The sequence below is a fragment of the Chrysoperla carnea genome, chromosome 1 (genome assembly GCF_905475395.1).
Source record: "Chrysoperla carnea chromosome 1, inChrCarn1.1, whole genome shotgun sequence".
NCBI lineage: Eukaryota > Metazoa > Arthropoda > Insecta > Neuroptera > Chrysopidae > Chrysoperla > Chrysoperla carnea.
The window spans coordinates 34039242-34183420 of record NC_058337.1 but is presented as its reverse complement, the minus strand read 5'-3'; the positions used below and the strand labels follow the sequence as shown (position 1 = coordinate 34183420).

The window sequence follows — 144179 nt, the reverse complement described above, 5'->3', positions numbered from 1 at the left end:
ATTTTTTATTTATCATATTCTTTGAAGTACGAGGATGGTTCTTACGGAGAGAAAAATTAAAAAACTTACCTGAAAAAGTCTAAAAACAACACTTTTCTATATTCCCATACAGAAGATTCGTAATAATAATTAAAAGTCAATCTGAACTTTAATACCATACCATAAATTTTAAGTGTGAGTAGAGGGGTTCCGGAAAAGAATAAGTATTAAAAAAAAAAAAAAGAATCGACTGTTAGGCGGTGCGAAGTTCGCCGGCTCAGCTAGTCATAAAATTAGCCTGATTACAAAATAAAGCATACTTTTAAAAACACTTCAGGATTTAACAAAATGTATGTATTAACAAGTGAAAGAAACAATTGGCTGAGTTAATTGTTGAAATACCATGCATAGACAGTGTTGATGAAGCAATCGTTTGCTTTTTGACGTCACGTAAATAACAAAATATATCCACTTTTAAATAGCCACACACATAACTGATATTCCCTTCTTAATATATACTATAAAATTTGCACATATTTAGCGCCCTCGTGGGTAAACAGTGATGTTTACAAAAAAATGTGTCAAACAAAAGTTGTTGATTTTTTTATGAGGAACATTTTTTATGCTTAATTTTTTGTTCTATCTCTAACGGTTTACAAGATGCTCATTTACGAACTCGACCTCACTCTTTACATCTTGAGTACGCTATAAAAATTTCATCTCTTTTCGTTTTTGAGTTATCGTGTTGACAGACAGACGGACAGACAGCCAGAAATGGACTAATTAGGTGATTCTATGAACACCTATACCAAAATTTATTTCGTACCATCAATATTTTTAAGCGTTACAAACTTGGAAATAAACGTAATATACTATGTGTATTTCATATATACATGGTATAAAAACACAAAAAATCGTTTGTTTGTGTTTTTATATATAAAAACTCCAATCTATAAAGATACTGTAAAGGATATTATAGAATTTACGTGCTTATAAAAGGCATTCATAAGCATTTATAAACACAAATTAAAGATGATTCTAAGGAAACGTGAATTTTTGTGAACGTCCTAGCATTAGGTTAAATAATGGAATTTCAAATTTTAGTGAATTCACAATCACAAATAGAGTTTTGATGGCTTTTTTAAATCGCCTTTTTTTTACCCGACTGCCAAGGATTGGTTATGTTCTTCGATCGTATCATGTATGAATGTATATTTGTTTGTAAATTTTTCAATATAAATTAATACTATATAAATTATTTAATTAGATCAGTAATTTCACACATTTTCCGTTCAGGAAAATTTTTCAGGAACTTCATAGTATCCATGAGTTTGATTCCATTAATAAATTTGGTGTTTTCCGGCTTGACATAATCAAACATTTATTTAATTTGAAAATATTTATTATACTGTGAACGTACATCAATGTCTATAATAAAATATACATATACATAATATTTGTTACCGAAAAATAAAAAGACATAACAGAAGAAGAAATAGTTTCTAGAATTGAACTAACCGAACCGCCATACCATAAATAACATATTTAATAATTACTATTTATAGTTGTTTTAATAAATTATTTTAATAAATTTCTTTTTTCTTTTATAATATTTGATAAATGTTTTCAAACAAAATAAACAAGAGATTTAGGTACTTACTTATTATGTAGATGTCTTTGTAGTTATACAAATTTGATAAAGATCTTTATTAATATTTTTACGAAATTCAATTTAATTATACGTACGAGTTCGAATAGATGCACTGTTTGAGGTATATGGACCTCAACATATATTTATAATTATTTATTTTCAATTTTGAAATATATATTAATAAATGGTCAAGTTATTTGGAATAATGTTCAATAGGGTATTATCGTTAGTCAAAAATAAATTATGAAATTTGAAAAAAGTTAAAATTTTTGTAAAAATATACTTAAATATTCTGATTTCGAGTCATAAAAGCACATTTTTCTTTTAAAATATTAATATTAAAAATCGTAATTTTTAAACTGTATATCACATGATCTAAAACACGGGCAAGCCTTGCTATGATGTCATATCGGTATGAGCCATAGACCATCAGTTTGTTCAGTGTAGACAGCTGGGAATAATAGATATATCCATAGATAATAAATATTTATATTTATTATAATCAGATGTCTATGAATATATCTGTCAAACTTTTCTGTGTTATTTCGTATAATGATACCGATATTACGTCACCAAATTGGATGCCCGCGTTTTTGACAGTTTAAAATTTAATTTAAGTTTTTGGCAAGAAAAGCGTGTGTATTTTTCCGAAATAAATTTTTGGTGGCTTTTTATTAGCAAAATCCACATTTTGAAGTACTTTTTCAAATATAGTAGAATACCCTATTTAATTGCAAGTGTCAAATGCAACCCAAAAATCTCTTTGAATTTCATATAATTTACTTAGTAGAGAATAAACGTTTATACAGTGAATGACGACTAGTTGCATAAAAAATTGAGAAAATTATTTAATCTAATTATTTAAATTTTTTAGAAAATAGTATTGAATATTAATGTTAGACATATATACCATTCATAATCTTATATTTCCATCCATACAATTACATTAATAAATTAATGTGCCGTTAATATGGTAACTAAACTCAGGCACGGGACGAATGCAAATGCATTTGAAAATTTAAATAGTTGCAAAAACTTATAATTAGCTAATTTCGTCTAGTTGTTAGCATACAGGGTGGATAATTTTTATCTATAATGGCTCATAGTTCGATTTGTAGTTAGATAACTAAAAAATAACTTAAACAAAATTCATTGAGTTTGATGGGGGGACATAGCCAATTTAGATTCTAAACGGTAAGGAATAGAATAACACTTAAAATTGGAAAGTTGTTTCTCATAAAAAGTAAAACAATTTTTGTTCAGAACAATTTTTCAAAATACGTTATCTTTTGACGTAAAAATATGTCATTAAGGCATTTAATCAAAAGAAAATATGCCTAAAGTTTATCGATAATTGTAGATCAAACTCATGGACACAGGCTAATTTCCTTTGTTGCCCTTGACAACCTTTGGCTAAAGCATTTTTCCGTAATTAGCGTGTTTTCTTTCGATTAAATGCAATAAACCATATTTTTAAGTCGCATTTCTCCCGAAAGCTGACGATTTTCGAACAAATAGTTTGGATGAAAAATTTTTTTTTATAAGAAAAACATCTAATTAAAAGTGTTATTCTATCATTTACCGATTAGGATCTAAATTTTCTATTATATATTAGGTTAAATGGGCCATGGCACTAGGAGGCATTTTGGGGGCTGCAAATTGATCGTAAGGTCAAAATGTTTTTGCGTACATGTAAATTTGATCTTAGACATGACAAAAATATTGAAGATATTGAAGAAATTTTATACTTTTAAATTTCACAAACATATTCTCAGCCAAATGTATAGTTTTTATATCATGATTCATACGCTTTCTCATATAATGACGAATTCTTAAGCATATAATAGCATCGATAAAAATATTTGCAAGGAATTTTTCAATTTTCAATTTTTCAAATTGTATCAGAACTAGCTGAACAAATTTAGGGCGACATTTTTTGCCATTGCCCATGGGCGTAGATTTGTGTAAATCTGGCCCTGATTAATTTGAACGATAACTTTACGATAAAATATTAGAAGTTCTGGCGCAGTTCATTCGTCAATAAACAAAGCTTTTTTTGTTATGCATAAATATTGCTGCAAAAGCACAATATACACATTATACAAAAAATTTTAATTTGTAAAAAAGAAAAATTTAAGTTATGATTTTAGAAGTATAAAAATTGCTTTATCAATTTTCATACGTCTCTTGTCTATATAGGTACATTTGTAAAATTAAACTTTGGTAATATTGCTCCTACCTTATACTTTTTTTACAAATTACAATTTTTGTTCTTAGTATAATTTCACCTTTAATATTTGAATACTAAAAGTGAAACAAATATCAATACAAAATACACAAAAAACAAATTATTTTTTACATAATTGGTCCATATAATAAACAAAGCAAAACTTTTTTTTTTTAAATGACACTTGTGCCTTTGTCAAATGTTATTATTTTTCTTTCCATTTTGCGCGGTATACATCTTTTATTTATTTATTTACATCTCATCTCGTGATTGTAAACAGTTTCACTTGTGCTGTTTGTACATAAATTTAAATAAATAATCTTTTGTTCAAAAAGTGTTGTTTCTTGGTTGCAATTGTCACAAAAATAACAATATGGTTGGTTGACTCAAAAAAATAAAAATAAAAGTATTATTTTAATATTAATTTAAGTATATTAAATATTATTATTAAAAAAATTATAATTTTAAAGGAAATTTTTATAAGTTGACACAGCTACGTTGCTTCAGAGCAAGACCAAAAGCTTTCTGATTAAGTAAATTGCGATATTTAGACCGTGGGACAGAAAGTGTTGCGTTTTCAATTGAGCATGATAAGGACATATTTAAGCTATCAGTCTGAAAAAACGCGACAAAGTATTTGTCGGACACTATGACCATTTGATAACATTAATAGTTATTGAACAATTCTGCAAAACTATGTATTCAAAAACAGAAACTAACAACTATATATGCATTCTAAAACAAAAATACTTAAGTGCCCTTTGTTCGAGGTGATAGACAATAATCATTTATTAACTTTTTTTAATTAATAGTGATTATATTTCTTTAGTTTCAGCAACGAAGAAAAAAGGCAATAATAATATCAAAATAAAGTAGTGTCAAGTTTCAACTGCAATATTCATTTAAGCATCCGTTAGTCTATTTTGATAAGATTCGAAGTGATGCTCGTATGCACGTAACAGACAAAAACATTTTCAATTGCAATTTTGGATACAGAACTGGTTTAACATCTGTTTGTGGGAATTTCACTTTTTAGTTGCTCGTTCAAAAGTTTCAGATTTTAATAGAAATATCGGGTTTAGCTAGTTTATAAGGAAATCAATTGGGTCACACGATAAGAAATTTTTTGCCGATATCACTATGTGAGCATAGGCGTGAACATAAAACTGTATGGTTTCTATGATTTTGATTAGCTTTTAAAATTTTAAACATAGATAATTTTATCATTAATTGTATCGGAACGTGAGCAACAGATAGGACGCTTTAACCGATGTCAATATGGGTGACAGAGCCATACTGACTGGTGATATCCACAATACTTCTGTCGAATAATACTATGTAACGCTGGAAATTCACTGATGCTGCTACTGGAAAACCACCAATTGTTAATAAAATAATTATACCTTAACCGAATAGGATCGTAGTTCAATAATGCTTATTAATAAACGAGCCAAAAATCATAACTGTCGAATGGAACCTACTAGTTACTAATGAAAGTGGCGTCAATTCTAGTATAGCTCAGTTGGTCAGGGCGTAACCAATTCCGTTCGCAGTATGCCTAGGGTAGCGGGGTTGATTCTCTTCGCCACAACAAAATTAATTTAATTAATATTTGTGTTGAGCTGATGTAGTGCATGGTATATGCATGAAGAAGGTGAATTCAACCTCTGAAAATCAAAGCTGAAAAATCAAATTATGAGCGAAAAAGGTGGTAAAACATAAATATAGTATGAAAATGGGCTCTATAGCCTAAGAGTCTCCTTCTTGGACAGCCATTATAACCTAACCTAACCTAATAAAAGGGGCGCCAAGTTAAGCCATACAGTATTGTAAATGACTCAATAGCTATGCATCTTACGGCAATATTATATGGAATATAATAAATCTGTCCCCATACTATACCAGCATTGTAATAAACGTCATGCATTTCTGACAATATATTATAATTTTTCACACTTTCCTATAATGAATAAAATATATATCATAAACCATTTAAACCTCAAAGTTATAGAATATAGAGATAAGGAAAACGGTCTCTAGGTAAAAAAAGTGACCCTAAAATTGCATTAAATTAAGATGCTATTGGTACCATGCAATACATCATAGACATAAGAAAACTTTCTCTCTCACTCTCAGGTACAATTACACTACGTCCCATCTTCTCCTTTGCCATAATATACATATTCTTTGCTACACTTGGGCTATTATAGCCCCTTTATTTAATGCTATTTTGTGGACACTTTTTGATTCAGTCATATGAGATTGTGTTTCTTACCTTTACATTTCATACTCAAAATGTAAGGTTTCATCAAGTATTGATTTTGATATCTAGGTGAAAATCAAGTATTGATTTTGATATCTAGGTGAAAATAATAACTCTCGAGTTTGATATCGAGGTGAAAATAATAACTCTCGATTTTGATATCGAGGTGAAAATAATAACTCTCTATCGGAAATTTGATATTATGTAATGGTATTTTTTTGTGTCTTTCTTATATTTAACGCGTTCGTTGTGTACAAAAAAATAATAATAAAAGTCTTTGTTATAAAAAAAATTTGTAAATGCCTTAAAGCTTCGTTTTTGTGTGTATATGTGTATGTTATAAGTACTTATTTTTAATGGGATACTCTTTAAAAAGTGTATTATCTTTTTACAAGAGATCCGTAAACATTTCTTCTTTTTTGATGCTTAAAAGTATCTAGACATTTCTTTTAAGACGAGGGCTATAGAACACCAAAATTTTTCTGTTTTCATTTATAGTGGCAACACCGTTAACTAATAGTTAAACTCAGAAAATAATATTACATCTATATGTAATATGTATATGGCTTTTCAAAAGTGTGAAAAGGCGGTTGTGAAGCTACCGTTCATTCTAAACTGTCACCTTTCCAAACATTATCATCTCCAGCTTTCTTGCCCGATTTATGATGTACAACTATGAACACAAACAAGTGAAAACAAACAATTGACTGAGTTAATTGTTGAAATACCATGCATAGTCAGTGTTGATATCTTTATCACATTACACATACAAACATGTGAACATACATAACTAATAAAGTATAGTACATATGTAAATGACTTTATAGGTTTCTGCATTACCGACCGACATTTAGTGTATAGTTTGTACACATATTATAAAATTTTCGCCTAATTGGCGCCCTCACGGGTAAACAGTGATGTTTACGAAAAAATGTTTCAAACAAAAGTTGTTTAATTTTTGATAAGGAACTTTTTTATATTTAAACTTTTGTTCTATCTCTAACGGTTTATAAGATGGGTCCTACGGACCCAAGACCCAATTGACCTATGATGCTTATTTACGAACTTGACCTCACTTTTTACGTCCTGAGTACGCTGTAAAAATTTCAGCTCGATATCTTTTTTCGTTTTTGAGTTATCGTGTCCACAGACGGACGGACGGACGGACGGACAACCGGAAATGGACTAATTAGGTGATTCTATGAACACCTATGACAAAATTTTTTTCCTAGCATCATTATTTTTAAGCGTTACAAACTTGGGACTAAACTTAATATACTATGTATATTTCATATATGCATGGTATAAAAACATAGCTGCAACAGAAGATATATTTGAGCGTCGGATAATCAGGTATCGCCTTGGCATACCGACTAATCTTAGGAAATGCTGAGGTAAGAAAGTGATATTGGTGAAAATTTGATATCGTTTTTCTGTTGGTTCATATAGCTGTTTTCTGCCCGTCTTATCATCTGTATATCCATACGTTAACACGGTAACACCAAATAAACAAATATAGAGTGTTAAAATTTTACTGCATATACCTAAATCGAAGTTCGAATTCAAGTTCGTGAAGGAGCAAGATCGACAGTAAAGCGCCTAAATCCATGACTCATCATTTAAATCGTAAAAGATATGAGAAGAAAAGTTTGAATACATGCTTGTGTTTTAAAACAAACAAAACTTGTTCGATGAACTTTTTCGTAAACTGTATAGGTTTGCCGCAATTTCAGCTTAAAGTTATTTCAAAGCAAATAGATACAAACATATGTATGTACATTTTAATACTATACCATGTGTGTTTGTACCATCTAGGCATATACATATCTGTAGTATGAAAGAATACATCCGTTTAGTAATGCACCTAAGCGAGAGGTATTATATACATGTATTGAACATTAGTTGGAAGACGCTTGGAGAGTTGGAGTTTTTTAGTATGTATGCAACAAAACTCCCACTCTCTGCATGCATACAACAGAAGATCTGCCGTATCGTATCTGTAGTCTTACAACACGTTTAGATGCATTACTAAACGAATGTATTCTGTCATACTACAGATATGTTTATGCCTAGATGGTACAAACACACATGGTATATTACTTTGTACGTAGATATTATGTATAATTTTACAATCTTACTATACATAGTGGCAGGCCTGGATTTACCTATCGTATCACATGGGTTATGACTCTAAGTGGCAAATTTTGGGGGCGGCAAATTGATCGAACGGTCAAAATATTTTTGCGTATATGTGTATTTGATCTTATACATGATGAAAAACGTTGAAGATATTGGACAAATTTTATACTTTTGAATTACACAAACATAATTTCAACCAAACGTATCATTTTTAAATCCTGATTCCTAAGCTTTTTGAAGTAATGACGAATTCTTAAGGATATAGTATGGATCAAAATGATTTTTATGGAATTTTCCCTTCACTTTAAATATGTATTTTATTGTATTAGAACTAGTTGACAAAACTTTGGACGGCATTTTTCCAGGTGCGTTTTGTGTAAATACGGCTCTGCATAGTGCTAAAAGTTAGGACTGCAATAATTCATAAAATGATTTATAACGATAAAATAACGACAATTTTCCAGTATACCTATATGAAAGGGAAAGCGTCCTTTTCTAGATACACGGTGTTGAAATTTTAGAAAAAAGAATATTATTGTGAATATTGCCGAAATAGCTACCTAGAAAAATTCAAAATTTAACAGACAACGTCCCAAGCCTGGGACATTGCATAAGATTATTGTATTTGCAAGTAGCCGGTGGCACCAATGATCCAGAAATTTTTCCCCAAAACGGGATGAAAACGGGCACCCTACCGCTAGCTTTAGTATAATTTATCACCATAGACTTTAAATGGTGAAGGATCCTTATCTCATACTATCAAATTTACAACTTTTCTATGCAGGCGTTTGGGCAATATTAACAATCCCGTTATTTCTAAAATTCCAACATCCTGTATCTAGAAAAGACACTTTTCCGGCTACGAGTGTATTTAGAAATTGTCATAATTTTAACGTTATCAACTATTTTTCCCAACCAATTTGAATAATATGGCTTTTTGTAGATAAAACTGGATTCTTGGATCCACAGTTTTTTACAATTTATTTCAAACGTTATAAACCAATTTTTTGGAGAAATCTTAATATTATAATGTTGACACGCTGCGTAAATTTTTATGAATGCTGATATTCAGACGACCATGATTTTTACACTCTATGCCACACATTTCCCTATGTTGACTGCTGTATGCTTATTTTGAATAATTTTACAACATCAACTTTTTCCAGAAAAATTTATTTGTTTTTCAAAATGTCTGAGAGTCCTGTATTAAAAGTAAAATGTTCTTTCAACTTTTAAAAACCACTGTTTTATTTTTAGTATAAATACAATATTTTAATTCAATAAATATAGTATATAAAATAAAATACTTAATATTATTTGTTATTATTTTATTTATTTGCAAAAAAAAAGATAATACATTACAAAAAAGAAAAATACAAAAAGATGTTTTTAAAAAAAATATATGTCCATCCATAGGTTTTGTAAAATACTTTTTTTTTTTATGTATATAGAAATGTCCTACAGGCATTTTGGTAACAAAATTATATTAAATTAATACTGTAATTTATTATTTTATAAATATTTCCGTTTTCAGTTTTTTTTTTCTTTAAATGAAATTTAAAAATAAAAATATTTATTTAAATTTGTCGTTTTTTTAAGAAATAATATTTAGAATCGATAAATTAGCATTTTTTCAAAAACCAAATTTGTTAAAACAAATCATCAAACAATTCCACGTAAGTTTATTACTGTTGAACACTTACTGATAAGTATCTCAAATCTTTCCTCAATGTGCATCTAAATTTTTCTAAAATTTAAAAATTTTTCTCTGGAAATTCCTGCTTTTTGCTTCTTCTTTTGAATTTTACGTTTTTAGTACCATAAAAGCCATAAGATAAGATGAAATATGCTACCTTATTTTCAACAACGTATAGTGAACTTATGAGTGAAGTTATTGAAGTTATCATCGAATTCGACAATAATTGGCATTCTATGAAATACTTTTACTTATGAAGTTTTTTGAACAAGTAACCATGTTCAATTTCGTAATAAAGACACAACAAGCTCATATTTAACTTGCAATGTATTTATGTTTGTTCGAATGAAATCTTGCAGCTCAATTTTGAATCAGATATCTGCAATCGATTGAGCTGAAATTTTGTATACACATTTAGTTTTAATGACAATGCCTTTTTATGGCAATTATACCTTAAAGAATAAGCTTTCAGCAGAAAATAATTTGGTAGAAGTCACTCATGCATGAATGACTATTTTCTTCTTTTAAGTTCAATAAAAGCTTCTCCTTTAAAAAGTATTTTTATTAAAATTTTTGTTTAAATAAGAAAGCTGCCGCTGTGATAATGTTAGGTTGCATCTGAAATAAGCTGTAGAACACCCAAAGATAATTTTTGAGGCAAATGGTAAAAAATGGGAGGTTTAATGTTGAATACAAAAACGGTCTGTGCAAACATTGGAAGTTTATCCCGCAACAGTTTCAAAACGCTTTTGGAATGGCTGTGTATATGCATTCCTTTATTTGTTTAAGGAATACTTTTTATCATTATTTAACCGGAAATGTTCTTTAAGATATCCAAAGTATAGCGACATTGAATTTAAAATATTAAGATAAAACCATTCTCGACTTAGCCGTGTATGTTTATGAAATAAAAATGGAATGGCTTCTTTCCAAAACATCTCATAAGTTTTCATTGAAAAACAATTATGTACAAAAAAAAATATTAAAAACTGATACACTTTAATATTTACTATCTTGTGGCTCGATTACAATAGTTTATTTATTATATTGTTTAAAAAAAAAATGAGACTAAACCAATTGAGTGCGTTATTGAATTGTATCGTGTAAACTTAAAGATATGTAAATTTTTAAATGATTGATGCGTGTAGCACGATATCGGAAAAAACCTCTTTTTTTTTTTATTTGTAAATATGTATAATAGGATCCTTGAAAGATTTAAATAATAATTAAGAATTGAGTAAATATAATTTTTGAAATGAAGTAATATCTTATGAATTTTAAATTGTAATGGTCAGTTTTAAAATATGCTAGGATTTAAAAAAAAATGTATAATTTATGTACAAAATTGAACTTTCAAGTTTTATGTTAGTTTTGAAGTCTAGAATCGACTGGTTTCTTCATGGATAATATTGTTTCTCTTTGAATTTTTCAAATTTGTAGTCAGTATTGACGAATACCTATACATTGACTTTATTAAAGGAAAAATATGGTACTCTGAAGGTATACAATAAGGTGGAACATTTTAGTCTTTAATGGCAAATAGCTCGTTTTGTTGTTAATTAATCAAAAAATAGCATAAGTAAAAGTTGCTGAAAGAGCTGAATGGGGGACATCATGTTTTGACCTCGGATTGGACCTAGTTCTCTGGGTAGCTTTAATAGTCAATTAAAATACTAAAACGTAAGAGATAGGAGAACACTTTAAATTAGAAAGTTGATCCTCATAAGAAAAGTTTTAAAAATATGTCATTATTGCCTTTAATCGAAAGAAAAGACGCTAGCCACAGAAAAATCCTTTGTCCGAAATTTGTCAAGGACAATAGAGGCTACTCAAATGTGCCCGTGACATTGACCTAAAATTCTAGTTTCGAGGTAATTTGACCTTGATCTTCAAATGATCTTGAAAATTTACCTAAACTTAAAAGTTACTAACAGAAACGAATGATATTTATTGTCCTTGATAACTCTTGCCTTAAAAGTTTTTCTAAAGCTAGCGTATTTTCTTTCGATTAAATGCAATAATGATATATTTTTAAGTCGCATTTCAGCTGAAAGTCATCAGTTTTCAAAAAGATGTTTTAAATAAAACAAGTGAAAACAAACAATTGACTGAGTCAATTGTTGAAATACCATGCATAGTCAGTGTTGATTTCTTTATCACATAGCACATACAAACATGTGACACATACATAACTGATAATCAAGTATAGTACATATTATAAAATTTCCGCCTAATTTGGACCCTTACGGGTAAACAGTGATGTTTACGAAAAAAAGGTTTTAAGCTAAAATTATTTAGTTTTACATAAAGAACATTTTTTATATTTAAACTTTTCTTCTATCTCTAACGGTTTTTAAGATGGGACCTGCAGAAACAAAACCGTATGACCTATATTGCTCATTTACGAACTCAACTTTATACGTCCTGAGCACGCTATAAAAATTTCAGCTTGATATCTCTTTTCGTTTTTTAGTTGTGGTGTCCAAAGAACCGGACGCGGACTACTTAGGTGATTTTATGAACACTTATACCCAAATTTTGTTCGTAGCTTCATTATTACAAACTTGAGACTAAACTTAGTATACTTTTTTTTTATATTTTATATATACAGAATATAAAAAGCTTAATATAAGGAAACTTATTTTCCTATTCTTTTGAATGCAAATGAAAACTCAAGCGTTTGCGGTACATAAACAATTTTCGCTTTTAGTATCGAAGAGGTTTTGTACAAGAAACGTTTGTCTTTGGCTAGCCAAATTTTTGTAGCGGTAGTTAAATATTTATTGTGGGAAATCTAAACACATATTCACAAATAGTACAAATAAAAAATCAAATTGATCATCATCTCAGAATTTATCGACATTAATCTTATATTATCGATACATAAAGACAAATCTATATAATTAGAAATAATCAATATATAATTATTTGTGTATCTAACATATATATTACATTTTTTCCCTAAATTCTTAAAGATACCTATGTGTTTTATTGTGGCGCCGCGCCGACTTTTTATATGTTTATAATAAATAGATCGATGGACGGACCTCTTCTACTTGTGTGTTGATGTTTAATGATGATACATCTAATAGGCACACGGTACAATGACGCGATATAAAAACATTTGTAAAGTCGTCTTAACTCTTAACCTTTATAATATTATAATTATTATGTGTGTTGTTGTATTTTTATTTTGTAGGCGGATTAAAAAATCATTTTATTATGATATGTGCACTGTAGTATTAAAAATATACTACAAAAAAGTTTTAAATATTGAATGATTTATTACGATTGATAATTCTTCTACAATATCAAATACATAAATCATTCTTTCCGAATTTCTGGTCTAGCTAGACTTCTGGCATTAATTCCGATACATTGCGAAGGCGGAAAATAATTTATTTACGAATGCGATATCTTTTAGAATTGGTTTGTACTTTGTAGAAATTCCTGTGGTTTAAATATCAATAACTGTAAATTCTATTATTCTGTGTCAGCCAAACTTTTCGGATATTATGGCCACTGTTAAAGATAGTGTGACCAATTATTTTTTGACGATAGTAGTTTAAAATGAAAGGCTTCTCAATTCGCAATTTTTGAAGTGAAAACTTCTTTTGGGTGAACAAAAATCATTGAACTCGCGTCATTGCATGTTTGTAATTGAACTCCTACTAAACGGATGGACCAATTTTGATGAAATTTTGTGTGTGTGTGTGTTCAATTGGATGCGAGAATGGCTTAGATTTACAATTCAGTCCACTACAAAATGTTTTTCGGGGTTCCACACAAAAAAATTAAAACCCATGAAATAAATGGTGGAAACGCATATAAATGATGTATTACATTACATCTTGCTATTCAAATATATTTATTTGCGCTCCCACCACATTAATCTAGAATTGTTTGAATAGTATTCCGGTATTATTTATTATTATTCAGGTATTGTGAATAGGTATTTATTAGAGCTATATGCGAGCGCAGCGTGCTCCACTGCCTATGACTCCAGTCAGTCTGAAGGCCACTTATTCCAAACTTTAAAGTTTTCACTTCCGTCGACAGACTATCTTTTTTTAATCTGTAATTTCGTATCTTACGTTCAACATCATATTGACCTACTTATGCAAGAAAATTTGGAAGACGTTTATAAAAGGTGATAGAAAAAAAACTCCGTAAGACCTGGGTGGTAGTTGGTGCAAAAAGGCATCTTTCTACAAAATTGAGGATAAGTCAACAAAAAGCGAACCTTTTATTCGCAACATGATTTTACTAAACCGAATAAATACTATTTTTGTCCTTTCTCTAGAATGTTTGAATCTCAAATACGAGTAGAGCATTTAGTATGTTCGAAATGGCAAGAATGTTTTCGTAAACGCAATTTTGATGCTAGAAATAATCTGATCTCATGCTTGCTTCACTGTTTGATGGGAAGTGCTCTGGTCACCCTGTTTTGCTGTGTACAATTATATGGAAACAGTATGTTAATTTTATGTTATTTTAAATGAGTAGAAAATTGATGTGAAAAATCTTATGACATTCTGAAAATTTAGATAATAATTATTAAGTGCTAAAAGGTTTCAAGCATCGTGCCTTTTGTCACTTTTTAAACTTAAAATTCAACGAAATAAATTCGATAAACATATACTTTTTTTCTTAATTAAATCATTCCAAATTATTTAAACTTTTATGGTTTTTTTTTTCTACTAATATCGATGACGAATGTACGTCCCTTAATTATAATTCCAAAACTAAAAGAATAATCAAAGAACAAATTAAAAATTTTCTTTCTGCATGTTTCCAAAGACTGCATTTTATTGACCTGTGTATATAACTTGTTCTGTGTAATTGAATCTCCCTGAAATGTTAAACTCTAAACGTTACAATTACTCAATTTTTTTTTTAATAAATAATATACAATTACTGTAGATACGTTTGCCAACGATCAAAAATTTTATATGCTTGAAGCTCTTGAATCTTGATTTCTATTACTTCATAGGAACTGTAAGATTACGGGTGGACATTTCGCAATTTTTTCAATGGTTAAAGCATTTTATACAGGTTGTGCGTTTTAAAACTTGATGCTGCCTGATGTTTGCAGTTTTTATTTTTTACCTTTTAAATCGATCAACTTGTAAATTGAATACCTACATAATATATACCTGAACTGAAATATATTTATATATTCTTTTTATAAAATACTTGTGATATGTCAGATTCTAAACTTTAACAAAACTTTCAAACAACGTTAACGTATGTATAAGGGTCGGTGGTTTTTGTGTTTTTATTTTTAAAATAAAAAAATATGTTTAACTTGTCAAATCTATATCTTATGTGAGATATGAACCCTTTAATTAACTGACCTTTATACGCAATTATGATTATATACCACATCATGCAAGATTATTCACCTACGCCTTGCCTTTTATCTTATTTATATACAAGTATACTATCTATGTCCTTTTTTTTTTGAAGTTCAGGTAAAATTATGTGTGTACGGTATTTTTGTTTTTAGAATTAAATAAAAAAAAAACTTTAACTAAATTACCTTTGTTTTCTTTGAGATTAATGAAGCATTTATTTATTTCATATTAGTTTGTTTTTAATTTATATTTGATTTAATTACTTTTATAATGAGGCCGAATCTAAGACGCTATGAGCTTAACTATAATATGAGCAATTAATCCGAGACCGAAATATTTTATTTTAAATGGAACCTACATTCAAAACAATCGGAAAACGTTAAGTATTTTTTCCTTTATATATGTACTAATTATGCATCAAACTTTTTATATTTCTCATATCTCGATTTTTTAGGCGATATATTAGCCTGCCATAAATTGAATTTGGCTTTTTATTTTTCTACATCAAAATATTTCTTCTCCAAAATTTTTCAATTTAAAAAAATGTTTTTAATTCAATCTTAAAGTATTTCTACTTAAATATATTTCTACTTGTTAAGGACTATATTATTTATAATATGTCTACTCCTAAGTAATATATTACTAAGCAGAAAACCTAAACTTTAATTCTTTTCTACTCCAACATAATAGTAATTACTACTCTCAAATATTTCTTTTTACTTTTAAAGAACTTCTATTAATTTTAGTTACACATTGTTTACCAATCTTAATATATATATTTCTTGTGAGCGTGTGTATGTAATTGAACTCCTCCTAGACGGCTGGACCGATTTTGATGAAATTTTTTGTGTGTGTTCGTGGAGATTCGAGAATGGTTTAGATTTACAATTTGGTCCAGTACAACTGTTTTTGAGGGCTCCGTACCAAAAAAATGAAATTTCATTAAATGGTGGGAGCGCATATAAATCATATCACATTATGTATACTATGTGTACTATGTATTTTTAATAGTATTCAGGTATTGTCAATAGGCATTTATTAGAGCCATATGCGAGCGCAGCGAGCTCTACTATCAAAGGTAAGGCCAAAGGTCGAAGGTCAGGCCACTCCAATAAATAGGAGTTAAATTGGGGTTTAGCGGAATGGGTTTAGCGGACAGGCTAAACGTAGTATAGGTATTCATGAATTGGAGTTATGTTTTTACGGGACAACGTCCGTCGGGGCCGCTAGTATATTATATTTCATTACTCTTCATTTTATAAGTCTTAATTTTAATTTTCCATTCTTCGATTAAGTCCAGCCCAAAATTTTAATCTTTTTTCGTAATCAGCATGTTTTAGCACTTTTGATTTTTCTATGAAACCCTTAAAATATCCACGGAAACAAATAATAAAGATAGAAAAAGTGTTAAAAATAAAATTATAAAGCAGAAATATTTATTATAAAGCAGAAGTATTAAATTTAAGAGTATAATTTTGTTTGTTATTTTTCAAAGTAGATATATTTTTTGTTAAGTAGAATTATTTAGAAGTGAGAAAATATAATTCTCAAATGGTAGAAATATAATTGAATAGAAAGTATTTTAGAGTAAGATAATATAATTTAAAAGTAGTTTTATTTTAGTAAGCAAATTTTGGAGTATAAAAATAAAAACTAGGGTTCTTTTTAAGTCAGCCATGACCATGTAGGTATATGTATTTATATATAAATATAATGAAATCTTTTCATTCCTTTTTTATCCTTATTATCCCAATTCATTGCATCCAATGACAATAATATTGTATCTTCCATCTGGTGTCTTCCATAATGAAATTAGACAGTTATAGTATCATTCATAATGGAATAAGAAAGTACAATACTAACTAGGAATTTAATTGGTGGAGGTGTTGAGCAGTCATATATCTATTTAATGAACTTCATCGCTAGTTTTATTAGGCTCAAATTTTATAATTGAAATTTTAACACATTTTATTGAAATGCCAACCGAGTTTTCACTGGAACACACTATCATTTGTTACACGACTGTAATTGTTTACGGATAACTGGTTCGCTAGTAGTCGGAAAAAATGATTTTTTTATATTTGTTTTTTATTTCATATTTGAATAACACAAAATTGATATTCAGCAATTTTCAGCTTGTGGTACGATACAAAATTTGCTGAGCTCCATAAGTACATTCTACTTTTTCATTTACGTTTGGAAATTATATCGATATTATTCCTCATTCAACGTAATGCAAGTTGGTGTAGAAGTCGATATGAGTCTTCAGGTATTTGAGAAATACGCTTGAAAAATGCTCTATAAGTTTAAAATACCATAGAAGACCTTTTTCGTGAAGAATTTTCAAATATTTCATTGCAGTTTTTTTATTTAAGGAGTGATTTTTAATCATGGTGTTTCTTATTTTTGATAAATATTTCATTTGAGGCGTTCAAAAATTGTTATTGCTACTTAGATGAAATAAATATGGAAATAATACTGAATGTCGAGTTTTGAGTTGAATTGAAATATATATAAAATAGATACATATTTATTTAATAATTTTTCGGCTATGATTTCTGAAATTTTCATAACTGGAGATATTTCTATACTATACAGATCTATAATATTAAAAGGAAAAACATAGAATTAAATTATTTACATACATGCATTGTAAACTTTGTATCTGTAACCCGTCGGATTTTTATTCTTTGAAAGTTTGAAATACCAGCACTTTTCCGTTACATATTTTTCAGACCACAATTTCTGGCTAGATATCTTTGGATGTGTTATTTTGAACAGATATAAAAGCGTAGATATATCATTGTAAATATAATTGATCTCAGAAAGTAATCCAATAATTTATTGAAGTTAAATATATTTTTTGTAACTTTCGAAGAAACTTTTTCAATTTAATGAAGAGTTACCTAAAATTTTCAAATATTTCTTTCTTCTTTACACGTTATTTTGCTCCGTGGCACGATAGCAAACCATTAACTCAAATTTCTGACAATAAATTTTACGAAAAAAAATTGATTTAATCTATTATTTTTTTAATTTATTTGGCGTTAATTTGTAACCAACCATAATTATATCGATTTGTAAACTATCTAATTACGTATGGCCCTATAAATTTTTATGATGGTTGAACGGGTAAATAAAAAAATTATGAAAAAATTTCTTTGAGGAATTTGTGGACATAATAATGTGTGTATAAATATTCTAGTTGGGGGGTCTTCCCTGCACCAACACCAAAAATACAAACTATTTTCGCTAACTGCTTGTATTAATAAATTTTGATTATTAACATTTTGATTATTATTAGATTCATCGTCCTGGTAATACTTATCGATGATCCTACTTCGATAATTTAACAATCGACAGAACTGAGATTTTTATAGCTGTATATCCACTTGCACCCCACTCTGTATTTACACTGATTTTTTCTTTACATATATACTTTTTTTTAATAGTTTTTGGAAATATCTGTTACAGTAAAATGCAAAATCCTCAATAACTTTTTAAATCCTACTATTCAGCCAATTTACGAATTTCTAATATTTCTTTATAAATATTTATTAAAATATTTGCAAAAATTTCCAGTATTCCTGTGACAACTTTATTAATTTTCACAAATCTTAAATTGGTTACATTAAATTCTTTTATATGAGACAGTAAAATACAATTTTTAACATTGTAACGTTTTCGATTTACAAAACCAGATATTTGAAAAAAATTTTTATAAAAAGTGTTAAATTACACATGTAAACAATTATTTTACATGACAACAAATATCTTATATCCCTCAATAAACATCACTTAAGTATAATAACAAAAAAAAAAATTCAATAGTTTAAGTAACATCTGCTTAAATAAAATATATACTTTCATAAACTCCGCCTTAATAAATAAATTCTACACCAATGAAATTTGTAATAAAGTAACACTCTTAACCAATCAAATATTAAGTACTGTATTCGAGAGTGACTTAAGTACACAATTTTCCCAACAAATACAACTGAAATTGAATATGATACAAAGCATAATTTTAATTGATAAGAAACTTTTTTTTAAAAGTTACTTAGCCAAGGTTATTCTATCTTTTTTCAAAAGGTCAATTACACTTAAGTCATATAATACTTACTCTTTTTAACATATTATTACATAATATATTCTATCGCATAAAAGTGATTTTAATTATATTCCATTTCTATTTACAAAGTGAGATAGATTTCCAGTTTATTTAATATATTTTCAAATAAAGAGGGTAGAATGATTTTGTGCTAGTTCGATATGTAGTCATCTTTGTTTTTAATAAGTTTTCATGGGCTGGGATTAAAGAAAGAGGGAATGATTGAAATGACTTAAGTTAATTATAGATATTTTATTATATGTTTAAGATGTATTGGTTTGTTATATGCTTTAAAGATGTTTCAAAGCCAGTTTGTGTTAACACTTAAAGGTTCGCTGACGGGTATATGCCTATTGGACTATCCCCAAAATATTCTATAGCGCCTACAACAACAATATATTGTTTTTGGAGACGAGTATCTTGTTGTTTTTTAGTGCCTTCAAGTTATTCAAAAGTGCAAGGTGCATGATTTCATTATAATAAATAAATGCTTACGGGATTTTATTGTTGAGTGTAGGTGTTTAGGAAATTTTTTTTTTTTTTGGATTTTTTTCGTATTGTGAATATTTTCTTTATTTTTAATTGTGTTTTAAAAATCGTTTAATAATAAAAAAAATGAATGATTTTTTTGAGTGATTAGTTTGAAGTGTTATTTTTTTTAATTTTTTTTATTTAATTTTTTCAAAATGTATATGGTATGTGAAAAATCGTTCGATTATATTTATAATGTAAATAATTTTTCTTTATTTTTTTAATTTAATTAATTTTAGAATAGAAAATTAGTTTTGACATAGTTTATGCCCAATTATATCATTACAAAAGCTTTCATATTCCTGAAGGAAAACGAGACTATCATACTAAGCAATAATTTTGATTTTTAACCATTTCAATTCAAAATTATTTTGACAAAGTTCATCTTACTTAGTCAAAATTTTTGCGGGACAATTGAGAGTATGGTGGATTTTGCTATGAATCCTAAGTTCTGTATAATTATACAATCAAAATTTTTGCTTAAAATGTGTAATATGTTACAAGTTAAATCCATTTGTAATGATAAATTAAACAACCCCCCGGCTACGATAATGTAATAATTTATTATTAAACCTAGAGGCGACAAATTACTTAAACTTGAAAACAATAAATTTAATATCCAATCACATTATTCCGTTGCATTGTATCTCTTAGCTATACAACCATTTAATGTTTCATAAAAAGCACAGCAAGGCAAATGTAAACAGCGAAATATTGATTTTGAATCATGAATGAATTGAGCTGGCAAAATTTACAAAAACAAAATCCCTAAATTGAATAATTATTTGCCTTTCGGGTAAAAAATTCTGTAAAGATTCAAATTTGCATAATCATCCCTTGGGGTATAAATAAATATTACACAGATCATTTTTTAATATATACAGGACTCAATAATTGAGCCATGTTTTTAATACCAAATGAAATGATTTCCTGTATAAAAATAACTATTTATCTGATGATTGGCACAAAAAATGAGACAATTATTTTATTTCATTAAAAAATTTTCTTTTAATATTTCAACTTTTCATTTGAATAAAAGTTATTCAATTTAATCATTATTGAATTGCGATTTAGTTCTCGCAGCTTCTAAAATCGATTCTAGAGAAATTGACTTGATTTCGATCTATCAATGCTTCGATTAATAATTTTATTACGATTACTATGTTATTTTTATGATATTAGATGATAAAACTTTCAATAATTAGATAATAAAACATTGTTTTTCGAGAATACCCTGGTATAGATATTATATAATACGGTTTTTTGCTTATGTAGATTCTATTTTTTTAATATTTAGTGCTACTAAATTTTCTTCAATTACGTTACTATTGACGCAAATGAGCGATGCATTTCGAAAGTTTGTATCTTTGCTTATCTATGACATCCACGCGAATGAACTTATTCGTTGGTTTATTCGGGATAAATTTTAGATATATTTGATAGTCGGATTATCTGTTTGAACAGCATCGGGATTTTTTGATTCCAATTTCGATTTATATTGACTTACTTACCTGCCCATATGGTATGAACAAATCTAAACAGATCTGTTAACGAACCGAAATTGGTATCAGAAGAAAGATACTTTAATTACAAAAATAATGGTATAGGTTTGCCTGAAAAAAACCGTTCATGTTAAAAATATATTAAAATTAATTTAATTAAAAATAGCCATGAACACTTTTCGATAGAAAAACTATGATAGGATTGTAAAAAAATCAATTTTCTTTTTTAACTTCCTGTCACAAATAACTTAAAGCTTTTCGTAGAGATTTTTAAATTTTATAATGATTTCAATTGTGTTAAGGCAATAATTTATTTATCAATAAATTTTCCCAGTCTAATGATATAAACATAAAATGAAGTATAATTGTTTCATTCTAGTAGCCAATCAGTATATAACAATAAGAAAATTATCTTATACAATTTGCAAATAAAACATAATTGTTTTTAATGTTTAAGTAATTTATAGTTACATTACTATAAACATGGATATTTAAAGTGAAAGTACCTGTAAATCGAATATAATAATATAATAAATATACCTAATATTGTAGAAATTTTTATCCATTTTATATACTTATTTTAGTATATAAATATATATTATAATTGTATAATTATGGTATATCAAATATATTTTTGACTGAATGATGATAGCTGTATTTGAAATATTTTTGACATTTTAATACATGTTTGTATTTATTAACTAATTAATATAGTCGTTAATTTAATTTAATATTTAAAATATATTACAATCGATTTCTAATTTTTTGATTTCTTAATGTTATTAAGTACTTATAATATATTTATTAAATTGTAGATACCATCTTGTTTGTAGTTTTAAATTATAAATCATCCTTGGTTAAATTTAAAGCTCAAGACATTTTCATCTATTTAGCAATTAAGCTCAATAAGCTCCTATTTTTGAAAAAAAATTATTTAAATATGCTCTTGTCTATTAAGTTTACACAAATTTATTGAGTTTACGGAGTAATATTTTAGAATAATTTGAATGGTTTTAAAAAAGTATTTGTATTTTTTGTGCTAAAACTTTTCTTCTACCTCTTGAACATTATCAAAGGTTTGAAAATTATTATTTTTTAAATTGAATCCGGAATATACAACATTTCAAAACGGTATATCTTTTTGTTTCCAAACTTTCGTAGTTTCGAGCTGATGAGCAAACGGATTGGTAGAAATTTTCCAATATGGTAGTTGCCTCATGTCAAATTTGCCATATTAACATAAAAATGTAAAACTGGACTTGATACCGTAACAAAATTTGGAAATTAAATTAAAATTTATTATAAAACGAAGAAGTTATGAACATTCAAAGATTGTTACCCATCTTCTTTTAGCAATACTACTAAAAGCAACTTCACTTTTCTGGCCGTCTATTGACTCATTTATTATACCCTCAGCTTATTTTGCGCATTTACGAACAATCAGTTGTACAAGAAAGTGTTTCCTTCAGCTAATGAGTTTTGAATCGTCTGTTTTTACTACTTTTTATATATTGTTCAATGAAATTGTTCAATTGTGAACAATTCCCGACTCTTCCACCATTTTTATGAAAACGAATAGGGAATATTCATGTATTTTTTTTATATTTTTAATTCATTGTTTACACCGCTATAACAAAGTAAAAAATATAAATATTGCTTAAAAATGCTGTAATTGAATGTAAAAAAATATTTAAAATACATTATAATTTTGAGATATTTAAACGCAGTTTTTTGGAGCTCTCTATTGATGACGTATAAGTACCTGATCTGTCAATTGGTGACAGTTCAATTGTATAATTTATACTTTAAAAAAATGAATTTACAACACAGAATTTACACTCGTTATTATTAAGTTTTCTAATAAAAAACCATGGAATAGTGTAATTTAATGAAATACCATACAAAATGTAAGTAATTAATATCATACAATATACCAACAAATTTGACAAGTCCGTACTACGATGTCACGTCCGTATAAAAATTTGAATTTCCGTTTTAGAAATTTTTAAATGCCTCCACTGAATTTGTACTTTTATTAACTAATTTTAAGTAATTAGAAAGATATTAATTACTAAAATAATGGTTTAGTTGAAATGTCCAGTCATTAAAGTTACGGAAGAAAAATATTTGAACCAAATTTAAATTTCATGAATATTCCCTATTAAGAATTAAAAAATTGACTGTCAATATTTTGCAAAATAGTTATCGTTAATAGAAATAATAAAGATAATATTTTCTGTGCGTATAATTTTGATTAAAAATCTATAATAGTTTTGCAAAGAAATCTTTTTATGTTATATTTCTGACCTGCTTAAGGTTAAACCCTTGTAAATATTTTATATTGCTAATGATCCATAACAATGTTTTTGGTTTCAAAATAAAATATCATTTAGTCAAATATAAAGGCGAACAAAACCATAACTAATCATACAAACATGCAGATACTCCGTTAACCAAAAAACCACAAATTAATTATTCAATATTTATTGTAAACTAAAGTATACAAACAAAATGCATAGATTAAAAATTAACCTTTTTTATGTTAGCTACAACAGTTTCGATGTACGAAATTTTAAAACACAATCTCTTGTAAAAACTACTATACAAATTTTCGTTATGGATACACTGATTCCTACAACAACAATAGAATAAAAATCATTTATTTAAATTTTTTTTTAATATCGATATTTTGGCAAACGACTACAAACCAATAATGCGATTAATTCTTTGTAAACCCATTTTTGGAAACTTAGCTATAAAATGTTCTGAATCGAGTCGTTTCGACTGTTTTGAGGATACGATGCCACTGAGAAACACACAGACGTACAGATAAACACGTTTAACATACAACACTCCTTCTGAAATCAATATCAAAGCTATCGGCAAGGATATCAGATGAGATAAAAGTAATACTTAGAGAGCTATCATTTTTTGGGACAAATTTCACATTTCGAAATGAATGGAGTCAGGTTTATTTGACGATTCATTTCCATAGTAATTATCTATAGGTTAAAATTATACGTCATAATTTTTCCAAACTGAATAAATTTTGAAAAACCGCCAATTTTTTAGTTTTTTCGGGTACGGAACACTAGTCTCGCATTTGAAACATAGCTAAACACACTCTCCGTTAAATTACCTTCCAACTGAAATAAAAAAAAATTGGAGACACTATAATATTTGATTTTGCTTTAGGGAATTTTTAATTGGGAAAAAAAATACTCTAAATTTTTGATTTTTAATACATTCTATACATTAAAAATCAAAAATCTAGTGTATTTGTTTTTCCCGATTGATGTTTTACCGAAGATCGTGTGACAATAAAACAAGCAGATTTGAAATTTTCCAAACATAATAGAAGTCGATATTCTATTAATTAAATGTTAAGTAGAATTTAAAAAAAATTTATTAAAATAAAATAAAATAAATTATTTAGACATCTTTTAAAATATGATTATGAAAGGAGTGCCTTTTACTAAAATTGTTTGATATTGATGCCTGCTTATAAAATAGTAAACCATAGGATAATATATATTATTTATAAATTTTATTCAGAATTTATGATTTATTAGTACAAATATTATTTTAACTTTTCAATATCTAATAAAAACACAATATTATGTTAAGTGTGAATTTAACTGCAGACTAAAAGGATTATAAGCTATTTGTTGAAACTAAAACAGTTTGAAATTAATACTTTTTGTCTCTATCAAGGTCCTACATTAAAGCTTCAGAACTGAAATTCTGCAGATGCAACTGGACCTTATCACTTTTACTGAAATTATCGCCGAAAAGCAACCAGAAACAATCGTTTGAATTCAAATCAAACGGATCTTTCATAATTTAGGATACGTCATCAGTGCAAATATTAATTGTGTTTCCAATGATTGCTTCTCGTTGCTTCTTCAGTAAAAATGTAAATGTAAAGTACAAGACTCGCATTTTCTTGGTCCAAGAAAATTAAAAGGGATAGTAAAAATTTCTTCAGATAATAAAAACATTTTTTGTGCCACGAAGTTTTTCTTGTCGCAAGTAAATTTGTTTTCGCAAGCTGCGTCGCAAACTTTTCTGCGTCAAGATATGATTTGCATACATTACATGTATGTTATACTAATGTTTGTAAAGCATATCGTCAGTCATTATAATATATGAAGAAAGAAGAGTTTTTATGAACGTTATTATGTATAAGACAAAGAAATAGACAATATATTGTGTGTGATATCACAGTATTTATTAGCTGTTTGTATGAATACGTGACGACGGCCAACCCTAGTCATCACAAACAATAAATAAGTTTCTTTGTCTTATACATAAAAACGTCTATATAGCCTTATAAATTGTGTACGCTGCCTTAATTAGTTCTGTTTCTCTATAATGTGTCTTAGGCAATTTCGAGATATTTAAATTTTAATTCGTTCGGTAATAAAATATATATACAAAATTGGAAGAGGGGATAGAAATAGAGCTTTTTAAATTTTGAAGTTTTAATATTGAGATAATCAGTGTTCTTCGTCGCATCTCGATTTTAAAGCCCAAAATCGCAAATTTCCTTCCTAACTCGATTCGATAAAATAACCTTGTTCATTAATACTACAGAAATAAATTAATCTGTAAAATACAATTTGAATACAATTTTTTTCTTGTTATTAATGGAGGTAATCGAGAAAATCGTTATTCTCGTCTCGATTATCAATAATTTCTGGCTCTTTTCATCTTAAAAACGTACTTTCTGACGTCAAAAATCGTTTCTATGGATTCTACTTGCATATTAGGTGCTTGTTATTTGTTACCTAATACACCTGAACCGTTTGGAATGTTATATATAATAAGTATTAGCGTCTTGTTTATAATGTATTCGTTGTGTGCGTAGTCATGGTAGGGATAATAAAATCGATGCCAGCGCTTTAAGTGAAAAATTTTGGAGATAAAGTGGGCTGTTATGACTAATTTGCAATTCTTTACATGTTAATGATATAGAAACTGTCAAATTAAAATGATTGAAAAACACTAATTAATTAAACTTAATGCATTAAAAATTGTGAAAATAAGAAATCAAATTGTACAAATATTATTTTTCAAATGTTAATTATCGTAATTATTTATTTAAATTTGTGAAACAAGAATATTAAATTTTAAATGTAAGTTTTCAATGCAATCCACACAATTATATATGCATCCATTAATTCTATAATTAAAGTAGTGTATCGTTGTCATGGAAACGAAATTCACGCTCGGAGCGAATATGTGTTTGTATTATATGTTAGATGACTTGTGTTGACATCACAAAACAACCGTAAATATTGAAATAATAATATCTATAATGCCTACACTACTCACAACATAGATCATTTAACATTCATCCAACTACTTACTTTAAGTTTTTTTTTTTATGAATTATTTAATAAAATGAATCAAATTAATTAATGTATTTAAAAAGCTGTATTACTATTTGCATGTTAACGTATGCTTACAATTAATTAGAGTTACATTCCATATAAGCCATATACTGTTCTATAAAAATAGGCCATGTAATTATCGTACAAGCATAACAGGGTTCTGTAATTTGCACTAATTGAAAAGTAGTTTCCTTTCGTCAAAATCTAGTTACTTGAAAAAAAAAATCAAAAAAATAATTATTTCTTTTGATTATACAGAAGTCATTTCAAAAAAATTGTATTTATCTTAATTCGATTTCCCTACTTTTAAAAATATAATCGGGAAAGTTGAAACAAAGATACTACTATCAGTTTTTGGAGACTTTTTAAAACGATATGCTTCTTATAAAAAGTGGGCAACAAATGGCAAAGTTAAAAGGGTTTTAATATTCATGAAATTTGTTACACGGACGTACATGAAATTTGTAACACAGGTGAAAATATAAGAATCCTTTTTCATCTTTAATGACGGAACCCTTAATAAATCGAATTCTAAGCAAAAAAAAAGACGTTTCAAATTCAATCGTTGTCACTTAACTTTCCTCTGATCAAAAGAACAAAATAAACTGTATTTTAAAACATCAGTTGGATGATTCTGTGAGGAATTAAAGAACAAAAATGGTTGATACAATCGGAAAGTAGCTATTTTTCTATATGGACAAAAAATTGTACCAATACAGAAATTTCACCACCGTTCGTAATAAAAAAATATTATATTTCAGCGATGTATAGTTCACTTAATAAATAACTCTCTTGTTTTACTACTCCACTCGCATAAAACCTTTCCAGCACTTATTGTGATAATCTTTCGTAATATCCTCAATAAATTGGTTTTTTAATTAGAACCCTATTTTTAATTCTACGAGTTTTTAAATTATTATTAGTTTAATATTTATTTGCCACTAACATTATTCAGGCATTTATTTAATTAATAATCTTTATATCCTTCTTCAAGTTCAAGTTATCCACATACAAAATTCCATCAAAATTCATGAAAAATCCATGAAATTAAGTAAGGATATAGACAAAAATACTTAGCATTTATAATATTACTATCAAGTGGATTATTGTAAAGTGATTAGACCGTATAATGAATACACAGCTACTTAAAAAATATCTCAGTAAATTAGCCACGTGGATAATTGAACAGTTTTCACTATTTGTCCATCCATTGTGAATTGAATCGGTCAATTATTTTGCATGGAAAATTATTTCAACGTTTGTTCGTTCGTTCTTTCAACACTTTTCAACTTTTTTCTAAGCATTATGGAGATCTTCATTTTGGTGGGAGCGCAAATAAGAGCCTTAAACATATCCGTTTATAATACAAGTAAATATTTCAAACGTCTTCCACCAAAAGTATGTTACATTAGTATGTATACTTAATGTCACAAAAAATGCTCGTTTTACATATAATATGTAATTTGATGCATTTTTTGTGCAATTGAGTATATATATATATATATAGTTATAAATGAAACATTGCAGATTTACTGTTTCATAGCTTATTAAATTTTGTAAATTTGTCTCGTTTATGAAACATATTTCTAATAATTCACGTGTAAATTCCATAAAAGATAAATTTCATATTAACTTGTAAATGAACATATTTTATAAACAAAACCAAGTAACATTCTAAGTCAATCTCCTCAACGAGTAAGAAAACCAAGTTAGTTGCTTTGCTTTACTGTACTAGAGTGTGTGGTTGTATGTTATGAACCACAAAAAAGCAGTTAATTTAATATCCTAATGAATAAAACATTATTTTTTTAATAAAAAAAAAAAAAAGAAGCAGCAACTTGTATTACATATATCATAAAATGTATTTTTAATATTCATTCATATAAAGCGGCATAAAAATGTTCTACTCAGTAACTTTTCAAAAAAAAAAGATAGCTTATTGTAAGAGTTAAACAATAGTTTCAACACTAGAAGAGTATAAAGTCAAGATGATACCAGATGGGGGTATCCTTATTTGATCTTTTCTTAAGCCCATACAATGAAAAATAATTGTTGCCTGTATAAATCTCAAAATGCTTACTTTTTAATCAAATTGAGCAATAGGAAAGAAATTGGATGAATTAAATGACTGGACAAAAATGTATTGATCCGAAAAATATATCCTCTTAATTCTACCAAATATCACGTTAATCACGTCTATAGCATCGATTACAGATGAGTAGCTCTAAGAAAAAGAAATTATTCAAACATCACGTCAATCACCGTTGCTGTATTGCTCTACACCATCATAAAGAGTTTTAACGGATTAAAATTTTCCATGCACTGCCCGGATTAAAAATTCTGTTGACATTTGTTCAAACATTCCTAGAGCCAGGCAATACATTCCCAATGTTTAATACAACTTAATGCTTATGAATACTTATCCATTGATGATCAAGAACTTTTGCTAATCTTAAAGTTTAATGTTAAAAACCTGAATTCTCATTTTTAATGCGATTCCTTGCTTCAAATTTTTAATGCGATGGAAAAACAGATCAAATCACTCCCACAAAGAAAAATTTATATAAATACTAGAGTGATACCCACCCGCTTTGCTGGGTTTAAATGTAAAGATTATTGATAAAGATTGCTCTCGCTTATCCCCTTTCTATAACACTCGAAATAATGGTAAGGATTGTTTTACACAGGTAAAATTCATGTATGGTTTTCTATTGTTTTAAATGTATAATAGTAATTTTTCATTGAGTATTTCAAAGAGGATGGCCGTGAAATATTTCATATTGACTATTTTTACAGAAATCTGTAATTTATGGTAACGTCAAATGTCAAATTAATTTTAAATTTTGTTTTTTTTATATTAATATATCTTTATAAATTATATCTCATGTCTTATTCTGATATATCTGCTATATTGCGGTATAGTTTCATTAAAAACCATTCGCTAGTTTTAGCGTGAAAGCGTAACAAACAAACAAACATGCTTACTTTCGCATTTATATTATATAGGGATAGTTTATTATTGGTTAAAGAAAATAACCAATCAAGTCAACTTTGGCGAGAATTCCCTACTTTCTATTTTGATTTTACGTTTCTCTACAGCTTAGGAAACAGTGGATGAATATATAATAATTATTATAATTATTTGAATTCATAATCTTTACACTTTTATAAATACAGTTTCTTAATTCCTTTTTAACATTTTAGGCTATATCTTATCATATCACGTAAAAAGGGTCAAATAAATTCCCTTAAAATGAATTCCCGAAAAAATAAAAATGTATAATACATCCACAAATAATTTAGAAGAGAAAACCGCTTTACAGAAATACTAACTTTTAAAAATATCCACATATTTCTAAATAGTAAACTCCGCATACCTTTATGTGTGTATTATAATGTTATATACATGATATAATTATTAGTTATTATAAGGTAAAGAGAATAATGTGATCTGGAAGATTATATTTGTGGACCACATCTCCACATCTCTTCTTATTCTTCTTCTTTATTATAGCATGATAATGTATAGTTTCAACATTGAGTGAGTATTATACATGCGATCAAAATTTAAAGTTTTTGACATTCTTTACATTTTTAGGTAATTGTGTGTTTGTATCGCAACTATATAGGGTGGTTATTAGAGTTTTTTTTTTAAACTTTTTTTGAAACTTGATTTATAATTTTTAAGATTATATTTTGTTTATTTGATAATATAGTTTTAATTGTGTTCTAATAAAATATGGGACATTCTTCAAAAATGCTTAAAGAAAATAAATGTGAGATCAAAAGAATAAAACGATTTTAGAAAAGAAAAAATGCATATCTTTTACGTGATTTTTGCAGTGTTTACTGGTACTTTCTAACATAAATAATAAGCATAGATTGGCCATTTAAAGTCCACTAAAAAATCCGAGCGAAAATTAATTTATTCAGGTCTTTGTTTATATTTGTAAGTATGTTTGGGGGTTCCCACACAATACCCTGTAAATAGAAAATGATATGGATATATAGAAAATAAATTTTACTACAATTTATCGTCTTACCAGTTAAATCTAATAAGCATTATAAAAACATTCTTATTGCCATGAATGGTTTTATTACCAGATTACAAGCCTAATACAGATCTTATTTCAGAGAAACAAACCTCTCCCTCCCCCCAAGTGGTAGTTTTATTGTAAAAGTGAAAAAAAATTTGTAGCTTTCAAACAGTTAATTTTCAAACAAAATTTATTCGAAATATTTTCATCAATAATTTTTATGTTTTTGTGCGAAACATTGAAGGAAATAATTGAAGCTGGTGATTGCCGCTTATGGATTATATTAGGAAAAATTATGCAAACTTGTCCTATTACGACGATATTGGTGGTAAAAATAAGAGCAACTTGTCGAAAGAAAGCAAACTGTAATGCAAATTAATCTTTGAACGAAAATTATTCAATAAATATTATAGTGGAAATACGATTAGTGATTTTTTTTTTGTTCCTATTTTCTTTTATCAGTTCTTAAAAGAACTATAAATAGATCTAGGTTGACTTGAACGGTTATATCTACCCACTGGTAAATAAATCTAAATATTAAATCTAGTACATTTTGCCTGATTAGTCTGTTCACAATGACTGATACATAAATCTCAATTTTAAATTCACATTTTTTTCTGTTTAGTCAGTTCACACTATCTCACTTGTCCAAGAGTTTGATCACTGCAGAGTTTGGATGCTGCTTAATGCATCCCAAGTATCTATCAATCAAACGCGCAATTTCTTCAGGCACTGTAGGCACTTCCAGACTTCAGTGAATATTGTCATTACGTACATACCCCGGAGATTCATTAACATTTCTTATCATTTTTTGTTGAAATATTTCCAGAATTTTCATGTCACTATTGCTAGCAATTCATCATAATATACACTAACATTTTATTGTTTAATAATAACTTAGAATTTTGAGCTAAGAGTCAGTATAAATTGGAAAACTTCAAGTTTAACTATTTTCTGTTCAACCAGAAGGCTTTACCTCATGTAAGTCTTCTGTCAAGGTAAAGAGATCTTATTTTGGATCATATTTACCAATAACAATTCTGTTTTAACACCTTTTAACAGAAGTAGATGCAGCTCCTTGATTAGAAAATTAATACCCGGTCAAATTTTATGTGATCGCGGATATGTCAAAGATAATTTTTCCAAAAACAAATTCAATGTTCCAAAATTATTGGTTTTGCACCAAAAAAACTTTCTTTTTTAAGTCATTCAATTAGAAATATATTTATTTAAATCCTAAATAAAAGGGCATACCTTTCACATAAAAAACATACGTTTCGCGATTTTAAGTGACTAGATTTGCATTTCCATTCACTCAGTTTTCGTGTCATGATGTCATGACAACATTAAGTATACTTTGTAATGAAATTATCTTGTAGCCTCGGTAATTTTAGAGGTAAAAAAGTCTGGAAAAAGTTTGAAATAAAAACAAAAATCAAATCACAATTATATTTTAAAATCATGCGACGGCATACAAATCAAATTATATATAATCTATAGTTATTTTATTTGAAAAGAAAGGACATTTATATACAATTATATATCAATATATAATATAAAATGATATAATTGGGATACTATGTCTACTGTATTATACACACATGAAATCATTATTTATTAAAAACAATAGGTTTGAGTATTGGATAAATATATACCACCCTCTCAAAAATAATTTCAATTGTATCCAAATAATAATAATAATACATACCAAAAAAAGATAATTTTTCTGTCCGAAAGTAAACCTACAATTTGCTTAATAAAATCATATTACTTCTGTATTTCTTTTGGTTCAATTGGTTTAGTCTGGGGGCTGTAGAGAAAACAACTATTGCATGAAGCATATTTTTCAAAGTTTAATTTTCTGTTAGCCTTATAGTCAGTGTATATTTGTTAAATTAATATCGAAAGTTTTGTAGTCTTAGTACTTAAGCTTTCGTTTCCTCGAAGAGCGGTAAAAGTGGCGACCTTAACAAAACTGCTTTAATTTAAAAATATTTTGTTAGAGTCTTATATCTGTTGGTTTCTATATTTAATGCATCAACCTTCCCACTCCTGAAGGAAACACTTCAAGTAAGCTTTAAATAGTCCGCAAGTATCGCCTAGAGCACCTGCTCAAAAGCAGAGAATAAGTAATATAAAATACCTACGTAAAGTTCCCTACGTAAGTCTCAAATTGTTGTTGAAAGAGTAACAATATTTAAGCTTGTGCTTAAAACCTTCTGTAAATATAACTTTGAAAGATCATAATTTGCTATAATGATGAAAATGAAAAAGAGTCCCATTTGCAAGTCAATATTTGCTACGTTCAAGAAAATTCTTAAGCACTCAAATACTTATTTTGTTGTATTTAGTAATCAGATCGTTGATTCAAGAAATATTTACTTATTATAAGAACACCAATAGTCAAATAAACGCGTTTATCTAAAACTAGTATTTTTTTTTTACAATTAATTAAAAAATTACAAATTTCTCAAATACGAGATTATGCAATATTAGCGAGCAACGGTCCGTCATAACAAACATTAGGAATTGTCCTTCTTTAACTATAAAAATTTGACATATTATTTTTCCGAGTCAATTTCAAGAACTTTATTTTGCACAATACAAATGCAATTCAATTGGGCAAGGATTTTATTAGGCAAGGCGACGGGATATATTTTCAAAAATTTTCTTATAATAGCAAACATATATACATAAGTAAAGTACTAGAAAAACACTACGAAAATAAAATGTCATATATCTTCTATCAGTCGCCATTTCGTCTATAGCTACTCGACTACATTTTGTTCTCTTTCGATGTATTTGTGCTGTAAGTAAAGACCTATTAAGAAATTCTTGTATAACATTGTTGTATAAATTAGAGGGTATACATACTCACAGGTATTAAATATAACCAGACAAATTGGCTCTGCATTCTTATATGAACGATTTGTTTTTTAGGAATTTTTTGTTCACCATTAATTTGCGTTTAGAATGATGTGTTCTTTGCGTTTACAAACAAAAATATGTGCGTTGCGTTTAAAAATGTAAAAACTTTTCTTTTTTTTTCTGTAGTTATTGTTAGATGTTATTATATTATCTTCATGTTGTATTTTGCGATTTAAATAAACGGTTTTTGACGTTGAAATTTCAAAAATAATTTTTTATGCTTCGGGTTTTGTTCACTACTTCCGAAATATTTCGCTTGTAGGTATGTGAATCTTTTTTTTTTCAAAAACTAACAAACTGTGTTTACAATTCTTCACTGTAATTTGTATATATCTTAAAATATATTTTAAACGTATGATGGTGGAAGCGTTAGGAAAACAAACATGGGAAGTTAAATTAATAATTTTAAAAAAATCTACAACGACTATTTTAATTTTTTTTTTATTTTATTTACTTGATGTTGCATTTTTCTTAAGTCTAAGAATATAGTATTATTATGTTTTATTAATTAAAATGCTACTTATCATCTAACACCCAAAAACACTCAACGCAAAGATGCGTAAAACATGATTAGACCAATTTATTTGTGACAATATACGTCTTTCTAATGCAAATGAATTCATTCGAAAATATCTTTGCAAAATGATTTTTGTAACATTTTCAACGGATATATCTTTAAACTAAGAAATTTACTTAAAAACTATAATTTTATAAATATTCTATTTTATTTCATAAAGTTTTAAGCTTCTTTAAGCGAAGTTGAATAAGAAACTCATGCAATAAAGCTTTATTTATTAAGTGAGAACGATTGCCAGGTTTCCATATTATAGTTTATATTCATGAATATGAAAATCTGTATAAAACTTCCAGAAAGAAAATTTTGATAAGCTAGAAACTTTGAACTAAAAATTTCGAGAAACTGCTTAAAAAAACAATATTTCGGGACATGCACCATGGATAGCAGTTTGTTACAAAAATTACAACGGATTTAGAAAAAAAATAGACCGGGAAAAAAACCCGGAAAGATATATTGAAAAAAATTTCTGTAATAGTGTACCATTTTTGAACGCAAGGGCTAAAAACTTGAGAACCCAACCAAGTCCTATCTAGTCGACAAACTCAACTTTACCAACTAATAAGTACAACAATACTCTGGGTCTATAAAATTTTCGGTTTAATTTTCGGGGTCTATTTTTTCCGATTACCATTACAACAATACCATCGTGTGTCAGATTATGGGGCTCTGCCCAATTCACCAAATCCTTTTTATTATAATTTTTACTTATTTTACATGCGCTTTTTATGATGTTATTGACTATGATTGCTCTTCACCTTACAATTCGCCATCTTTTCAACAAGCATAAGACCGTCGCTGTTTTAATGGAAATGAGAATATTTCCAAAGAATTATTTTGCTTCTCTACTTGATTCGTTACTTGCCTTAATACTTTCGGAGGTGTACCGTAATAAGCAAGATAACGAAAGTATAAACTCACATTAAAATAATTATTTATGTAATAAAACATTAAAACAGATGGTTCTCGTAAAACAATCTTACAAAAATCAAAAAAAAAAAAATTAAATGTAAAATACATAAAAAATAATAAAATTAAAGAAAATAAAATAATTTAATGTTATAACATCGTCACTATAAGATTTACTCTTCTTCGTCTGACATGATCATGCGTGACAAAAGAAAATTAAACCAATAAAGTTGAATTTATTTATAATATATATTTTTTTAGAGAAACATATAAAAAATATAATAATAATTGTATCATTGAACACAAGACACTAAAAACTTAACAAAAAATAAATAAATATATTACCTAACATTTTTATAACAAGTGATATTAATAAATTATATATATTATTTTTACTTTGAAAAAAAAAATAATAATAAAATAAATTATAATTTAGGTCAGTTTGACCCTTATAAACTAAGATAATTGTAGGCTTTTGTTTTTTAATAAGATATAATAAATATATTATTGTATAATTATATTATAGGTTTTCTTTTGCAAAAATCTTTTAAAAATAATTTTTGGTTTTAAAATCTTAAAAAGTATTTTTTTTTTAATGAAATATTTAGTTTTAAATGTTATTATTGATATTTTGTTAAATAAATTTGTGGTTTTATCCGACGGGCTATTTTCAACAAATATTTTTTGTGATATTATTGAATGAAAATATTGCAAGACTATTTGCCCTTTTATACAAATTGTATAAGATTTTAAAAATATACCTACACAGAAAAAATGATTTTAAACTTAAGAAATATTTTTTTTTAAGAGTTTCTTAGTACAATAAATTTTTTCTGAAGCAAATTTTCGTTTTCTTTTTAATATTATTGAGCCAAAAAACCCTTTTTTCTGTGTATATTAGCATATTTAATAAGTATTTGTGATAAATAAATAATTCAGTAAGCAAAACTGATTTCTATGATATTTTGAAAGCCTACAATTAGAAAATTAACAACTATTCGATTTAAAAATTTAACCATCTTTTAATACTGCTATTTAAAATTGCCGTAAGGTCTTCGCGTAGCGAAATGATTTAAGAAGCTTTGGTTTAAAAATAACACTGTTAAGGTAGTACGTCCGCCGTTAAAAATGATTTGTACCTTATTTTCAACTTTGATGATGAATTTGATTAAAATTTTTCGATATCTGCCTTGGTTTTCGAAATATCGAAACCTAAATAATTAAACAAAATTTCAATTTTCGGTTTTTTGAAAATTACTCCAGATATCGAAAAATTGGATTCTTACTTTTCGTCTTATATTGTCAAGTTATGACATAATTTACCATCAAAATTGATTAAATATATAAGTTTCCACGGACTAGTTTTGTAGAAATTTACGAAAACATATCATCCAATTACCGTTTTCCCATAAGTCCAATGTTAAATATGCCTACTTTTGAAGTCAACTATGTATTTAAATAATCGGGCAACCACCCTTTTATACAAAATTGCCCTGGTGCTCGTACATCGTTAACAATTATCAATAGTCAGATTAAACTTCAAAATGAATTTTTTAAGTTCTGCCAACAATTTAAAACTTTGAGATATTTTAAAGTTTTAATTCAAATATGGCGTTTTAATCTTATATAAAAAAGTTCTTGCAAGGCTTGCCAAACTGGTGTTGGTGCCAGGAAATTGAATAAATTAATTTTAAATCTATCGACTTTCTATCATTAAAACAAATTATTAGTTTGTATCCTTGGTTAGAAAAATTATATTTTTAGCAGCTCAAACTGATAAGCGGAGAGTTATTGCGTTTTCTAATACTTATGAGGAAGAAAAAAAATGAAGATTCGATTCCATTACAAAAGTACCTCCATATTTTAAACATTTCCCTCCAAAGTAATAAAATCTTAATATTGAAATTTTAAAATAACTTAATAAACTTTTACGATGAAAAAAAAAACCGAACAATTACATTAAGAAGAAATACCGATAGTTAAACTGCTTAATAATTGACTAGTTTCTTTCTATTGTTTCACTTTATACCAGTGATTTATAACAAAAATTCTTGACAGAATTCCTTTAAAATTTATAATTAACTTACCTGTTATATAACGACTTTCTGTTTAAAAATATAATTAGATATAATAATTTTATTTTCAATGTCATATGATTGCTAAGTAAGTATTTTGTTTTGTTCTAGGTAAGTTGTGACCCAAAATTCAATTAACAACATATCAAAAAATATTTATATTATACATTTATAATTTACAACAATTAAAACTATGTCATTTCGATGTGTTCCGGCATTTCAGCCAATTACAAGCGATTGTAACGCAGCATGGGTAAGTTTCTTTTCAAATCATTTTTTTTCTCGTAGAAGTTTTTTATTTTTATCTGTTTCAATTTATTGTATTGTTTTTTTTAAAGCATGCAAATTGATTTTAGCTTAGTTTAGCTGTTATTTTTGGTTCGTTAGAACATAGTAGTGCCAAACATTTATATTGAATGAAAATATGTAGGTGCTGCTACCTACTGGTGTTTAATTCAACTGCGTATAATAAAGATACAAACCAAATGTAGTGATATGACATGTGCTGCCAACTGGTATCGATACATAAGTTTGTTTATAGTAGCATGGTTGTGAACTTCACTATAATATTGATTTTAATGATGAAAATTAATTATGCTCCAAAATATATTGAAAACTTATTTTAAATTTCTTTTGTCTGTTTCACAAATTTTTTAAATTTAGGTAAAATTGTTTTATCTCAATCAGTTTCAAAATATAATAATTAAAATTCGCTTACTTACTAGCAATAGATTATATTTAAATTAAAACTTGTTGTAAATTGTTCGACAATTCATTTTTTAATCTTCCTTTATGGAATGAATTCTAAATTTTGAATCAATTGAAAGACAATTTACACAATTTGGTAATCTATTTTAAAACTCGAATCCTATATCTAATATTTTTGTATGAAACTCAAAACTAGCAATTTTCTGATCTGTTTTTACGAAAACTAATATTTTCGTCAGAAGTACTTACAAATTTTTCAACAAAGAATATAAAAATTTAGTTCGACTCTAATTTTTCAGGAAATTGAGTATATAAGATTATGTTCTGCAAAAATACAAGGTTTATTTGTTCAGTCAAGCAAATGAGACATATTTTTTACACAATATTGCAACTTAATACTCACCTATTTGTTATGTAAGTTAACAGTGTGTCACACAAAAGATAAATTATAACATATTATATATTCATAATTACCTGGCTTTTGCCTGTCGTGATGGGATGAGTAAAATCATAGTTTCCGAACGCATGATTCGATTTCAAGTTTATTAAAGGGTCATATAATCGGAATGTATCATACAGATTGTCATGATCATGAAGGGAGGGAGTATGCTGGGTATAAATTAAAATCAAAGTTTTATACCGAAGAAAGGGGACTGATCTGCCGTGCCTTTCTATCTCCTGGTATGCTCATAATTAAAGCATTTTTTTAATGAAAGTTTGCCGTTTTAAGATCACTAACTTTTTTACAAGCACAAAGTATCACAATAACGATAAAATGTGGAAGGAAAAATCTAATTTGAATTTTTGAAAGAATCTCCAGTAAGATTATTTTTCAACACTTCAGGAATAAAAATACTGTAACTTTTAACTTGCCGAAGCAAAAGGCTTTGCTGTAGTACTATGAAGGAAGGTTAGATTATATTGGCTGTCCACGATGGACAAACTTAGGCTATAGAGCTCATTGTAATACCATATATGTGTATTACCACCTTTCCTCTGATAATTTCATTTATCAGATCCTCAATTTCAGTGGCTGAGTGCACCTTCTTCATGCATATACCATGCACTACACCATCTCATCACAACTATTAATTAATTTTGTTACGACGTCGGGAATCGAACACGCTACACTAAGCATACCGCGGACGGAATCGGTTACGCGTTAACCAACTGAGCTAATAGGGCGAACTAAGCTAACCTACTACGGAGAAAAGTTAAAATGAAATATACGATTGAATTTTTTGAGTGGTAAAATGGTGTTCAATTGGCGTTGCATTTAAATACGAAATTATTTTCAGACACAACAATTTAGTAACAATAATGAGTTTTACCCTCAAAAAAGCTCAACTAGTCTTGGAAACTATGAGTAAATCCTGTAAGGACGTTCTATATCCTAATATTGAATATTATACCTTCATTCAGTGTATAGAGTTTTTCAATAATCGACTCACATAAGAATATCCTTTATTAGATAGTAAAATTGAATATAGCACTATTGTCGAACACATCTCTAAGGAAATAGTTTACATTCATAGAGTTGAGTGAAAATATTATCAGTAGTTTTTCATGTTACATATAAAAATATTGATTTTACATTTAATATATTTATCATATTTTGAAATCTCTATAACAAAATAATAAAATATTATAATAATATTATGTATTCTAAATATTTTTCTCAATAGAAAAACATATTTCTAAGGTTCATGCAGAAAAGCCTATATCGATTTGGATTATACTTTTTATCTGATGATTTACTTTAAAATGTATTGAGTGGTAAATAAATTATATGTATAGTAAACTCAACGTGTACAAGGCTAGGTGGTCCAAGCTATTACAGTATAACTTCATAAAATGGTAGATATATTTCAAATATAGTTAAAATGCTCGAATAAAATGATTTCTCAAAACAATTATAGTTAGGAAAGTGTCCAATTTCTTGATACAGAAAAGGCACCCAATGAGGTATTAGATACCCTAAGCATAATGTTATCGTATTAATTGCAATAAAGGCCATGAGAGGCTTTTTTCGCTTAACAAGATGATAGCACACCTATATATTTCCGCTGGTTTTCGTAATCTAAAACCATAAGCCATTAAAATAACAAAGATTCTTAGCTCATACAGTCAAATTTTCAACTTTTCTATGCCGCTGTTTGATAATATTCACAAAAATATTCTTTTACCGACAAAATTTCAACATGCTTTATTTATAAAAAGACGCTTTCCCGACATAAGACATCAAAAACCGTCACTGCTTTACTATATTTTTTCAAGCCAAAGTCCTTCATGATACTTTTAATATCTTTTGGCATCTCAATACATTATACCACTTAACATATGAGGGTGAGAATGTACTTCAATGGGTTAATGCACATTTCGTATTTTCATTTGAACTAATAGAAAGAAACTCTAGATATCCGATCTAGGACGTAACCAATTCCGTCAATTCTGTTTTATCTGAGTGATTCTAATTTAATGTAACCTCTTGGTGCCTTATTCATAGTCGTATTTATAGCTCGGTAGAAGATTAATTAAATAAACACCACCTAAATACCTTTTCTTGTTGAAGTTTTCTATATGCAGATTCTACATCACGCAAAAAAACGAAAACTTTCATTTCTCGCTTTCTCCAAATTTTAATATAATGAGGTTTCTACCCCATTCAAGGAACGCAATTATTGAAATGAAACAATAATTTCAATTTATATGCAGCGGTAATATACAAGTCGAGTCGTAAGGAATGTACCCAAATCCAGGAATGTCTTCTTCAATTGCACCTCTTCCACTTTATTAAAGAAAAGTTTGTGCAGTACAACTTGTTCTTAAGTAATATCCACGAATTTGTGAAGGTTTTCATGTGTAGAAAACACTCCTGGAGTTCTCAGAATTCCTCACGACTCACTCTGTATAAGGTCAATAATATAGGTAGGTATGTTGACAAAGTATGCTAGCTCCTAAACTAATTATAGTAAATACTAAATAGTTTTCAAATGTGTTGAAAATTTAAAACAATTTTCAAAACACAGCATGTTGAGTTTACTAATAATTGAAATTTATACACAAAAAATCATTTAATCAGACTTCTTCAAATAAAATGTTTGTTACGTTTTAAATTGTTTTTTATAGAATCGATAAATATTATTAATTGTCTTTAAAAATGAACTGTTTTTAAATCAATTATTTCAAAATATTTTAATGAGTTTTTCGTTATGAGTATTTCGTGTGAGTCACACCAAGAGTCCTAATATTACAATAAATCTTAAAAACAGTGGTGTAGATAAATTGGTTTGATCTATTGTAGAGTAGTTATCGGGACTAAATAGTCTGGTGATAATACATATAACTACTTCAAGATATGGAAAATAACATAGGTTTTAAATCATTTAAACAAATCACTAGCGCAGTCTGATGGTAGAAAATACAACTATATTAAGGGATAGTCGAAAAAATTCACTCTTTTATTATCCATTTACATGTATTCTCGATACCAATGATATAGAATCCTTTTTATCCATCCAAATATATACATCATTTAAGATTATTTCATATCAAGAAGACCATTCACACTCATTGAAATAAGGGAATTCTTCTGAATACATTTTCTTAAAACGAAAAATCTGGATGTACTCAATTTCATTGTCATGCATAAATTTGGCTTAAAAAATAAGCACAAGTAAAAAGCATAATGGTATCAAAATCTATTATCCAGGATACTATTAGATGATGAAGTAAATTTTTTTTTTTTATTTGTTTTATTAATCGGTTGACGTGTAAAATATTATAGAAAACGAAAAAATTTATCACGCAAGCGTATGACTTGACACAATACTTGTTTATTTCTATTCTAATGTTACGCCACTGAAAAATAATAAGAATGAAAATCGTGATATTATTATCTTAAATTTGACTACTTGTTATGACTGTTCCACATACACTATTAGAACCATTTTAATTAAATTAATACAGCCAAAACCAACTATAACGTCGTCAGTTAAAGTGACAAACTGATTATAACGTCGAAGTCGAAAGGTCTCGAGCGTAGCCTTATAAAAACAAATATGCGAATGTATCGGCTATAACAACATTAGATATTAGGACATATCGGGTATAAGCGACCAATACCTGTATTTTAATATATAATTTCCTATTTTGAGCCTTATTAATTTTATTTTGGCCGTTGTTCACTCATATATCAGTTATAATTGGCATCGGAATTAGTCAGCAAAAACGACCAACATATGCACATATGCAGATACTTTCACTTATAACATGACATAACTGTTAGTCTCTTCGATGTCGTTATAAACGACATTAAGTGTATAGTAACATTTTTTGTTGAAAAGTTGTAAATAAATCGATAGGTATTTCGAAAGAAACATAGTATATGAAGTATTGAGCTATTAATGACATTTAAATACTTAATTTTTGACGGACATTGGAAAAGTAAAATACCTGGATTTCAGGAATTCGATTGATTCATAATGCTTTTAAAATATTCTTGAGTTATAATAACTAGTATCTACATTCACTTAAAGGATGTCCCTTGCGCCGTCATATGAATCCCAATAAAATAAAAAAATTATATTACAAGATGAAAATTTTAGTGACATCATCTGTGTCCTTCATTGTACGGGTTTTACAGTCTTAAATTCTTGGAAAATTCAAAGAAAAGTTTAAGTGTCTCAATCCAAGACTATTCATCAAATTTCTATAAATTAAATAATATTATAAATTTTTAGTATCTAATGATTTAAACATAAATTAATTACTAAATAAATAAATAACAATTTTTAAATATTTTATTTTCAAACACGAGTAACGTTCTCACGTCCGGTTGTCTTCTATCAAATCAAAAAACACCTGTGCACTAGCATACATTCACATTATTAAAGAAAATATTTGGAATTTTTTCAAATTTTTATCTTGTTTTGCAAATCATTTTTTAAAAATAAAACGGAAATATTAATTCTTATAAATTTCGTTAGAGAAAAAATTAACCTTTTTTCAATCAAAATTAATACACAAGAAATTTGATACCGGGCTTAATGATGATAGTTTGCAGTCTATCATACAAAACTTGTAAATAAATTAAGTATAATTTTGATAAGTTTAATATTATCCATATATTAATTGGGAAAAAATTAAGTTTTGACAATAGTTAAATAATCATTTCCGTTCAATTTGGAGAGATAAACTTTCAAATTTTAGTGCAATATTATGACAAAAAATTAATCAGAAATTTCTAAATATAATTCACTATTTATTTAGGTGTAGCTTAAAGGCGGCGATATTTTATTTTAATTTATGAACGAAGAAAAATTATTATAAAAACTAAAAATTTATTTAAAAAAAAGTTCATACAGGAATTGAAAAAAAAAAGTTTGCAAGGTACACCTAAAACGGTATTGGTAAAATTAATTTTAATATTTAAAAATTATTATATTCGCAAAGTTTTCTTATCTTCAAGCTTCTTGTATCTTCTTAACGATAATAAGCTTCATTTTTTTTTATAATTATACAAATATAAATCAGAATAACATATTTGAAATAACTTTTTTCACCTCTTAGCTTAATTTTGTAGGGCTACTTTAGGACTACATTACCTGATTGATTGCAAATAATTCCAAAAAAACTGACTATCGACGCCAAACAGTCTTATGAGGAGGCTTAAATTTTTAAAAATCCTATAATCCGCCAGCCCTTTCGTAATGAGCATTTTGCTCATGCTTAGTTTAAAACATAAATAACTTTCATTTTTCAAATGATATATGCAATTTTTCAGATTTTTTTCAACCTGTCTAAAATTATTTCAGACTACAGAGAAATTTTTTCTGCATTAAAAATTACAGTAGTTATTTTTTTATTTAAATAAGTTCAGTATCACGTACTGAATGTAAACGCACAAAATCTTTTCAAAAATAATTGGGGGAAGTGCTTCCACTTTAAGGAAAACCATTTTAAGCTATATCACCATAACCGTGAACTTAAGACCAAAAATAGTAATAATTTTGATTTTAGATAATTAAATTATCTACCCTTTTTGAGACTTTTTTTTTTGTACCACTAACCGTTTATGACTTATACGACTATGACGATTTACTCCGATGACGAGTCCCAGTTTAAGTTTGATGTAGTAATATTATTTTAACCTACCGAAAAATGATTTCCTTAGTAGTAAAATTATTATAAATTTATCCATTTGATGAAAAAACTATTTATTCATTTCATGTGGTAAATCATTATGGGTAAACTGATTATTGAAATATGTGGATCAGATCTATATAAAATAAATATCGATCGGGTGGATGAATATTCTTTATTGTTTTCTAAACATGTAATAGATATTTGTGGATCAAGTGGTGTTCGGAGAGGTGTAAAAAAAAATAAAACCGATACACACACACACACACACACACACAGGCTACAAACATAAACACTAAACTTTAAATATCAGTAACTTAAAAAGATTATTAATTATTTTTCAAAAAAAAAAAAAAAAATACCTTTCATTTTATTTTGTAATAAATAATATTTATTAAGATAGTTATGGACAGATTATATTCTATACTAGCAAAAGCTCGCGACTTCTTATCTAAATTCAAACTCCTAATAAGGCAGAAAGTATTTTCCCTGTCTTCTTTCTAACTACTCTACCCTGGACTTTGATTAAAATCACTAACGAAGTCCTTCTGTCAATATGAAAGTCATAGGCAGACTTATATCTTAACAAAACAGTAATGGTCAATGGATTGACTAGACCAAGACAAGAATGGGCTATTTCTTTCTAAAACATGCATATATTTGAAAAGACTTTTGCAAATTTTAATGGTTTCTATTTATGCAACGTTTACTGAAATCCTGTATTTGCGAATTATCGTAATTATCTTATCTTTTGCATTTGGCCTGGAGCAATATTGTTATTAAATAAAGCCTAAAAAAATAGTTAGAAGGAATAAATAGATATATACAAACCTGTTCGATAATACACTTACACTGTTTTCTTCTATACAGAATATTCGATTTACATCTAGGCATATAAATATCACGAGTATGACTGAATACATGCGTTAAGCAATGCATCTAAGTGAAAGGTATTATATACATGTGTTGAAGCTTTTATATGCGTTGAAATAGTTGTAAGACGCTTGGAAAGTGGGAGTTTCTTAGTTGAATAGATGAACTACAACAGATAAGCCACGATACAAGTCACTTTTACAATTTCTTATAACACCTATAATACCTCTTACTTAGATGCATTGCTTAACGCATGTACTCTGTCATACTCGTGCTATTTATATGCCTAGATGTAAATCGAACATTCTGTATATGTATACACAATATCAGTGTTGTTTCTTTGATGTACGAATAATCAAATGTATTTCAAATTTAAAACCAAACTCGAATAACGGATAACTTTGTTTATTGGCTATATATTCTTATATTTACCGTGTTTATGCACACAGACATCTGCTTGAATTCAAAAATATTTCATTAACGCTTTATTAGAAAATCTTTACAAATTGTTACTAAGATATTTTTTTAGATACCATCTTGATAACTTTCATGGTTTTTTCCATGATGAACGCACATAGCAAAAACAAGTCTGTGCTCTGTAATATATATAGAGAAGTATAATTTTATTCTGTTTAGAAGCATTACTATAACATAAGCTATATGCGTAATATGAAACTAGCAGGGGATGTAACTAATCTTTATATTTATTGAAATTGATTTTTATTATTATTAATATTTGAAATATTTTTTACCTATATTTTATAATGATTATTATTGGTATTAACAAATAATAAAGTTTAGTTGAAATTACATTTTTTTATTTTTATTTTAATAGTGAGAAATTATTTTATTTTGATTATTTATATTTATTTATTTTTTGGAATATTTCGTAATTATACATATTACTCGTTTTTTCGTGTAGAGTCACGCAGATATGAATAATTTGTACTCAGATACATTGGGTTTTCTATAGTTTTTTTGTCAAATTATTCGCACCATGCGTTAGTTTTATTGGAGGCGCTTCCATGGTAACGATACAATACTTTAATTATAGAATTGTATGGATGCATATATAATTGTATGGATTGCATTTATGACCACATTGGAAATTTAATATTATTGTCTCACAAATTTAAATAAATAATTATGATAATTTACATTTGAAAAATGATATTTGTGCAATTTGATTTCTTATTTTCACAATTTTTAATGCATTAAGTTTAATTAATTAGTGTTTTTTAATAATTTTAATTTGACATTTTCTATAACATTAACATGTAAAGAATTGCAAATTGGTCATAACATCCTCCTTTATCGCCAAAATTTTTCACTGGAAGCGCTGGCATCGATTTTATTGTCCTTACCATGACTACGCACACAACAAATAGAGAGAAGTAACATTTATTTTTCACTAGGTGTGCAAACTGTGGTTTCCAATTCATTTTTGTTACGGAAAAATATTTTGGGTCGTCTAATTTACTAACTAATTTTGAGTTAATCAATATAATTTGGTTACTAATATATCTATAAAAACTAATTTGTTTATTAGAAAACGTCCTTTGCTTACCCAGGAAGGTCAAAAGAAAATTTTACATAAATGAGATACGAAAGGAAATGGTATGCTCACCACTGACAAAAATAATCGCTTTTTCGATTCATCACTGAGAGAAATGTAGAAATTTCAATATATTTACGATCAAAGATAAAAATGATTAATTTTGGACTTGTTAAACGCTCAAAACTAAAAGTACCTCGTTCCATTCCTTAAAAGTTTTGGTATAATATTTTTAGCACCAAAAACAAATTTTGATATTAATTTATAACAAATATTTATATTATTTTATAGCTCTTTACGCGATTTTAAGATTTATTTATTGGATTTAAAGCGCAAATATTTTTGAATAAAGGTGAGAAAAATATAACATTAAATCAAATGTATATATTCAATTTTCAATTTGAATTATATGAGAAAACAATTACAGTGGTATTTATTTATAAAAATAATAACAAATAATCAACATAGTAATTAAATTAATTAAAACATTTTATGAAAAAAAAAATAAAAATAAAAAATAAAAAACTCCAATATCGTGAGTGTGTATTTAACTACATCATGAATGACAGTGTCATTCATAAATTGACTCAGCGTCAAGATTTGGAACATCGTCAAAGTTTTTATTGGATACACTCGTATTGTAAAACTCAGCATACTTTGAATAAATAGATGTGTATTAAAAAACCATAGTAATTTACAACTATGCTCTTCAAATGCGAATTAAGTTTAATATAAAATATTTAACTTTTTTAATGTTATAGTTATTCTATTGCTGTTTTTTTTAGTTTTAAAACTGTCTGCTATATTGAATGCTTGACGGAATTAGTGATTTTCCTAATAGTCGTATAAAAACCAAACAGTATTATGTTACTTGTCTATATAATGGCGACTTATTTAATTGGTACTAAATTGAAAATTTTTTAAACTGCAAAAATATATACATATTTATAGTATAAGGAAAAATATTGTTTCGAAAAACTTATCTTATTTTATTAACTCCTCAATCAATAAAATAGATTATGAACGATAGCAGTTCTGTAAAACCGTATGTTAAAAAGGGGCCATTCATAAATTACGTCTCACAAATTTTATTTTTTACTCCCCCCACCGTCACTGTGATAGTTGGCCACATTGGTGAAACCCATACCACCTGGCTTAATGTAACAAACATCGGACAGACAACTGACGAACCACAAAAAGGTAGGACAGCCAGAATGTCTTCGCTGAAGACTCAAATCTAAATAGACATTCTAAATATAGATCGAGAGTGTTTTTTGTTTACTTATACATTCCGCGATTTAGTATTTTTATTTTGACATATGACTTCACAAACCTTTTCCTTCTTCCCCCCTGCCCTTTGTCACGCAATGTCATATTTTGTTGACCCCTTCACCCTTAACGTGTGACTTAAGCTATGGATGGCCCCAAGGGTGCAATAATCTATAATTAACATATGTTTGACTTATGCCTGACTAGTCTTTTGTGGATTGAAATTTTTTTTCTATCTGTTCCGAGACTTACGGTAATGTGGTAAAGAGTTGAATAGTGGTGGTTGGGATATAGCGGTTATTTTTAAATCTATATAAGTCCCAAAACTAAAGCGATTTTAAGCTGTTTTTTTTTAACTTTAGCAGTTTTAATTTAATTACCATATTTTTTTTTTGATTGTATTTTGTTTCGACTTAACATAAGTCTTGGATCTGTGATTGATCCAAAAATAAATTGATACCGGATTTTTATCTACATATCCCTAATACAATTAACAAGTTTTTTTTATGTTAAATAAAAATGTTTCTTACAAAAAAAACTTATGACAAAGAAAATTTTAATAATAATTAAATATGTTAGAATTTTTTAATATACATATATATGATAAAGTCTGTATAAGTAAGTAAGTGTATACACACCAATAAGTAGTTAAATTCTGCATATATTTTATTTTATTTAATAGAATAGAATAAAAAGAATATAGTATTTATAGAAAAAAAATTATGGGTAGGGCTGTTAGTTAGTTGTGCTTGTGAACAACGCAACGACAACCAAAGCAGTTAATAATAAATTTTAATAAAAACATATTTATTCTAATGTTATAAATACTCAATTTATGATTGTTTTTAGCATACCCTACCAAAGTTTTATATTGTGATTTTTAAATAAAAACATATTAAATATCATTCCTTTTTTATATCTTAAATTGATGTCGAAAAACTTAACATAATTGACGCTTATTACGAAGTATCGAAGTGATAAAAGCTATTCATCTTGTTTTTGGAAAACAGATACAAAAAATGTAAAATACATGACATTAAAACGATTGACATACGGATTGTCAAAGGCTGTGGATTTGATAATCGATTAGATGCTCGCTTCTTCATAGCTAACAACGAAATTAAAAATGTTAGAATAGATTAAATTGCGCGAATAAGCTGTCTCAAAAGCGTCCAAAATATACTTCTTAGCTATTGACGACCTTTTTCAAAGCTATTTTACACATACCTCAATTTCAACATACTAGTAGGTAAACAAGCTGTTGTAGATATAGACTACAAGCCCATGCTAAAATTTTGCTCTAATGACCCACCAGGAATGATGTTGAAAAAGATGGAGTCAATTTTGCACGGTACAGGTGAGTACAGGGGAGAACATGAATGTCAAAGGGTGTCTCATCCCTGCACCAGCAAATTTGTACGAACTCTCCAGAAATATTCTAAGCAAATTACATATATGCCACACAGAAATATATCTAAAAAAAGTTTAAAAAATTTTTGATCTTCCGTTAATTACCGAAGCCTTATAAATGCCTTTATTTCTGTAAGTCATTTAAGTAATTCGTTTCGAATACTTATGCAAAGTTATTATCCAGCAACGCCGTAAATATTTGCTACTAAGCATGGGTGAAACACCAATGAATGTGACATTTACATTCACACGTGTACCGTGTACCTCGCAAAGCGGATGTCATGGTGCTTATACTTTTACATATAGGAGCATCTTTTTCAACAAAATTCCTTATGGGTCATTTCACCCGCAATATTTTTGCACTACTCTTAAAAGTGAAATAATAGTTACCCGATAAATTCCATTATTAATCATTAAAGTTCTCCGTGGTATCGAACTATTTTCTGTAAATTTGTTAGTTGATAGCATAACCATATATTAATATCTATACCTATTATATTCAAGGTTTTCACAAAGAAACCACGCAAAAGGGATTTTGCGAAATATTTCGAACCATTTGTTCATTTTGAGCATATTTAACGTCATGGACAGCACACTTTGATGTTAAATCGGAAAATAAAAATAAAAATATATTCTGCGTTTGGCAAAAATGAGATGGGGGTATTGGTTACTTTAACAGAAATGGTAACCACTATTATTATTGTAAATTCGGAATCTGCGGTGAAAACAAGCAGACGCCTATTGTTTAATTAGTCTATAAACTTCGAAATATTCGATTGAATTTCACTTTTTTTTCCTCTCAGAAGCAGTATCTCGTAAACTGAACTAGACAAAGAAAAACAATAGTCTTACTTTCCTTCTTCATCCAATTTCAGTTAACAAAATACAAAATTGAAAACCGTCATCCCACGTATATATTTTCTTAAATCTTCTATTCAAGAATCTTAAAAATACTGTAAAATATGAGAATAATCCAAGGCAAAAGTATTCGTTACTCGTAATAAAATCATACACCACCATCTTGACATACATAATTGATACGGTACATTAAATAGCACAAACTTGACATCCACTTAATCGATACTTTTTCTATGTGATTTTATATACTTTTTATAAATAATATATATGTATATTATAATAGTTATTATTATTATATAGTATGTTAACGATGATATTTGATAAAACCGTTATTGTTAATTGATCTGAAATCATAAATCGATATTATATATTAAAAAAATTTGTGTTTATTCATGTTTGGATATTAAAATAAAAATTTTGAAATAACTTACAACATTCATCTCTTTTAATGTAACAACACAAAACAACATTATAATCATATACTTTGATAGTTTTTGTGGTCATAAAATTAACCGATAATCACCATCATTTACATAATCTAGGATAAGATGGTGCTGTGTGAATTATGAAAATCTATTGGTTATCACGTTTTATTTAAGTGATTGCCATAATTATTCGCTATTTAAAATTCCCCATCATTTCAAGTTATTGCAAATTAACATCATAACAAATTTCTAGTTAAATAATTCATTGATTTTGCTAGTGATCAAAATTTTTATTTAGGTAATCAATTTTAACGAGAAAAGTTTATATTTCTTTCCTCATTCAAGCCCTCAGTTTCTATTTGCTGCGATTTTCAGTCATTTCTTAACGTTATGAAGTCAAAAGATTCGCTAATTCTGAGATCTATATCATCTTGTCAAAAGCGTTCCCGAAGACATCAATGTAAAATGGCCCATTAAACAAAATTACAGTTTTTTTTTCTCGATTTGGGTCTTTTGGAATTTTTAAAAATTCTGAAATTAATATTAAGTATGCGTTAAGTACTTTAATTGAATATACTTTAAGATATGCTTTTTTTAACTTTTATTTATTTGCCAGCGCAGTCCTATACTGGATTAACATATACAAATATCTGTGCTCCTATCCTAATTTAAATTTGGAATCACATGTGTTAAGTTGGGAGTATCATCTTATTTGTGTACCTAATAAACTGATTCAATGGACGAATAAATTATAGTCCGAGAGTTATTGTTAATTATTTATATCCTTTATTCCTATTATCAAATTCAAGTAGATTGCATTTTAATTTGTGAAATAAAAACTGGTAATTGCCAAATCATGACATTTTTGGTGGAAGCGCAATGAAGAACGGACTGAAATTGGCAGTACTTTTATTTTTGAAATGTAAGATCACATTTTGGCATTAAAACGAGAAATTCACAACCAAACAACATATTTTTTTATAATTTTCATTAAAATTACAATACTTGACTATTAAAGTAAAGTTTTTATTTTATTTTTGACATATCTAATATTTATTCTTCATTATTTACTTATATACCAGTAGCCAAATCACGCTAATTTGTATTTTAAACAGTTAGAATACATAGTTATAGGAAATAAATTTATATTTTAGTCCAGATTTAGATCGAGTATTGAGCTTTATGAAATTTTAGCCCTTACGTGAAAACTTTTTAGGTATCGCGAGCAGTATTAAATTAAAGATATTTTATAGTTGCAAGATCTTCACAGGAATTGTACTTCGTAAACTCACCTTCTGCAACCTGTTATTCTGGGTAGAATAAGAATATACCGCCTGTCAAATAGATACCGATATACTGATGTAACAACTAAGGAAATTTTGTAGGTTTAATCCATGATTTAGAAGCAATTAATACATATTTAGGAAGGAAAGAATCGATCCTACTGCCAGATACTTTACGAAAATGTATACACTCTGTCCCAATAGGCCCAAACAGTTTTCTTGTAAGAAATAATTATTTCCAATAATTGTTTTTTCTGAATTATTTACTTATTTACTCTCGGACTATTAATTTCATTAGTAAATAAACTATAATTGGAAAAAAGCAATCCCACAATTGTATTTACGTAGTCTACAAAACAAACGATACAATTCTTTCTTATTGGTGGTTCCAACATAATTTTTTTTTTACATGTAGATACTTAATTTTTATTATATTTCTTTAAATAATTATATTATTTTTACATACTGCTTTTTTTTATGAGGTACAATGTTTAATCGAGTAGATTTGTGTCTATTCAAAAATTTTTTTTTACATTTTATTATGTTGTCAAACTTTACAAGTCACTTACAAATCAAAAATACTTCGGATTATAGCGTCGTAATATTTCAATAAAAACGTTTAAAACAAATTAATTATACAAGAGTTAGAAAATTTTAATCCACAGTACATATTCGTAAGGAAAGGTTTCAGTAATTAGTTCACATTGGAAACTACGATTTTAAACAGGATTTTAGATATTTCTTTTCTCAAAAATTTTAATTGCCAGATAGTTTTGCCTTTGCTCACATCGTGCCAGATATAATAGTGTGGATGGAATTTTAATAAATGGTTGACTAGAGCCAAGAAACGAAGAAGAAATATTAGAACATTATTTTCTCGATCCTTCTTGTTTTGGTTTCGAACTGAAAATTCTTGAATCGATTTCGCAAATCAGCCAATTGATTTTATTGCTTTGTATTGTCTAGCCAAGATTTTGTCGTGATCTTCAATCACTTTGAATTGTTCTTGAATTAAGTTGATATTGTTTTAATTACATTTCATTGGTTTGTATTATATTAAACTGTCTTAAATTTGTTATTAAATTTTTAATATTTTTTTTTTATAAGAGAAACGTGTTTCCTTATTTTTAATTAATAATGTTAATAAAGTTAGATGCAGAAGAGATCAATATAATTTCGATCGGGAGTAAAGCTCTAATTTTAATATCATTTTGTTTTATATTTAACTAGTTGGGAACTACCCGCTTTGCTGGGCAACATCCCCACTTGCACCCCTCCTTCCACATTTCCTTGCGTTGGATAACAGTTTTGTAATGTACACGTCATGCTCTTTTATTTGATACCCCACTTAGGTATATTTGTAAATATTCGATATTTCCTTCCCACTTTCTCGCTACACCGTTGTACCCTCCGAAGGTTAAAAAAATTTCTAAATGTAATTTAAAACATTCTGACCAAGTTTTGAACTATTAAAAGCCATAATTGAAAAATATGAATTTTTTATTCATGAACACCCCCGCAACCCCCCTTCTGGGTGAAATTTCGTAAAATCCGTTCTTAGCTGACCTCTAATTGGCAAAAGAAATATTCCTGCCAAATTTCAAGTCTCTAGGTCTTATAGTTCCAGATATATGTAGCATAAACTTATGGTGTAATTAAAATTTATTGGTTACGAGAAAGAAAACGCTATTTTCGAAAGTTTATCAAATAAGTTGGTCATTTATTCCAAATATATCCCTTCTAGAACCCACAATAAAACTTTTTAGACCTGTTTCGATTGCTTTGCCAAAGCATTATTAATTAGAATAATAATTTTTATTTAAAGTAGATCAATTTTTTTAGTGTGGGTCCTGAAGAAGATATATTTTAAGAAAATGCATAATATAGCCGACAGAAATACTAATCTTAATTTGAAAAATAACCTGTTGGTCTAAAAGCTCTTTTTGCGGTTCTTACTTGCTAAAAATGACTTCGGCGATACGTAAAGAAAACCCAGGTACTTAATGTATATTTCATATTGGCAAATACCCTATTATGATATCTCCATACTGAGAAAAACTAGTTCAATTGTTTGTCACACAAGCGCAACAATTTCTCCTACATTTGTATTGAATACATCCATAAATCATAAATAATGGATCAAAATATAGTAAATGGTATCTAAACAATTTTAATCCAAACAATTGTTATTAGACGCATATTACATACAATCTAGTTTCAAATTATACCATATGAGGCGCTGATGGCGTTTATATAAAATAAACAATTGAATTGTATACATGCAATACAATACAAACAACACAATTGTTGAATAGTTGAAATTTTCAATTGAAATGATACACCTAAGTGGGTACGTATTACGAACGTACTTACTTCTATTGTGTTTATATGTTTTGCTGTTTGATTTACGGACATAAAAATTTTTTTTAGGTCCATATATGTACGGCGTAGTGTGTGAATTTGTGGATTCCATATATAGATGAGATTCAATCAATATGTACAGAGTGTCTCAGAATTAAATCGTATTATTATAGCCCTGCATGGATGCATTTCTCTGACATAATAAGCTCTAGCTAAATGCAAGAAAAATAAAGATAACCATATTCAATTGTTTAATTTAAAGAAAAAAAGGCGTAGTACCAAGAATAAATATATATATATATATCACTATATCACCATGGCTCAGATCATGTTGTACCTAGAATCATACTTATTAATTGTACCTGAAAGCTATTCAATATTTAATCGTTGCGGTTCACTCTAGGAGTGATCATCATAAAATGTGCGTGTCATGGTACATTATGTTGTTTGATCCAAGATACAGTACTTTTCGTATGTGAAACTTTAGCTCCTCAAAATTTTACGTTATCCTTAAAACTGATATGTATTTATAGTTTATTCGAAAACAAAAAAAAACAATGACAATCAGTCTTTCGCCTTTCTGCATTTTGATAAAATATCTATTTCAATACCAATGATGTCCAATAAATGACAATGACAATAAATAAATATCTATCGGAGAAACTCCAGAAATTTCAACATTTTCGCCTTAAACACATTTGTTTTTAGTTTTCCTAACATAGGCATGATTTAGAGCACTCAAAATTCAATAAAACAGAACTTTTACAGTGATAATGTTTTAACAATCCGTTTCGTCTAAAATTAATTTCATTATTTTTAGGATAATTCAAATAAAAAGATTTTACAAATTTTTCCAAAAAAGACTAATAATTCATTGAAAGCTAGCTTTATTGGGTATGTTTGATCAAAATCTGTTGATTATAAGGAACAAATAAGGTTTTTTCTAGTTTAGTAGTCTTTCATATGGTGAGAGCGCTAGGCAAAATATAGAAACAAAATTAATTTATTCCGCATTTCTAGTAGACTTATTTTTCAGTAATAGCATAACGCTTTTCTGTATCAAACTTTCTTTAATCAATTGTTTCCTAAACACAATTTGGTTATTTCAAACATGAGTTACAAAAACCGGCAAAACATACTTGAAGATCAATTTTCCGAAAATTTAATATTTTTTCTAAACTAAGCAACGATATTTACCGAAATATGCAATAAAATTATAAGAAAGTTTAGATGAAAGTTTTAGGTGCCCATGGTTTACACTTAATTTATCAATTAATTATCGTTAATATATTGAAACTCATATTTAGGTCAAGTAGGAAAGTACATTATATCAATTTGTTCCTTTGGGTTGTTTTTAAGGACCCATTTCAGGACAATACCTCTTATAACTACGGTTGTTAAATTTTTAAGCCATAATTAAAGTTGGACTTTTGTACGGGGGGTATAACTACTTCCATCTTTTGCCAAAAGTAGTGTCATATAGCCCCGAAACACATTATACACTACATATAGCGCAATCGAAGACTTAAAGAAATGTTTAATGCTAAAGTTAACGTATGCACCAGTATACGTACGTAACTACGTATGTATGTATGAAATCAAATGAATTTCCTGGGTTCAATAACCGGGCATGAATACTGGTCCAAAATCACATCTCTTTAGTGTTTTATATCTCTTGGTTATGTGCACATTGGTGTTGTCGAGGTATTATTAATTCAATATATATAGGTATAGGATATGTGAATAGTATTGAAGACGTAGCAAAATATGTGTATATATATATAACTCCAAAACTTTTTTTTTTGTCTTTATCTTATAAAATTGTATGCTTTCAATGACTTAGAATATATTGTAGAAGATGCGTTTATGCATAGAACATCTATGTTTAATTTCTTTCATGGCTTTTGTATTCTTCTGTCTGAAGTTCCCAAGAAAATTAGGTTAGAATAATGGTTTTATTTACAATACAAATTTTTGATATATTGATATCTGAAAATACCTGAAAAATAAATAATTATTCTATTTAGAATAATTATTTATTATTTTTCATCATAAATCTAAAAATTATAACCAAGGAAACCTTCTTAATAGTTTTGGTAAAAGATACAGAGTAAAATTTTATGGTAGTTAGCACAAAAACTGTGCCTGATTTTTGAACCATTCATATCAATTATTAAAATTCCTGTACATTTAATTCGAGAAATAACGATTTAACGTATTTTTGATGAACAAAGCCGTTTTTGTCAACGATAAATAAAAACACAAATTAAAAAACGCCATTCAGATTTTTAAAAGTTTTTTAGCGATTTGGATTGTTAAACATATATGTTCGACACAAATTCCAAAGTGAAACAGGATCTTCCCACACTTATACAAATTTTGGTTGCAAATTAGTTTGTAACTTAGAGAGAATTGAAAAAATACATTCGCACCAGGAGTTGAATCCGTACCTCTTAGATTCATGCCAGTTTGACCATAAGACCTCTAGGCACAGAGAGTAATTTTTTCCACTCATCGAATTCATATTTTAATTTATTAGCCTTTGACGGTAAATAGTTTGGAACTTTTTGCAAATCAACTTTTTATCATCAATTTGACCATAAAAATTTAAATCGTTGAAAGAGGACCTATTCCATATGCATTAACCAGGCATAAATAGCTAAGAAGAAAAATTTCAAAAACGTAAGTTTAAAATTGGATTAGGTAGAATTATTATTTGTAACAATCTTATCAAGTACACGGTAAGAAATTTTTTCTGAATATTACTATGCCAGAATCGATGTGAACGCCATAATGTATACTGTCTTGAGGGAATAGTAACATTAGCAATAGTTATGGCAGACGAGTCAATGCAGTATGGGCATCAGGTAAATACGGGTTAGCTTTACCCACAATACTTCTGGTTGATAGTCTTCTTCAATACTGTAATATTACTTAAGCTAACTTAGATACTATATTTATGTGCCTCTATACCATTCCAGCATTGTGGTAAACGCCATACATTTCTTAAAGTGTCATATGAATGACATGCATATTGATCAGAGTTAGGGTCTGTAATCGCGTATAACACAATATTTTGTAAGTCTTTACCCAGTTTTCAATGTCACTCAATCATTTTGAATTTCTGTTTATCTTTTACGAAATAAGTAGTCAAACACTTAACGAGATAAGAGTTACTAAACCCATTTATCAATACATAAAAAAAAAATCATATTTCCATCAAAATCTACCAAATTTATTGATTATCTATAAAATATTTAGTGGCAAAAATCACTAAAATTTTTATTTGAATTTATTGATTTTTTTATACAAAATTCTATCTCATTATTTTTATAGTAATAAATTTTAATTTAAAAAAAAGATTTCTAATATATTATTGATTATGTAAATTTAATTATATTATTGGTTTTCTTTAAATATATAATTCGATTAGATATTGGTTTTGTTTTTTTATTTATTTTATTTATCTGTACGATTTGATTGATTTTTTATTTGTAATTTCAAAGATTGTAATTTTGGTTTTAATAATTTTTTTAATAAATATTTCATTTGTACTTTCTTATTACTTTTAAGGTAAGTGTGTAATTGAAAAATTGTAGGTAAGCAAATTATAATGCATGATTGTTGTGAAAAATAGTTTTATGGATTTTGAAAGTGTTTTTAGCAAAAGATAAAATCATTTTAAAATAATATTTTTTTATGTATTATAAAAACTGTTTGATTATGAAACTTAAGAAGATCCTAATTGCGAAATATGCAATCAATTTTGACAAATATTATCTGTCCCGATAAAATCTCTACTTATCTAGATAAACACCAATATTTTATGAAAAGGATAATCAACAAGTCGGCGTTTCAAATAATCTGCAACCAGTATGTCACAATTTAAAAATTTTTATTGGGTCTAATTAAAGCTTTTTTTCGATCCTCGAACTCCTAAAAAGCGTCTTAGCTCACCTATTGGTCTATTATATTTATAATAGATTACCAAAACTCAAGGAAGCGCAAAATTGCATAAATAGAATTGTTTAAAAGTAAACTCGAAATTTGATCATAAGATGTTTTGAAATTATAATGACGATATGATGAAAGCCAACTTTACAATTTCGAATGGAATGCCTTCAATTTTGTTAAACAAAACACTTCAAATTCAAAACAAAATTATTTGTTTGAAAAGTTTTCGGGTTGTATACTTTCAAGATAATTGTTGTTAAAATCGTTTTTTTAACGGACTAAAAGCACCAGAAAACAATGGTAGAGAGAATATTGGAAGCCAAAAAATTCTGGAAATATTGGCAGCTTTTAAATTTTTAACAATATTTCCTTATGATATTTTCTTAAGAACCAAGTTATTAAATATTTGTTTGAGCGTTTTCGCCCGTTGTACATGCAATTTTGAACTAATTTGGTAACTAAAATAAATTAAATTTCGATATGACTGGTGGACATGAACAATAAATTTTACAGTACATCAATTTTTATTTACGTTTGCATTTATTTGCGCTTCTACCATGAAGTTATTATCCAAACTTATTTGGGATGTATTTTTTCGAATGTTTAAGAAAAGTTTTTCGCACGTGAGAAAATCACATCAAATTTGGCTTGACAAAATTCATGAAAGATCGGCCAGACAGATATGCAAAGATTCCGTTTTATATTAACGTATAATCCTTGATTCGAGGCCTGCATGGGGTTCAAGGTATTCATATTAGTTTCATTAGCAAAATTAACCTCTTCGGTGGAAAAACAACTTCGTTTAAACTAAGAATTCAATCAATTTTTTATACTACATCGATACAAAAAATAAAACTTATTGTTTTAATAATAATTATTCCATTTGAAATCAAGGTTCCTATATTTCAAGACACTCAACAAAAAATCTATTTCTAATTAAAAAAAAATTATATACACCAGCAATAGAAAATTTTAATTAAAAATATTAATTAAACATTTTATAATTATTAAAAAGATTTTTTTCGAAATCTTCATTTAATTAATTTTGCGTAGAAAAAAAATATAGCAAAGATAAAAATTAAATTTTTTTAAAAATAAAATGGCTTAATTAGACAAGTTAGAAGTACATGATACATTTGTAAAAAATGGTCCAAGAACCGTGAACTTAATTCAAAAAAATTATTTCAAAAAAATAATTTCTTATTCAGGTCAGGACATATTGTAACCGTAAGAGAGTATACGTATACCTTACCATATAGTCGAGACAAATCGGGACAAGATCATATATTTTATATGCATATCCGGTTTTCTATTTATAGAAATAAAAGTAAAGGGACGATAACTTTCCCTATAAAATTCCCTAAGATAAAAAAAAGTGCACGGAAATAAACAAGTGAAATTTACGAAATTTATAACGAGAATTTTTCGGGTACGGAACCCTAAACTCGCTATTGATACGTATCCAAGAACACTCTTCATTAAATTTCCTTTTTTATCCTTGGAGCCTTCTCCAAACTGTACTGGTTTTCAAGATCATCACCTATTTTTTAGTTGTTCCGGGTATGTAACACTAAACTCCCACTTGAAACAAAACTAAAAACACACTCCATTAAATTTCTTTTCAAACGAACCAAAAAAATCCAAATCTCTTCATCCGTTTAGGCACTACGATGCCACAGACAGACACACAGACAGACAAACACAGGACTCAAACACCCGTTTTTTGGTTCGGAGGTTAAAAAGTAGTAGAGCAAAGGTCCTTCATATTGGTATATTCTTGAATCACTCATATTTGAGACAGAGACGTCACGTTATAAGCCGCAATAACCGTATTTCTTTATTTAGCTTTTTTAATGTTTTCTTGCCTCCACCCACGTCATAAATGAATATGGAATGTATCAATCAACAAATGGTTATAAAAATAATTTTGTGTAAGATTTCGCCTCTTCTGTAGCGTCATAAACAAATGTAATTAAAGAAATAATAAAGATTGATTTCCAACATCAGCCATTTCAGCAATAAATTAACAAAACCATGAGTGAATACCTTTAAATAAAACAATAATTATACTAAGAAAATAATTTCATGAAACCAGTTTAACATTTTGAAACGGAATCGTCAATCAACGACCAATCATATTTATCACATACCAAGTAGTAATAAAATATGTGAAAGAAGTATTTTTGGGAGTAAACTCTTCCGTATTTTCTTCGTATTGTTTTTATAAAACATATACGTGTATAGAACCATATTAAAAAAAAACATGTGTGCAGATAACAAGTTGTTATTATTTTTTCCTCCATGTATAAATTTTTATCTTGAAGTCTGTAAATCTTATGAGACAGAAAGATTTAACCTCAATTGTTGATCACTAAAGTGCGCTATTAGATCGGGAGATAGACACGAATTCGTAATTTTCTAGATACTGCCTTGGAGGAAGCTGAAAATATTTTACTGTTGATAATAAAGATTTCCATTTTCGAGACATCACTATCACTTCATATTATAAAACAAAGTCGCTTTTTCTGTCCCTATGTACGCTTAAATCTTTGAAACTACGCAACGGATTTTGATGCGGTTTTTTTAATAGATAGAGTGATTCAAGAGGAAGGTTTTTATGTATAATACATCCATATTATAGTAGAGTAAAGGGTTGAAATAGGGGTTGAAAGGGATATGCTTCAAAAACTAAAAAAGTTGTGCATCGATTAAGCTCAAATTTTGACACGATATACAACCAGCTTCAAAGATCTATTGTTTTTATCTACTTTTCCTGGGAAGGAATTATCGAATATTTACAAATATACCTAAGTGGGGTATCAAATAAAAGAGCATGACGTGTACATTACAAAACTGTTATCCAACGCAAGGGAATGTGGAGGGAGGGGTGCAAGTGGGGATGTTGCCCAGCAAAGCGGGTAGTTCACAGCTAGTAAATTATATTTGGACATTTGACAAACTTACACCGACAATTTTTTTGTTATATAGATATTTGCTTTAATATTTTCGCTCAGTAGAAACCTCTAAAGCGGCGTCTTTCAATCCTTTTGCAACTTGTCCTTCGCGCCCTTTCCGATGTTGACTACTAAATTTTATAATTCAGCTACGAGCATGGCCAAGCCAACAAAATCGTAACTTTATAGAAAACCGTATTTTTGGAAATTGTTCGGCTCACATGCAAATAAGGTTTCTTCCATCTAAGTCAATACTTAGATATTGATATTATTTATCCGATCCAGAAGCGAGAATCTGAGGCGTTGATATCTTCAGTAGATACTTACTTAATTTTCTTAAACATTTTTTTTATGTAATTTACGCTGAAAAAAAGATAACTTGGAAAAGGTTACGGCAATATTCAATGGGAAAATTGCTTTCTATGAAACTTTTGCTAACCCACCCTCAAATTTTATTTGGATCATGTTGATTAAAAGCTCTCACAACCACAAAAATTTTTAACGAAGAGTTTTCGAACTACGGGCGATCATTACTACGCATATATTATATTTAAAGTACCTATATGGCTAGGAAAATGCCTTTCTGAGAAACTTTTAAAAAATGTTCTTCGGGGCCTCCAAATTTTTCAATCGGTAGTTTTCGAGCTACAGGCATAGCATAGCCAAATATAATCCAAAGAACATTTTAGGGTGGGTTAGAAAAAGTCTCGCAGAAAGCCAATTGCGTATCTAATATTGCGGAGTGCTTTGATGCCATATCGTAGGTATCACAAGAAAGAATTCTCACAAGAAAAAAATTCTAATGCACATATATATGCATACACTTTCCTTGTTTGTTTTAACTTCATATCTTCATAGAGGTCGTACGAATATTTCCAATAAAAAGAATTATTTTGATTGTAATGAGAACCTGGCGCGTACAGAAATAAATCAAATGTCAATTGAATTCGATTTTTCTTTCTTCTTATTATCATGTAAAGTGAAATAACTATATACTTATATATTATAATAAAAACAAAGATAAATACACATTGAAATGTCAATGTTAGTTATATGCGTTCGCTGTTTTGCTATATAACAGCAAAGCAAGCTGTATAGTGAGTGAGTATAGTGTAGTATTTATTTTATTATTATATATATATATATGGGAGAAGAATTTGATATTTTTTTTGTTTCTGTAAAATTACAGTTAAGTTCAATTAAAAATATGTTACAAGTACCAAAAACCACAAGAAGTCTCTTTTATAATGTGTGTATTTCATATATAGGTAGGTATGTATACATGAGTTGTTTACTTTTATAGTCAATTTCATATAAATTGAACCAATTATTCAAGTACAATTATCCCATGATCAGGTATCATACACATATTTATTTTTGGACTCGAAAAATCGGGATCTGTTGCGTATATTAGGCAAATATGTTGACAAATTGAAAATTGCTGCATTTACAACCACCGTTTTAGAACAATCGAAATTCTGGCCTTTAACGTCTGGCCGCCCTTCCTAAAACTTATTTACATGGCTAATTCTAAGCAGTAAAATTTTTCATCTCATTCCAAAGTTTGTACGACTTAATGGTAGGTATACACGATACCAACTTCACACAGACTTCTCTAGAATTTTGTCTGCGCAACAAATCAGTACTAACAAAAGTCGGTATGATGATATGATTTTATGATGATTTAGATTATTTTTACTCAGACTTTCAGTCTGTACAGATATCTGTACAAACAATAGTCTGTATCGTGTGAACCCACCATTGAATTAGCAAGCAAATCGCAAAATTTTAGCAGTAATTGCTTTAGGATCTTTGGACCTATTGGAAAAACAAAGATGAAATGTAAAAACATTTGTTTTGATCAATTAAACAAAAACTTTTGTTCTACCCCTTAAAATTAGATTCGATAAATTGTTGTAAAATCGCCAATTTAAGATCCGCCAACATGAACTTACTTTTTGATTCTTGAATATCTCTACAGGAATATATTTTTATTTTAAACTTAAAATTGGTGGAATCGCCACGATTCTATATAAATACCAAAAAAATACCTCTACATGCACAAACATTCTGAGTAGTTGCCTGATATCGATTTCAATGTATCTTTCGGTAGAATGTGAAAAAGTGATAGATAAGATGAATAATCTTAACCAAAAATTAGAATCGTTAAATAAAAACAAAAAATACAACCAGTTAAAGAATTATATTTATCTCTTTGTTACAAAACAACCCTTCATATGTAGTTTCTTCGGTGCTCACTAGTTATGACGTCACCACGTGTCATTTTTCTCCCTTTCTATTTGTTTATTTAAATCCTTCACATTTTGCAGTTCTTGACAGTTTCCAAATACTTTTTTCACTCGATGTTTTGACTCGATAACAATAATCGATATAAGGAACAAAAAAAAATTTTAGTCAACTTATGTTATTTAAATATTTCATTATATATGAAATAAACAATAATTTTTATATATTTACTATGTAAAATGAGTAATAATTTTTTGATTATCTCTCAAACATAATAATTATCAAAAAAATATACTGATTATACACACAACGAATCAGAGAAAGAGTATATATAATATACTTACTACAGGTGTATCACAATAATATCTAAATCAAATCACTAAAAAAATTATGAAAAATAAACTTGATTTACTTCAAATAAAAAAAGATACATATATCATAATAAATATAAAATATGAATGTATAATGTACTCTTTCTAATTGTATCATTGTACATATATAAACCGCAATCAATTTAACAGTAGAAGAAATTTATTATTTAGTATAATGTGTGATAAATTTCACGGTATACCTACATCGCATTTTACAAAGCGTCGTGATGACTGCGACGTGTAGAGGCCAAATCAACAGCTTTCTGGGTAGATGAATATTGGCAAATTATAATAAAATATATGTTATACAACTGTGCTTATAATAGAGTTGATCATCATGAAACTGCTACTGCGACAGCAGACATAGCGACAGTGATTCAGACTATAACCTAAACTAAGGATAAAAGGCCAAGGAAACGAAAGAATAAGAGGGTTCTTTCGGTAGTGATAAATATATTATGATATTTGATAATAATTAAAATTTATATAGATATATACTTAAATATTCTTAATTTGAGTCATAAAAGCACATTATTGTTTTATTATATTAAAATTAAAAGTCGTTATTTTTAATCTGTATATCACGTGTCCTAAAACACGAGCCACCATGATGTGACATCATATAGGCAAAAATAATATGCATTCATTTGTTGATGGCTTCCATAGTTATTGTAGGCTATATTACCATCAACTTTATCTATACATATAACGACTGTTGTTCTTACCAATATTACGTAACCAAAATGACTGACCGTGTTTGGCAAGAATAAAACAGGTTTAAAATTTAATTAAATTTAATTTTATGGCAAGAAAGCGTGTTTATATTGCCGAAATATATTTTTTTGTAGCTTTTTATTAGGAAAAGCAACATTTTGAAATAGTTTTTTAAACATAGTAGATTACCCTATTGTCCATGTGCTTCTTCTCTTAAGTAAACATAGAAATTAAAAAATTTTAGGGCACAAAAAGTAAACTTTTTGCTTTCTAAATGATATTCTAATTAAATTACTGATTATTGGTGGCAAATATTTTACGCCAAATCTCGGTTAACATAACGTGGAACATTTTGAAATTAGGTATGCATCATTTACCTTGGATGAAAACAACGCTTCGTATCAAGTCAAGGAACATAGGTATACCTGTAATTATTGTAATTATTTGGTCCCTTATTTAAGCCTTCATGACATGTACATCAAGTAAAAAGAAAGTCATTAATAAAAAATACAGTTTAAGCTGTTACTGAAACTGTAAAGAATCAACAAGTTTATTGCACTGTTTATTCGCCAGTTATCACACATAAAAACTTGACGGCTAGCAAAACAGGCAGACATAAACAAGTGTTATTAAACCACTAGAGCCATTTGAAAACGTAAACATCATATTATTTTTTATTTTAATTGCCGAGGTGAAAACAATCACTTTCGCTCGCAAAGTTATTAATACATACACCGTTCGCGTTTGTTTGTATGGGCTTTAAAAGTTATGATATATTACAATTTGGTGTACTCTTTTTATAACTTCAAGTTAATTTGTAGTTAATATTTAGCAATAAAATAGTGATTAATTACAAATAGTTCTGATTTTTTGTTGTATGTTTTCGAATATGTATTTAAAATTTCTCCTTCAATGTTTTGGATAATGATGTACAGAGTGTCACAATGTGGGCGAAACATGATCACATGATTTATGTGAAATCTTTCTTGTTTATTATGTGTTTACTTTAAATGCAGCTCACAATTCTAGAATAATTTCTATTGTACCCTTTTAGCCCACGTTTCATTTACAGCATGTTGCCTTTTATTTTGTTATGCTTCTCTAATTTAAGGCATAAAAATTAATTGCATTTGTTGATCACTTTAATATTTTTTCCCACCACTTCCACTTAATAAATTTTTTCTTTTCTGATTTTCAAATCTTAAACTTAGGAAATCTTATTGTTTTATATTATAATCGAAGATCCGAATCTAGGTCAACTTTGTCAGGTTTGCGAAAACAAAATAGCAAAATCCTGTCCATATAATCCTATTCACCTAAACCATAATAATCACTTACTCATAGCTGTGCATTTCCTAAAGAGGGCTCATTCACTAATAATGAGTGTAATCGAGTCTGTTTTATGAATTGAAATTCCAATTTTTTGAAACAAAAAAAAAAGCGAAAAATCCAGATTTGCATCATTACAAGGTACAACAATTAAAGATTACCAATTTTTTCAGGTTTTCCAGATTTTTCAATTGTTTGACCTTGTTTTGACGGCACTATCCGAAATGATATTTAAAACCTGCACTTTCAAAAAAAAAGTTTAAATCCGATGATTTGCTTGAACTGCACGAGTTGTTCAAAATTTTCATATAATTTTTTTGCTCAAAATGGGTTTTACATCTTTTCCCAGAATTTCAACTCAATCTCCTCATTTTTCGAAAATTGAAAATATGAGATTATGAAAAAATGCATAACAAACATTTCTGTTTTGTATTCGTTCCAATCTGAGTGCAGAAGGTCGTGCAAAACGTTCCGAAACCGGAAAACTCTTTTCCGAATTGGTTATCAAAATCCAGTAAATTTACCCCATTATTATTAATAATCTAAAGACTTATAGATACAAAAATTTCGAATAATCGATGTTTATTATAGTTTTCGATGTTTATTATACAAAATTTAGTACACACAAAAAATATTTAGTTTAAAAATTGATTCATATTCACAAATCAAGTAAAAATTCGCCATTGAGATAAAAAATTTGAACATTATATCTACGTTTATGATTGAGTTTATAAGACGCATGGAATGTATCCTAGAGACCCGGGTTCGATTTCTAGTAAATTCATATTTTCATCAATTCTCTTTAATTAAAATTTACGTTTAATTTAAATAGTTTGGTAATCCTGTATGTACTTCTAATATATCTATAATAATATCACGACAAAAATTCATTTACATGCATGAATTAAAAATTTCAATTTAAATAAATATTATTATTTATGATTCTGACCGTCTTCTTTTGTCTTTCTCTTTCTCTTTATTCCATCAATTCTTTGATAGATTTGATCTGTCTATTTTCTCACTCATTCTTTGCCATATGCTCTTTATCTCAGTGAGTGAAGATTGAATGACCACCAGTATATATAGAACGATTTGATATTTTATGTTCTACGCGAACGCGGCTTTGTCCATGATAAATTTATAATTATTTCATCATTTTTATGTTTCATGTCATTTTTTTTTTTTGTTATTCATTTACATAATGAAGATGGAGATTTGTTTTTTTATGTTCCAATTTATTTATCGTTTTGAGTTGAAATTATTTCATTATGCTTATTAAATATTTTCGTTCCACTTCAATTTCGGTTAAGCGAATAACCAAAATGCATTATAATAATTGAGACGTACTGCGTGCTCATGAACTCTCACGGGAATGTGGATTTCGGAAATAGAAAAAACCAGAACTGACAATAAATGAAAGTTTTGGTTGATATTGCTTATAAATATTAATTCATACTTCATCTTTTTTCAATGGCTTTGTATAAATCGAAAAACAGGGCAAAATCATTCATCTTAACAAACACTCGAATTCCGGGACCAGTTATAAATCATCTCCAAAAAAGAACACAAAAGTTATGGATATTGAAATATACTTCCATCACATCCTTTGCGTTTTATAAACCTCTGACTATTTCTATTCAGGGTTCAAAAATGAGTGTACTTAATAAGATCAGATTCTTTTCGATAAGCGTTGGGAAATATTTAGGAAATAGCAAGAATTTGCGACACAGAAAACAGTGAATTGCGCAATATTATTTTCAACTTAAAATTTCATATTATCGGATTTTAGGAATAAAAAATGTTTTCGAACTTATGCGTGTATGATTATTCTCGGAAGCACTTCAATGAGATAAAAAATTCCAACCTTGTAGTGTCAAAAATTCTACGTGAAGCATCCATCGTTAGTTTTGTCTCGAAAATACGCTTGACCTAGGGTAAGTTTGTCGGGCTACAAAAAAGTGTATTCGCTTAAAAACATTTAAGATAATTTTTTCGTGTTTAGTATCAAGTTAAAGGTCATACAGAGGACATTAATTTCATTTTAAGGCAGTCCCAATAATTTTTATAACAACACGTTTGTAAATACTGCACAATAAACAGGCGAATAAATTTTTAACTTTGTTTAAATCAGTTTTTAAGGTAGTATGACCATTATAGCCAAGTTTATAAAAACATAACATATACACATTCACAATTTGTGACAAAAGTCATGTTACTGTATATAATACTTAGTACAAAATACTAAGACATAGTGTAATACATCTACACAATCCACTCAAAACTGCATGTTTATAAGTGGTTTTTATACCATGTATATATGACATATATCAAGGTATACTAAGTTGAGTCCCAAGTTTGTAACGCTTGAAAATATTGATGCTACGATCAAAATTTTGGTATAGGTGTTCATAAAATCACTTAAAGAGTCCATTTCCGGTTGTCTGTCCGCTTGTCCGTCCGTTAACACAACAAATCAAAAACGAAAAAAGATAACAGGCTGAAACTTTTATAGCGTGTTCAGGATGTAAAAAATAAAATTGAGTTCCTAATGAGCAGCATTGGGTCTTGATCCGTAGGGCCTATCTTGTAAACCGTTAGAGATAGAACAAAATTTACATCTAAAAAATGTTTTTTATAAAAAAATAAACAACTTTTGTTTGAAAAACTTTTTTATAAACGTCACTGTTAACCCGTGAGAGAGCAAATCCGGTTATAACATTATATAGTGTGTATATATGGGAATATCAGTTATGATCAAACAAACGATTGCATAATCAACACTGTCTATACATGGTATTTAAACAATTAACTTAGTCAATTATTTGTTTCACTTGTTTTTATTTATTTTTTCAACAAATCTCTAATTAAATTATTTTATATATAAATTTAATTCTTTGTTTTATTATATATTAGTTTTTTAGAGCATTACAACAGACAGTTTTTATGCGAAACTATGTATTTTTCTATACTTTATCGGCCTGTTGAATGCTAATTGTGTGTGCTTTAATTATAAATATTACGCTTCACAATCGATTGAAAATTCCATTTATTATAACAAATTAAATACACTTAGAATAACACTTGACACATTTAATTTCATCAAACTCTTTAGGAAAGTGGGTTTACGGCTAAACTATCTTAATATCAAATATATTTACCTACAATTTCGTAACTGTTTTTCCAATAATAAATCAGGTTAATTATATTATACTATTATAAATAGTATACAATAGTTTTTAATTTCCTCTCATAATAATTAATGCGAACACATGCGCTTAGATCCAATTTTTGTAAATTACATAATTTCCATTTGTAAATATATATCTTATAGGTACATTTATCGTGATTTCCTGTTCAATTTTATATTAGATATACAAATATGTAAATTATAATAACCACGCCATTTTCTATCGTAGAACAACAAAAAAAATACAAGCCGTCGTTTTGAATACGATTTTAAAAGTTAGACCAATCACTTTCTGTTTAAGTACATAAATTATAATTGTACAGCTTATCAATATGGAATTAAAAAATTAAAATCGTAAATATCTTCGTAAATCTTACATTTATTTTCATATAGGGCATTCCACGGGGCCGAAATTTACAATATTCTGGTCGCGCCTCATCTCTGTAGTCGAAGACACTTGAAAAATAGAAAAATTAAAAATTGTTCTTGATTAAATTATTCAAAATTATTTGTTCTTTTCTAATTGGTACATTTTTTTAAATTATAAGTCCATAGAGAAACGAAGTAAAATTTCCATCCCTTCAAATGTTTATCAAAATATCCCATTTCATATTTTCATCTTATTTCTCGCTGACTTATTTTTCAATTGTTATTTCTCTTGTGTCTATATCTGGCACCTCTCCAGATTTGATCAGGACACACTCGATATCAACATAATTTCTCCAGAGCTCAGTTAAAAAGATATTTTTTATTTTTTGTAATTCATATTCAGGAAGAACTAGATACACAAAACATCAATAATATCGAACAGTATTTTAATTTGGTGGTATAATTAGATAAATTTTAATCTTCCAACTTTCTAGTTTTTCTTCCGATTTCGCGGAACTTTGAGGTGGCGGCCCTACTTGTGCTTTTCCCACACACGGAAACAAAAAAAAACATTTTCAATTGTATAATTTATTTTCTACTTTACTATTTTCTCAAATTTTATGTTTCTTCCTTCTATTTTCGCGAAGTATCTCATCACAAAAACTTGATACAGACTCACTGGCATACAGCAAACTTTTTGACAAAAATATTAAGTCATTGTAAACAGCTCAAAATATCGATCATATAGACCAAAATATAGTGACCGATTTTTGTCCCTGATATACTCGTTTCAGCATCACATAATTATAGAAAAATTCGCTTTTCATTTGCCATTTCCAGGCCCTTTATTTTAGTCTATTAATTTTCACAAATTGAATCCACAAAAAACTGCTAAAATACTTCTAAAACGTACAAAAAGAAATGTTTTCTTGATGAGGTCCTTATTTCAATATGCTATACACTCGAAAATCTCGAAAAATTTTCCCTAATCTACTCAAAAGTGCTAGACTTTTCAGCCCCACTTAAGATAGAAGAGAAAATGGAACACTTTGACCTATCATCATATTACGATCTAAAAATATTTCAATTTTCAAGATAAAAAAAATAACTTCTATCAAAAAGTTAAAAAATAATTTTTAAAAACATAATTTTTATAATGACCTAAATTAGTTCCTTCATCTTTTCATGTCCGTAACTTATTTATTAATTACACAGTTGTATTCAAGTTTATAGAGGTATAAATATTTATTTAAAAAAAAAAAAGAAGAACTGTAGAATATAAATTTTTGACCAACTCTGTTTACGATGATTACAGGTTTGTCTTAATTGACCACTTACCACAACTTGAAATTAACTTAACGATATAATTTACTGTGTGGCCACCGTCACTTCGTTCAGATTTTTAAATATGTCTAATTATAATCCAGTAGAGCTTGGTCAAACATCTGAAGTGATGACAATTCATTACCCAAGTGAATCTTGTGTGGTAAATTTATCATACACGGAATTCGTAAAATAATGCAATAAAATGTAGTAGTCGTAAAAAAAAGGTTGAGTTAAAATTTTGTACTAAAATATATTTTGCAAAGTAGGGGAGTCTGAAATACTTTCCTAGGTAAATGTCAATATATAACATCATAATACATATAATGAATCGAACGATTTTAATCGGGATGGTTGTACTATCAATTATTCCTTCCTACTTGTGGAGAAATCTCATGATAATGTTCAAGCACTATGTATAAAAAATTTATCAGTAATTTTAAAATTTCTTTCATCTTCATAACAAGAACGTTTGCTATTTGAAAATGAATTTAAGCCGTTTTTCCATTCACTTATGATTAATTGAGCTTTCATTTCCAATTAAAATAATCAATTGGAATCCTATCAAAATTCAAGTTGACCTTTTTTCTAATTGAAGTTAATATATCCAAAAGTTTTTGTGTAATTTAATGACACTTCAAAATAATTTTTAATGTTATAATCCGAACGTAAATTTTTTTAGATTTGAAAAGACAGCAGAGACAGTTTTTGAAAAAGTTTTCACACGAAATTGTATGCTTCGCATCTTAAGGATGTACAAGCTCAGGGGAATTTTGGATAAAAAGCTTGATTTTTTTAAATGAAGTTGGATTAAATATAAATCAATTCTGAAAATATCAGGGGAGGTTTCCTGATTATTTAAATAAATAAATGACTTCAAAAGTAAGCAAACTTAATTGGTTTTATGGTAAAACGGTAGATGAATGATATGTTTCTCCAAAACTAGTCGGTGGAAATTAAAAAAAAAAAAAACTATTTAAATTAAAGTTAAAACCTTAATAAATTATTGAAAACAAAAAAGCCCTTTGTGCTCAACTATTTGAGGATGTATGAGCACCGTAGCACAAATTTGAAAAAAAATATAAATATTCAATTTTGATGGTGAATCATGTTATAACTTGCCAATATAAGGCGAAAAGTAAGAATAGAATATTGAAAATTGAAAGTTTTGCTTTCAATCTTTCGAAAACAAAAGCAGATATCGAAAAAATTTACTCTTTTTTTTCGCCTAAATTCAAGAAGTTATAACAAAATTCATCATCAAAGTTGAAAATAAAGTACAAATAATTTCAACTCTAAATCTAAAATTGCTTTGGCGATCGTCCTACCTTAAATCAAAGCTTTACCTTTTATTCATTGTTCTTTTAATGGCAATCATACGCAGTTATTTCTGGTTTATTCATACACGTCATTTATTTAATTAACCGCCGGGTTCGTTAAAATTATCAAACTCCTGTTATTTGGATTCGAACCCGTAATATGCCAGCTTCGACCAAAGTGAAAGTTCATTTTGAATGATCAAATTTCAAAGAGTAAATATGTTTTAAAAGCGGTTATATTGTAAGGACATCCAATACGCTTGTAATAAATTTCACCCACATCAACTATTACTGATTATATAGTGACAGTTTATAATCACAAAGTTGATGTGGTCAAACTACTTACTACTTCTCTGATTATTATTAAAAAAATACACAACAAGTTCATATTATAGTTTTTTTTGTTTTTTGTTTTTGATATTCATTCAATTTTAATTAATAAATTTTTTTTACGAAATTAATATACAGTTAAATAAGGATAGAGATAGTAAATATGGGTTTTTCTTAACATGTATGTAAATTAAACTGTGTACCTATATTCGTTCATATTATAATTATTATATTTAATAATCTTGAATATGTTCTGATCACAGTACGAATATGATTCATAATTAATATTTTCTTTGTCACAAAAACTAGACAAGTGAAATTGTACAAAATTTAAAAAACCCACAACAAATGCGATTTATTCCTTGTAAATCTCTTTTTGGTAACTTAACTATAAAATGTTCTCAATCAAGCCGGTTCGACCGTTTAGGGGCTACGATGCTATTGAGAAACACACAGACGCACAGTAAAATACTTTAAACTTATAACAATCCTTCTTAAATCAATATCAAAGTGATGGTCAAGGATATCAGTTGAGACGAAAAGGATTCTTAGAGAGCTATCATTTTTTGAGACAAATTTTTGGGAAATATTTTAGTTGGAATTGAAATATTTGAGTTGCCTTTGTTCTTTTTTATTATTCTTTTGAATTACCTAATTATTTTACCATTTCACTTTTCGAGATGAATTAAGCCAGGTTTATTTGACCATTCATTTCCATAGCAATTATTCATTTGTTAAAATTATATGTCATGCCTTTTAAAAACTGAATCGATTTTGAAGTTCATCGAGAAAAGGATCTTTCTTCTTTGAGTTGTATCCTCAATATCACTCAAAATTATAGATTATAAAATGTATATCCTTACATTTTCAACAGGTATTCCGTCTCATATTAATAATAAATATTGTGAAATAGGTATATAATAAAAGCATATGTGTTGTCTTTGTTTATTATAAAACTTTAAGATCAAGTGATCATACACCGTTAATATAGGTTTGATTTTTTTTTATATTTTTTAGTTTTGATATTATATAGGTAGTGAGTTTTATGTTACACAAAATTTATTCAAATGAATAGAATGTCAAATGACAAAAAAAATGCATTTAAGGTCCTTCACTCACGGAACCACCACTGACGTATCTAACGAAAGTCTCCAAATAAATGCACGTATACATACACATCGATCAAATTTTTACGTTTAGATCTTAGACAAACTGATGCAAGTAAAATCTTTGTTAGAAATGATTGTTGCTTAAATATGTTAAATATCTTTTTAATCGACAAAAAATTGTTAGACAAATTTTTGTCGTATAAAAACAAAATGTTTGATCAGTGAACGCCAACATTAAGAGTTGATGACTGGAGTCAAGTTAAGAGTTTGTGTATAAATTGTTTTTCATTGAAACAAAACACTTTATTTTATTAATCTACGTTGAACATTTGCTTGCACAAACTACTCGAAACAAATTCTTATGTATAATGACGTAAGTACCAATGTGTACCGTTTTGTTCCATCTGGGTCGAACCTCCGCTCCGTTACTTTAAAGAGTGCTATATTTCTACTTAAAGCATTTTTAATCGAAACCTGTGAGATAACGATGTACTATTAACCGCTTTTGGGAATGGTTCTATGAACCCAGAGAGTATTTCAACAAAAAGTTGAACAAAATGTTAAGAATGAATGGTCAGATAATTTTAAGTCAACCTGTAAATATATCAAAAAGTATTAAGCTCATGAAGATAAGTATTCTGTTATACGTTGTATGTATAGGACAGTAAAATCGACGCCAGGGCTTCCGGTGGATAATTTTGGAATTAAAGGAGGTTGTTATGACTCTTTTCATGTAAATATTAGAGTAAATGTCAAATTAAAGTTAATGAAAAATGACAATTAAATAAACTAGTTTCATTAAAAATTGTAAAAATAAGAGACCAAATTGCACAAATATTATTTTTTAAATGTAAATTATCATATTTACTTATTTAAATTTGATAAACAATAATATTAGATTTTCAATGTAAGCCTTAAATGCAATCCACACAATTATATATGCATCCATACAATTATATTACTTTATTGTACCGTTACCATGGAAACGCCTCCATTGAAACTCATTCACGGTGAGAATAAATGATAAATAGTGTATTTAATTATTGATGATTCTTACTTCTACCATTTATTCCAAAAGATCAAATACTACTACTCGAAATTCCAAATATGCAGAAAAAATTAATTCATGACAGTTTATATATAAATAGGAAATAATCCTGCACCAATTCCTAAATATGTCATTATGCAATAAAACATGGAATATACCGTGTGTATATGAGTTTTAATAAACACACGGTATAATTAATATACATATTGATTATAATAATAAACAAAATGAACAACATAAAATATTAATATAATATTTTTCATTACCTTTATCATTCAACTAAAGAATACAATTATAATAAAAAATTGTTATCATCAATAAACAAAGACACATATCTATGGATCATATAATAAATAAAACATAAATTAAATATTGCTATCCTTTAATACACTCCACCAACGCATTCATACTGAAATAGTTTGAATAAATATTATTCATTCTATCTTTATTTAATAATAATATATCGTTAAAACAATATTCAATATCAAGAAAGTGAGTGAAATAGATATATTATAGTTATTACTACTTTAACTAAGATGATTGTATTCTCTTAAAGAGATAATCATTAAAGTTAGTAATATTGAAGTTTTTTTATTTTTCTTATTTTATAGATAATTTATTTTGTCATTTGTAAAAGTGAGATAGCATAAGTAAAATCTATACATTTGTTTCTTTTTATTAAAAACATTCTTTCTTAATATACAAGGAAAAAAATTGATGTAAATGATTATAATGTGATTGGTAAATTTCAATGCCAGTTATGACGAACAAGTTTTCAAATGATACTGATCAATATTTTAAAAAATATCCATCATATTCTCCCATTATAAACAAAATGAGAAAATGTTTAAACGGTCAAACATTTCTTGGTCTTTACGCCTTGAAAACTTGATAGAAACAAAACAAATTTTCTTTATTATATCAAAATTTGTTGCTTTTATTCTAAAATTTTAGATACTAAATAATTTCAAAAAGCAATTTAGTATCAAATTTCAAAAGCAAAATAAAACCAAATATCATATTATAATAATTTCAAGTTAAATTTATAATTCTCAGAGATTTTATACATGAATATTTAAAGAACCTTTAAGAAGCCATAAAAGAATTAAAAAGCAATTCGTTTATACATAGCTTTATTATTTAAGAGAGTAGATATATGTATAATACATACATATAATCTTATATGTGTATATGAGACGTACAAAGAACGGGCAGCAGCAAGGCGGGTTTGTAGCCTGCAGCACCATTACAGTCTCCAGTTTGTTGTCAAAGAAATCGCGGTATGTTGTATGTTGATTCTAACCTATACACAACATATCAAGAGAAATAAATACAATATTTACAACAAACGAAACGAAAACATTAACAGGTTAAAAACGATCAATAAAAGTGCTTGAAAAAAAACACCTGAAATATTGTGAATTCTATAGAAATATCAATTCTTGTACAAGTTACAAACCTTCACGTGTGTTTACATACTTTTAATCACCGGGTACCATGTGTTTGAAAAATAGTGTGTGTTGTTAAATAAACAGTGAAAATACAACCCTTCAAGATGGATGAATGTCCAAGTTCCCCGGATAGTTTAGGCAGTGATCACTTAAGTGTTGTTGATATGTTAACATCTGGTGGTTCTCCTACCTCACAAAAACGTCGCCGTTTATTACATCAATTAGCTGCCGTATCATCCCCATTAAATTCTAATCATCATCATACAGCAGCGGATTTATTAGCCGCTGCTGTCGCGGATAATGAACATCGTCGTCGTTTATTACATAACGCATTACATAATCATGAGTTTACTGATAGTGATAATAATAATACAACAAACGCGAATAATAATAACAATGAATCCGCTACAACAATTGACGATTTAAAATCGGCGAATAATACAGATAATACTGATAATAACGATTCAACGGGTGCTGGAGATGTACAATGTAGTGATGTTGATGCATTTGTTTTTAATGAAATTCATAATCAATCGGATACAACCGGAACGGATACAACAGGGAATACAAATGGGAATGATACAGGTGGCGGGAATGAGGACACACAAAATGATGACGAATTAGATGATGTAAGTGTTATGTTTTTGTAATTTTCTTGGTACTTTTGTAAAAACTATACCTCTTTTGACATGAGATTTGTGGTATGTGTATTATTATAGGTATAAATACTATAGTATAGAGGTATTCCCTAGTTTACCTAAGGCGGCTATCTCTCGGCTGCCTGCTCGCCTCACTGTATTTATGTATACATTTACAATACACCTGAGCCAAGCGTTCACAGTTGATCGTTTGTGGGTAAGATAGACTTACAATACAAATAATAATGCAACTTTATGTAGGTATAATAATACATGGAACTCAGCCTCCTCCAAGTGTATCATATACAGGGTGAGCTTATACACAAGCAAAGCCTTAAAAAGTACAGAATGTTTTAATAATCTTTGTAATTCATAACACATTATATTAAATCTTGAGAAGTTTTGTCATCTGCTTGTTTATATTTTATCTAGATCTTTGAAATGTTATCATATTTTTTATTTTAATGAAAAATTTTGAATTATCTGACCTGACCTGATAGAATTTGATAATCGTACGAAGTAGGGTTATGGTAAAATTTAAAAAAAAAATTCTTTTCAAAACAAACTTTTATTGAAAACATTAGTTCAAAAAGAAAAATTTAATTATTATACGACTTCAACTTCAATGGACCATATTCGGTTCAAAATTTTTGGTTACTAGTTTGGTTATTTAAATCTAGACAGAGGTACCAAGTTTGTATGAAGGATGGACCAAAATGGACACTTATAATAAAAATCATTCTTTGATTCTAACAGCTATAAATGTTTTTTTTTAATTTATCTGCGACATAAATTCCTAGAAAATCATAACACTTTGCAAGGTATCTATGTAAAGAGTGAAAGAAGATAAAATAACTTCTTTTGTGATAAATTCTTAGAAATTTATTGTATTTTACAAGACTTACTCACTATTATAAAATGAAATATTGATCATTTTTATTGCGCTCATTTCTTAGAAATGAATTAATAATTTTTAACTTTTCATTTTAATTAAAGAGAATTGAAAAATATACATAGATACCAGGAATCGAACCAGGGTCTATTAAATTCATGCCAAGTGGGCCATACGTGCTCTATAATAGGGAAGTCCAAGAGGGGAGTTATGTAGTAGCTCAAGCGCGTCAGATTAACATATGAGGAGTTCCTTGGATCTTCATTAGTACTTCCGCCAAATATTAGCGCTAAATACGGATAGGGCAGTAGGGCAGGCGATCAGATTAATAAAAAGAAATTGCGATAAGTGAATTAACTCGAACGCGTCAGATTAACATTTGGTGGGTTGATTATATGTTAAAAAATGTACATTTCAATCTGAACAAATTTCGATCGCTATCGAATTACTACGGGTAACGCAACTTTCCAAGCTTCCCGTTTCCTTGCGTCGTTTCAACTTAACAATTTCTTTCTTTCTTTTGTTTGTCAACATTACCTTATTAATGTTTGTTTTTCATTTTGAAACGGTTTTTTCTTTGGCCAATTTCCATTCAGGTGTAACAAACAAGTCTATGAATTCGATTATTACCCACCCAATCATAGTATTGATTCGAAACTTTTCAAATATATAAAGTTCATAAAATAATATTATATTTAATTCAAAATTTAAAACAACTAATGTTGCTTTTTAGAAAAACCGTTAAAAAGTGAAAAACTATTAAGCAAACGTTGACTTTGTTATTCATTAACGACCAAATCTCTCCAAACTGAACAGATTTTCTTGAAACGAAACACTATCGATCAAAAACAAAAGAAACTAAATCAAAATTGGTTCTGTTGTGTAGCAACGATTCCTCAAATAACTAGCTTAAATCTCATAAAAATTTGGAAAAAAATTCAACATTGAATAATTTTGTTCCTTAAACAAATTATTTTATAAATATGGTGGAAGCGCAAATAAATTTATATTACATCACTACAAAGGATATATTATACCATTTAATTGCACTTCCACCATTTTTCACAGTATTCGGACTATTCATATCGTGCATGAGTTTCATTTCAAAAGTTTCTATGGTAACGAAACAGTAATTTGTTAATATAATTTTATTAGCTTTTAACGACAGCTTCTCCCGCGTTTTTGTCCTTAAATACCTGGCAAAGATCATTAACAAGTAAATAAAATAATATGATACAACGAGACGAAAAATTAAATTTATAATTGAACGTAAATACTAAGATCAAAGAAAAATGACAAAAGGATAAATTGTAATACATCATATTTTCTCCAATCTTGATTATTCTAAAAGTTTCAAAGCTAAATTTTCATAATGAAAGTCGATATTAATTAATAATAATCTATTTAAAGGTCGATCCTAACGAAACACCCCTGATTTCATTATTTTTTCGAATGTTTCATATTACATGATAATATTGGTATTTTTTTTAATGTAAAATATTGGAGGGTGGTTCTATTTTGAAATAATTAGTACACCTTGTACTTGTAGCACATTTTCAATAACTTTAAACTTATAATAGATGATATAAAAATTCATGACGATTTATATAAATCTCTTATAAGCAATGATGACGATTCTTTCACACAAGCCACATGATTTGTCTGTCTGTCTGTTCATCCATCCATCCATATGTTTTGTTGAAATAATAAATATTATAAAAGTGTTGCTGTTGTGTACCTGTTAGTTTGTTTTTGTAACCTACGCATATAATGCCATAAAGATTTTTTTATATTCTTAGAAACTACAAAAATAAAAAGAAACATGAAATCACTTTATACATGTATATTGTACACACACTGAACTGACTTTTAGATTTGCTTTTTAGTATTATGGTTAAGGAGCTGGTGGCTTTTTAGGCATACGAATTTGATATATATCCTAATATGGAATGTACCTATTATGTATATGTTATCATAAATCGATTATCACACTTCTCAAAATACACCCTTTAATATGATTTTATCATTTTTCCAAGTGATAATAAACAATTTACTGAGTTAATTGTTGAAATACCCTGTATAGAAAGTGTTAAATGTCAGTGCTTGCATTATTTTTAATAAATTAGAAAAGTTTAAAAAGCCAATATGTTTTTATTGCAAATTTTATACGATAACAGCGCTGCTGTCTATTTAGATGCCCCCCTCTCCGCTTACTTCTTTTCCTATATCGAAAAACTCGTTTCTCATTTTCCAAGCCTAAACATCGTTTCCATAACCTAAACATGGTTTCCATAAATTTCCGTTGCTCTCACAGTGTCCACTTTTATAGGTACTTTCGATTCACCCCTTTGTAAACTTACAAAATCAGAAATTTTATTTCAACTATTTTACCGCTTGCAACTTCCGCACTTACGGTTTTCCTCTTTACCACTTTTATCTTTGAATTTATTTGATAAACATGACTCGATTCGAAAGGCAAACTCTTGAGTTCTTTTCATTCTACTTTACATCTAGTGTTAAAATCAGGTACAAATTTCAACTACCAGCTCTCTAAACAATATACATGTGTGCTCTTACCATGATCTTAAGAAATGGATGGATTATCGTCATCTATGATTCTATGGCCTTAATACCAACACCTTTTTTGTGTATATAATATTCCAGGTATGTTAATTTGTGTACCTGTTCGTTATAGATTTTTTTCCCTTAAAAATATAATTATGTTTGGTTGAATGTGAATATCCTCACTCTATGAGGGATAAATAAAAGGTTCGAGTTTTATTATTTCATAATTTTTTTTATTAGAAACTGACTTTTATGCTAAATTCTACTAAAAGTAGACAGAAGTCTCATTTTGCTCAGACAACTGAATTGAGTGCACAAGATCTCTCTCAAGTTAAAGGTCACTGAAATAAATTAATTGGCTATTATTGCCGATAAATATCCTCGAAGAATTTTATAACTTCCTAAATAAGCTTATAAACACGAACTAAAAATCTACCAAATTTCTCTGTGGCCTAATTCCCGAGATAATTAACCAAATTTATTCATAAAAAATAAATATATTTATCCAATGACAGAGCCCTTAGAAATAGAAGGATGTCTTTATCGTTGCATTTAATTATCATATTAAATATCTCACTTTTCTTAAATTTTTATTAAACCCCACCCAGTCACCTATGAGTATTATTACATATCAAGGTAATTACTGGATGGGATTTAATACACATTTAAAAAAGTGAGATATATAATATGATAATTAAATGCAACGATAAAGACAACAACAATTGCTGCCTTTCATATTACCTATGTCATTTTTTCAATTTTACCTAAACCCCATCTTCTATTTCTCAGTGCTCTTCCGTTGGATAAATATATTTTTTTGAATGAATTGATTTATTTAATTATCTCGAAAATTAGGCGTCAGATCAAAATTTTATAAGGAGCATTTTCGTTCGTCTTTATAATATTAGACAGGAAGTGAAGAGTTCTGCAGTCAATTATAGATCACCTTGTATACACAATTTTATACTTTACTTTTTCAAAAGTTTGAATTTAGCGCTAAAAATATAAATTCGAGCACTTTTAATTTTAAGCACGTTCCAATAAACTTAATGGCTTGATCAAACTTTTAGCAAGAACTGAAATTATCTATGGAGCATGACGCCACCTTAGGCTTACACACTGTATTTATCATTACATTCAAAAGGAAAACTTTATAAAATTCACAAAATTAAATAAATAAGTTATTAACACAAATATCATAATAAGTAAAGCTATTTATACATATCTTGTTTGTTTCAATTATAAGAGTAGATAATAATAATATAAAAAAAAACGCAGACTGAAATTAAGTTTTTTTTTTCTTCTCATAATTTTAATTTGATGATGATCATCACAACAGCAATGTTTAAGAATACACCTCATCATCCATTCTGTGATGATCTGACACAACCAAGTTATTTAGTTATGGTATTGGTACACCATGGTGCCTAGCCTAGGTAAAATAAATATATGATGCCATTTAAAATAACAGTTATTTTCATATGTGTAGTGGATATGCAGATATAATCATATTAAGTTACTTTAGTGTATTAGTATATTTAAAAAAAATAGCCATTGTAACTTCTGTATACAGACGAAAAACTATACATGGAGGTTGCTTGGATTACAGCAAAACTTTTAAGGTTACACCTATACTTATTTAGGCACGTTATAAAAAAATTTAAGCTTTTTTTTTATTGACAAGGAACATATTAGGTGGAGGGGGCATCTAAATCAACCGCAGCGCAATATTGTATTTTATTTAAAATATGACTAATTGTTTACATGTAATTGGTATAGTAAATGCCAAATTCAAATTATTCAAAAATAACGATTAATTAAACATGGTGCAGTAGATTTTATGAAAATACGAGAGGAAATTGCATAAATAACACCATTTTTTAATTTAATACATATTAATAAAGTAGTAAGTAGTTACTACGGTAACTCCCTGAAATAAAACTGCACAGAGCGAATAGCCAAGTACTTACTAAAAACTAGCTCTGATATTCGTTACTGTACATAATACTTAGACGTAGTGTGTATATATATACTTAATAAACACATTTTCTACTTAATTTCTAATTTTTCTAAATTTTGTTTTATTCTTGCATTCCTAAAAACGGTTTTAAGATATACACTAAACTATGTCTTTTTCATTACTTTATCCGCATCGCTTATTAATTATGTACAATTAAGTTAAAAATATCTCGCTTTTTCTGATTGAAAAATGTATTCTTTTTTTTTTGATACATGGAATTCACCTGGACTAATACTGTACACAATTTAATTTCATCTAACTCTTATGAAATGTATTTACAGCAAAACCACCTTAAGGTAGTACCTACACGAAAGTGATATTCCAAGAATTTCTCAAAACTCAGAATATAAAATATTTAATTCATAATACACTTGCTGTTAAAATTAGAAGATGATTTACCATGCCATACATGAGATATTAGCAATTAAAAGTGACGCAATTTGTACGTGTACATGGGAGAAGTGTATAAAAATACACAAATTTACAAATATTATATTTATTTACCAATGAATGACGTCCACCATCTCTATGAAAAACTAATATAATGTAGAATACTATATTTAGAAAATATATAAATAAAAATAAAAATTATTTACCATATAGTTTCGATAAAAAACTTAAATAAATAACTCGTTTTAGCGATGATTTTTGTGGAAAAGATATGAAGACTAATGTTAAAGGCATATGTCATAGTGTGTGTGTTTATATGTATACTAGAAACAGTAGTGAGGAACTACAGTCTTGTGAAAATAATATATGGTATATGTATAATAGTCATAGCACAGTTAATGCACTGAAGGATAGTATTAGTCCAAAACTTTTTGACTGGACGGTCGCGGAGGAACTACCTTAATCTTCTTCTTGAATCGTAGACTTATTTCATTTCGTTTTTTTCAATTTTATTCAATAAGAGTTTAACCGATTTCAGATATTTTCCTTTCTGAATTCGTTTCTGTAATGATTTTGGAAAAATTAAAGCATCGGAAACATTTACAATACAGATTACGATAGTTACTTGCGATTTGAAGATTTATTTTAAATGATTGATTTTCTCGATTATTTGAATTATTTTTTCTGGTTCACATTTCCTTAGGAAAAAAAGGAGGCTTATTTATCCCTTGTTTTGCGTCCTCTTCGCCGTCTCCTGTTCTGTTCTGAGGCAGTTATTGCACTTTCAACATTGATCGAACCAATATTAGTGGAATAAATTTTTTAAACAAATTCGTCGTGAATTTTTCAAATAAAATATTGATATTTGCGCGAGGCAAAAGTCAATGATTTTTAAATGTTTCACGAAATGCGTTATTAGTTTTAACTATTGTACCAAAATGTATATTGGTTTTCAAGTAGGAGTACCTAAGAAATTGTTACTTTACTAACGAGAATACAAACCTAATGAATAGATAGACACATGTTGAGCGGTACAGGGATGTAGTTTTTATTTAAAAACCCAAAAAAAATATAAGCCCTACTTTAAACTCTCTGTATATAGAGGTAAAACTTAACGTATACTTAGTATATAAAAACTGTATACCTAAACAGTTTTTTTTTTAGATTTTAATTAAATGAATTTCAGGTTTTTCTACTGGCTTTATGTTTTATACAAAAAAATCATTATATTGACAATATATTTATTATAAAATGTGTGTATAGAGCAAGCAAGAAGTAGTGAATTTGATTACGTCAATTTATGTAATAATAAAACAGCAGAAATTTTTATTATATTTATTCAATTTTATAGATCAAAAATATTTTCATTTTGAAATCTGAATTTAATTATCATGCAATCATCGCCTATTAGCTCAGTTGGTTAAGGCGTAACCAATTCCGTCTGCGGTATGCTTAGGGCAGCGAGTTCGATTCCCGCCGTCACTACAAATGCATGGTATATGCATGAAGGAAGTGCACTCAGCCTCTGAAATTGAGGAGCTGTTAAATGAAATTGCCAGCGGAAAGGTGGTAAAACGCATATATGGTATCACAATGGGCTCTATAAGTGTGTCCTTCGTGGACAGCCAATATAACCTAACCATCTGCAATTATTTGCATAATTGATTTGTATTTTGAAAAGCATGATCCAATTCATTTGAATCCAAAGACTTCCAGGCTCATTTTAAGGGTATAATGCATTTTTACAGCAGATTTCATAAAGATACTATTTGTTTGTATACTAATGTTGCGAAATCGTCTTTGATCGAATAAAATACGGCCGGAATAAAATGTATACACCAATAATCAATTTACAAAGTTAATAAATACTGAATAATTATTTCTAATAGCAAGAATATATATTTTTAGTTAGTATCTTAAAGGCCTTTTATAATGTTTCTACTCGTAAACATATTTTTATCATTTGCATCTTTGAACACAAAATATAATAATAATTATAATAATATTAATTACATAGCGATTACTTAGCTATTTATTAACATTTTAAAGTTAATGATATATAAAATATATAATATAATGATTTCATGATTAATGTTACAACTTTCAAATTATAATATACATACCTTCAACTTAATACAAAATATTGCATAAAATGATAATGAATTTCAAATATTTATGAGTTGCACTACCAAAGATTCATTTAAGTGATTTTTGAAACACATTTGAAAGAAAAAAAAAATTAAATATCAATAAAAATTATATTGATTTTCAAATTTATTGATTACAATCTTTATATTAATTACAAAAACAATACCTTAATAATGAATTTGTTAATGAATTTTTGGAATTTTAATTTCATTTTAAAAATACCAAACTAATTTGTATTACCAAAATAAAAATAAAAAATCCCAAATATATACTTGTTTTAGAGGCGTATGTAATATAGGCACTTTTTCGAATCTTATAATGTAAACTTGATCGTTTGAATACTCTGCTTGAATAAAAAAATGTATTGAGTTTACGAAGAAATTTATTTAAATCAATAATAATATGTAAAATCAAACATTTGTCTGGCAGTTTGTGATAAAGATGTGTCGTAAACTTGATAAACTCTTTTGTTTTGAGTTATCGTGTTCACGCAAATTGGGGCAAAAATCGAAATTTAATCTTAAAAAAATATAACGAGAAAATAAGAACGAGAAGATCAAATTCTAATCCCAAAAATTCATTGCTTTCTATGATTTGGCTTACTGATGATCTAACTCTCTAAAACTTTTTGTTGAAAAATATTTTCAAAAATTTTCTTTACCTGTAAAGACGTTACACAGTGCCCATTTTACTTTCTTTTGTTTCTAATATTACCTAATTCAGTTCATCGGTTGATTCTGAACCATTAGGCTTGTCCAGGAAATATTAAATTTTAAATTGAACTTCATCAATTCATGTTTTCTGAACTTCAAAAAAAAAAATATTGTGTTTAACATATTTGATTTATTTATCTTACTTAGGTCTAAATATAAGATTTCATTGACATCTATGCTAATTATGTTTTGATATCAGATCTTTGCACAACTTTTGTTTAGCCCACTATTATAGCGTATCAACTTTTTTGTACAATTTCAATACAAAAATATTTTGTTGTATCTGCCCTCTATAACGTTCGCAATTTAAGTTCGATTTTAATAAAATTTGGTATTAGGAAGGGAATTGGTATTTCAAAGATCAAGTTCCTCATTTCACAGATAAACAAGGGTTGCGCAAAGTACAAAATTTTGAATTTTTCCAAAATAAAAAATATTTTTGTATTTTTTGATCAGTTTTACCAAAAAAAATACAATCTCTGAGGGAATTCGCTTAGCTAACGCACCTCCTGTGCTACGAATTTTTTACTATGTAGAAATATTAATTATATATTTCTTTACTTATGTATCTTCTAGCAATGTCTTGTGTGATTTCTAAATATATTATTTAACCGACTAACAATTATAATAATGTCGATTTTCATTAAAATTTCAAATCGATGGTTAAATTGACCGTTTGCTACAAAAATATTTACAATTTGTCATCCTTTCCATCAATTTCTCTTATTTTAGTCATAACGGTTACTAACAGTCCTTAAAAAAAAGTTTTAAAATTAAATTTCGAACACAAAAAAAAAAAAACATGAAAAGGGCTACAAAGATCTTAGATACAAGTGTATTTTAACAGTTTTGTTTTTCAATCAGTAATCCATAATACTATTGTCAAAATTAATACACTTATTGAATAAAATTTTAAGCGCAAAATATGAAAAATAGTAATTATTATTTTTAAGCACATTGAGTTATTCGCAAATTAAGAAAAGTTACTCGAAATTTTTATTGAAAAACTTTTATAATAAAAACATTTTAAATAGTAAAATACTTTTTATAATGAATTTATTATTTTAAAAGCTACTGGCTATTACGCTATGTGTATGCGTTAGAGGGACCCACGTGTTTATATCCTGGAGCTACTCGTGACTTGCCCCAAGTTCTGAATACAAATATATATATATATATATATATATATATATATATATATATATATTATATTTATATCAAGTATAGTAACAGAGGTTATAGTTTGTTTTTTTGTTGTTATAAAGTTACTAAAACTACTGGTCTGTGTTTTAATAATACTATCACGGTTTTTAAAGTAAATATCTAACTGTTGCGGGAGTTACTCATTTATACCTTGTGTATACCAATTGTCAATACAAGTTTGTCAATAATTAAAATTATTTGATAAGATATTGATTATCGATTTTTTATGTCCAGAAAATAATCCTTCCTTATTATTAATGACGTAATTTTTCATAACTTCGATGAGACTAAACTTTAGATTAAACTGGTTATTGTTTTCTAAAACAACCAAGAAGTTTTACCAACAAAATTATCTTACGATTAACAGTTTTCTTAAATTTTTAGAAAAAAAAAGGAGAAATAACAGCTAACAGAGTTAATTATTGAAATATCCTACTTATACTAAGTGGGATACCACATTGTTCTTAAAATTTTCTTCTATAATGACCAAACAAAGAGATTGATTGGTGGAGTTGAAAAAATGGATGATTTTTTAAACATTTTTACCAAAATTTTGCATAATCAATATTTTTTAGCATTCAGAACACAAGACTAAATTTAGTACACTCCCGACGCAAATTCTATAAATGCAGGGTATAATAATTTATAGTAAATTTACACAGGGTATATCGTTACCCTGAACCTGTTTTGTAATAATTATTATTTTGCAGGTAACTTAATTGAGCAAGAATAATATATCCTGTTGGTTGTACCTATATAATATTAATTTATTTTAAATGTAGTTTAGGTGAAAAATTTGTTGCTCGTTTTTATAACCTTTTTTAATTTCATCGTCCTATTCAAAATTATTGTTATTATTCAAAGTTCAAATACAGACATTTTATAAAGGAATCGATTAAAGGCCAATTCTTGATTATTTCCGTCTCTAGATTTTATATATTTAAATTTTAAAATAATGAATAGTAATAACTTTTAAGGAATTTTTACCTCGTAAAGTTTCAATTTTCCTTTTTTTTTTTTCATATTAAGCAATAAACTTTAAAAAAAAAATAAATAAATGGAATATTATCTATTTCAATTTTTAATAAAATATCAAGGTTTTTTGAAAGGATTTTGTTTATCAAAAAATAAAACAATAATGAAATCGGAATGTGTTCTTTCTGGAAATTTGCATTTGTTTTATTAAATGTACAAGAACTGGGAATGTCACGAAAAAGTGTTAAAATCATTTTTGTATTTCTATAATTTTAAGATAGTTTCGTTTTATAATCAAAGAATGCAATTTTAATTTGTCCTCAGAAATTCATGTACTGTGCTATAACACGCATCTATAATTTAAATTAGACAAGAAAAATCAAAAATTCACTCTCAAATACGTAGCCAGATCTTGCAGCATAGAAATATGTTACAAAAAAAAAAACTTGTTATAATGTTTATTATATTTCGTTTGCACTCTAAGTAATTAAGTAATTAACTAAATGTTAACTTAATTACTTAATTCGTGAAAAGCATGTGTTAATCTAATGTACTAATGTAGTAAGATGTGAGTTAAACAATAGTGTATTAAGTACAGTCGACAACTCAAATTCAATTTATTTTTTTTAATAGTCCCTCTTCCCTTCATAAACGAAAATAAACGATTATTACAAGCTGAATATCTTCATTTAAATGAGAAAAATATTATTCTATCTATTTGTTTTTTAGACCCGCCCGTTTTTCTGGGCCATTTCAACTTTAAAAACAAAGACTACCGCATTATGGCCATGAAGTGCTTTGTCCTCACTTAGCTCTCCTTCAAAATATAGAATATTAAAAGTTATATTCACATCCGTAACCGTGCTTTTTGTCTGAGTGAAAAGTACCCTATTTCCACAATGTACAAGCGAAATTGCAAGCAAACAAACAAACAAACAAACCAGCAAATGAACTTACATTCACATTTATAATATTAGTTAGAATTGATACATTTTTTTATATCGATAGAATAATTAGAAATGGATAAAAAGTAAATTATAAAATTTATTTACAAAAGTAAAAAGTTAAGTAATAAATAGGTATAACTAGTAAACGCGTGTTAAAAAGCAGTTTTTTTTGGACTAACGTATAAAATAGATATTTATCATTTTTATATTCAAACTTCTGTTTTATCAACTAGAAAGTAAAAATTTATCGTATACATTTGTGACATTCTAAGTCAACGAAGGCAGGAAGGAAGGTGTAAATTAGAATAAATTGACAAGACAATTATACATGTAAAAATTTATTTATGACGCTTAAAAGATTTTAATAAATACAAATTTTATTTATTTTTTTGATAACACGAGAAAACAACAGGTTTTAATTCCTTTATTCTTGGTAGTAAAATTAAATTTTATAATGAGAAGTAAAGCTGTAGAAAATAAATTAGTTCAATTTATCTTTAAACTAATTCAGTGTTAAAAAATAAAAAAATTAGTTAAAATTTTGTATTTTAGAACATTGAACTTAAAACGATGTTGACATAAAACTATATTTTATTATATAATTTTTAATTTGAATAATTTTAATCGAGAAATTTTCAAAATTTAAAACTATTACATTAAATTAACGAATCTCAATCTAAATTGAAAACCTTTTAAAGAGTTATCTACTTAGAATTTTATGCTCTATATCACTGTTTTGTCCGAAGACAACCGTTGTGTAGCAAACCATATATGCATCGCACAAAATTTTGTAAATTGAAATATACCCAACGTTACTATATAATTATCGGTATGATGTACTATACATATGCGGTCAAATGAATCACAACAAGTACTCCTATATGATATGCTACTACTATACCTCGGTATCTCTTCTACCTATATATTTTTATAGGTAACATTTTTGTATGTGTGTTGTTGGCGACACAACACATTCACAAATACTTCTATCCGAGTATCCAGCATCTCTTGTGTGTATCTTACATATGACTCTTGTGTATTTAAGAACGTATACAGGGTTTTTAAAAAGTATTCACCATCGATTGATTTTGGAAAAAGCTTGTTAGTGTTTAAGAAAATGTATTTAGATGTTGATCTGAAGATCATTTTTTCACAGGATTTTTGTGAAATCTAGCTTATTCGAATAGCTGACCGTCGTAAAATTTTCCCTGATTACACTTAACCTTAATTTTTTTTTAATCCACCCCTTTCAACGTCTTTAAAATGGTATAAAAAAATAAAAATTAATTCTCTGAGTGAGTCAAAGTCCGGTAAGTTTATAAATAATGGAGATAGACTTTCGAGAGTGGGAGTTTTTTTTTGGAAATTTTCTCCTCTTTAAGAATTTTTTTTAAAAAATTTCTTGAGATATTGGGGAAAAACACAATACCTTTTTTTAATCTTTAAGAGTTATGTAAAATTTTTGCAATCTTTTATGTATTTATGTGAAAATCGCCTCTGGCACATATTTTTAGATATCATTCGAATATCAAGCTATCACATGCATTTTTACGGCCATTATTTCTATATTTCAGCAATTTGAACATATCGACTAGACTAAAATATATTAATACTACTTTTACTACTTTTAGATTGGTATCAATAGACCTTATGTTTGTACGTGGGCGATATCTCAAGAAGAAACTGAGATGTTAAAAAAATAATTTGAAATTTTTACCATTAACATAGTTGTAGAAAATAAATTTTATTATGTACAATTTACCATCTGATCATTGATCGTGTATTCGCACCGTGTGTGAGTTTTATTGGAGGCGTTTCCATGATAATGATACACTACTTTAATTATAGAATTGTATGGATGCATATATAATGGTATGGATTGCATTTATGACTTACATTGAAAATTTAATATTATTGTCTCACAAATTTAAATAAATAATTGTGATAATTTACATCTGAAAAATAATTTTTGTGCAATTTAATTTCTTATTTTCACAATTTTTAATGCATTAAGTTTAATTAATTAGTGTTTTTCAATATTTTTAATTTGACATTTTCTATAACATTAATATGTAAAGAATTGCAAATTAGTCATAACAGCCTCCTTTAACGCCAAAATTTTTCACTGGAAGCGCTGGCATCGTTTTTATTGTACCTACCATAACTACGAACACAACGAATACCTTGAGCATTGCACTCATATAAACAGCTTGTTAGTATTGCATAAGAAACTACTTACTAATTTCAAGTTTTCCTTACGTAAGTGACAAAAATCGATGCAGTTCGATACTTTTTAAATATCCAGTATAAAAAATAAATGTATATTGAGAGTCTTATTATTACAATATATATGTTGCACATACATACATACAATAAGGGGGCCCTCTAGGTGGGTTCTCTCTCTTATACAATATTATATAGCTATCGGGCTGGCCCTGGGCAACAATGGAATGCCGTCAGGCTACTTTATCATATATCTATCTTTTATTAATAATAATATTTTCTCCTTGTTTGTATATGGTATGTATGTATTTTTTTTTCCATTATTATTTTATTAAATATACAATATTTTTACAATCAATTTTTTTTTTTTAATAATATTGTTTTATTTTTTATATAATTTTTAAATTTGTATTTATTTTTTTGTGCATGTTAATTTGATGAATTTTTTTTATGTATGTTGTTAATGTGCAATATCGGTATTGTTGCTTTCTTTATTTTGATGAAAAATATGTCTTGACTTAGTCGTGGCAAAATTTATAGGAAATATGCTTAATTATCGTTGAAGAGTCTCGCGGTATCATTAATTTTGTAACAGCAAAACGATATTAGAAACTGTTACATTGGATCACAATTTACTTTGATGGTCTGTGGGAAAATAGTCATATCTGTTTATAGCCCCATCTTTCCCACACATTCCTAGCGTATGTTTTTTAGAATTGAAATATTAAACAAGTAAAGTTTAAACTATATTTAATATTTGATCAATGGTACAAGATCATAATGTATCATGCTTTACACCTCAGTCTATTTTGCACCGATTTTACTTGGGTACGCTGTCTCCAATATGTTATCTTTGCAGCTTACTATAGAAAAAATTATTGTAAGAGGTTTGTAAAGGAGCGTTGAAAACTCTGTAACCATATAGCCCTAATTTTCTTATGTAGGTACCCCACCTTCTTGTCTGAGAGGCGAGCAAATAGCTTCTACTACTTTTTTTTTTAAATTCAGAATACCTACGTGGTATACTGACCTACAATAATGGACAAAATCATTGTAACGCTGAGTTTTAATAATAATAATAATAGGGTTTCATCCATCTATAACAGAAGCCACACACATCATTATTTTTTATATTTACTTATTTTAAACTATATCCTATTATACAATTAAATTTATGATGTGCGGGTAGAGTCTGTTACTTCGTTCTCATCCAAGCAGCGACAGTTTACCACTCAGTTAATTATAATTTATCATACTGGCACTGCCTGGATTCGAACCCGCAAACTCCCAGTCAGTAGGCAAACGGTTAAATCGACGGTCAAATGTCAAACTCCGCGGTTAAAATCTGCGATTGCGCGATTGAAGGTGCATACCTCTTTTGCCTTACTGAAAATTCGTGTCTGACAGTGTGTGTTGGGCAAGCTTACAAAATTAGCCGACTCTCTTAATCAAAAGGTTAATCAATAAATTTTGATTAATATCTGAAGCGATTTGATTAGAACATAAAATTTTTTAATTGAAATACAGTTTGCATGTTACTTAAGTAAATATCTATAAATTTAAATTAGTTAGTTAGTAGGTATCTATATATCTCTTAATTAATATTAAGATAAATTGACACGATAATAAATCATATTGTAGTATCTAGGGTAAGATGTAGTACCTAGAGTCACATGTACTTACCTTGAATCATTCTGTAGTTTCTATACAAATATCTTGCTATTCACTGAATAGTATTTGTTTTGAAATTATAGTATATTATGAGAATGCAGAAAAGTCTGCAGACTGGTTGTTAATGAGGTTTTGTATGCGAATAAACAAAAATAAATTTTTATTTTCGAAAAAAAATGATTTTTTGAATTTTGAAGAGATAATCCTCAGATACAATCAGTGGGGATGATTCTAGGTACATGAGTATGTGAACCGTGGTACAATACGATGATATACCTACCATGTTCATACATCATGTATTAGGGTTCACACGTTTTTTAATATTTAAATTTTCAAGAAAAAATACTGTACAGAAATAACAGTACTATAAACACATAAATTTTGATACTAGGCACTACACCTTTCCCTATCTATATCGATATCTTCACCTTGTTTTGATATTTGATAGTAAATAAGTTTACTTTTTATGAAACCTTGATTAATTAACTATACAAGTTTATATGATAAAATTAATTCCAGGAGCGTAATATATATTAAAGTTGATTTTAATATGCAAATAAAAAAATCATTCATTTATAAGATTTATTTGGTAATTTATGAAATTTCAACACACTTGCGTTCCAAACATTTACCTACACGTGAATCGCTTTTATGTATTTTCCACTATTTAATAGTAGGGCCACTTCCACACATTGACTACACATACAGTGTGTCTCAGTGTAACACACTTTGAGTGTAACTGCTCAATTGGCTCAGCTGAATTAAAAGTCAGGGTACTGAATACTCGATTGTTTGATATTGAACAAATTCTGGATTTTTATTCCATGTACATATGAAATATATCATAGTATATTAAGTTTAGTCCCAAGTTTGTAACGCTTACAAATATTGATGCTAAAAAAAAATTTTTTTTATGGGTGTTCATAGAATCACCTAATTAGTCCATTTCTGGTTGTCCATCCGTCTGTCTGTCCGTAAGCACAATAACTCAAAAACAAAAAGATATATCAAGCTGAAATTTTCATAGCGTGCTTTGGACGTAAAAAGTGAGATCGAGTTCGTAAATGAGCAAGATCAATTAGGTCTGTTATTCGTAAATCATTAGAGATAGAACAAAAGTTTTGTAAAAAATATTTCTTGTAAAAAAATAAACAACTTTTGTTTGAAACATTTTTTTGTAAACATCACTGTTTACCCACGAGGGCGCTAATTAGGTGCAAATTTTATATTATGTATCAATATGGGAATATCAGTTATGTGTGTGTAGCTATGTAAGAGTGGATATCTTTCTTTACCTACGTGACGTCAAAAAACAAACGATTGCGTCATCAACACTGTCTGTAATTGGCATTTCAACAATTAACTCATTCAATTGCTTGTTTCACTTGTTTTTTGGGAAAATGGACGCAGTAATATGTCTCCTAGAAAAAATTATAAACTTCATCAGTTTAGTTTAATTTATGGCATTAGTGTCATAGTAAATAAATCACATTACAATTTTGAATAGATTTTGTATATTAAATAGAATTGCAAATAGGTACAATGTATTTTTTTTCAATTTACATTTTCCTTTCAATTTTTAATTGAATGTAGTTAATATATAAGAAAAATAAATATTATATAATATGTCCATATGAATGTCATACAAGTTTTTTTTTCTTCTGATATTTTATTCACTTTTACACATATATTTAACAAGTCCATTATCAAGGTTTCCTTTAAAGTTTATTTTTATTTATTATATGAGTAAAGTGACGACGCCACTGTAAAACAAATCATAAAATAATAATGCATTCTTGTAAAAGTAATTTGATTGATTCATACTTAATGGTTGGTGATCGATAGGTAGATACATCACGAAGGACAAATATTATTAAAGAATATTTTTAGAAAATTTATATTAAATATTTATTATAAATGTGGAATTTAAAACTAATTATTTGACACGTATTAAACAGTTATTTTTATTTTTAAGCCTTTTAAAATTTGTTTAAGAGAGCCCTGCAGAGAAAATGTGTTGTCTGCTTTCGAGAGTCTAAATGAATATGGGCAACTAATACATATAATACACTGGCGCATTATTAAAAGAGCAGCTTTATATAAAATATTATTAAAGTCTTTGATTTTGTAAAGACAGGAAAAGCGATATTTTTTTAAATCATTATCATATATTCTTAAATATTACACGAAAAATACCTTTTTTTATTGAGTATAATAATCATTTTTACAATAAAATGCGAACGCGGGATGAAATACGCAAAAAACGCCAGGTTGAAATGGCTATATCTCGGTTAATTTTTAACCAAAATTTTGCAGCATTTAAAAAGAAATTTAATCTAGTTTCTTTTATCTGAGACAATTATGCCTTTCTAAATTTCCAATAAAAAGATACAAGCGAAAAAGCAAAAATTCGAATTTTAATTTTTAAATTAATTTTAATTTTAAGACATAACCTATTTATTCTATTTTATCTATTATGTCAAATTTATTTGAAGTCAACTATATTTTATAAATTGTTTATTTTTTTCAGAATTTAATGACCACTAAATGAATTTTTCATATTAAAATCACTATAAAATAAATAGGTTGATTTCTTAGCTAGATTGTTACCAAATACCTATGTGATGCATTTCTCAAAATCAGTTTTCCTGGCGGAAAATTCTTACATCTTAGTAAGTCTCTGAATAACAAACCCTATATAAATCTCCGCGAGGCTTTATTATTTATGAAAAAATTTACTAAGAAGTAAGCATACATTTCGCAGAAAAGCCTTTTCAGATTAATTTTAAAAATAAATATTTTCTATCAGTTAATTTCAGTGATTGATTAAAATAAATCACCTGTATATGATTTTAAACTTGAAAATAACTTGATTTAAATTAAATATTTATAATTAATTAATAAATTAATTATAATTATATAAGAATAAAAAAAAATAGTTTTTTATAAATTTATATATAATATTTTTTTTTTTAGATTTTAATAAATCACTTAAAAATTACAATAATAGTTTTTTTTAATCAAAATGTACAATTTTATGTAACCGTTTTTCATATTTTACAACTGGAAAATTTATTAATTGTATTTTATTTATTATTTATGACAATTTTTCTCGACATAACATATATACAATGTAAATTTTATGTCACATAAAATGTACATAATAATTTTTCAATTGGCTCAGGTCTTAACTATGGAAATAAAGCTTTCTAATGAATAAATATTTTTAAATTTTATAATCATTTTAATTGAAAAAAATTTTAATTAATTCGAAATCATACTAATTAATTTGTTTATATTATAAATTTTATTGAAAAATATAACACTATAATTTCGATTTTCAAAAATTAATAATTTCTCAATTTTTTAAATACAAAAAAAAAAATCTTAAAAATTATTAAAAATTAAATTGGCATAACCATTTAATTAAACCTACAATTAAATAATTAAAATAAATTATATACATAAAAATATTTAGATATTTTAGATATTGTATGTTTAAATAGTGTATAATGTTGTTATTTATTTAATACTTCATGCGACTTTCGTAATATGGTATTATTTCATGTGAAGAATTCTATAATTCGCAAGAATAACGTTCATCAAAAACTTTTAAAAATATTTTTAAATAAAGTTTTTCTATTCTAAAATTAAGATCGATTACTTTAAAAATACAGGCTGAGCCAAAAGTATCTTACTGATTTAAGAGGTTTATAAGTTTTTTCCCAATAAATATTTTTGTAATTTTAATTTGTTATTTTAAACATTAAAGCAGAGAGTTTTTATTCAGTACAAATATACTATTTTAACTAGTGTTGAAAAAAAGTTTCCTAAACTAAAACCTACGAAAATGAATTAAAATTCATTTTCCAGACCGAATAAAAAATACTTAAACTTTGACTTATAAATAATTTTTTTAGTATTTTGTTTAAAGGAGTTAATTTAAAAAATTAATTAAGCCCTCCTGTACGATAAATAAATGAGCAACGACAGCTGAAAAACCACCGCTTTTTAGCCTCCACCTCTCTTAATCTCACTTATCCCGCTTCCATAACACTCGAAGAGATTGTTTTACACAGCTATTATATATATGCAGTTTTCAAGTGTAAAATAGTCATAATTTTTTTAATTTTTACCGAAATTTTTAATTTATGGTTCTAAATGATAACCATAGATGTAGCAGTAAAGTGTCAGATTAAATTTAATTTTTTTTAAATATATCTTTATAAATTATAGCTCATGTGTTATTTTCATGTATGAGCTACATTATTCTTCAGAACCAATCATTAGTTTATGCGTGAAAGCGTAACAAACAAACAAACAAACAAACATCATTACTTTCACATTTATAATACATAGGGATGGGGATTGATTTTATTACTATAATATAATTGATTGTTTACACCAGACATGGGCGAGCTATTTTAAATCGAAGTCACCATTGTTATAACTTTATTGTGTGTCATAAACTCTATTGTGTGTCATAAACTCTATTGTGTGTCTCTTTTTCCAAGTCCGGATTGCTCATATATGAGGAAGCGAGACGGGTATACGAATCTTCTACCTATCTCAGTTTCTCTTATAGTAATGAGACAGGTAGAAAAAGAATGTAATCTCTGTCTTATACTCGTATTTTAGGTTGTGGCTGGTTATGTTATCACTGTCTTACTCGTAATTTAAGTGAGGAGTCCGAGGGACTTCTCTAAGTCACAATTGCCCATGCCTGGTTTACATTATTCATATATTCACTTGTTAAATACATCACAAAATCTCACACATGTTTAACACATATACGATAGTGAAGAAATAAAAAAAAAGTAAAGACATCATAATCTAAAATACATACAAGAAACGCTTTCACGCTCAATGAATTTTTATTCACCTATTGGCGTACACACACTTGCGATACAATCTACACAGAGTACAATTTACATTAATTATTTAACTTTTTTTTCCATTTTAATTCATAAAATATTAAAATTATTTCAAATTGTTGTGTGTACATTATGTTTATTCATAATATTTGTGTGGTTCGAGCAGCAATAATAATACAATGATGATTAATTTGGAAAAAACGTATAATTATTGTTAAAAATAATTAATCATTTTATGTATAAACCACAAAATGTTTTACCACGATTTTAATTAATTATAATGTATATTCTAAGTAGTAAGGTGTTTAAGTTGTAAGACTTTTTTACTTTTAACCAATTAAATTAAAGCACTTCTAACGGATTTCATTATAAAGATTATGTGATTTTTTTAGTATTAAGTTTTTATTTTCATTGTACAATTAGTTCAAAGATATTTCTAACTCTTGACTCTACAGTACATGAAAAACTACTCTTCTCGGGATGTGTTAGCTTTTTTTGTATTGACCGTTAATTTCCCTTTTTTTGGAGGAAAAATGTCTGCACTCGAATATATAAAAACCTTTAGGTCCTCTGTTATTTCAGTTTTGTTTATGGTGAACCAGATTTAAAAAAATTTTAGATTTAAAAAAATTGCGAAATGATTGAGGAAAATTTTTTGGCGCCTTAGTTCTGAAACATCTATATAAGTTAATTAAACGTTTTTTGTTTTTTTTTTATATGATACACATAAAAATCTTCCGAAAAAAAAAACTACATGATTGTAAAACCCGTTTCAAAATCCGTTACGTGGTTTTGAAGGAGTAAGCGTATAAACGGAGAGTGACTTTCTTTTATACCATGTATAGATTCAATTTATCAACAATCAGGTAAAATATGAGGAGCTTTACTGAATAAAACAGTGGCCAAAATTTATTCTTTCATCAAAAAGATCAACTTTTTTTTGGAACTTTTCTTCGATGCACAGAATGCTGGTGATAATGTGGAAGTGCCGGAAAAAGTAAAAGGTATACATTTCCATATTAATCATTTTTAAATATTTTAAACCTACGTACTTAAAACCAAGAATTTATTGAATCCTAAGAAAAAATTTTTTGTTGGGTGTATTGACTTGCAGTTTTTTGCATTTTGAAGACTTTCAAAATGAAAAAGACCGTTTGTTTTTTCAAATTAAGACTTTTAGTGACATGTAAGGGGGTTTTTGGGGTCGCTTATCTCGAATTTTTATTCAAAATGTTTAATTTATTACCTCCTTCCTCTTTTAGCCCACATAAGTAAACCCCTAAATAAATAATATCATTTTTTTGGAAATTAGAGTCTTTTTAAGGCATGCAAGAGGATTTTAAAAGTTGCTGATCTCGAATTTATTATCAAACTGACTCAATTCTGTACCCCCCCACCCCTTTTTTGGGTGGGGGACAAGACTCACGCACGGTGCAAAGAATTAAAGACTGAAAAATGTGTAATAAAACGTGTTCAACGAATCCATTGTAATTTTCTAAATACAATAATTGATTAAAATGTAATACACATAATAAAAACACAAAATTTTTCCTCCGGCATAAATAAGTGGGGCATTTAAATAAATAATAAATTCAATAAACAAATTCATACGAAAGTTTTATTTAAACTTGCATTATTTTATAATAAAAAAAAACAATACTTTTTAATAGACTGGTTATCGTGTTATAAGCGAGTGTCTCTTTTACAATAAGTAAGTGTTTTATATTTGAAACACCTTATCTCACCTTCTTCAAGGAGCTTAGTTGTAAAACACATACGATCAATGGTGTATGTGTGTGTGACTGTGTGGACTTACTTACGATCGACGACGATTGGAGAGACGCGTCTTAATAAATTAAGTACGGAAGTTGTTGTTATTCTTCTTCTACATAAATAAAGTGTGTATATGTATATTTATTTTAAGGAGGTTTGGCCACTGTATGTGTCTGTCTATAATCTACATGGCATGTATATTAGAAGGGGGCAGTGCTTGAGGCGACGCCGATCATATGTATATGTGTATGTTTGATATAATAACTGTCAGAGTATTATAGATTTAGTGTATTCAGTAAACTTCACGTGTTACAATCTTGGCTTCTCTTCTCAATGAAAAATCTGAGTACGATTTTACCGTTAACTGCTTGTTGCTAAATTTTTTTATGTTTTTGTTTCTTTTTTCTGGTTCATGCGTGATTTGAGTTTGGAGTGGACAGTTTTTTTTTATTTTAATTATATACATATTTTTTTTTTGTAAATTTGTGATTTTGGTTTTCTTTAAAATTTCAAAATTTTTCAAAATGTGATCAGAATTTTTTAGTGTTTTATTGAGTGTGAAAAATTTTTTGCGGCTTTTATCGGGAAGATTTGTGTTTTGTGTGTGGTGTATAGTTTATGGGTGTTAATATTACGTTATTTATAAGAAATTTTGCAAAAATTGCGTCGTCATTTTCATATTATGTGGAAATGTCAAATATTATGCTGGAGGTAAATGTTTTTAAAGTTTTTTTTTCGATTTAACTAACGATTAATTTTCACAATTAGATAGAAAATTCCTGTAAAATTCCTCAAAGCTTAACTGTTTTAAAGATTAAGCTTTAAATATAAATGACAATAAGTTTAAGATTTCGGTTAATTTTTAAAAAATTAGAGAGAAGAATTTTTTGAATCTTACAATAATTTCCATATCGGAAAAAAAATCTTCTTTTGGAAATGAAATTATAAGTATTTTGAGTTCCTCTATTAACAAATCAAAAAATTCATTTGTTTTAAATGTTTAAAGACTGGGAAAACTAATTTCTATAAAGGAATGCCATTTTCTGCTATAAATAAAAAACTATTATTATCGAATTTGTAATAAAAATGATTTAATTCTAAAGTTCAAGTTCTTGGTATTTAGGTTTATCATTTTTTTTTTTACAAATTAAAATGAAAAAAAAAAGTTGCCTTGAGTATTCGAAGGACAGACTTTCAACTAAGTAAAAGTAAATATTTTTTTGTATTATATGAGTTTTTGTATATGAAACTTATGAAAATGTGGTAGATTTCTGCATAAAAAGAAGGTATAGATCGCCAAAATCTATACCATCGACTTGGTAATCGATATAAAGTTTTAAATAATTTAACAATAATTATAATCAAAAAGGTTTTGTTTAAGTTAGTTTTTCTTTAAGAATCCTTGGATCATACTGTCAAATTTCCAATTTGTCTAAACAGGTTTTTGACTATATTCATAATTTTTTTTTTTTTTTTTTTGCAAAATTTTGCTTTAAATCCAAAAAAAGGCCGCTTTCTCTGCTATAAGTGTATTGAGAAATTATTATTATTTTAACGTTATCTAACATCTGATAAAGTTCTTCCGTTATTACTGGAATCACTTATATACTTTAATAGGCACAATTCGGATTTCTAATATTCAAAATAATAGAAATCTAGTATTTAGATTAAACTAATTAAGACCAATCTATAAAGAATTAACATTCTTTGAGATTACACTATTAAGCATAATTTTATAATAAAATATTACACGTTAAACATTCTTGAATATAAAATTGGGGACACTATATCACGCAAATTCATAATTAATTGTCAATCATAATACATACATTTATATATCTACACCTATAAAACATTGATTGCTATATAAATTCTAATTATTTTTAATTAAATTAAAAAATTAAGAATCTATTTTTTTAAATAATATTTTAATATCAATTATTTTATAGTTAATTACAAAAAAAAAATTAAACTAAAATAAAAAAAATAATAAAGCAGAACTTGATTTTTCACAATATATACAACTACTAAATTAAATATTATAATAGTAGACCGTGAGCCCATGCTGAGTGAAATTTCTATGATTCTTTTTATCTGGCACTAGGAGAATTGATAAGAGTTAGTTTTAAAGTAAGGATAATGTGTTTTTAATTGTGCCAAATTTATGGAAATCGAATTTTTCATCGGGATTTTTGTCTGTCGTATATGTAAAAAAAAAAGTTGTAGACGTCACAATACGTGAATAAAAAGTGCCAATGCAGAAAGGATTGCAAAATAGAGTGAAATATTGAATATTTACACCGTTATAACAAAGTAAAAATATAAATACTGCTTAAAAATGCTGTATTTAAGTGTAAAAAAATATTTAAAATACATTATAATTTTGAGATATTTTGACGCAGTTTTTTGGCGCTCTCTGTTGATGACGTATAAGTACGTGATCTGTCAATTGGTGACAATGTATAATTTACACTTTAAAAAAATGAATTTACAACACAGAATTTACACTCGTTATTATTAAGTTTTCTAATAAAAAGCCGTAGAATAGTATATTTTAATGAAATACCATATAAAATGTAAGTAATTAATATCATACAGTATGTCAACAAATTTGACAAGCCCGTACTATGATGTCACGTCCGTATAAAAATTTGAATTTCTGTTTTAGAAATTTTTAAATGCCCTCACTGACTTTGTACTTTTATTAATTAATTTTTAGTAATTAAAAATATATTAATTACTAAAATAATGGTTTAGTTGAAATGTCCAGTCATTAAAGTTATGGAAGAAAAATATTTGAACTAAATTTAAATTTCATGAATATTCCCTATTACCAAAAATCGAAAATAAAAACCCATTTTCCTTTAGGTATTACCAAACAAACCTTTATCAGTAATCTACTTTATTATGAGCTCACGATCTGTAACTCAAAGATTAAAATATATATACAAAAAAAAAAATTAAAGATAATAATAATAATTTCAATATTTGTAATTAGTAATTTGTTTTTTATTTTTTTAATTAATATTAAATTTAAATATTGCATGCATGTTGAGTTCTTAGAAATTAATAAACAACAATAACAAAATTTGTAGCTACCAATCAAAATGTGTAGACGTCAGATTCATATTTATAAAATTTTTTTCTTTTATTTTAAACCTAATTAAATTTTTTAAGAAAAAAAATCATAAAATAGAAAATTTCACCAAAAATTATACTACTTAAATTTAGGTATATATGTTCAAAGACTTTAATTACTTTACTGAATTGTGATTAATTACTGAAATGTGTTATCTGTATATTGAGTTAGCGATTAAACAAAACAAGAAAGAAAACTCGATCCCAGAAAACTAACATATTATTGCTTTAAACTAGCCAGACCAATAATAAACACCTGGTCATGTTTTCCAAAACCTATTGACAAGAGATGTAAAACATAATAAATTGTAGTCAGAATCTATATATTGAAAACAAAGACCGGATTTGAATTTTTTTTCTTCCTCCTGCAAGACTCTGTCTAACACAGTTTTCTTAGAAAATCAGTCTTTTAGGTCTCACACACACTGATGAAGCGTTAGATAAACAGTTTTGCTAAAATATGATTCAAACTGATTTATACACGTGATTTAAAAAAAGTTTCCATTCTTATATCTCGAAAACGAAAGAATAAAAAAACTCAAAAACACGTATCGACTCATTTAGAGTATTCAGTTTTTTTTATAAGTGGACGTTTTCATGACCAAACAGGTGTCAATTTCGTTTTATTTTAATAGAACATCATATTTTTGATAGGAGAGTCTTATTCTTTTCGAACAACTTTTATTAAAAAAATTTTTCGTAGATCTCAATTTTCGGTACCTGATTTTATCCCACACCCAGCCGAAAGTTCTTAGGTAACAAATATTTTAAAAAAATACAGTCGAATTGAGAAACTCCTTCTTTTTTGTTTGAAGGCGGTTAAAAAAGTAATTCGGAAGAAAATAGTTTTTCATTACTTACGATTCGAAAGCATTCATTAAGTATTAATTAAGAATTAAGCATAAATAGTTTAATTTATGTTTGACTTATTAGCTATTTCAATACCTACTAGACTTTTTACCTAGAATTAAAAGATAATACTACTAATTTTTAATAGGATATAACTTCTAAAACCATGACTGTAAATCAATAGCGTGCCTCATGAAACATCTGCGGAAGAATTTACTTTTTTTTTAAAGCCATCTTCCTTTAAAAACAATTTAATTTCTAGAAAATGAGCTATCATGTTTGTACGACATACGGCAAGCATTACCGTGCCGTGCTATTAATTAACAAATAAGACAAAAAAAATTTAAAATACACAATTAAAGTTAGTTAGCAAAATGAGCTTTGCTAATTTGAAAAATATATAAAGTAACTGTAATATTATTATTATTATCATCTATTCTAAATATGGTCATAAATAAATATTAATGGTAGACTTAGTTAAAGACAGACATTCTTCATAGCTTCAGTACTTAATTATTACAATAGGAACTTAATATAATATCTTATATACAATTTTAATGGAAATTCATTCATAAAATCGTGAATATTATAATAGGCACTTATTAATGCTGTACAATCATATTCTAAAATGCTGTTCTAACGTAAATTAAGGTTCAACTCTGAGTGAATTCTTTTTAATCTTTTTGTATATAAGTAGATTAATTTAAATATTGAAGAATCCGTTTATTCGAATAATGTTTATATGTTCATTATAATTATATGAAATTCACAAAAGTGTTATTAGTTGATAAATAAAATTTTGAAAGTTTCTTTCATATATTAGCATGTATCATTATCGTTATTATAAAGCCGTCGAGGTAAAGGAGTACATTATTATTAATCATGTATACGATATTTATTTACATCATGATCTCTCGATTATAATTGATGATTCTTAATATAGTACATACAGCGTAAACTAAATATTGGCAAATATCTTGACTAGTAATCTTAATTAAAGAGTATTGAAAAAAATACACTCGAATTAGGACTCGAACCTGGACTTCTTGGATTCATGTCAAGCGCCGTACCAATTAGGCTATTCGAGTTCTAGACACAGAGTGCAATTTTTATATTTTCTAACAATACATTATGTTTTTTAACAATAAATACAGAAATTTCAATATTTTACTCATCTTGGCGCTTCGAAATTATCATAAACTCCCTACACCACTTGAAAAAAACTTCCAATGGCCACTTAAACATTTTTCAAAATATAAATTCTTCTAACGATAGGTAGGTCCTCAAACTTACGCATCAATCTTTTTCTGCAAATATAAGAAATATCGTGAACTCAATATACAAGCCTTAATTATAAAAAAAGAAAATCTATGGCCATTTATTTACAATGTTCAGAGTTGTCCAGTAAGATTTTGCCACTTTTATGCATTTGATTATTACACTGACATCAATAATAATATCTTATTCAAAAACCCTGTATTATTCACATTGTATGCATAACAATTTTTGTCTCTGACATCGATGACTTCTGTATTCGACCAATTTTTAGAATTGGTCCAAAGTCGTTCGTTTTTTTGAAACAACTTTTCAAATAATAAATTAATGATACAGTTTTATATTTCCTAGGCTTTCCACCATTCATTAAATTTATCGATATAATTTAAGAACAGGATAATTGTTTTCACAAAAATTATTAGCATTTTTAAATCATGTTCCAGCTGTGCCCATATTTCTTATTCAGAGATGAATGTAATAGATGGCCCAAAATTAACGCATTTTGAATCTTGTGCTAGTTGTTCGATAAAGTGTCTACAATGAAAAAATAAAAGCAGCTGACAGTTTAGGCTATTTTAAAATGAAAAGCCGCACATTTTCAAAAAAGCATATTTTACTGTTGAGTAAAGTTTTTCAATGAAAACTTAAACTAGAATATTACTGGCACGGGCACAAAAATGAAGCCTCCACGTCTTGAAATTTGATACACCACTTAATTGAAGTAGTCGGATTTATAAAAAATACTTAAATAAGATTTTTTTTTGCAAAATTTCATTCGTCTGCCTGTATGATTATGGTAGAAGATTCACAGAAGAACTAACTATCAGCTTTATCATTTTACTGAAACATAGAATATAAGGAGTGTTTCAATTTTTGTTGAATCATAATATACTTTTGTATGGTATATAACGATGATAATGGTTAACTTAGATATACACATTGGTTAGTCAGTTAATTTTATTAACTACTTTTAAATAATATATGTTTAAAGGTAAATTTGATTTTATAATATTATTATGAAAAATGTTAATTATAAATCGTTTTACGGTTGAATATTATAAACATTATGTAAAATCACATTATTGAAATTAAGTATTCATTAAATTGTGATTTCTAAGAAAGCGTAATATGTACTTCTAAGACAAAATCACCTAATAAACGAATGCACCAAAGCACGATGTCTATATCATATTTAAAACTTCATATATAGTAACTATATTATTTTTAAAAAAAAAATAGTAACTACTGCATACACATGCTAGTGCGGAACCTAAGGGGCAGATTGTAAAAAAATAACGATATAGTGAGACCAAATATATATTAAAAAAAACAGATTTGGGAGACTTAAAGCAAATGAACATATTAGTAAACAATTATATTTAATTTATTTTTAAAACTATCAAAGAATCTGTTTAAAAAAATTAATGAGGTGTTTCTAACAACTTAAATTAGATATTTTTTAAAGAATAAAAGTGTCTATAAAAGTCCAATATAATAAAATATATTTACGATTATGTATTAATAATTTACAATAATTAAATTTTGAATGAATAAAACACAACACTAATTATGTAAAATTATCTGCAAAAATCTCTGTATATTATAAATGCAAAAGTAAGCATGTTTGTTTGTTTGTTTGTTTGCTACTCTTTCACGCTTAAACTAGCGAATAGTTTTTAAAGAAACTGTACTGCAATATAGCTGATATATCAGAATAACACATGACTATAATTTATAAAGATATATTTAAAAAAATATCTAAATTTAATTTAATTTGACATTTGAAATTACCATAAATTGCAGATTTCTGTAAAAATAGTCAATATAAAATATTTCAAGGCCATCTTCTCTGATATACTCAATGAATAATTACTATTATACATTTAAAAAAATAATATATTTTACCTATGTAAAACAATCCCAACCATTATTTCGAATGTTATAGAAAAGGGATAAGCGGGAGCAATCTTTATCAATCTTTACTTTTCCAGCGAAGCGGGTGGGTATCACTATAGTATATCTATAATCTTAATTGGTACCTTCTGTATTAGTACAACGGAACTAAATATCCAAAAAGAAAAAGTGTTGCATCTTTTAAATTTTCCACAATAGATTAAAAGAGTCATTTTATTAAAAAAGTTATAAAAAAGTTTACTGAGTTGATATAAAAATGTGCATAAGCCTTCCGACTATATGTTCAATAAATTAAAAAACATAGATAAACTGTTGAGTGTGAAAAGTAGGCATAAATAATTAAAGTATAATATTCTTCTTGTGACTTTTTCAAACTCATTAATCTGCTTTTTGGATAATTTAGGTAACCTTAGATAATCGGTTTAAAAATCGAGATTCTAAATAAATGTAGTAGATTCGTTTTTCTATATTATATATCATTGAACTATAATCAGTTTTTCTGTCACATAGCGATATCTTCCATATTCTTTTATCAAATTCCATAATTTATCCCTCATTTTAAAGCTTATCGTACTGGCTAATGACGAAAAATAGACTCACGATCCAAAAATGGACCACTAAAGAAAAAAAAGGCTATAGAAATAATATTAAGATTAATTTTGTTCATTATGCAATTTGTATATCATAAATGTAATAAAACTGCCTATGAATAATAAAAAGAAATTAAATTACTCACTATATATTATTTCTGCAACATTTTTTTAGCCAAGGATATAGCACTGCACAATTCCGCAAGGGTCGAGGTAGTACAATCTTAAAGTTAAAATAATACATGATCATGTATAAGAAATAAATTTATACTTAAAAATTGGATTCCAGAAAGTTCTTAGAAGCTCGGAAGAATATTGTAACCTCATTAAGCAACAAATGATAGCTTCGAATTTTAAGCTATCGAAACCGCAAAGTTAATATCAGTAACTTTGAGTCAGTAACTCAAAGTTATCTAATTTAAACACTTTGAATTCTAAAGGCAAAATTTGCAATAGAAAAGTACTTGAGTTCTAAATGTAATGAAAAAATATATATTTTTTATCAGATTAAAATATTGTATCTCGAGCTACGACACTTTGGGATGTAAAAACTTTGTTTTAATGTTAGTAAAATTATTAACACTTATATCACAATCAAATATCATTAAGCCTTAGATTTAACACACACAAAATAGGAATTTCGGCGAGGATATAAAAAGACAGAAATAGCCTATGACCTTAAGCATAGCATGTTTTACAGTAATTCAATATACAGGTAATATTAAAGGATAATATTTTTAACTTGCCGCTACAACATCCTAACTCATCAAAACTCATCATCAAGACATCAAGTCACATCATCATATATATTTACAAATATCCATAAACTTAAACGCTTATAATAACATGAATGGATCTATCAATCTTTTCTACAGAAACATGCATTTAAGTTGCAATTTTATTAAATATTTCTTCACTCCTTAGCATAAACATTAAACACCATTTTGCTTCCTTTACATAGTACAGTAAAATTCGTTTATATTGACATCCACGTCAATACTAAGAAGCCTTCAAAGCCACACAAAATTCACAAGAATAAGAATAAAGTGAAATTGTGAAATCATTTAGCTATTAGCTTTCTAATCATAAAAACTTTTTAATAATAATTAAGTTTTAATTCTAATTTAATTAATTTAATAGAAAAATTTACTTTTAGTATTATCGATTTGAATTTTAAATAACAACAAACTAACTTCTATCCAAAAAATATCCGCACTTTCTCACTCCACCTTTCCACCCCCCGGAGATTAAAAAAAGATAAAAGCAATCCTTGAAGCCGGTTGTATATCGTCAATATTTGTGTACATCCCTTATATCTTTTAACTCCTTACTCTGCTATATTATGCATGTATTATGAATACAAAAAAACCTTTTAAATCACTCTATCCATTAGAAACAAACCGCATCAAAATCCGTTGCGTAGTTTCAGAGATCTAAGTTAGGATTTATAGTTAGGGATAGACAGACGGAAGCGACTTTGTTGTATACTATGTATTGATATGATAAACTTTACTATATAAACTTTGATTTGTACAAAATAAAAACTGCCTTTAAAGCTGAAAATAAAAACAAAACGAATATCGATCACAATCGTCCTCCAGCCATTGCAATTATTTCTATACAATGCATATATGAAATGTATGACGGTATACGAATTTCAGCCCAAGTTTGTAACGCTTTGAAATATTGATGAAACGAACAAATTTTTGGTATAGGTATTCATAAAATCACCTAATTAGTTCATTCCCGATTGTCCGCCGTCTGTCCTCCTGTCGCCACGAAAACTCAAAAACGAAAAGAGCCGTAATTGTGTTTTTTTTTTTTTTTTTAACTTTTCTAATTTATTAAAAATAATGCACCACACACTGACATTCAACACTTTCTATATAAGGTATTTCAACAGTTAACTCCGTCAATTTATTGTTTTCACTTGTTAATAATATGTTAAAAAATGTGGCATATCAATTCTTTCAATCTACTTGTATGCATTTACTTGCGCTTCCACCAACTAATTTGAAATATTATAAACAACAGCCTCAATATAAACAAATTTCACTGTATTTTACACAAAAATAAATAAAATAAGATTCAATTGTATATTTATCTTTATTGATTATCAAACATCATATAAGAATTACCTGTCTTAGCAGCCGCTCCATACATTTGTTGATGAAGATGATGTATATGCAAATAAAATAAAATACGAATAAATAAATATACCTACATTTAGATAGATATACAAACCTCCACACCATAGCTAGTACATACACACATTATAAACATAAAAAATAATAATTTTATTTGCTTATTTTTGTATCAAATAATAAAAAATATTTTCTAACTGTATACAATTAAAGTACAATTATCATTTATCAAAAAATAAACAAACAACTACAAACTCTAAAGTTAAATAGTAAATTGATTGCTTTTACATTAACACGGCCGTGTGTTAAAGAGTTCTATAATATGTGTTTCTTCCTTATTGACAGATAGACAATGTATATATTTATATTTATATTCATCAAATTTTTTAATAATATTGATTGGTATTCGATGATTTTATGACCTAATGCATAAAGAGTGTCTCACAAAGACCGCAGTAATATAGAGCCTCACTTGCAGTACACGATATCAACTTCCTAGTTAATATAATAATGATCATGGGGTTTAACCTCCGTTTGCCAAACCATGTCTATAACAGAGGTCACCCACATCATTATTTTTATCATTGTTTATTTGTTAAAATATATCCGAATATACAATTAATTTAATGATGTAGATGAAATCGGTTACTTCGTTCTTATCCAAGCGACGACAGTGATCAATTTACCTTCAATAGTAATTTTTGTTCATATTGCTGCTGCCTGGATTCGAACCCACAACCTCCTAGCCAGTAGTCGAAGCAATTGAAGGACGTTTTCAACTTCCTAGTTAATAAAAATAACTGTCTATAAGGAAGGAAATGTTTAGTATTTGTGATATATGGATATTTAATTTCAAACATTGGTTGAAAACGAGCTTAAATTTTACTTTTATATTTTAAGAGCGCTATATTCTTATAATACCATATGAACATATAATTTGTAGTCATATATAGTGTACGACTTCTATGGGCTTAACACGTTCCAAATAGCCAACGCACCGCGACGAGTAAAGTTTTTTTACAGAAAATACAAAATGTCATTCAAGGGGGGAGCATAGTAAAGGCTACATGATTGGAGGGAGAGGTTCCAAAGTGGCTGGAATTAAGCCACGTAGTTTATGGACGTTCCCTAACTGCCCTAAGCAATTCAATATTAATTATTGTATTTCAAAAGAGATGTGTGGCTTAGAGGTCAAATACTCGATCTCTGCCCAATAGATACTAATATCGAAATCCGGCAATTGCGAAGAAAACTTTTTTAAATTTTATACAAATTCCTAAAATCAATTGTAAATATTTCTATAAATATTGGTATTATAGAAAAAATTTATCACTAGATAAATTATTTTTTAAGTAATTTTCTATAAATTTACAATTATCAGCAATGCAAGAAGATAAATTATAGTTGGTAAATTTTATTTTCTAGAGTTTTTGCGGTTATAAAAATTGTTATAAACAAATATTCATCAATAGATTCTCAAAATTACTAACGCGAATTAATGACGCCTTATTTTAAATGAAAAAAAAATTTTCTTGAATGATGTTTCAAGAAATGGTTTAATTTGCGCTGATAACTTTAACTTTAATGATATTGTCTCTGCCGCAAACTGATAATTGTTATAAATATAGTGGAAGCGAAAAATAGCATATAGCAAGAAGAATTGTTAAATTTCTTTTTTTTGCATCATATTATAAATTTAATTGATTTTATAGATTAAAATACAGTCTTAGACAAATAATTGATCGGATTTAAAATTACCCAGAAATAATAATCTTGATACTTTTAACCCTCAACAAAATCATATTGAAACTATATCTTATTATTATTCAAAATTCCATCCATAAATGGAAATTATTATAAGTTCGACATATACATATTTATTGAATATCTATAGTTTATTCAAATTAATCAAAGAATGCAATTTTTTTTTTACAATAATGATTAGAATAAAAAAATGATTTTCTTAATGTATTTATTAATTTAAAAACTGATAGATTAAAAAAATAATAAAATAAATTAGCAAATACCGTTTGTTATGAATAGTTGATGAAAGCCTTGAAGATATATTTAAAATTAATAAGAAATAAAACATACCTACCTATGGATAATAATGCATATATTATTATTATTCAAAATTATTATATAAAGTTATTTTAGTTATTGATTTTATGTATTAATCAATCAATAAATAAATAACAAATATTCTACAACGCAATGTAGATAAAACAAATAAATTCAACTTAGATTTGTATTATTATTTATTTATACAATTGGAATAAATCAATATCTAAGTTTGCTAAGTATATTAAAATTATCAGAAAAAAGTTTTCATTTCAAATTTATTAGGACAATCTCAAAAATAAAACTGTAGGGGTCTGTGAAATGACCAGACCATTAAAATACTGGTTTTTCTTAAAATCCATCTATTTATTCAACACCTGCTAAAACAAAGTTTGAGAATGTTATAATAGTTATATTCTAAGCTATTACTTTTTGCATGGAAAAATGATTATACAATTATTTATAAGCTGTCTTCTGAGACACGATACCCAAGTTCCTCTTTTAATTACATGAATTAAGTTTGAAATTACTGAAGAACAAACTCTCCCCTTTAATGAGTGTAAAAAAAGCTTTGATATTAAACCGTACGTAAATGTCATAAATTATGTTTATGTATTTGCCATAATGTGTTTTCATACCATGTATATATGAAATATGTCAAGGCATACTAAGTTTAGTCCTAAGTTTGTAACGCTTAAAAATATTGATGCTACGAACAAAATTTTGGTATATGTATTCATAAAATCACCACGATAACTCGAAAACGAAAAAAGATATCAAGCTGAAATTATTATAGCGTCCTCAGTACATAAAAAGGGAACGAATTCCGAAATGAGCAACATAGGTCAATTGGGTCATCTTGTAAGTCGTTAGAGATAGAACAAAAGTTTAAATGTAAAAAATGTTCCTTATAAAAAAATTTTGTAAATTGTTTGAAACATTTTTTCGTAAACATCACTGTTTACCCGTCAGAGCGCAAATTATAGAGTGGGTATTATATAGATATATCAGTTATGTCTGCGTGGCATGTATGTATGTCAGGCTGTCTTTCTTTACTTGACGTAAAAAAAAAACAAAAGATTGCGAAATCAGCACTGTCTGTCTATACATGGTATTTCAACCATTAACTTAGTTAATTGTTTGTTTTCATTTGTTTTAATTAGGTTTTGTCAGTTTATTTTTATAATTCGATTCATACACCATTTCATCCCTTCAAAAAAACATGAAAAAGTAGACCAAAATATGCTTAAAATAGAATAGAATACTGTCGTGAAAGTCAAGTTAAAAATTAATAATAAATTTTTACAAATACTAACGATGTGGAGAAATCTTCAAAAATAATTTCTTCGGGACAGATTTTTATTTCTCTTCAATTATTTTCTAAAATGTGTTTTAGAAAAATCGTTCACAATTTAGTTTACTAAAAAACCAAAAATAAAATGTTTTTATAATTTAAATAAAAAACAATATTCAAAAAATAAGACACTAATAATTACAAAATTTTAAATAATTTGACCTAGACATTTTTAATAAAACTTCTACGGGGTCTTTCATTGAACTTTATACATTTTGTAGACGAATGTTCTCTACTTTTGTTAAATAAATTTTTTTGGTAACATCCATATTTATTGCATTATGAATTGTAAAATTGGACTATGAATTTCGTTTAATGGTTTTTCCGATAAATCTTGAATGCGTGCCCATCCATTTTTAGGATAGCTCTTTGTTTTTTCAATTATATATCTCATCAAGTGGAAGTTATCTTTCCAATTGTGGGCGTAAGAAGTACCGTAGTACAACTTGATGTCCTATAAATATAAAATTATTTTTTATTGACATTGATTTTAATGTGAATTTTTTTTCGCATATGAATAATAAATTCAGCAATTAATAATAAAAATTTTATGATATTTAAGTTCGCACCTTGGGTGGTCAAATTCTTCTGAAAAGTTTAAAACCAGGAAGTTTACTGTTAAACTATCATTTAATTTTATCAGTATGTCATTATTTTTTAAGATAATAACTTTTCTGTCGCATTAAAAGGCATAGATTCATGTACATCTTAAAAATTGTTTTTAGGAATGCCCTACAAAACTTATATTTAAGAAAACAAATAATAAGAAATGAAATTTTTTTTGTTAGTCAAAGTGTTGTAAGGTTAAACAAAAAAACAACTAATAAATGTGCGTGTATATTTAGTAGGTATACGTATGCATACTACGTCTAAGTATTATGTACAATAACATGGCTGTTGTCACAATAGTGCTCGAATATATAAGTTTTTATGAACTTGACTTATAATGAATGGCCAAACTACGTTTAAATTTTTTAATTAAACTTCTAATTTTTTTTTTGTTTATATATAATAATTTATTTGAATTCAATTTTTTTTCCTCAAACAAGTTTAAATTGTCAATCTTAATATTAATAATAATAATAATTGTTTTACTTTAAACTAAAATGTATAAAAAAAAAAGTTTAATAACTAATCTAAAATAAAAAAAAATATAAAAACAGTTTATTAAAAACAAAACCAGGAGCTTAAACTCAATATATAAAATATAATATTAACCACTGGTATTTTAAAATTAAATGTAATTATTATTTTAACATCACATCCAATCTGATGATACCAATAATTTAAAAAAAAAAAAAAAAACAGTAGTACCAAAAACCAGATCATTCATAATATTTAGTAGTTAAGTTTTATATGTACACCGCGTGTAAGTGTTATTCACACGGTAGCGAGTTAAACAAATAGAAAATAGGGTGACATAAAAGATATATTTGAAAATTTCAAAATTTAGATAGCGCCAGGCATAGAACAGTATATTTTGTGCGTCAAGTGTTAAGCGTCATTAATGTAATGAGAGGAAATTTTTGTGTTTCTCTTGAAAATTAAAATCACAAAGGACCTCGCGCAATTATATAGAAAATTGTCTTTCTGTGAAACTTTTTCAAACTGCTGCAAAAGAATCTTCGAATCGGCCTGATCAAAAGCCACAGCCACAAAATTTGTTAATGAGTAGTTTCCGAGCTTTCAGCGATTAAAGCAACGCATGTATTATAGTTTTAGTATATGACTGGGAAAATGGCTTTCTGTGCAACTTCAAACCGCCCCCAAAAAGATCTTCGTATCGTTCTGATCAAAAGCTCTCACGGCCATAAAAATATTGAACGGGTAATTTTCGAGCTACGATCGATCAAATTTACACATAAATAATATTTATAGTAGCTCGAAAATTACTCGTTAAAAAATTTTGTGGCCGTGAGAACTTTTGATCAGAACGACCCGAAGAACATTTTGGGTGCGGTTTAAAAACTTCCACAGAAAGCCATTTTGCTACCTTATCAAGCCATTTTCCTACCTTATCTTTTTAAGATGATTATCTTGTTTTGAGTTATCCACTATATTTTTCAGTTTTTCTAAGATACTACTAGAAGAACCCCAGATGGCTGAGTTTCGAGGAAATGGATGGTTCGGTGGCTGAGTTTAATTCTAAAAATAAATTTTCTATAATTTTTTAGTAAAATGAATGGTACCTATTTTTTTATTACAAACAATTTATCAATGAATGAAATCATTCGCTTAATCAAAAAATCATTGGTTTGAGCTGATGTTTCTACATTATTCTAAAAGACATTATTGTCATATCAGCCGGAATTGGGAGCTCCGCGAAAAGCTTGTTTAAAATTCAATGGAAATATGCATTTTAAGCATCCTCAAGTTCATTTCAGCTAGTTTCGGCAAGATTTCTGTAAATATATATTCGTCTTGTACATAGTGATATCGACAAATTTCAATTTTGAATATAAATGTTCATTCTGACTAAATAGATTTATGTGATCTCCACGTCGGACTTTTATAAGGAAAAAATAAAAAACGAATATTGCTAACGTGTGATTAGACTTCTCTGCAGTTTACATTTAAGAGGTCTTCCTCAAGAAGTACCATTGACGTTGATAATGAATATTATAATATACATTTTACCTCATCAGTCTTTTGAAGAACTAAAGAACTAGATAGAGTTGATTCCACTATACATACAATGTTATATATATGTTTCATGTGTGTACACGATTGCTGCTACCATTTAATAAGAAGTTACAGTGAACCAAGATTATTATTAAAGTTATATTCATTTAATTTCTTGTTTGTTGAATATGTTTAAAACTAATAATTTAAATTTCAACATTAACACACTACATATATGTTGTATATATGCAATCAATATTATTATATGAGAATAAATATGTTGTTATAAAGGCACTACCATACAGATACGATTGTACTTTGAAATCAGAAACATTTATCAACTTTAGTCACATAAATGGAGTTAGGCTTCAATTGGGTTATGTAATACTCTACGACAGGAGAGTAGTTGAAAAGTTGTAGTTAAATTATATTAAATAAAAAAAGCTTTCAAGCTTTTATAAGTAGATACAATACAAAAAGCACTCTTTAAGCGCACTCCTTAATAACTCCAATAAGCGCACTTATAAATAAAAAGCGCACTAAAATTCAGGCGTGTGATACCCAGAAAGGTCTAAAAACGAGTAAAACATGTATATTATTGCCCTCGTAATAATACAGTGGCTATAGTTTTCAATAGAATATTTTTAACGAGTTTTGTTATTCTCGATTCGTAAACTATTTGTACAAAATAACTGTACTGCTTTTCGTGATGAAAGGACTAATAATTTCTTATATCTAAGTAAAGCCAGAATTTCTGATATCTGAAAATTGTATATAAAATACATCGAAAAGGTCTTACAAGAATTTCTGATAATAAGGGGCCAATTATGTATTTATTAATGTTGCAATAATAAATTTGTGTTGGTGTAGTCGTAGGGAAGTTTAAAAAGCTCCTTAAAATTGTTTTAAAAATAATTCTTTACTTTGAAATTAAAGCATACTTCCTTCGATGTGTGAAGATTTAGCTTTTAATTTATAACTAAAATTCATTATCCTGTAAATATAACCTATTTTTTATCAAGAACAAAAACAATAATATAAAAATTTTTGGAATCAATGATGAAATTATGAAAGAAACAATAACCGGCGAGAACCCAATTTAAATAATTGAGCCACCAGATAAACGAAAGCTGAATTCAAATTTTCTATATATTGATGATTTGGATCTACAAAGCTTCTTTAAAAACTTTGACATTTTTGGCATAAATTTTACAATATCATTTGATTAAATTTTTTCTATAACACTTAAGGACGTTCCTCAAGAAAAAACCAAAAAAATCTCGTTTTCTCAGGAAAAACTTTAAATCGTGTACATGCATTATCATTAATGCCCTTTATAATCAGGTAAATTTTTAATGCCTTTTGGAAAACTAATATTCAATAGTTAAAATCATGACAAATATTTCCCTATACAAAAAATTGTAGCAACTAGCACATGTTTTTCCATTAAGTACATTTCAAATGATGAATTTGCGTGCATTTTTGTGTTATTTCTTCTATAAGTGATTTTCTCTAAATCTTTAGACATCAATATATTTCAAAATCTATGGTATATATCAAGTACCTATAGCATTTACTCTTAGTTTTTGTCTAATTTTCCCAAGTTCTATCTTCATTCACTTTTTGAGGAACTACATTAAATACATGTGTATACCGATCAAACTTAAAAATTCCGTATCATACTTAAAAAGTCATTTTTATCTTTTTAAGCCATCACCCGGTACGCTAAACCAGAATAATATACTCTACTATTGAAGCAGTCATATTTAGACAGGTCTTAATTTTTTTCTCCAATTTATTTTTTTGTTAATTTCATGCGTGTTATAAATGTAGATATATTACGGATATACTTTGATTTCGTCCATCTATTAACCAACATATGATGGAGATGAGCTCCGTGTTTTAAGAAATATATAAACTTATTAATATATCTAGGTGATACGAATTTATATCAATCAAAAATTTCAAAAAATAATAAATAATTAAATTTAAAATTATTCTTTTTAATTTGTATAATAAAGTAGTCCGAACATGAATTCATTTCTGGTTAAATATTTTGACGTATTTATTTATTATTAACATTAAATAATGTTATGTTTAATGTTGATGTTAATGAAGTTAAAATTTTGAAGTCGGCTTCTTTAAACATAAATATATAAATATTTCTTTCGAAGCTCATTTTTAAGTTGTCTCTTTTTATTTGATTGTCATTTTTTATAATATAGTTAATAATTGGTGGATGCGTCGGTAAAAAATAAATAGTTACCACCCTTTTACCGAATATTTTTAAGCGCTTTTTTTTAATTGTTTTGGAAAGTCGATATTTTATGCAAGATATTTGTGTTAAAGCTCCGAAAAATATTTTTTCAAATCAAAAAATAAAATATTGTTTGTAGCTTAGTTACAGTCATTAATCATCTTTGAAAACTGGTCTACGTAATATGGCCTGGCGTCTAGACTATAATATACAATATTGCAAATTTGGTCTAAATCTCATTTGCAATTAATTTTTATATTTTTGGTAAAGCACGTGTATAAACAAGTTTTTATTTTTAAATAGCTAATAAACAAACAATAATAATAAAAAAATACTTACCTTCATTTGATATCTAAATCAATTTATTTATGAAATCACGATTAAAATATATTTGTTTTTTTTTTTCAAAAAAATAAATAGAAAAAAATCTAACTTTAAATAAAATAAAGTGTAATCTCTATAGTCTGAACTTTCATAAACTTTTGTGTTTGAAATAATCTTACTTCCTAATAATTTGTCCGACATTGAGTACTGACAAAAAATGCAGCACTAGAAGAGCAATGGCAAAATATGCCACCCTAAGTTTCTTCAGCTAGTTCTGATACAATAAAATACATGAACAAATTGAACTGAAGAGAAAAATATCACGCAAATCTTTTTTATTGATGCTGTGTGCTTAGGGAATTTGTTTAAATTCCACTGTGCAAATCCAAGACCAATGTGTAAATTCAGGCCTGTTACCTATGGTCTGACTCACCCTAAAATATATAAAAACCCTGACGCCATTTATCAATTGTGTTTCGTTTTTGCATCTATTATCGACATAGCAACAGCGTCAAGATTCAATTTGCGAAACAGAAAACAATGGCTAAATCCACATTTTTCGAAGTAATCATGAATGACAATTTCAGAGGAGGCTATTAAAGTTATTTTGGAGCGGTTTTAGCAATTTCAGCATTCAGATCAGAATCCTGATCCATTTTTCTGGCTAGGAGCCTGCCTAGTAACATTCAAAAAGTGAAAGATTAATATTTAATTACTTATATCACTATAAGCTAATGTCTGGATTACAGCTAGATTGTATTTAGATTTAGCTAAGAGTTCAGATTATACAGACTAGACTGTACTCACAAACTGCATATGTTTTACTTGTTGGACCCATAATAACTTTCTAATAAATAAAATGTTACAAAAAAAAAAAAAAAAAATGAAACATTAAACAAAATATTTTAAGATAATAATCATGAAAGAAAAGCAACAGTTTATCAGGGCAATAATAACAGATTCTAATGTTGCAAGCAGATAGTTTTTATTAAAAACTGTATACATACTTGTATGCAATCTTGAGTGATTTATTATACAAACGTTATGTTTAATGGTTGTTTGTAGGCTATCGTGACGATATTGCTAGATCGAAAATTCAGTTTACAAAATCATTTTAGTAAGAGCTTCTTGACGCAAGGAACTTCCCCTTGAAATAGGAATATTTTCGTATGTTGTATCATTTGTATCATGTACACAATTTATTTATTCCGAAATGTGTTCAAAGAGACAGAGTTACGAACATTTTTTATTCGAAACATTTTTCCGCAAACCGTAAAGTTTAAGCAACGACAGACTGTAAATTTGTAACCAAAATTGTTTGATCGTATAATTGTTTTTTCGAAATCTAGGCACTCTTCTAAAAAAAATTTCCAATAAATCTAATAAAAATTGTTTGTTTTTCTATAAAGACCATTTTTGTTCAAATTGAATGAACAAACGCACAAAAAAGCTAGATTTTTGCTATCAATTACTGTCTAAACTGTTCGGTTTACAAAAAAATATGTCATACAAAAAATGTTTGCGTGTTTATAAAGATTTTTTAATTTAAAACATTCGTCTAATGTTATGAATCATCGAACATCGAATTCGATGCCGGTATAAGATGTGTCCCTTTGAAACTAATATTTATTCGTTTAAGCCATTTTCCCCGATTTTTATTTATCGAATTTCAACCAAATGTCAACTTAAAAATGACACAGTGTTTATAGTATTTGTTCAAACAAGACACGTCTGTAATTTTATAAAGTCAGAATAAGCATTATTAAGTTATTTGCATTTTAAATGTAATCGAACTTAGTCTTAACATTCTACACCATTAACATTTTTTTTATCGTTAACTACTGTATTTACTCTTACGTGATATTAATGGATGGTGTATATGTTAAAGAGTCGCTCACTAATGTATATGAGTATGTAGATAGCCTAATATTAGATTTTTAATTTAAAACAAATAAATTTAATTTAATTTTTTGATTTATTTAAGATGTAGGTTTATGTTTGATCATATTTCGATGATAGGTTCAACCCAATAAAAATGATCGTAGAATATAAATGGTAGTAGTAGGTAATGTCATTAAATCATATTATTATTATTCAAAATATTTATGCTGGTATTATTAAAAATTGCGTTATGTACATGTAAATATATAATTAAATTTTGTAGATTCATAAATTTATATTGTTTAATATTATTTGTATATAATTATTATTTATATTCAAATAGGAGAAAATTTCCTGTTGTCTATGAGCTACTGAAATTTAAAAAATAAAAATAAATATAATATACATCGTTCGTTTCAATACACTCGATTCACTAGTAATCATATACTTTTATTCTGAAACCAAAACCGTTTGTTTCACATTTTAGTAAGTAACTTTAAGTCAAAGTTCCCCATAATCGATTTTTTAATAACTTTTTCTATATTAACACATTTTACCCCATAGTAAAAAAGGGCAAGTCTGTGTACTTCAATGGATTAACGCATATTACGTTTTTAATTTTTTTTAAATAGAAAGAGTCGAAAAAGACACTATTAAAAACAATCCCCAAAAATCTGCCTTGGAGAGTCGTTTGGCTTCTTTTGTAATAGCTATGTAAAATAATATTTCCAAAAGATTTTATGAACAATCAAAATTCAGCTTCCAAAATTTTTCATCATTTTGAAAAAGTTATCTTAAAGAAAACGAAGGCCGTGTGTCAACTTGACGCATATTTGACGGTGTCAACTTGAGAGTGCGGAAATTTTGTGATTTTTCGTTTTTCTGTACGACTTGTGTATTATAATACCCTAAAATCTTTCTTCGAATATTGCCAAAACATTTAGAAATGTTTTGACAACATTTTTGTCCAAAATATTATTCAATAGGCTTTTGCCCTGATGTCCATTTCAATGCATCTTTCGTTAAAATTTGAAAATGTGCGAGAATAGATGGCAAGATGTGAAATCAAAATTAAAATCGATTGATAAACATAAAAGATATCTAATTCTTGCAAAACAACTTCTGAAATCTAGTCTCTATGGTATTTGCAAGTTATAAAGTCACCAAGTGTTATTTTTCGTTCTTTCTATCTTTACATTTAAATCCTTAATTTTTTCGTAGTTATTGATGTTATCCAAAAAATGATTTCACACAATGTTTTGGCTCGATAACAAAGACAGGCTTTACCTACTGAGCCGTAATTTTGTATAAAATTTGTATATATCTCTCCGTTGTGCGCCTTTGTAAACGTTGTGAATCCTTTCTTCTGATCAATGTCATATGTAAATATTTCTGAAAGTATTTTCGTAGAAACATTTTTTTGTTAATAAACTTATTTCTAATTCAATAATAATAATTTAAAATTTTTTTCAAATATTCAAATAACTTAACTTAAATTTAATTAAAATATATAATAATAAATAAATACTAATAAAAACAAAGATTTAATTAAAATTATTTAATATAAATCATCCTGTATTATACAAAAACTATATTCTGCTAAAGATATAATACAAACGATAATAATAATGAATATAATAAAAATTTAATAATAATCATATATTTTATAATTGGTCAGCTTCAACTTCAGCTTCCGTTAATATAATTTTTTTATTATTTTTTTATTTTCTTAAATCCTAAATTAAAAATCAACTTTTTAACAGAATCTCTATATAACATTGTTTATAATATCATCTTGTACGTCCGATTTAATGTACGTTCCCACCCAGTCAAATCATTGCAAATAATGTAAAGCTGATAGAAATAATTTTTTTACAGATGAGCTTAAGAATTCACTGTAACTTCATTGAATTCATTATGAACAGGTTTCAAATTTTTCTGGTGTTATAGCTAATTCTTTAAGCAGTCCCTCTTTCTCTTTCTTTCATCACAAAGTAACTATTCTCTCATCCATGCATTTCTTTCTCTGTGTAGCCTCTTGTCAATAACTTCAACGAATTCTTTTATACCTTTTGTACTCTTAAGCAACATAATTTAAAAAAATGCCTCTTTTTTTTTAATAATCATTTTCGTAAAAGACTTCGTAAAAGATTTCTTCGATTAAATGGAAGAGTATATTGGAAGATATGTTGGTTAAATCTACCCAACCATTTTAAAAGTGGGTATATCCCTAATTCAAAAATGTGTCTTCACAATTTTAAAAATAATCAGCTAGGAAAAAATTAGTAATCATTGGGAACCTCAACCCTAAAATGGATTATATATTTAAGAAAAGCCTTTATCTTAAGCTAGTCAACTCGTAGGGAATTCCGCAGTATGCCCTTAATGGGTGCATTACATATTTAGATCATGGGCACGATAAAATTTAAAATGAGAGCACACCGACAAAAAAACAGGATAGAAAAATAATATATAAGTTAATAACCATTTCAAAGAAACTAAAAGAAGCATTCATATTTCGATATAATGTCGATATAATTTACCCCTCAAAGTCTCCGAAGCCATTGATTGACTTTACTAGCTTTATTTTATGTGTTAATAAAAAACAACTATTTTTCTTCCAAATTGAATGTATTTTAAATTTTCTGGGAACTTTGGAATAAAGCTGGAATATTTCACTCTTACCACATCTAATATTTTTTAATTTCCAGAGAATTATTTTACATTTACATGTAAAGTATGCACCATAAAATTGCTTCTCTTAAACAATTTTTTGAATTTCAATCAAAAAATAAATTTTGATTTAAAAGAATTCTACTTGTACAGTATATTTTTCAACGGGTTACAAATAATATAATAATATTATCATGATGTGGAAACTACAATAATTATTAAAAGAAATTTTATTTTTTGTACACTGTTTATTTTTTTAGTTGTTTTTTACCGGGCGTTTCAAAATATAAAATAACACTCTATAATTATATTTAAAAAGTATTAATTTTTGATTTCTTATTAATATTAATGTTAAATATCTACATAAACTGTCGGATCAGTAACGAAAAAAGTTTAATACTATGGTAGTTTTTTTATTTTATTTTATTATTAACATTTTAATAAAAATATTAAACACATACCACGTTTTTTTTATTCATTAACCGGGTTTATTTATTTTTATGTGTTTTTTTAATTAACTTTTATTTTATTTTAAATAAATATTTTTAATTTTTCTTTAACATCTAATCACGCATGTTTCCTTTATTTTATCTTTAAAATTTAGACTGAATTTTTATTTAAAACATTTTTTCGAAGATCTTTAACTTTCGGAGGAATTTCGATTTCAAAATATGCCATTACTGCATTTAATCGAAAGAAAACATGTCAGATACAGAAAAAAGCTTTAGTCAAAAGTTATAAAGGGCAATAAAAGACATTCGCCTATGCCATAACTTTGACGTACAATTATCGATAAACGTTAAGCGTATTTGCCGAAAGCTAACGATTATCGAAAAAATGTTTTAAACAAAAAGTGTTAGTTTTTTTTTATGAGGATCAATTTTCTAATTTAAAGTGTTATTCTATCTCTTATCGTTTAGGATCTGACATATTGAGTTCTAATCTTGTAAGTGTGCAAGACCAAAAAAAACTATACTGTAAGACGTTAAAGTTAAACTCGTAAGACTAACAATTGTATTAAACAGAAGATAAGGCATTATCTAATCAAACAAGCACTCTTGACAACCAAGGTTTTGCTCACCTACTCCAGATTCCCCGATATATTGGCACGACATCGGACATGTATCTAGTTTGGCACTACCATTTTTATTTCAGTAGATTTTTATTTAGTTTGTTATAAATTAGAAATCAAATTCCACACCAAAATTTACAAAACTAACCATTTGTTTTTTCTATCCATTACAGGAGCGTTTGACATCCTCTCATCATCACCAAAGTGGAGGCGGTAATTTATCCTCACATTATAATAATAATAATGGCAACAATCAAGGTGGTAACAACAATGGCGGTGGCGGAGGAGGCGGTGGAGGCGGAGGGAATAATGGACGTGGTGGAAATAATAATTCAAGCTCAAGTGCACAACAGTTAGCAGCGCATCATCATATGCATCAGCAAGCACAGTTAGCTGCAGCTGCTGCGGCTGCTGATTTTCAACCACCATATTTCCCACCTCCATTTCATCATCATCCACACGCGACTGGAGCTACGCTGAATCATCATGGTTTACAAACAAATTTAGCAGGAAATGGTGGCGGTACAAGTTCACCACCAGGTGGTGCGGTTATCGGCGGTGGTGGTTCAGTAGGTGCACCTGGTGGTAATATTGGTTCTGGAGGAGGAGGTATATTATTTTCTATTTAAAATATATAAAGTCCTCGCGGCCCAGTAAAGTTAAAGCGAATAAATGATATATCCTAAAAATTTAATACTATACTATCTGCCACCAAAAGTAGAAAATGATTGCAAATTGCCACTTTTCAAGCACTTAGGATTCAGAGAAGCAGAGTATCTTTTTTCTTATTATTCCGTTACTTTTAGCCTTTAACAAGCGCAAGGGCATATCATCGAAATTGAGAGGAATTTACTCCTCACTTTAATTTCGATATTGCTTTATGTATCACAAATATGACGGAATATAAGTTTCGTAGGAGTAGGGTGACATAGAACAAACATTATTCTAGGCAAAGATATACATTTTTTCTCTTATAAGTTTCTTTATACTGCAACTAATAGTTTTCGTCGGAGAATTCATCATTTTCCAGATGTCATGAAATACGACCTAATACGACCCATACGACTATTTTCTTTTTTTTGCATAAGTCAAATGGTGTCACAATGTTTTTGATCCCAGTCACTTTAATTCGCTCGAAAATTTTAACTTAATAATTTGTGAATAATTCTGTACCCCATAACTTCAACAAATTCACCGAATGACGAAAGCTGACTTGTGAATATTTTTGATAAATAGATTCCTGCCCCAATTAATTCCTGCGAACGAATGCAAAAAATTATTTTAAAAAGTAAATTTTTCTGTTTCTAGGAGGTGGAGGTGGATTAGGAGATTATGCACCACACCTAGGAGATCCATATGGTGCAGCGTTAGCTGCTCATCATCATCATAGTGCTAGTGTTAGTCATTCAGCGGCTGTAACCGCTTTACATTATAACCAATTATTACGAACGCCTGGATCCGGTGGTGGTCACCATCGGTCTGGGAGTGGAGGAACTGCATTAGGTTTAGAACAAGATTCACATGTTGTGGTGAGTATACTTTATCCATTTTCGAATTTCTATTCATATCTTAAGAATTAGGAATGTAATATTTTTCATTTTATAAACATACCTAATTATTAAAATTAAAGAAACACTGAAAGTTGCAAATAAAAAAACGCTTAGAATATTTTGACGGTATTCCTCAGTTCTTCTGACACACAATTTTTCCAAATTTTAGTCAATACATATTGCTACATATTAAAAATATTCAAAGTTTTCCTAACTGGGAAGTTTTTTAAAAAACATGAACAATGATTTTATTTCTTTCTAGTATGAAAAATAAAGAAAATTTTTACTTAAATAATTCAAATTCCATACATGTTTATATTTGTTGATGATGCTGTATTAAAAATATTCAAAAGAGATAGGATTAAAAATCATAGACTTAAAAAATATAAACAGAAAATAAAAGACGAATTGATGGCAAAAACTTTTCTTGGATATTTTTCTGTAAATCTGTCATTTACAAAGATATATACGATTTTGATGATTCACATATTTCAATATCGTTAGCATAATACTTAACATACAAGTCTAGTCCTTTAATGAGGACCAAAAATTATCTATATCAAAACATACAGATCACAAAAACTAAAATTTTACGAGAGCTAGAATTTTTTTATTTGAATTAATTTTTAATTTCTTTTTACTACCTTTATGTTACTGGATTGAATCCCATTGATATATAAATAATAATCAACAAGTGAAAACAAATTATTGACTGAGATAATTGTTGAAATATCATGTATAGACAGTGTTGATGACACAATCGTTTGCTTTTTTACATCACGTAAGCACCTAATTTGCACCCTCACGGGTAAACTGTGATGTTTACGAAAAAATGTTTCAAACAAAAGTTGTTTATTTTTTATAAGGAATTTTTACATTTAAACTTTTGTTCTATCTCTAACGGTTTACAAGATGGGTCTTACGGAAGAATCAATTGACTGTGTTGCTCATTTACGAACTCCACCTCACTTTTTACGTCCTGAGCAGGCTACAAAAATTTCATCTCGATATCTTCTTTCGTTTTTGAGTTATCGTATTCACAGACAGACGGACTGACGCACAAGCGAAAATGGATTAACTAAGTGATTTTATGAACACCAATCCAATCGGATTATTTTCAGCAAAGAGTTCTTTTTTAAACCCCTTTTTGTATTATCTGATCAGGTTCGTATGTAAGGTATAATCAATATACCAAATTGGAATTTCTACACCCTTTAAAACACAAAAACCTCAATCTTGACGGAACGACGAAAAATCTTTCCCCGTCTCGCAGTTACATTATTTTAGATTTTACAATAAATAATAATTTTCCGATGTGCAAATGCATGTTTTGATCGTCATACGTTTAACATAAAATTTACCACATACAAGCTATTTAATTAATTAAGACTATGAAAACTTAAAGCGAAGTAAGACATTCGCTATCTTCTTTCGTTTTTGAGTTATCGTATTCACAGACAGACGGACTGACGCACAAGCGAAAATGGATTAACTAAGTGATTTTATGAACACCAATCCAATCGGATTATTTTCAGCAAAGAGTTCTTTTTTAAACCCCTTTTTGTATTATCTGATCAGGTTCGTATGTAAGGTAGAATCAATATACCAAATTGGAATTTCTTCGCCCTTTAAAACACAAAAACCTCAAACTTGACGGAGCGATGAAAAATCTTTCCCCGTCTCGCAGTTACATTATTTTAGATTTTACAATAAATAATAATTTTCCGATGTGTAAATGCATGTTTTGATCGTCATACGTTTAACATAAAATTTACCACATACAAGCTATTTAATTAATTAAGACTATGAAAACTTAAAGCGAAGTAAGACATTCCATTACAATATCCATCCCTCTTTGGAATTTCATTTCCTTATAACAACAACAACAACAACAGAACAAACTAACTCACTGCATAACAGCAAGTACAGTTATGTGTCTTGTCTCTTGACGAAAATCAATGTTTAAGGTCGAATTTATGTTTTTTATTATTTTTTAAATATTTTTATTTTGTGTACAATTTATTGAAAATCCACCCTCATGAATGTTATTACAATATGTTTTAGAGGGGGTTGGTTTTATAATATACTATAAACTTGTATGTATATTGTACAAATGGAAGGGTTGGGATCATTTGACAACGATGTTACGATAAACGCAACAGATCAAATATTTATAGATAGACGTTTAAACTATATATATATATATATATATATATATATATATATATATATATATATATATATATATATATATATATAATAACAGTATAGATCTGGCTTCACTTGAGATTTTAGAAAAAGTCTTTGGTTAGAATCATATTCAATAGAAGGAAACGCGCAACTTAGAGAAGGTGTTAGCTTAGTTTAAGGTCGGTACACATTATCCTTTCTTTTCAGCCTGTGGTTCAGCTATTCTAGTCCAGTACAAGTTTAATGAATTTTTTGACCATTCTCAACTGTTTCTAAGTTAATCAGGCAACTGCATTCCGTTCTTTCTAGAAAATCTTATGCTTTCTTGCGATTTCTCCCACAGCTATGGACATTAAATATTTCCTTCTTTTGTTTCAACCCTATTATTTCTTGGTCCAGGGCTGGGTTTAGGCTTCGGACCGCGAGGCTCAGGCCTAGGGCGGCACACTTTTAGGGCCGATCAAATTTTAAAGCCGAACCAATTCATGGATAATCTGAATTTTTTCAATAAAATGTATTGAATAATCTAATGCTTGAATTTACTTTTTAATTGGCAGCAATGTTAATTTTTTGGTAAATAAATTGGCTTTTATCAATATTAGTATTTATCGAAATATTGTTGAACAAATTTATGTTCCTTAATGTTTTGTATCTCAAATCGAGCCTAGAGCATCATCAAGCTTAAATCCGTCTCTCGTAAGGTCTAAGTTTGGTAAGGTTCCAACCCGTCGGAGTAGTGAATGTATTGCCACCACAATCCATCATTGCGTCTTATCACAATACTTTTACCCGCTTTTACTCGTTAACGCTAACTTTAACTCATCAGTTTTGCTCAAGTCCTTATTTGATGTTGTGAACTATCAAATATTTCATTTTATCAATTCCTAATAACACTATTATTATTTATTGAAAAATGAAAAAAAAAAATTTTATAAAAATATCTCTAAACTTTTGAAAACTGAATCGAGTTCGATTAAATCAAGACTTATAGGCGATATTTAGCTAAACTGTAAATGCAGGTCAAAAAAATTTTTAGCAACGTTTAAGATGCCCCTCTTATGCATAGGATGTTATAAAACGCATTGCTTTTGCACACCCATTTCCATGAAGCTAAATACCGTAGTAGTGAAGTTGCGAATAACATTTTCTTCTATGCTATGTTAAACATATTATTATAATATTTCTATGTCCTCTCATAACATAATGTATCGTAATAATCTTTGTCGTATAGTTTTGTTCAGAAGAATATTTATGGAATTTACTAAGTAACTTGAAAATTATTTCAAATATTTCAAAACCAAAATATCTTAATCACTTTATATATACATGGATAAGATACATATATAACATGTACTACCAAATATCAGTCTTGTCATATCATAGTCAGTTTGTTTAAACGAATATAGCTACAGAAATATCAAAGAGGTGATTATAAACTCGAATGATACTTTGAATATTTGTTTCCTTCTATATGTAGCAGTAAAGTATGCAAGAGTAGAAGAAGTCTTAGTTTTCCGATTCAATGTATCATACAACCAGAGATAAGTCTTCGTTAATTTTAGCTAAATTAGTAAGTGCAGACCGATTTTGCCAATTGTTCTATCTTTTCTTCTTAAGAAGTTCAGTTAGACTAGGATAAGTTAGGTTATATTTGCTTGCCACGACAGACAGGCTTAGACCATAGGGCCCATTGTCATACCTTATTTGTGTTTTACCACCTTTTCCGCTGATAATTGATAATTTATCAGCTCTTCAATTATTTTGAGAGACTGAGTGCACCTTCTTCTTGCATGTATCATTAAATACATCAGCCCATCAATTAAATTAATTTTTTGTTGTGATGGTGGGAATCGAACTCACTACCCCAAGCATATGGTATTAGTTACACTTTAACCAATTGAGCTACTATGGTTGACAAGAAGTTCAGTTGATCAAATAACATCTCATGATACTCAAGGTGGGGAGTTTGTATTTTATTAAACAAAAATTTACCAACATTGTCCATTCTATTTCGATATCTTCTAGTAATATATACCTGTATATTTTGATCACGGTTTAAACTAATATGACCAATAATACCTTGAGTCCTTACTTATTTATCTAAAAACATCCGTAATTCGCTAAGGCACCTTATTTATACATATATAATGATTGTGGTCTTCTGAATCCTTACATCTCATAAAGGCGAAGGTATACCTATTACTTTCCAGAATAAGTAAACTAAAAACCTAAACCATACGAATTTCTAAAAAGAAAGTCAACTTTTTCTCTAAAAGTTCAATTTATCCAAACAGATAATGAATGATTTATATCTAATCAGTAACGTCCCAGTCATTGCTCCAAACACCCATTTTGTTATTATCCATTATAAATTATAATTAATAATTATTTAGTTGTTAATACTTTGTAGGTATGAATGACTAATAGAAATCTTTTTAATTTTAATGAATGTATATATATTTTAAAGTGTTTGTTAATTTATTACTTATTTTATTCATTATTTTTATAATTAGGTATTTAAATAAAATGTTCAAATTATTATAATTTTAATTAGTTATTAATTACATATTTAACTAATTTTTATTTTTATTTTTTTTCTTATTTGAACAATTACAGTTTGGAATTTTTTTTTTAATATTTTTAACTGAAAGAAACTGAACTTTGAAGGATTCTCTCTTAATAATTTTTTGTACATCCCATCACGAAACGTTACTTTCTATTGGTTAATGTAACTTGATGGTTACACTGCGGCTAATTTTTTAAGAAATCAACTCTAAATGTAGCTTTTCGCATTTTGGAAAGATAAAATTTTGTTATATTAGTAGACATTACTTTCCAATTCTTTAAAATATTTATTATAACTTAAATTTACTTTTGAAGAACCAAATGTTGCTTCGTTCATTTGTCGTCTGTGTTTGTCATTACAGTTATTAATATGATTCCAAAGCTACAGTTTGCAATTCCGATTTTAACGTGTTTTATTTCTAATGATTTCTTATCTATTTGATTGAGCTCTATTTATTTTCTTGATGATCGGGCTAGTAATTAAATTGTAATTATAAACAATTTCCTTTCCAAATTTTGTAATTTATGATGGTGTTGGCGCAGGGAAGCACACAAAAATTTGTTTTTATTAACATATTTTATTTTAGGATGTTGAATTGTGGTTTTTTCAACGATTTATCCGTTTTTCTTACTTGCTATCATACGCATTTCTAAAATTTAGATTAAAAAGGAATTTTAGTGGTAATTTCAAAATACCAATGTTCAAACTAAAATTAAATACAAAATACAAATTGTTATTTTTTTTGAGATGAGACAATTTTATAATCACCATAGATATGAAAATATTTGAACAAATTCTATAAAATATTTTCTTTAGTTTTTCTACTTCCATATAAATATACAATACAGTAGAACTCCAATTATCCGAACTCCGACTATCCGAATCGCCGATTATCCGAATCACTTTCAGAAAAAAATTTGTCCAAAAAAAGTCTAAAACAGCTTACGTTGACGGAGATGTTTAAAAAACAATGATTTTTATTTCTAAACTTGTACATAAGTACATTTTATTTATATTTAAAACATGTGAAAATATCATGTATCTTTCATTTAATTCAATAAAAAAATAGTGCAATATCAAAACGTAGCTTTTTTTCTCTCCAATGGCAATTTTTTTAAAAAAACTCCGATTATCCGAATATTTGATTATCCGAATGGGTCCCGGTCCCCATTAATTCGGATAATTGGAGTTCTACTGTGTCTGGATGACCGAGCTTCGCTCGGTTATTCGCCAATAGATGTCAGCAAGAGTCATATTTTTCACTTTAGACTACTCAAACGCCTCCTTTTTGTTATGTTATAATTTGCATTGTATTTCATTAACTACGTTATACACCAATAGATGTCTGATGAATTTTTCATGAAAAGACGCATAAAACGACATTTCTGATAAATGAAACCTAGCTAGATCGACTTATCGCCCCAAAAAACCCCTACATACTCATTTTCATGAAAATCATCTGGATGACCGAGATAAGATACGATACACAATGGAATATTTATATCAATACCATCGCAAAGCTTACTACATTTCTCGAAACAAAACTCCAAATTTTTCAAAAACGGTAGAATTAATCACACTGAAATATGAAATCTAAATGATTTTTGTCAAATCAAAACAAGTAAATAAGAAACATTAAATTAGATTTACGAGCTTTTTGATTTTCACCCTGTCGCAGACAAAATGTAAGGGGGTTCGCTTTGGTTAGGGTTGAAAAGCCTGAAAAATATTAAAAGATTTCATCATTATTGGAATGCTCTAAGACTATAAAAAGTAAATTATTCACATTTTTTAATTTATTGTATGATTTTATATTCTAGAGTGGATTATCACATGGAGGTTTCGCGTATGGTGGAGGCGGTTATAGTTTACCACCAGGTGCTGGTTCACGTGGACTTCATGATGATCCATTAGCATTACACCAAGCATTGTCACAAGCAGTTGACGATGGTCAAGTATGTATATATATAATATTATATTTTTTTTAATACAGAAATTGTTGTGGTCATTTTTCTAAAAAAAAAACGTTTTTTTTTTTTTAATGCAAAGCATTTTATGTGCATAGGAAATTTTATTTTTCTATGCGGTTTCTTTTCCTTTTACCCTATGTGGAAAAAAAAATTAATAAATAAAATATATAAATTTATTTTTAATAAAACAAAAAATTATTGCCAAAGTTTTTATTAAAAAATTAATTAAATCGAATTTCATATTTGCTTTTTGCTTTTCAACTTTGTTGAATCAAGGAAACATTGAATAGTACTGAAAATGATACACCTACAGAGATCATATCTCATATATAGAGAGAATAACACGACAAATCATTGTTTTTAACTAATAATGTGAGCGAAGAAAAGGTTACATATAAAAGCTAGAAATTGAAGGGGTTGTGGATCTACCAACTTCAAGCATACAAGCGTCGTGTTTTATTCAATTCCGATACCTGGCTTGCCATGGTTGACATTAACATATCAAATGAATATTTTTGAATTCATGTTTAAAACCAAGCAAGTCAAGTTGGCAAAAACAAGTGATATTTACAAAATTTAAAAACCCTCGACAAAAGGGAATATTCATGTATTTTTTTATATTTTTAATTCATTGTTTACACCGTTATAACATAGTAAAAAATATAAATACTGCTTAAAAATGCTGTATTTAAGTGTAAACAAATATTTAAAATACATTATAATTTTGAAATATTTAAACGCAGTTTTTTGGCGCTCTCTGTTGATGACGTATAAGTACGTGATCTGTCAATTGGTGGACAGTTCAATGTATAATTTACACTTTAAAAAATGAATTTACAACACAGAATTTACACTCGTTATTATTAATAAAAAGCCGTAGAATAGTGTAATTTAATGAAATACCATATAAAATGTAAGTAATTAATATCATACAATATGTCAACAAATTTGACAAGCCCGTACTTTGATGTCACGTCCGTATAAAAATTTGAATTTCCGTTTTAGAAATTTTTAAATGCCCTCACTGAATTTGTACTTTTATTAATTAATTTTAAGTAATTAAAAAGATATTAATTGCTAAAATAATGGTTTAGTTGAAATGTCCAGTCATTAAAGTTACGAAAGAAAAATATTTGGACCAAATTTAAATTTCATGAATATTCCCTAATGTTTCAGGTACGGAACCCTAAACTCGCACTTGAAACATAACCAAGAATACTCTCCATTACATTGCATTTTTCTTATATAGCCTTCTTCAAACTTAACCGATTTTGAATATCATCACCTCTTTTTCAGTTTAAGAACACAACATTAAATAACCTTTAGACCAAGAATTTCTGATTTGTCTCCATCTAGACCCAAAATGCTTGCCTCCTCTTGGGTGGGTAAACTGGGTAAACCTGGTGAAGACATCTTTATTCAAGTGCCGAATATATTATCGCGAAAATTTACATAGATAATTTGTAATTTTTGACAGAACCTTTTCTTATTATTTTTCGAGGTTTATAATTTTTTTAAATTAAATATCATTATGTTTTTGATGTAAATTCAAAACCATTTCACTAATCTAATTTCACCTTTTTTGTAAATTTTTCACTAATTATTATTAAATTTCATTACAGAATACTGGTTTAGACGATAATAGCGGTTTCATATCAGATTTACCACTTTTAAAAAGTAAGTATTTAAAAATTGTATTTTACGCATATAGTTTTTCGTCATTTTTATTTTATTTTGTTTTTACATAATTTAAAGTAATATTTGTAATATCCGGTCGACAGTAAAATTTTGATACGTCATAACCAATTGGGGTTTATTTATTCTCTGTATGCATATATATATTATACAATCTAGAAATGTAAAGGTACTTACTATTAGTATAGCTTAAGGGTATATTTTCATTGGTTTAAAAGGAAATCAATTACAATTGATGTGAATACCCATTTTAAATTATGATTGGTTTATAACACACAAAAATATAAAAAAATATGTACATTTTGCAATCAAGTTATGCATTTTTTTTGTTAATTTTCAATTCAAAATTCATTTATCTATAGATGAAGTAGTAATGTTTTTATACCATTCAAACTACTGTGACAAAAGATAGTATTCCTACCTCTTTCTACCTCTGGGTGCTTTCCGTCATCTTGACAGACTTTATTTCTAGACTTGCTTCAAATAGACCACTTTCTGATAGACTCTGAGTACATATGTAGCGCTTTTTAAAATGAAAATAACTTTTTTTTTATTATTTTCATTTATAACATTAATTAATATATTCTTGAGTAATTCATATGATCTTCAGTAGCGGTTCTATGATGGTACGAGTGATGCACATATTGGGGAGTAAGCCTCCACAATGGAATTTGGTACGAGCCTAAAACTTACCAAGACAGCTCCTGTCTATAAAACTACTAATACCCATATTACACTGCTTGTCTACTTAAGGTGGCGCGATAGGGTCCATATGGAAAACTTTTTTATTATAAGGCTTACGAATTTTTTATAAAAATGTTTTCGAAAATATTAATATTCAGCTATTCACTTCTGACATCGAATTTACAGAATGTCCTCAGATTTGGGATATTTCCATAGGAATGTTAATGGTTGTAAAGAAATGTAGACTATTTAGAACAGATGATAAGAAGAACGCATCAAGAAATGAATCCCGAGATATGTAGGAGTGTATTTAAAGAATTTTGTAAAAGAAAGTTCTTAAATGGTCTAAATTTCTAAACGACCATTAACATTCCTATGGAACTTTTTCAACTTGTGGCACCCTGTACATTTTATGCAATGTGGCATTTTAAGTGAATAGCTGAATGGCAATATTTTTGTGAAAGCAGAGCTTTTTATAAAGAATAACCTGATAATAAAAAAATTTTCCATATGAAGCCAACTTAAGTAGACACGCTGTATAAGTTTTCCATAAATAATTGGAATTCCAGGCTTTATACCTTTATAAATAAAAAACTGAGCAGTCAAATTTAGATAAGTACTTTGTCGGTTACAAATGACTCCTCAAGTTCGTTGGCTGGAATTCTTATAAAAGCGTATCATATTCTGATAGAAATGTAAGTTTTTCTTAAAAATTGAGGAATTTTTATAAATTTCTATGCTTACTATCGAATTGAAAAAGCAGTTTCATAAACAGATACTCAAAACGATTTTTTTTTCTTGAGAAACTTCCTTTTTTTCAAATTCTTGTTACCCATTTCTAATTAGTTTTTTGAAAATATTTATAAGCAATGGTACTTATTACAAAATTTATTTTGTTTTTAACAAGTTACTGTATAATATCGCCTGCAAATGATTTAAAGTTTATACTTGTCGAGAAATCATTTATGAGCATAAATTGTAGAGGACCTATAATTGACCCCTGTGGAACACCTGATGCTATATCTACATAGTCCTTTAAAAATTTCTTTCTATTTGTTAGCCAGGCGAGAAAGATCGAAGCCACCAACTTTTTGGCCAACTTTTAGCCACCAACTTTTTGGAAGAACCAATCGATTTTTTTAATTGATATGATCGTAGATACAATCATCAATAAACCTTCCTAATAACAACCCGAACGAACAAAAAATTGAGCAAGTATACTCAATGTCAGAAAAAATGCTCGTTTTAAAACATTCTAAGTGTTACTATTATAACATAACATATGATGTGATGAGTACGCTTAGAATGTTTTAACTGTGGCATTTTTTCTGACAGTGAGTATACCTATACTGCTTAATTATATTCAAAATTTTTGAATCGATAAAAGATAAGCCACATATCATAAAACATATTACTCAAGAATTACTAATCCGATTTACACGTTTTATTTATTAGTTAAACTTATTCGTAAATGTCGAACTCAATTGCGTATGTGGAAAACACAGAAACTTGATGAAACTGGTGTTTCTGAAATAAGTACTATTTTATATTTTTATGTGAGCTTTATTTTAGGGGTGATTTATATATTTCAAAAATAATAACAGTTGTTAAAAAAATATTCCTTTTTAACAAAAAATAAAAAGTATATAATATTATTATTTACATATTAATAAAGACCTCAAACAGTGATGCCGGTTTGTAACCTGAGGCGACCAAAATCACTAGTTAAATAATACAAATATATCGCATTCAATAGTAATGTAAAAATAGGTCCTTTTATACACATACCTATATTAGGCATATTAATAAATATGTAGCAGGCCTACTGATTCATAATAAACGTAAAAAAAATATGCTTTGAACAAAAAAACATTAGGGTACTTATTTTATTCCTGTTTCACTGTTGTTTGAGTGGTGTCAAATTAGCTTTATTATTAAATAACAATTGTAAAAAAAAAATAATATCTCAAAAACTAATAATTTTGTATATTTTATATACAAGAGGGTGATTTAAAATCATTATTTTTATACGAGTATTGTTTAGAGGTGTTCAATTGTGAACAAAAGTTGTAGTGTTAAATATAGTTTTTAGTATATCGGTAATTAATTATGTATGATTAGGGGTCTTTATTATGTGACTGTGATTCATTTAGTAAACTTTAAGGGTTCCGTTTATTCGATGAAAAAACAACCTTTTCTCTCTTGAAAATACTAAACAGAGATAAGTTACTGAATCTCGACTATTAAGGATCTCTATAAATCTCTAAATTAAGGATCTCTATAGATACTAGCTTAAGGAAAGCTAATTATCTTGAAGCGACTGAACAGATTTTCAGCAAACAAAAATAACACCCTAATTTGGGTTAATGCAAAATTACTTATCTAATCTAAGACTATGAAATAGGGTCTTCATTCTACTCTGTTTGAAAAAGTACTTCAAAATGACGATTTTCCTAATAAAAAGCCACAAAAAATATATTTCGGCAAAATAAACACGTTTTCTTACCATAAAATTAAATTAAATTTTAAACCTTTTTGCTGTCAACCATTTTGGTGACGTAATATTGGTACAAACAACAATCGTATATGTAATTCGTATATGTATTAATAAAGTTGATGGTAATATAACTTACAATTTCTATGAAAGCCATCAACAAATTAGTAATAAATGCATATTACTTTTGCCTATATTATGTCACATCATGGAGACTTTTAATTTAAATATAATAAAACAATAATGTGCTTTTTATGAATCAAAATATTTAAGTATATTTCTACTTAGGTAAATTTTAATTTTTATCAAATTTCATAATTTATTTTTCACTTAACATTTTTCACCGAAAGTACTCTTTCCTGACAGCTGATATGTATATTTTGCGTAAAATTTTTAATTTAGATATCACAAACCTATTTTTTAAATTACTTTATTAATCTACTTAATTTATATTTGATAAGTCAACACGTAATTAATATACTTCTAATCAAAATATAACTTGTTACAAAATTTCAAAGTCATTATTATTAAATTTTATTTTAAAATTTTCTTTAAACACGAAAATTATAATATATCCAAAGTTATCCTAAAAAGTACCTTTTTCTTCCACCAGGAGAATCCACGTCCCCGGCAGATTACCCAATGCTTCATTCGACAGTTTGCTATGATTTTAAAGGTTGGTCAAAAATAGAATAATAGATAAATGAATTACACCATAAAAATTTCGAAATTTTGAGTCTTAATTTTCAAAGAAAGACAAAATTTATTTTAAAAAGTATTTTAGTCAATAATTGTAGATTACTACATTATCATAAATAAGTTTAAATAACCTAAGTAAATCCAAATTAAGCAATTTTCGCGAATCAATAACGCGTTATTTAAGTCTCCAACTGTAATTAAATTTTGAGTGCACAATCTGAATATAAAGTCAGGCCCTGCTGTTTTATATTCAGACATGGTATGACAAATTTCATTACATTTGAACATTTATTTGACGAACTATTTATTAACTTGCAAAAATTGCTAAATCTACTTAAGTTACTACCCGATTTGTGGTAATGTAGAAATCTACAATAATCGATTCCAATGCCCTCTTAACACGATAAAAATTAATAGGAAATTTTTCAATTACCATTTGTAGGTTCTTCTTTCATTGAAATATTAAAATGCAATAAATTAATAATCTGTTTTTGGAAATATATATCCTAAAGATGAGAAAACGGTAACTTTAGAAAATATGCTTAGAAAAACACAAAGGTTAATTAATAGCTTATCAATCAACAATCTAACAGTAGCTGTTAATTTATGAACAATAAATTAAAAACGTTCAATTACAAATATCTACTTTTTATTAATAAATTATTTTCATTATTGTCAATTACTAGAAATCAATACATTGTATTAAATAAACAATTAAACAAATTAATTTATTAAATAATTTTCTACTGACTTTAATTTCAAAATTTCTTTAAGTTATTAATTTTTAACGATTTATTGTGGAAAAAGAAACTTTATTATTTTTAATTAATTTCTAACTCTTGTTTAATTTTTTTTTTAAAGGTATGAAATCAAGTGGCGGTAAAGATCATTCTGGTGGAGGTGGCGGTTTGGGCGGTGGACATATGGCATCACCAGCCGATGTGTTTTGTTCAGTACCAGGTCGTTTAAGTCTATTATCTTCAACAAGCAAATATAAAGTTACCGTTGCCGAAGTACAACGGCGATTATCACCACCTGAATGTTTAAATGCTAGTTTATTAGGCGGTGTTTTACGGAGGTAAGCAGAAATTAATTTCTTGTTTAAAAATATGTATTCTTAGTTCTGAAACCACTTTGAAAATTTTAAGCATCTTTAAAATATGGGACCTAAGGTCTTTGTATTTTTTGACAGAAGGAGATAAGCTTTTAGTTTGTGCCAAAGTAATTTTTCCTCAGAATTCTCCAAAAGGGGAGTGTTCAGAAGGAGAAAAGCTTTTAGTTTGCGCCAAAGTAATTTTTCCTCAGAATTCTCCAAAAGAGGAGTGTCCATGTTTCCTTTTGAGCGTAGGGAGGGGGGCTGAAAAACTCTCCGTTAGTAAAATCCTACGTCCTCATCATTTTCAAGGAAGAATATCAAACTTTCTCATTGTTCTAGAGATAGTAAGATCTTTGAGGCAGACTGTATAGATATGTACTGTATTAAGATCACTCTTCTCCAAAACCTGAAATTTTTAAATGTTTAGATTAAACCTTTCGTAGTATCTTTACTTTTCCAGGCCTATTTTGTTTATCACCTTGATTATAACCACAATATCGCCTGCAAATATTGATTTCGAGAAATTATTTATGAACATATCAAACTTTAAAGGGCCTATAATTAAACCCTGTGGAACTCCTGGTGCTATATCTAAATTATAATATATATTTATCGTTACTTTGTTAATTGATTCACTCGATAGTACTTATTCCTATAAATTTTTTTCTGCAAACCACGTGAGAGACGTCAAAACCCCCAACTTTTTAAACAAGTATGACAGAAAATATATAATTCCTTTTTATTTTCTAATAATTGATACGATTCCAAATATAATCATCAAGAAATTATAACACTAGATATTCCTATAATAATGACCAGAACGAAGGAAAAATAAAGTAAGCGTGTCGCTTAATTAATTATATTCAAAATTCTTGAATCGATAAAAGATAAACCACGATAAAACAAGAGATTGAATGAAATAAATAATTTTTTTTCCGAATCATTTCTTATTGAATGAATTGATGATTTTAAAAAAATAAACCAAGTTTTTATTCATATTAATAAAATATATTGTAATAATATGAGAAGAATCGTGATTGTTGCTATCTTTTACTAATTAAAAAAAAAAAAAAAAGTATGTAGTACCTATTCTAATATTAACGCTTATTCATATTAAGCACGATTTCTTCATCGTAAACGTTAAAATCAAAATGAACAAACACATCAAGGCAGGCAACAGGCATCGTCATCTATTTTAGGTATTCAAAGATGTTGATTATATTATATTATTGCTATATACAGATGACAAAAACTATATGTAAAATCGATATATTAAAATCATATCGTAATACAGGGTGTATCAGAACGAAAGTCAATAATCAACGGGGGTGGTACGATATGCTGAGACAAGCATCCTGGTATAAGGAACATGTGTCCGGAACACTACTCTACCGAGACACAAACATCAGGAACTTTGCGCGCTGTATCGAAGGTCTGGCATATGTCCTTGAGTATTCAACAAAAGTTTTTAGTATTTTTTTGAGAAACTTTTTTGATATTGAAAATTTTGCTCTATCTCTAATGTTTTTATAAATAATTTTGCATTATGTCTCAAAAACTGTTCAAGATAGAACAAATGATTACCATAGAAATACCAACAACTTTTGTTCGAAAGGATTTTTCGAAAACAGATTTGATAGAATCCGACACGACATACAATATTTCTGATAGGTATGCCTCTGATGAGAAGTATTTCTGGAAATATGTTCCGCATACAACAATGCTTGTTTCGGTATAACCTTGCCTATTGACCTTTTGTTCTGATACATTAACACTGATACACTCTGTATATATTTTCTATCTTTGTTTAGTGGCTTTTTTTAAATGTAACGTTATCGTGTCTTACCTTTAATTATTATAAAATTTTATTATAAAAATCTTCAGGGACGTAGCCAAGAGGACTCACAGTTATCACAAATAACAAATTGATTTTTCGTCTTAAGACACAAAATCACGCGAGTACAGCAATACACCAAACGTTTTGTTCGATGCTGTTACACTCTGCTCAAATATTTCCTCTATGAGCAGAACAATCTGTTATAAAAATTTTGTTTAATCTTTGCCAATTATTTGCAATTTTAAACGCCTTAGTTAAGAACGTTTTGGCTGACAACATGCTTACTGCATCGGTGTATCCCATAATCTAAAAATAAAAAAAGAATACAGTGAAGTGTTCTTCCAGAACCAAACAATAAATTTCCAAAACCACATCCCCCTAATGAAATATTTTTCAATTACAAAAAATATAAATAATTTTTAAATTAATATTTAAATATTTTGTTATTTCTCTGCGCTAACACTATCGCATATTGTGCCCTTAAACATTTATATGTAACAATTATTCCGATTATCATAAAAATCAATTTATTATATGTCGATAGAGATAAAACTCGTCGCAATCGATAAATAACTGCGGCCTGCAATTTATAAACATCACAAATAGATCAAAAGGCTAAAAACCCTTATTTTTCACATTCAATTTGAATTATAGCTAATATTTGAATGTATTGGATATTGCATTGGAATTGGAATTGCGAATTTCATTATTGAATTTTATTTCTTTTACCATTAAGTAAATATTAATAATAAGCTGTTTGAAATCACTAAAATACTGTTACACCAATGCCATTTTTAGATAATTTTTACAATTTTAGCCTTAAAAACTTGTAATTACCATATTTATGTTCGTAAAAAGTGTCTAATTGAGTACTTCCACTGCCTGCATTAAATAAGAAAATCCCTATATATTATAAATGTGAAAGTAAGGATGTTTGTTTTTTTGTTTGTTTGTTACGCTTTCACGCAAAAACTAAAGAATGGATTTGAATGAAACTTATCAATAATGTAGGTCATACATCAGCATAACACATGAGCTATAATTTATAAAGATATATATTTTTTTTTAATTAAAAATTGAATTCAATTTGGCATTACCATAAATTACAGATTTCTGTAAACTTTTTATTTATTTTAAATTTAAAAAAATAGAAAACCGTACATATATTTTACCTGTGTAAAACAATCCCTGTCATTATTTCGAATGTTATAAAAAGGGGATAAGTTACAGCAAGAGAGGTGGAGGCTATTACACGGTGGTCTTTATCAATCTTTTCTCTTAAACCCAGCAAACTGGGTGGGTATCATACTAGTATTATTATAAATACATGGCGAAAATAAAATTTTGAATGCTTAGAAGTTTTCCTCTACTCTATAAGCAATTAAATTGATTCATAAAATATAATTATTTTTAATATAGTTTAATTATCTCCGCCCTTGATAAATATATGACATTTTCAATATTTTTTTCTTTTAATTCACATGAAACTCACATGATTTGCATTTTTAAAGAAAAAATAAAGTACTTTATATTAATAATTTATTTAGGTCAAAATTAAAAGTGTAATCATTTTTTTATTTCATGTTTTGCTTGTAATTAAAAAAAAATTGTCTATTATTATGGATGGCTTATCTCAAAAATCTTTATTTAAAAAAAAAATTGAGTAATTTTGTATTGAATAAGTTATTATCGATAATTATTGATGATAGAGCACTATTTTTTTCTTATTTTATTGATCGGACCGAGTAAATCGCACACTACTTCTATAGAGATAATTTTATTTGCTAGATAGTTTCAATGAAAAATATGTAGGACTCGTTGCACGCAGAACCGAATTTAGCGTCCCGTGTGGAGATATTTCTAAGATAACTTCTTTATCTCTTCATTATATTATTAATATGGTTTACACACAAAAATGTTATCGTTCATGTAATAAATTATTATATTAATTTATTTTTTTTCTTTACAGAGCGAAAAGTAAAAATGGCGGTAGATTATTACGAGAAAAATTAGAAAAAATAGGTTTAAATTTACCAGCGGGTCGAAGAAAAGCAGCAAATGTCACATTATTAACATCATTAGTGGAAGGTGAAGCCATACATTTAGCACGTGATTTTGGATACGTATGTGAAACAGAGTTCCCTGCACGACAAGTTGCGGAATATTTATGTCGTGGTGCCACCGGAGCTTTATCTGGTGCACAAGCGGAACATGAAGCGCTACGTCGCCGTGATTTATTACATGCAACTCGATTAATTACAAAGGAATTAATGGATTTATTAAATCAAGACAGGTTGGTATTTTAAAACTTTGTACCCAAACTTTGTGTGATTTATTAGTAAAAACTATACATCACATCACAGGCAGGACTCCACCCTAGGCCTGACAAACCTTACATTTAGCTGGTAAAATATGCGCTTTTGCTTAAATATTGTTATATTTTTTAAATTTTTAGGTCACATATTCCTGATTTGTCCTCTAGAACAAAAAACTTTGTTATTCCCCACCTTGACCCAAAAGTTGAGTTGTTATGGGAAATTCATCATTCCGCCAAGTGACTTATATATGGTGTAAAGATTTAAGAGCTCGAAAAGTTTTATGCTTATGACTATACTTTCTTCAAAGAACAGTTTAATCTTACCTGTGTATAAAGAGGAGAAAAAATTACGATACCACCAAAAGAAATGCTTTAAAAATTTTAGTTACCAAGGTTCGCAGTTCGGATAGTTGAGTTTTAGATTTGTAACACTTGAAAATTAAGAAAACTAATTTTCACAATAGATGACTCTAGGTTTTAGTTTCAATCAATTGGGGAGTTGACTGATATAGAATTTGCCACACAACCCATAAAAATGTAAAAGTAAACAACTCAAAAAATTTAAAAATTAAATAAATGAATTAAAAAACGAAGAAGTTATAAGCATTCAAAGATTGTTACCCACCTCTTTCTTGCAAAATTTCGTGATTGAATAGATGACGAATTTTAATAACAAACAAATAAAGCTAAACAGTCCTGCTTAGTTAATTAGGACCTTCTTTGCCTCATCGCTAGTAATGTTTACTAATAAAAAAAAATTTTTTTTTTTGTTACAGATCTCCATTGTGCAATACACGACCACAACATTTGTTAGATCCCTCAATTCAACGGCATCTAACACATTTCTCATTAATATCACATGGTTTTGGTAGTCCAGCAATAGTGGCAGCTTTAACCGCCATACAAAATTTCTTAAATGAATCACTAAAGCATTTGGATAAATTGTATCCACCATTAGATACAAAAAATCCAAAATTAGAAGATAAAAATAAGTAAATAGTTAAAAAAAGAAAAATGAAATTTTAAAAATATTGTGCCAATTAATTATATTATAATTATTTTATTTTTCAAAAAAAAACAAAAAACGTGTTCAAAACTATACACTAACTGCATATAACTTCTTCAAAACAATAAAAATTCGATTTCAATGTAGTTAAAAAAAAAATATAGTTATTGTAAGACGGTTTCATTTTTGTGTGCCAAAAACGTACAAATTTGTTATCATTTTAAAAAATAATAATTAAACAAAAAAAAATTAATTTAAAATAGTGATGGGTATTTAAAAAATGGAGTTTTTTTAAATAATTAATATACAAAATAGATTATTATTATTATTAATTAACATATACAAAATATATATATTTTTTATTTTTGTTTTAATATATTTCTATCTCTCTCTCTCTCTTTACAATTCATATTTTTCATCTTTTGTTAGTACATATTTTTAAATCTTCTGCTCTCTTTCTTGTCTCTCTCTCTCTCTCTCTCTATTCAATACAAAAAAGATATATTTGAATTGAAATGCTCTCTATCGTTTAAAATATGTACTAAATTGATGACGTAACATTTTTTTTGTGATCATACCTCACACAAGACTTAAATGACATTTTACAGATATTGGTTAAAATTTTCATATTTTGATTTTTAGTTTATTTTCATGTGCCACAAAATAGATTGAAATAATAAACGTTTAAATTAAAACAATAAAGATGTCAATTGGAAGCTTTTTATACCAAAAAATGAAAGGACTCCCAAAATATCAGTCGATAAAAGTGTTTGTAAATGTCATATGTAGCTTGTGTTTTAAAATTCAAACAGATCGCCCGATTAAATTGAAATACAGTCATCTGATTGGCAGATGGGAAGCTGATCAGCGTACTGGATTTGATTTTAGAACAGAAGCTACTATGTTATACGATATGAGATTAA

General features: G+C 27.6%; 1 protein-coding gene and 1 long non-coding RNA gene across 2 annotated transcripts; one reads left to right on the top strand and one right to left on the bottom strand.

The window, feature by feature from the left end:
* Positions 1 to 11717: 11717 nt before the first annotated feature.
* Positions 11718 to 27651, bottom strand: LOC123305383. The gene is made up of 3 exons (XR_006536840.1): positions 27641 to 27651; positions 21485 to 21488; positions 11718 to 11780 (listed from the first exon to the last, which is right to left on the bottom strand). It is a non-coding gene; the product is annotated as an uncharacterized LOC123305383 (long non-coding RNA).
* A 48131-nt stretch (positions 27652 to 75782) lies between these two features.
* Positions 75783 to 143923, top strand: LOC123300700 (transcription factor AP-2-epsilon). Its single transcript, XM_044883356.1, has 10 exons — positions 75783 to 76595; positions 123326 to 123761; positions 124461 to 124681; positions 131279 to 131413; positions 133051 to 133105; positions 136915 to 136977; positions 137862 to 138078; positions 141903 to 142226; positions 143027 to 143242; positions 143899 to 143923. Exons 1-10 carry the CDS (start codon positions 76071 to 76073, stop codon positions 143921 to 143923), a joined length of 2217 nt encoding a protein of 738 aa, XP_044739291.1. The 5' UTR covers positions 75783 to 76070.
* Positions 143924 to 144179: the final 256 nt, after the last annotated feature.

What these genes read in the sequence shown, in the direction of transcription:
- LOC123300700 (XM_044883356.1), top strand. Translation starts at nt 76,071, where the DNA reads ATGGATGAATGTCCAAGTTCCCCGGATAGTTTAGGCAGTGATCACTTA. An exon ending in AGATTTACCACTTTTAAAAA is followed by an intron (nt 133,106 to 136,914) that starts GTAAGTATTTAA and finishes TTCTTCCACCAG; the next exon opens with GAGAATCCACGTCCCCGGCA. An exon ending in GATTTATTAAATCAAGACAG is followed by an intron (nt 142,227 to 143,026) that starts GTTGGTATTTTA and finishes TTTTTGTTACAG; the next exon opens with ATCTCCATTGTGCAATACAC.